Source organism: Pseudophryne corroboree, unplaced genomic scaffold, assembly GCF_028390025.1.
Source record: "Pseudophryne corroboree isolate aPseCor3 unplaced genomic scaffold, aPseCor3.hap2 scaffold_934, whole genome shotgun sequence".
NCBI classification, from domain to species: Eukaryota; Metazoa; Chordata; class Amphibia; order Anura; family Myobatrachidae; genus Pseudophryne; species Pseudophryne corroboree.
In genome coordinates this window covers 69,072-208,573 of record NW_026970514.1, presented here as the reverse complement: position 1 = coordinate 208,573, position 139,502 = coordinate 69,072, and the positions used below count along the sequence as shown (strand labels likewise).

Genomic DNA, 139,502 nt, shown 5'->3' with positions numbered 1-139,502 from the left:
CGTATTGGAAAATTCAGGGTTATGTCGTGTAGATGATGGCCTAACAGGAGGCTTTAAAATGTTCTTTCTAGTGTCCTTCGTTTGGGAGAAAAATGCAATGGTACAAGACAGCTTTTCCTTGCCAATATCTCTCTTTTGCAAAGAGCTGCGCATTGGAAAATTCAGGGCTATGTCGTGTAGATGATGGCCTAACAGGAGGCTTTAAAATTTTCTTTCTAGTGTCCTTCGTTTGGGAGAAAAATGCAAAGGTACAAGACAGCTTTTCCTTGCCAATATCTCTCTTTTGCAAAGAGCTACGCATTGGAAAATTCAGGGCTATGTCGTGTAGATGATGGCCTAACAGGAGGCTTTAAAATTTTCTTTCTAGTGACCTTCGTTTGGGAGAAAAATGCAATGGTACAAGACAGCTTTTCCTTGCCAATATCTCTCTTTTGCAAAGAGCTGCGCATTGGAAAATTCAGGGCTATGTCGTGTAGATGATGGCCTAACAGGAGGCTTTAAAATTTTCTTTCTAGTTTCCTTCGTTTGGGAGAAAAATGCAAAGGTACAAGACAGCTTTTCCTTGCCAATATCTCTCTTTTGCAAAGAGCTACGCATTGGAAAATTCAGGGCTATGTCGTGTAGATGATGGCCTAACAGGAGGCTTTAAAATTTTCTTTCTAGTGACCTTCGTTTGGGAGAAAAATGCAATGGTACAAGACAGCTTTTCCTTGCCAATATCTCTCTTTTGCAAAGAGCTGCGCATTGGAAAATTCAGGGCTATGTCGTGTAGATGATGGCCTAACAGGAGGCTTTAAAATGTTCTTTCTAGTGTCCTTCGTTTGGGAGAAAAATGCAATGGTACAAGACAGCTTTTCCTTGCCAATATCTCTCTTTTGCAAAGAGCTGCGCATTGGAAAATTCAGGGCTATGTCGTGTAGATGATGGCCTAACAGGAGGCTTTAAAATTTTCTTTCTAGTGTCCTTCGTTTGGGAGAAAAATGCAATGGTACAAGACAGCTTTTCCTTGCCAATATCTCTCTTTTGCAAAGAGCTGCGCATTGGAAAATTCAGGGCTATGTCGTGTAGATGATGGCCTAACAGGAGGCTTTAAAATTTTCTTTCTAGTGTCCTTCGTTTGGGAGAAAAATGCAAAGGTACAAGACAGCTTTTCCTTGCCAATATCTCTCTTTTGCAAAGAGCTACGCATTGGAAAATTCAGGGCTATGTCGTGTAGATGATGGCCTAACAGGAGGCTTTAAAATTTTCTTTCTAGTGACCTTCGTTTGGGAGAAAAATGCAATGGTACAAGACAGCTTTTCCTTGCCAATATCTCTCTTTTGCAAAGAGCTGCGCATTGGAAAATTCAGGGCTATGTCGTGTAGATGATGGCCTAACAGGAGGCTTTAAAATTTTCTTTCTAGTGTCCTTCGTTTGGGAGAAAAATGCAAAGGTACAAGACAGCTTTTCCTTGCCAATATCTCTCTTTTGCAAAGAGCTACGCATTGGAAAATTCAGGGCTATGTCGTGTAGATGATGGCCTAACAGGAGGCTTTAAAATTTTCTTTCTAGTGACCTTCGTTTGGGAGAAAAATGCAAAGGTACAAGACAGCTTTTCCTTGCCAATATCTCTCTTTTGCAAAGAGCTGCGCATTGGAAAATTCAGGGCTATGTCGTGTAGATGATGGCCTAACAGGAGGCTTTAAAATGTTCTTTCTAGTGTCCTTCGTTTGGGAGAAAAATGCAATGGTACAAGACAGCTTTTCCTTGCCAATATCTCTCTTTTGCAAAGAGCTGCGCATTGGAAAATTCAGGGCTATGTCGTGTAGATGATGGCCTAACAGGAGGCTTTAAAATTTTCTTTCTAGTGACCTTCGTTTGGGAGAAAAATGCAAAGGTACAAGACAGCTTTTCCTTGCCAATATCTCTCTTTTGCAAAGAGCTGCGCATTGGAAAATTCAGGGCTATGTCGTGTAGATGATGGCCTAACAGGAGGCTTTAAAATTTTCTTTCTAGTGCCCTTCGTTTGGGAGAAAAATGCAATGGTACAAGACAGCTTTTCCTTGCCAATATCTCTCTTTTGCAAAGAGCTGCGCATTGGAAAATTCAGGGCTATGTCGTGTAGATGATGGCCTAACAGGAGGCTTTAAAATTTTCTTTCTAGTGTCCTTCGTTTGGGAGAAAAATGCAAAGGTACAAGACAGCTTTTCCTTGCCAATATCTCTCTTTTGCAAAGAGCTACGCATTGGAAAATTCAGGGCTATGTCGTGTAGATGATGGCCTAACAGGAGGCTTTAAAATTTTCTTTCTAGTGACCTTCGTTTGGGAGAAAAATGCAAAGGTACAAGACAGCTTTTCCTTGCCAATATCTCTCTTTTGCAAAGAGCTGCGCATTGGAAAATTCAGGGCTATGTCGTGTAGATGATGGCCTAACAGGAGGCTTTAAAATTTTCTTTCTAGTGACCTTCGTTTGGGAGAAAAATGCAAAGGTACAAGACAGCTTTTCCTTGCCAATATTTCTCTTTTGCAAAGAGATGCGCATTGGAAAATTCAGGGCTATGTCGTGTAGATGATGGCCTAACAGGAGGCTTTAAAATTTTCTTTCTAGTGACCTTCGTTTGGGAGAAAAATGCAAAGGTACAAGACAGCTTTTCCTTGCCAATATCTCTCTTTTGCAAAGAGCTGCGCATTGGAAAATTCAGGGCTATGTCGTGTAGATGATGGCCTAACAGGAGGCTTTAAAATTTTCTTTCTAGTGCCCTTCGTTTGGGAGAAAAATGCAATGGTACAAGACAGCTTTTCCTTGCCAATATCTCTCTTTTGCAAAGAGCTGCGCATTGGAAAATTCAGGGCTATGTCGTGTAGATGATGGCCTAAAAGGAGGCTTTAAAATTTTCTTTCTAGTGTCCTTCGTTTGGGAGAAAAATGCAAAGGTACAAGACAGCTTTTCCTTGCCAATATCTCTCTTTTGCAAAGAGCTACGCATTGGAAAATTCAGGGCTATGTCGTGTAGATGATGGCCTAACAGGAGGCTTTAAAATTTTCTTTCTAGTGACCTTCGTTTGGGAGAAAAATGCAATGGTACAAGACAGCTTTTCCTTGCCAATATCTCTCTTTTGCAAAGAGCTGCGCATTGGAAAATTCAGGGCTATGTCGTGTAGATGATGGCCTAACAGGAGGCTTTAAAATTTTCTTTCTAGTGTCCTTCGTTTGGGAGAAAAATGCAAAGGTACAAGACAGCTTTTCCTTGCCAATATCTCTCTTTTGCAAAGAGCTACGCATTGGAAAATTCAGGGCTATGTCGTGTAGATGATGGCCTAACAGGAGGCTTTAAAATTTTCTTTCTAGTGACCTTCGTTTGGGAGAAAAATGCAAAGGTACAAGACAGCTTTTCCTTGCCAATATCTCTCTTTTGCAAAGAGCTGCGCATTGGAAAATTCAGGGCTATGTCGTGTAGATGATGGCCTAACAGGAGGCTTTAAAATGTTCTTTCTAGTGTCCTTCGTTTGGGAGAAAAATGCAATGGTACAAGACAGCTTTTCCTTGCCAATATCTCTCTTTTGCAAAGAGCTGCGCATTGGAAAATTCAGGGCTATGTCGTGTAGATGATGGCCTAACAGGAGGCTTTAAAATTTTCTTTCTAGTGACCTTCGTTTGGGAGAAAAATGCAAAGGTACAAGACAGCTTTTCCTTGCCAATATCTCTCTTTTGCAAAGAGCTGCGCATTGGAAAATTCAGGGCTATGTCGTGTAGATGATGGCCTAACAGGAGGCTTTAAAATTTTCTTTCTAGTGCCCTTCGTTTGGGAGAAAAATGCAATGGTACAAGACAGCTTTTCCTTGCCAATATCTCTCTTTTGCAAAGAGCTGCGCATTGGAAAATTCAGGGCTATGTCGTGTAGATGATGGCCTAACAGGAGGCTTTAAAATTTTCTTTCTAGTGTCCTTCGTTTGGGAGAAAAATGCAAAGGTACAAGACAGCTTTTCCTTGCCAATATCTCTCTTTTGCAAAGAGCTACGCATTGGAAAATTCAGGGCTATGTCGTGTAGATGATGGCCTAACAGGAGGCTTTAAAATTTTCTTTCTAGTGACCTTCGTTTGGGAGAAAAATGCAAAGGTACAAGACAGCTTTTCCTTGCCAATATCTCTCTTTTGCAAAGAGCTGCGCATTGGAAAATTCAGGGCTATGTCGTGTAGATGATGGCCTAACAGGAGGCTTTAAAATTTTCTTTCTAGTGACCTTCGTTTGGGAGAAAAATGCAAAGGTACAAGACAGCTTTTCCTTGCCAATATTTCTCTTTTGCAAAGAGATGCGCATTGGAAAATTCAGGGCTATGTCGTGTAGATGATGGCCTAACAGGAGGCTTTAAAATTTTCTTTCTAGTGACCTTCGTTTGGGAGAAAAATGCAAAGGTACAAGACAGCTTTTCCTTGCCAATATCTCTCTTTTGCAAAGAGCTGCGCATTGGAAAATTCAGGGCTATGTCGTGTAGATGATGGCCTAACAGGAGGCTTTAAAATTTTCTTTCTAGTGCCCTTCGTTTGGGAGAAAAATGCAATGGTACAAGACAGCTTTTCCTTGCCAATATCTCTCTTTTGCAAAGAGCTGCGCATTGGAAAATTCAGGGCTATGTCGTGTAGATGATGGCCTAAAAGGAGGCTTTAAAATTTTCTTTCTAGTGTCCTTCGTTTGGGAGAAAAATGCAAAGGTACAAGACAGCTTTTCCTTGCCAATATCTCTCTTTTGCAAAGAGCTACGCATTGGAAAATTCAGGGCTATGTCGTGTAGATGATGGCCTAACAGGAGGCTTTAAAATTTTCTTTCTAGTGTCCTTCGTTTGGGAGAAAAATGCAAAGGTACAAGACAGCTTTTCCTTGCCAATATCTCTCTTTTGCAAAGAGCTACGCATTGGAAAATTCAGGGCTATGTCGTGTAGATGATGGTCTAACAGGAGGCTTTAAAATTTTCTTTCTAGTGACCTTCGTTTGGGAGAAAAATGCAATGGTACAAGACAGCTTTTCCTTGCCAATATCTCTCTTTTGCAAAGAGCTGCGCATTGGAAAATTCAGGGCTATGTCGTGTAGATGATGGCCTAACAGGAGGCTTTAAAATTTTCTTTCTAGTGTCCTTCGTTTGGGAGAAAAATGCAAAGGTACAAGACAGCTTTTCCTTGCCAATATCTCTCTTTTGCAAAGAGCTACGCATTGGAAAATTCAGGGCTATGTCGTGTAGATGATGGCCTAACAGGAGGCTTTAAAATTTTCTTTCTAGTGACCTTCGTTTGGGAGAAAAATGCAAAGGTACAAGACAGCTTTTCCTTGCCAATATCTCTCTTTTGCAAAGAGCTGCGCATTGTAAAATTCAGGGCTATGTCGTGTAGATGATGGCCTAACAGGAGGCTTTAAAATGTTCTTTCTAGTGTCCTTCGTTTGGGAGAAAAATGCAATGGTACAAGACAGCTTTTCCTTGCCAATATCTCTCTTTTGCAAAGAGCTGCGCATTGGAAAATTCAGGGCTATGTCGTGTAGATGATGGCCTAACAGGAGGCTTTAAAATTTTCTTTCTAGTGCCCTTCGTTTGGGAGAAAAATGCAATGGTACAAGACAGCTTTTCCTTGCCAATATCTCTCTTTTGCAAAGAGCTGCGCATTGGAAAATTCAGGGCTATGTCGTGTAGATGATGGCCTAACAGGAGGCTTTAAAATTTTCTTTCTAGTGTCCTTCGTTTGGGAGAAAAATGCAAAGGTACAAGACAGCTTTTCCTTGCCAATATCTCTCTTTTGCAAAGAGCTACGCATTGGAAAATTCAGGGCTATGTCGTGTAGATGATGGCCTAACAGGAGGCTTTAAAATTTTCTTTCTAGTGACCTTCGTTTGGGAGAAAAATGTAAAGGTACAAGACAGCTTTTCCTTGCCAATATCTCTCTTTTGCAAAGAGCTGCGCATTGGAAAATTCAGGGCTATGTCGTGTAGATGATGGCCTAACAGGAGGCTTTACAATTTTCTTTCTAGTGACCTTCGTTTGGGAGAAAAATGCAAAGGTACAAGACAGCTTTTCCTTGCCAATATCTCTCTTTTGCAAAGAGCTGCGCATTGGAAAATTCAGGGCTTTGTCGTGTAGATGATGGCCTAACAGGAGGCTTTAAAATGTTCTTTCTAGTGTCCTTCGTTTGGGAGAAAAATGCAATGGTACAAGACAGCTTTTCCTTGCCAATATCTCTCTTTTGCAAAGAGCTGCGCATTGGAAAATTCAGGGCTATGTCGTGTAGATGATGGCCTAACAGGAGGCTTTAAAATTTTCTTTCTAGTGTCCTTCGTTTGGGAGAAAAATGCAAAGGTACAAGACAGCTTTTCCTTGCCAATATCTCTCTTTTGCAAAGAGCTACTCATTGGAAAATTCAGGGCTATGTCGTGTAGATGATGGCCTAACAGGAGGCTTTAAAATTTTCTTTCTAGTGCCCTTCGTTTGGGAGAAAAATGCAAAGGTACAAGACAGCTTTTCCTTGCCAATATCTCTCTTTTGCAAAGAGCTGCGCATTAAAAAATTCAGGGCTATGTCGTGTAGATGATGGCCTAACAGGAGGCTTTAAAATTTTCTTTCTAGTGCCCTTCGTTTGGGAGAAAAATGCAATGGTACAAGACAGCTTTTCCTTGCCAATATCTCTCTTTTGCAAAGAGCTGCGCATTGGAAAATTCAGGGCTATGTCGTGTAGATGATGGCCTAACAGGAGGCTTTAAAATTTTCTTTCTAGTGTCCTTCGTTTGGGAGAAAAATGCAATGGTACAAGACAGCTTTTCCTTGCCAATATCTCTCTTTTGCAAAGAGCTGCGCATTGGAAAATTCAGGGCTATGTCGTGTAGATGATGGCCTAACAGGAGGCTTTAAAATTTTCTTTCTAGTGTCCTTCGTTTGGGAGAAAAATGCAAAGGTACAAGACAGCTTTTCCTTGCCAATATCTCTCTTTTGCAAATAGCTGCGCATTGGAAAATTCAGGGCTATGTCGTGTAGATGATGGCCTAACAGGAGGCTTTAAAATGTTCTTTCTAGTGTCCTTCGTTTGGGAGAAAAATGCAATGGTACAAGACAGCTTTTCCTTGCCAATATCTCTCTTTTGCAAAGAGCTGCGCATTGGAAAATTTAGGGCTATGTCGTGTAGATGATGGCCTAACAGGAGGCTTTAAAATTTTCTTTCTAGTGTCCTTCGTTTGGGAGAAAAATGCAATGGTACAAGACAGCTTTTCCTTGCCAATATCTCTCTTTTGCAAAGAGCTGCGCATTGGAAAATTCAGGGCTATGTCGTGTAGATGATGGCCTAACAGGAGGCTTTAAAATTTTCTTTCTAGTGTCCTTCGTTTGGGAGAAAAATGCAAAGGTACAAGACAGCTTTTCCTTGCCAATATCTCTCTTTTGCAAAGAGCTACGCATTGGAAAATTCAGGGCTATGTCGTGTAGATGATGGCCTAACAGGAGTCTTTAAAATTTTCTTTCTAGTGACCTTTGTTTGGGAGAAAAATGCAATGGTACAAGACAGCTTTTCCTTGCCAATATCTCTCTTTTGCAAAGAGCTGCGCATTGGAAAATTCAGGGCTATGTCGTGTAGATGATGGCCTAACAGGAGGCTTTAAAATTTTCTTTCTAGTGTCCTTCGTTTGGGAGAAAAATGCAATGGTACAAGACAGCTTTTCCTTGCCAATATCTCTCTTTTGCAAAGAGCTGCGCATTGGAAAATTCAGGGCTATGTCGTGTAGATGATGGCCTAAAAGGAGGCTTTAAAATTTTCTTTCTAGTGTCCTTCGTTTGGGAGAAAAATGCAATGGTACAAGACAGCTTTTCCTTGCCAATATCTCTCTTTTGCAAAGAGCTGCGCATTGGAAAATTCAGGGCTATGTCGTGTAGATGATGGCCTAACAGGAGGCTTTAAAATTTTCTTTCTAGTGTCCTTCGTTTGGGAGAAAAATGCAAAGGTACAAGACAGCTTTTCCTTGCCAATATCTCTCTTTTGCAAAGAGCTGCGCATTGGAAAATTCAGGGCTATGTCGTGTAGATGATGGCCTAACAGGAGGCTTTAAAATTTTCTTTCTAGTGTCCTTCGTTTGGGAGAAAAACGCAATGGTACAAGACAGCTTTTCCTTGCCAATATCTCTCTTTTGCAAAGAGCTGCGCATTGGAAAATTCAGGGCTATGTCGTGTAGATGATGGCCTAACAGGAGGCTTTAAAATTTTCTTTCTAGTGACCTTCGTTTGGGAGAAAAATGCAAAGGTACAAGACAGCTTTTCCTTGCCAATATCTCTCTTTTGCAAAGAGCTGCGCATTGGAAAATTTAGGGCTATGTCGTGTAGATGATGGCCTAACAGGAGGCTTTAAAATTTTCTTTCTAGTGTCCTTCGTTTGGGAGAAAAATGCAATGGTACAAGACAGCTTTTCCTTGCCAATATTTCTCTTTTGCAAAGAGCTGCGCATTGGAAAATTCAGGGCTATGTCGTGTAGAGGATGGCCTAACAGGAGGCTTTAAAATTTTCTTTCTAGTGACCTTCGTTTGGGAGAAAAATGCAAAGGTACAAGACAGCTTTTCCTTGCCAATATCTCTCTTTTGCAAAGAGCTGCGCATTGGAAAATTCAGGGCTATGTCGTGTAGATGATGGCCTAACAGGAGGCTTTAAAATTTTCTTTCTAGTGACCTTCGTTTGGGAGAAAAATGCAAAGGTACAAGACAGCTTTTCCTTGCCAATATCTCTCTTTTGCAAAGAGCTGCGCATTGGAAAATTCAGGGCTATGTCGTGTAGATGATGGCCTAACAGGAGGCTTTAAAATTTTCTTTCTAGTGCCCTTCGTTTGGGAGAAAAATGCAATGGTACAAGACAGCTTTTCCTTGCCAATATCTCTCTTTTGCAAAGAGCTGCGCATTGGAAAATTCAGGGCTATGTCGTGTAGATGATGGCCTAACAGGAGGCTTTAAAATTTTCTTTCTAGTGTCCTTCGTTTGGGAGAAAAATGCAAAGGTACAAGACAGCTTTTCCTTGCCAATATCTCTCTTTTGCAAAGAGCTACGCATTGGAAAATTCAGGGCTATGTCGTGTAGATGATGGCCTAACAGGAGGCTTTAAAATTTTCTTTCTAGTGACCTTCGTTTGGTAGAAAAATGCAAAGGTACAAGACAGCTTTTCCTTGCCAATATCTCTCTTTTGCAAAGAGCTGCGCATTGGAAAATTCAGGGCTATGTCGTGTAGATGATGGCCTAACAGGAGGCTTTAAAATATTCTTTCTAGTGTCCTTCGTTTGGGAGAAAAATGCAATGGTACAAGACAGCTTTTCCTTGCCAATATCTCTCTTTTGCAAAGAGCTGCGCATTGGAAAATTCAGGGCTATGTCGTGTAGATGATGGCCTAACAGGAGGCTTTACAATTTTCTTTCTAGTGACCTTCGTTTGGGAGAAAAATGCAAAGGTACAAGACAGCTTTTCCTTGCCAATATCTCTCTTTTGCAAAGAGCTGCGCATTGGAAAATTCAGGGCTATGTCGTGTAGATGATGGCCTAACAGGAGGCTTTAAAATTTTCTTTCTAGTGTCCTTCGTTTGGGAGAAAAATGCAATGGTACAAGACAGCTTTTCCTTGCCAATATCTCTCTTTTGCAAAGAGCTGCGCATTGGAAAATTCAGGGCTATGTCGTGTAGATGATGGCCTAACAGGAGGCTTTAAAATGTTCTTTCTAGTGTCCTTCGTTTGGGAGAAAAATGCAATGGTACAAGACAGCTTTTCCTTGCCAATATCTCTCTTTTGCAAAGAGCTGCGCATTGGAAAATTCAGGGCTATGTCGTGTAGATGATGGCCTAACAGGAGGCTTTAAAATTTTCTTTCTAGTGTCCTTCGTTTGGGAGAAAAATGCAATGGTACAAGACAGCTTTTCCTTGCCAATATCTCTCTTTTGCAAAGAGCTGCGCATTGGAAAATTCAGGGCTATGTCGTGTAGATGATGGCCTAACAGGAGGCTTTAAAATTTTCTTTCTAGTGACCTTCGTTTGGGAGAAAAATGCAATGGTACAAGACAGCTTTTCCTTGCCAATATCTCTCTTTTGCAAAGAGCTGCGCATTGGAAAATTCAGGGCTATGTCGTGTAGATGATGGCCTAACAGGAGGCTTTAAAATTTTCTTTCTAGTGACCTTCGTTTGGGAGAAAAATGCAAAGGTACAAGACAGCTTTTCCTTGCCAATATCTCTCTTTTGCAAAGAGCTGCGCATTGGAAAATTCAGGGCTATGTCGTGTAGATGATGGCCTAACAGGAGGCTTTAAAATTTTCTTTCTAGTGACCTTCGTTTGGGAGAAAAATGCAATGGTACAAGACAGCTTTTCCTTGCCAATATCTCTCTTTTGCAAAGAGCTGCGCATTGGAAAATTCAGGGCTATGTCGTGTAGATGATGGCCTAACAGGAGGCTTTAAAATTTTCTTTCTAGTGACCTTCGTTTGGGAGAAAAATGCAAAGGTACAAGACAGCTTTTCCTTGCCAATATCTCTCTTTTGCAAAGAGCTGCGCATTGGAAAATTCAGGGCTATGTCGTGTAGATGATGGCCTAACAGGAGGCTTTAAAATTTTCTTTCTAGTGTCCTTCGTTTGGGAGAAAAATGCAATGGTACAAGACAGCTTTTCCTTGCCAATATCTCTCTTTTGCAAAGAGCTGCGCATTGGAAAATTCAGGGCTATGTCGTGTAGATGATGGCCTAACAGGAGGCTTTACAATTTTCTTTCTAGTGACCTTCGTTTGGGAGAAAAATGCAATGGTACAAGACAGCTTTTCCTTGCCAATATCTCTCTTTTGCAAAGAGCTGCGCATTGGAAAATTCAGGGCTATGTCGTGTAGATGATGGCCTAACAGTAGGCTTTAAAATTTTCTTTCTAGTGTCCTTCGTTTGGGAGAAAAATGCAAAGGTACAAGACAGCTTTTCCTTGCCAATATCTCTCTTTTGCAAAGAGCTGCGCATTGGAAAATTCAGGGCTATGTCGTGTAGATGATGGCCTAACAGGAGGCTTTAAAATGTTCTTTCTAGTGTCCTTCGTTTGGGAGAAAAATGCAATGGTACAAGACAGCTTTTCCTTGCCAATATCTCTCTTTTGCAAAGAGCTGCGCATTGGAAAATTCAGGGCTATGTCGTGTAGATGATGGCCTAACAGGAGGCTTTAAAATTTTCTTTCTAGTGTCCTTCGTTTGGGAGAAAAATGCAATGGTACAAGACAGCTTTTCCTTGCCAATATCTCTCTTTTGCAAAGAGCTGCGCATTGGAAAATTCAGGGCTATGTCGTGTAGATGATGGCCTAAAAGGAGGCTTTAAAATTTTCTTTCTAGTGTCCTTCGTTTGGGAGAAAAATGCAATGGTACAAGACAGCTTTTCCTTGCCAATATCTCTCTTTTGCAAAGAGCTGCGCATTGGAAAATTCAGGGCTATGTCGTGTAGATGATGGCCTAACAGGAGGCTTTAAAATTTTCTTTCTAGTGTCCTTCGTTTGGGAGAAAAATGCAAAGGTACAAGACAGCTTTTCCTTGCCAATATCTCTCTTTTGCAAAGAGCTGCGCATTGGAAAATTCAGGGCTATGTCGTGTAGATGATGGCCTAACAGGAGGCTTTAAAATTTTCTTTCTAGTGTCCTTCGTTTGGGAGAAAAATGCAATGGTACAAGACAGCTTTTCCTTGCCAATATCTCTCTTTTGCAAAGAGCTGCGCATTGGAAAATTCAGGGCTATGTCGTGTAGATGATGGCCTAACAGGAGGCTTTAAAATTTTCTTTCTAGTGACCTTCGTTTGGCAGAAAAATGCAAAGGTACAAGACAGCTTTTCCTTGCCAATATCTCTCTTTTGCAAAGAGCTGCGCATTGGAAAATTCAGGGCTATGTCGTGTAGATGATGGCCTAACAGGAGGCTTTAAAATTTTCGTTCTAGTGCCCTTCGTTTGGGAGAAAAATGCAATGGTACAAGACAGCTTTTCCTTGCCAATATCTCTCTTTTGCAAAGAGCTGCGCATTGGAAAATTCAGGGCTATGTCGTGTAGATGATGGCCTAACAGGAGGCTTTAAAATTTTCTTTCTAGTGACCTTCGTTTGGGAGAAAAATGCAAAGGTACAAGACAGCTTTTCCTTGCCAATATCTCTCTTTTGCAAAGAGCTGCGCATTGGAAAATTCAGGGCTATGTCGTGTAGATGATGGCCTAACAGGAGGCTTTAAAATTTTCTTTCTAGTGCCCTTCGTTTGGGAGAAAAATGCAATGGTACAAGACAGCTTTTCCTTGCCAATATCTCTCTTTTGCAAAGAGCTGCGCATTGGAAAATTCAGGGCTATGTCGTGTAGATGTTGGCCTAACAGGAGGCTTTAAAATTTTCTTTCTAGTGTCCTTCGTTTGGGAGAAAAATGCAAAGGTACAAGACAGCTTTTCCTTGCCAATATCTCTCTTTTGCAAAGAGCTGCGCATTGGAAAATTCAGGGCTATGTCGTGTAGATGATGGCCTAACAGGAGGCTTTAAAATTTTCTTTCTAGTGTCCTTCGTTTGGGAGAAAAATGCAATGGTACAAGACAGCTTTTCCTTGCCAATATCTCTCTTTTGCAAAGAGCTGCGCATTGGAAAATTCAGGGCTATGTCGTGTAGATGATGGCCTAACAGGAGGCTTTAAAATTTTCTTTCTAGTGACCTTCGTTTGGGAGAAAAATGCAAAGGTACAAGACAGCTTTTCCTTGCCAATATCTCTCTTTTGCAAAGAGCTGCGCATTGGAAAATTCAGGGCTATGTCGTGTAGATGATGGCCTAACAGGAGGCTTTAAAATTTTCGTTCTAGTGCCCTTCGTTTGGGAGAAAAATGCAATGGTACAAGACAGCTTTTCCTTGCCAATATCTCTCTTTTGCAAAGAGCTGCGCATTGGAAAATTCAGGGCTATGTCGTGTAGATGATGGCCTAACAGGAGGCTTTAAAATTTTCTTTCTAGTGACCTTCGTTTGGGAGAAAAATGCAAAGGTACAAGACAGCTTTTCCTTGCCAATATCTCTCTTTTGCAAAGAGCTGCGCATTGGAAAATTCAGGGCTATGTCGTGTAGATGATGGCCTAACAGGAGGCTTTAAAATTTTCTTTCTAGTGCCCTTCGTTTGGGAGAAAAATGCAATGGTACAAGACAGCTTTTCCTTGCCAATATCTCTCTTTTGCAAAGAGCTGCGCATTGGAAAATTCAGGGCTATGTCGTGTAGATGATGGCCTAACAGGAGGCTTTAAAATTTTCTTTCTAGTGTCCTTCGTTTGGGAGAAAAATGCAAAGGTACAAGACAGCTTTTCCTTGCCAATATCTCTCTTTTGCAAAGAGCTACGCATTGGAAAATTCAGGGCTATGTCGTGTAGATGATGGCCTAACAGGAGGCTTTAAAATTTTCTTTCTAGTGACCTTCGTTTGGTAGAAAAATGCAAAGGTACAAGACAGCTTTTCCTTGCCAATATCTCTCTTTTGCAAAGAGCTGCGCATTGGAAAATTCAGGGCTATGTCGTGTAGATGATGGCCTAACAGGAGGCTTTAAAATTTTCTTTCTAGTGTCCTTCGTTTGGGAGAAAAATGCAATGGTACAAGACAGCTTTTCCTTGCCAATATCTCTCTTTTGCAAAGAGCTGCGCATTGGAAAATTCAGGGCTATGTCGTGCAGATGATGGCCTAACAGGAGGCTTTAAAATTTTCTTTCTAGTGACCTTCGTTTGGGAGAAAAATGCAAAGGTACAAGACAGCTTTTCCTTGCCAATATCTCTCTTTTGCAAAGAGCTGCGCATTGGAAAATTCAGGGCTATGTCGTGTAGATGATGGCCTAACAGGAGGCTTTAAAATGTTCTTTCTAGTGTCCTTCGTTTGGGAGAAAAATGCAATGGAACAAGACAGCTTTTCCTTGCCAATATCTCTCTTTTGCAAAGAGCTGCGCATTGGAAAATTCAGGGTTATGTCGTGTAGATGATGGCCTAACAGGAGGCTTTAAAATTTTCTTTCTAGTGTCCTTCGTTTGGGAGAAAAATGCAAAGGTACAAGACAGCTTTTCCTTGCCAATATCTCTCTTTTGCAAAGAGCTGCGCATTGGAAAATTCAGGGCTATGTCGTGTAGATGATGGCCTAACAGGAGGCTTTAAAATTTTCTTTCTAGTGACCTTCGTTTGGGAGAAAAATGCAAAGGTACAAGACAGCTTTTCCTTGCCAATATCTCTCTTTTGCAAAGAGCTGCGCATTGGAAAATTCAGGGCTATGTCGTGTAGATGATGGCCTAACAGGAGGCTTTAAAATGTTCTTTCTAGTGTCCTTCGTTTGGGAGAAAAATGCAATGGTACAAGACAGCTTTTCCTTGCCAATATCTCTCTTTTGCAAAGAGCTGCGCATTGGAAAATTCAGGGCTATGTCGTGTAGATGATGGCCTAACAGGAGGCTTTAAAATTTTCTTTCTAGTGTCCTTCGTTTGGGAGAAAAATGCAAAGGTACAAGACAGCTTTTCCTTGCCAATATCTATCTTTTGCAAAGAGCTACGCATTGGAAAATTAAGGGCTATGTCGTGTAGATGATGGCCTAACAGGAGGCTTTAAAATTTTCTTTCTAGTGTCCTTCGTTTGGGAGAAAAATGCAATGGTACAAGACAGCTTTTCCTTGCCAAGAGCTGCGCATTGGAAAATTCAGGGCTATGTCGTGTAGATGATGGCCTAACAGGAGGCTTTAAAATTTTCTTTCTAGTGTCCTTCGTTTGGGAGAAAAATGCAAAGGTACAAGACAGCTTTTCCTTGCCAATATCTCTCTTTTGCAAAGAGCTACGGATTGGAAAATTCAGGGCTATGTCGTGTAGATGATGTCCTAACAGGAGGCTTTAAAATTTTCTTTCTAGTGTCCTTCGTTTGGGAGAAAAATGCAAAGGTACAAGACAGCTTTTCCTTGCCAATATCTCTCTTTTGCAAAGAGCTACGCATTGGAAAATTCAGGGCTATGTCGTGTAGATGATGGCCTAACAGGAGGCTTTAAAATTTTCTTTCTAGTGTCCTTCGTTTGGGAGAAAAATGCAATGGTACAAGACAGCTTTTCCTTGCCAATATCTCTCTTTTGCAAAGAGCTGCGCATTGGAAAATTCAGGGCTATGTCGTGTAGATGATGGCCTAACAGGAGGCTTTAAAATTTTCTTTCTAGTGTCCTTCGTTTGGGAGAAAAATGCAAAGGTACAAGACAGCTTTTCCTTGCCAATATCTCTCTTTTGCAAAGAGCTACGCATTGGAAAATTCAGGGCTATGTCGTGTAGATGATGGCCTAACAGGAGGCTTTAAAATTTTCTTTCTAGTGTCCTTCGTTTGGGAGAAAAATGCAAAGGTACAAGACAGCTTTTCCTTGCCAATATCTCTCTTTTGCAAAGAGCTGCGCATTGGAAAATTCAGGGCTATGTCGTGTAGATGATGGCCTAACAGGAGGCTTTAAAATGTTCTTTCTAGTGTCCTTCGTTTGGGAGAAAAATGCAATGGTACAAGACAGCTTTTCCTTGCCAATATCTCTCTTTTGCAAAGAGCTGCGCATTGGAAAATTCAGGGCTATGTCGTGTAGATGATGGCCTAACAGGAGGCTTTAAAATTTTCTTTCTAGTGCCCTTCGTTTGGGAGAAAAATGCAATGGTACAAGACAGCTTTTCCTTGCCAATATCTCTCTTTTGCAAAGAGCTGCGCATTGGAAAATTCAGGGCTATGTCGTGTAGATGATGGCCTAACAGGAGGCTTTAAAATTTTCTTTCTAGTGCCCTTCGTTTGGGAGAAAAATGCAATGGTACAAGACAGCTTTTCCTTGCCAATATCTCTCTTTTGCAAAGAGCTGCGCATTGGAAAATTCAGGGCTATGTCGTGTAGATGATGGCCTAACAGGAGGCTTTAAAATTTTCGTTCTAGTGCCCTTCGTTTGGGAGAAAAATGCAATGGTACAAGACAGCTTTTCCTTGCCAATATCTCTCTTTTGCAAAGAGCTGCGCATTGGAAAATTCAGGGCTATGTCGTGTAGATGATGGCCTAACAGGAGGCTTTAAAATTTTCTTTCTAGTGACCTTCGTTTGGGAGAAAAATGCAAAGGTACAAGACAGCTTTTCCTTGCCAATATCTCTCTTTTGCAAAGAGCTGCGCATTGGAAAATTCAGGGCTATGTCGTGTAGATGATGGCCTAACAGGAGGCTTTAAAATTTTCTTTCTAGTGCCCTTCGTTTGGGAGAAAAATGCAATGGTACAAGACAGCTTTTCCTTGCCAATATCTCTCTTTTGCAAAGAGCTGCGCATTGGAAAATTCAGGGCTATGTCGTGTAGATGATGGCCTAACAGGAGGCTTTAAAATTTTCTTTCTAGTGTCCTTCGTTTGGGAGAAAAATGCAAAGGTACAAGACAGCTTTTCCTTGCCAATATCTCTCTTTTGCAAAGAGCTACGCATTGGAAAATTCAGGGCTATGTCGTGTAGATGATGGCCTAACAGGAGGCTTTAAAATTTTCTTTCTAGTGACCTTCGTTTGGTAGAAAAATGCAAAGGTACAAGACAGCTTTTCCTTGCCAATATCTCTCTTTTGCAAAGAGCTGCGCATTGGAAAATTCAGGGCTATGTCGTGTAGATGATGGCCTAACAGGAGGCTTTAAAATTTTCTTTCTAGTGTCCTTCGTTTGGGAGAAAAATGCAATGGTACAAGACAGCTTTTCCTTGCCAATATCTCTCTTTTGCAAAGAGCTGCGCATTGGAAAATTCAGGGCTATGTCGTGCAGATGATGGCCTAACAGGAGGCTTTAAAATTTTCTTTCTAGTGACCTTCGTTTGGGAGAAAAATGCAAAGGTACAAGACAGCTTTTCCTTTCCAATATCTCTCTTTTGCAAAGAGCTGCGCATTGGAAAATTCAGGGCTATGTCGTGTAGATGATGGCCTAACAGGAGGCTTTAAAATGTTCTTTCTAGTGTCCTTCGTTTGGGAGAAAAATGCAATGGAACAAGACAGCTTTTCCTTGCCAATATCTCTCTTTTGCAAAGAGCTGCGCATTGGAAAATTCAGGGTTATGTCGTGTAGATGATGGCCTAACAGGAGGCTTTAAAATTTTCTTTCTAGTGTCCTTCGTTTGGGAGAAAAATGCAAAGGTACAAGACAGCTTTTCCTTGCCAATATCTCTCTTTTGCAAAGAGCTGCGCATTGGAAAATTCAGGGATATGTCGTGTAGATGATGGCCTAACAGGAGGCTTTAAAATTTTCTTTCTAGTGACCTTCGTTTGGGAGAAAAATGCAAAGGTACAAGACAGCTTTTCCTTGCCAATATCTCTCTTTTGCAAAGAGCTGCGCATTGGAAAATTCAGGGCTATGTCGTGTAGATGATGGCCTAACAGGAGGCTTTAAAATGTTCTTTCTAGTGTCCTTCGTTTGGGAGAAAAATGCAATGGTACAAGACAGCTTTTCCTTGCCAATATCTCTCTTTTGCAAAGAGCTGCGCATTGGAAAATTCAGGGCTATGTCGTGTAGATGATGGCCTAACAGGAGGCTTTAAAATTTTCTTTCTAGTGTCCTTCGTTTGGGAGAAAAATGCAAAGGTACAAGACAGCTTTTCCTTGCCAATATCTATCTTTTGCAAAGAGCTACGCATTGGAAAATTAAGGGCTATGTCGTGTAGATGATGGCCTAACAGGAGGCTTTAAAATTTTCTTTCTAGTGTCCTTCGTTTGGGAGAAAAATGCAATGGTACAAGACAGCTTTTCCTTGCCAAGAGCTGCGCATTGGAAAATTCAGGGCTATGTCGTGTAGATGATGGCCTAACAGGAGGCTTTAAAATTTTCTTTCTAGTGTCCTTCGTTTGGGAGAAAAATGCAAAGGTACAAGACAGCTTTTCCTTGCCAATATCTCTCTTTTGCAAAGAGCTACGGATTGGAAAATTCAGGGCTATGTCGTGTAGATGATGTCCTAACAGGAGGCTTTAAAATTTTCTTTCTAGTGTCCTTCGTTTGGGAGAAAAATGCAAAGGTACAAGACAGCTTTTCCTTGCCAATATCTCTCTTTTGCAAAGAGCTACGCATTGGAAAATTCAGGGCTATGTCGTGTAGATGATGGCCTAACAGGAGGCTTTAAAATTTTCTTTCTAGTGTCCTTCGTTTGGGAGAAAAATGCAATGGTACAAGACAGCTTTTCCTTGCCAATATCTCTCTTTTGCAAAGAGCTGCGCATTGGAAAATTCAGGGCTATGTCGTGTAGATGATGGCCTAACAGGAGGCTTTAAAATTTTCTTTCTAGTGTCCTTCGTTTGGGAGAAAAATGCAAAGGTACAAGACAGCTTTTCCTTGCCAATATCTCTCTTTTGCAAAGAGCTACGCATTGGAAAATTCAGGGCTATGTCGTGTAGATGATGGCCTAACAGGAGGCTTTAAAATTTTCTTTCTAGTGTCCTTCGTTTGGGAGAAAAATGCAAAGGTACAAGACAGCTTTTCCTTGCCAATATCTCTCTTTTGCAAAGAGCTGCGCATTGGAAAATTCAGGGCTATGTCGTGTAGATGATGGCCTAACAGGAGGCTTTAAAATGTTCTTTCTAGTGTCCTTCGTTTGGGAGAAAAATGCAATGGTACAAGACAGCTTTTCCTTGCCAATATCTCTCTTTTGCAAAGAGCTGCGCATTGGAAAATTCAGGGCTATGTCGTGTAGATGATGGCCTAACAGGAGGCTTTAAAATTTTCTTTCTAGTGCCCTTCGTTTGGGAGAAAAATGCAATGGTACAAGACAGCTTTTCCTTGCCAATATCTCTCTTTTGCAAAGAGCTGCGCATTGGAAAATTCAGGGCTATGTCGTGTAGATGATGGCCTAACAGGAGGCTTTAAAATTTTCTTTCTAGTGCCCTTCGTTTGGGAGAAAAATGCAATGGTACAAGACAGCTTTTCCTTGCCAATATCTCTCTTTTGCAAAGAGCTGCGCATTGGAAAATTCAGGGCTATGTCGTGTAGATGATGGCCTAACAGGAGGCTTTAAAATTTTCGTTCTAGTGCCCTTCGTTTGGGAGAAAAATGCAATGGTACAAGACAGCTTTTCCTTGCCAATATCTCTCTTTTGCAAAGAGCTGCGCATTGGAAAATTCAGGGCTATGTCGTGTAGATGATGGCCTAACAGGAGGCTTTAAAATTTTCTTTCTAGTGACCTTCGTTTGGGAGAAAAATGCAAAGGTACAAGACAGCTTTTCCTTGCCAATATCTCTCTTTTGCAAAGAGCTGCGCATTGGAAAATTCAGGGCTATGTCGTGTAGATGATGGCCTAACAGGAGGCTTTAAAATTTTCTTTCTAGTGCCCTTCGTTTGGGAGAAAAATGCAATGGTACAAGACAGCTTTTCCTTGCCAATATCTCTCTTTTGCAAAGAGCTGCGCATTGGAAAATTCAGGGCTATGTCGTGTAGATGATGGCCTAACAGGAGGCTTTAAAATTTTCTTTCTAGTGTCCTTCGTTTGGGAGAAAAATGCAAAGGTACAAGACAGCTTTTCCTTGCCAATATCTCTCTTTTGCAAAGAGCTACGCATTGGAAAATTCAGGGCTATGTCGTGTAGATGATGGCCTAACAGGAGGCTTTAAAATTTTCTTTCTAGTGACCTTCGTTTGGTAGAAAAATGCAAAGGTACAAGACAGCTTTTCCTTGCCAATATCTCTCTTTTGCAAAGAGCTGCGCATTGGAAAATTCAGGGCTATGTCGTGTAGATGATGGCCTAACAGGAGGCTTTAAAATTTTCTTTCTAGTGTCCTTCGTTTGGGAGAAAAATGCAATGGTACAAGACAGCTTTTCCTTGCCAATATCTCTCTTTTGCAAAGAGCTGCGCATTGGAAAATTCAGGGCTATGTCGTGCAGATGATGGCCTAACAGGAGGCTTTAAAATTTTCTTTCTAGTGACCTTCGTTTGGGAGAAAAATGCAAAGGTACAAGACAGCTTTTCCTTTCCAATATCTCTCTTTTGCAAAGAGCTGCGCATTGGAAAATTCAGGGCTATGTCGTGTAGATGATGGCCTAACAGGAGGCTTTAAAATTTTCTTTCTAGTGACCTTCGTTTGGTAGAAAAATGCAAAGGTACAAGACAGCTTTTCCTTGCCAATATCTCTCTTTTGCAAAGAGCTGCGCATTGGAAAATTCAGGGCTATGTCGTGTAGATGATGGCCTAACAGGAGGCTTTAAAATTTTCTTTCTAGTGTCCTTCGTTTGGGAGAAAAATGCAATGGTACAAGACAGCTTTTCCTTGCCAATATCTCTCTTTTGCAAAGAGCTGCGCATTGGAAAATTCAGGGCTATGTCGTGCAGATGATGGCCTAACAGGAGGCTTTAAAATTTTCTTTCTAGTGACCTTCGTTTGGGAGAAAAATGCAAAGGTACAAGACAGCTTTTCCTTTCCAATATCTCTCTTTTGCAAAGAGCTGCGCATTGGAAAATTCAGGGCTATGTCGTGTAGATGATGGCCTAACAGGAGGCTTTAAAATTTTCTTTCTAGTGACCTTCGTTTGGTAGAAAAATGCAAAGGTACAAGACAGCTTTTCCTTGCCAATATCTCTCTTTTGCAAAGAGCTGCGCATTGGAAAATTCAGGGCTATGTCGTGTAGATGATGGCCTAACAGGAGGCTTTAAAATTTTCTTTCTAGTGTCCTTCGTTTGGGAGAAAAATGCAATGGTACAAGACAGCTTTTCCTTGCCAATATCTCTCTTTTGCAAAGAGCTGCGCATTGGAAAATTCAGGGCTATGTCGTGCAGATGATGGCCTAACAGGAGGCTTTAAAATTTTCTTTCTAGTGACCTTCGTTTGGGAGAAAAATGCAAAGGTACAAGACAGCTTTTCCTTTCCAATATCTCTCTTTTGCAAAGAGCTGCGCATTGGAAAATTCAGGGCTATGTCGTGTAGATGATGGCCTAACAGGAGGCTTTAAAATGTTCTTTCTAGTGTCCTTCGTTTGGGAGAAAAATGCAATGGAACAAGACAGCTTTTCCTTGCCAATATCTCTCTTTTGCAAAGAGCTGCGCATTGGAAAATTCAGGGTTATGTCGTGTAGATGATGGCCTAACAGGAGGCTTTAAAATTTTCTTTCTAGTGTCCTTCGTTTGGGAGAAAAATGCAAAGGTACAAGACAGCTTTTCCTTGCCAATATCTCTCTTTTGCAAAGAGCTGCGCATTGGAAAATTCAGGGATATGTCGTGTAGATGATGGCCTAACAGGAGGCTTTAAAATTTTCTTTCTAGTGACCTTCGTTTGGGAGAAAAATGCAAAGGTACAAGACAGCTTTTCCTTGCCAATATCTCTCTTTTGCAAAGAGCTGCGCATTGGAAAATTCAGGGCTATGTCGTGTAGATGATGGCCTAACAGGAGGCTTTAAAATGTTCTTTCTAGTGTCCTTCGTTTGGGAGAAAAATGCAATGGTACAAGACAGCTTTTCCTTGCCAATATCTCTCTTTTGCAAAGAGCTGCGCATTGGAAAATTCAGGGCTATGTCGTGTAGATGATGGCCTAACAGGAGGCTTTAAAATTTTCTTTCTAGTGTCCTTCGTTTGGGAGAAAAATGCAAAGGTACAAGACAGCTTTTCCTTGCCAATATCTATCTTTTGCAAAGAGCTACGCATTGGAAAATTAAGGGCTATGTCGTGTAGATGATGGCCTAACAGGAGGCTTTAAAATTTTCTTTCTAGTGTCCTTCGTTTGGGAGAAAAATGCAATGGTACAAGACAGCTTTTCCTTGCCAAGAGCTGCGCATTGGAAAATTCAGGGCTATGTCGTGTAGATGATGGCCTAACAGGAGGCTTTAAAATTTTCTTTCTAGTGTCCTTCGTTTGGGAGAAAAATGCAAAGGTACAAGACAGCTTTTCCTTGCCAATATCTCTCTTTTGCAAAGAGCTACGGATTGGAAAATTCAGGGCTATGTCGTGTAGATGATGTCCTAACAGGAGGCTTTAAAATTTTCTTTCTAGTGTCCTTCGTTTGGGAGAAAAATGCAAAGGTACAAGACAGCTTTTCCTTGCCAATATCTCTCTTTTGCAAAGAGCTACGCATTGGAAAATTCAGGGCTATGTCGTGTAGATGATGGCCTAACAGGAGGCTTTAAAATTTTCTTTCTAGTGTCCTTCGTTTGGGAGAAAAATGCAATGGTACAAGACAGCTTTTCCTTGCCAATATCTCTCTTTTGCAAAGAGCTGCGCATTGGAAAATTCAGGGCTATGTCGTGTAGATGATGGCCTAACAGGAGGCTTTAAAATTTTCTTTCTAGTGTCCTTCGTTTGGGAGAAAAATGCAAAGGTACAAGACAGCTTTTCCTTGCCAATATCTCTCTTTTGCAAAGAGCTACGCATTGGAAAATTCAGGGCTATGTCGTGTAGATGATGGCCTAACAGGAGGCTTTAAAATTTTCTTTCTAGTGTCCTTCGTTTGGGAGAAAAATGCAAAGGTACAAGACAGCTTTTCCTTGCCAATATCTCTCTTTTGCAAAGAGCTGCGCATTGGAAAATTCAGGGCTATGTCGTGTAGATGATGGCCTAACAGGAGGCTTTAAAATGTTCTTTCTAGTGTCCTTCGTTTGGGAGAAAAATGCAATGGTACAAGACAGCTTTTCCTTGCCAATATCTCTCTTTTGCAAAGAGCTGCGCATTGGAAAATTCAGGGCTATGTCGTGTAGATGATGGCCTAACAGGAGGCTTTAAAATGTTCTTTCTAGTGTCCTTCGTTTGGGAGAAAAATGCAAAGGTACAAGACAGCTTTTCCTTGCCAATATCTCTCTTTTGCAAAGAGCTGCGCATTGGAAAATTCAGGGCTATGTCGTGTAGATGATGGCCTAACAGGAGGCTTTAAAATTTTCATTCTAGTGTCTTTCGTTTGGGAGAAAAATGCAAAAGTACAATGCTGCTTTTCCTTGCCGATATCTCTCTTTTGCAAAGAGATAAGCATTGGAAAATTCAGGGCTATAACGTGTAGATGAAGCACTAACAGGAGGCTTTAAAATTTTCATTCTAGTGTCTTTCGTTTGGGAGAAAAATGCAAAGGTACAATACAGCTTTTCCTTGCCAATATCTCTCTTTTGCAAAGAGCTAGGCATTGGAAAATGCAGGGCTATAACGTGTAGATGAAGCACTAACAGGAGGCTTTACAATTTTCATTCTAGTGTCTTTCGTTTGGGAGAAAAATGCAAAGGTACAATACAGCTTTTCCTTGCCGATATCTCTCTTTTGCAAAGAGATAGGCATTGGAAAATTCAGGGCTATAACGTGTAGATGAAGCACTAACAGGAGGCTTAAAAATTTTCATTCTAGTGTCCTTCGTTTGGGAGAAAAATGCAAAGGTACAATACAGCTTTTCCTTGCCAATATCTCTCTTTTGCAAAGAGATAGGCATTGAAAAATTCAGGGCTATAACGTGTAGATGAAGCACTAACAGGAGGCTTTAAAATTTTTAATCTAGTGTCTTTCGTTTGGGAGAAAAATGCAAAGGTACAATACAGCTTTTCCTTGCCGATATCTCTCTTTTGCAAAGAGATAGGCATTGGAAAATTCTGGGCTATAACGTGTAGATGAAGCACTAACAGGAGGCTTTAAAATTTTCATTCTAGTGTCCTTCGTTTGGGAGAAAAATGCAAAGGTACAATACAGCTTTTCCTTGCCGATATCTCTCTTTTGCAAAGAGATAGGCATTGGAAAATTCAGGGCTATAACGTGTAGATGAAGCACTAATAGGAGGCTTTAAAATTTTCATTCTAGTGTCCTTCTTTTGGGAGAAAAATGCAAAGGTACAATACAGCTTTTCCTTGCCGATATCTCTCTTTTGCAAAGAGCTAGGCATTGGAAAATTCAGGACATTAACGTGTAGATGAAGCACTAACAGTAGGCTTTAAAATTTTCATTCTAGTGTCTTTCGTTTGGGAGAAAAATGCAAAGGTACAATACAGCTTTTCCTTGCCAATATCTCTCTTTTGCAAAGAGCTAGGCATTGGAAAATTCAGGGCTATAACGTGTAGATGAAGCACTAACAGGAGGCTTTAAAATTTTCATTCTAGTGTCTTTCGTTTGGGAGAAAAATGCAAAGGTACAATACAGTTTTTCCTTGCCGATATCTCTCTTTTGCAAAGAGATAGGCATTGGAAAATTCAGGGCTATAACGTGTAGATGAAGCACTAACAGGAGGCTTTAAAATTTTCATTCTAGTGTCCTTCGTTTGGGAGAAAAATGCAAAGGTACAATACAGCTTTTCCTTGCCAATATCTCTCTTTTGCAAAGAGCTAGGCATTGGAAAATGCAGGGCTATAACGTGTAGATGAAGCACTAACAGGAGGCTTTACAATTTTCATTCTAGTGTCTTTCGTTTGGGAGAAAAATGCAAAGGTACAATGCTGCTTTTCCTTGCCGATATCTCTCTTTTGCAAAGAGATAGGCATTGGAAAATGCAGGGCTATAACGTGTAGATGAAGCACTAACAGGAGGCTTTAAAATTTTCATTCTAGTGTCTTTCGTTTGGGAGAAAAATGCAAAGGTACAATACAGTTTTTCCTTGCCGATATCTCTCTTTTGCAAAGAGATAGGCATTGGAAAATTCAGGGCTATAACGTGTAGATGAAGCACTAACAGGAGGCTTTAAAATTTTCATTCTAGTGTCCTTCGTTTGGGAGAAAAATGCAAAGGTACAATACAGCTTTTCCTTGCCAATATCTCTCTTTTGCAAAGAGCTAGGCATTGGAAAATTCAGGGCTATACCGTGTAGATGAAGCACTAACAGGAGGCTTTTAAATTTTCATTCTAGTGTCCTTCGTTTGGTAGAAAAATGCAAAGGTACAATACTGCTTTTCCTTGCCGATATCTCTCTTTTGCAAAGAGATAGGCATTGGAAAATTCTGGGCTAAAACGTGTAGATGAAGCACTAACAGGAGGCTTTAAAATTTTCATTCTAGTGTCCTTCGTTTGGGAGAAAAATGCAAAGGTAAAATACAGCTTTTCCTTGCCGATATCTCTCTTTTGCAAAGAGATAGGCATTGGAAAATTCAGGGCTATAACGTGTAGATGAAGCACTAATAGGAGGCTTTAAAATTTTAATTCTAGTGTCCTTCATTTGGGAGAAAAATGCAAAGGTACAATAAAGCTTTTCCTTGCCGATATCTCTCTTTTGCAAAGAGATAGGCATTGGAAAATTCAGGGCTATAACGTGTAGATGAAGCACTAACAGGAGGCTTTAAAATTTTCATTCTAGTGTCTTTCGTTTGGGAGAAAAATGCAAAGGTACAATACAGCTTTTCCTTGCCGATATCTCTCTTTTGCAAAGAGCTAGGCATTGGAAAATTCAGGGCTATAACGTGTAGATGAAGCACTAACAGGAGGCTTTAAAATTTTCATTCTAGTGTCCTTCGTTTGGGAGAAAAATGCAAAGGTACAATACAGCTTTTCCTTGCCAATATCTCTCTTTTGCAAAGAGCTAGGCATTGGAAAATGCAGGGCTATAACGTGTAGATGAAGCACTAACAGGAGGCTTTACAATTTTCATTCTAGTGTCTTTCGTTTGGGAGAAAAATGCAAAGGTACAATGCTGCTTTTCCTTGCCGATATCTCTCTTTTGCAAAGAGATAGGCATTGGAAAATGCAGGGCTATAACGTGTAGATGAAGCACTAACAGTAGGCTTTAAAATTTTCATTCTAGTGTCTTTCGTTTGGGAGAAAAATGCAAAGGTACAATACAGTTTTTCCTTGCCGATATCTCTCTTTTGCAAAGAGATAGGCATTGGAAAATTCAGGGCTATACCGTGTAGATGAAGCACTAACAGGAGGCTTTTAAATTTTCATTCTAGTGTCCTTCGTTTGGTAGAAAAATGCAAAGGTACAATACTGCTTTTCCTTGCCGATATCTCTCTTTTGCAAAGAGATAGGCATTGGAAAATTCTGGGCTATAACGTGTAGATGAAGCACTAACAGGAGGCTTTAAAATTTTCATTCTAGTGTCCTTCGTTTGGGAGAAAAATGCAAAGGTAAAATACAGCTTTTCCTTGCCGATATCTCTCTTTTGCAAAGAGATAGGCATTGGAAAATTCAGGGCTATAACGTGTAGATGAAGCACTAATAGTAGGCTTTAAAATTTTCATTCTAGTGTCTTTCGTTTGGGAGAAAAATGCAAAGGTACAATAAAGCTTTTCCTTGCCGATATCTCTCTTTTGCAAAGAGATAGGCATTGGAAAATTCAGGGCTATAACGTGTAGATGAAGCACTAACAGGAGGCTTTAAAATATTCATTCTAGTGTCTTTCGTTTGGGAGAAAAATGCAAAAGTACAATGCAGCTTTTCCTTGCCGATATCTCTCTTTTGCAAAGAGATAGGCATTGGAAAATGCAGGGCTATAACGTGTAGATGAAGCACTAACAGTAGGCTTTAAAATTTTCATTCTAGTGTCTTTCGTTTGGGAGAAAAATGCAAAGGTACAATACAGCATTTCCTTGCCGATATCTCTCTTTTGCAAAGAGATAGGCATTGGAAAATTCAGGGCTATTACGTGTAGATGAAGCACTAAAAGGAGGCTTTAAAATTTTCATTCTAGTGTCTTTCGTTTGGGAGAAAAATGCAAAAGTACAATGCAGCTTTTCCTTGCCGATATCTCTCTTTTGCAAAGAGATAGGCATTGGAAAATGCAGGGCTATAACGTGTAGATGAAGCACTAACAGTAGGCTTTAAAATTTTCATTCTAGTGTCTTTCGTTTGGGAGAAAAATGCAAAGGTACAATACAGCATTTCCTTGCCGATATCTCTCTTTTGCAAAGAGATAGGCATAGGAAAATTCAGGGCTATTACGTGTAGATGAAGCACTAAAAGGAGGCTTTAAAATTTTCATTCTAGTGTCTTTCATTTGGGAGAAAAATGCAAAAGTACAATGCAGCTTTTCCTTGCCGATATCTCTCTTTTGCAAAGAGCTACGCATTGGAAAATTCAGGGCTATGTCGTGTAGATGATGGCCTAACAGGAGGCTTTAAAATTTTCTTTCTAGTGTCCTTCGTTTGGGAGAAAAATGCAATGGTACAAGACAGCTTTTCCTTGCCAATATCTCTCTTTTGCAAAGAGCTGCGCATTGGAAAATTCAGGGCTATGTCGTGTAGATGATGGCCTAACAGGAGGCTTTAAAATTTTCTTTCTAGTGTCCTTCGTTTGGGAGAAAAATGCAAAGGTACAAGACAGCTTTTCCTTGCCAATATCTCTCTTTTGCAAAGAGCTACGCATTGGAAAATTCAGGGCTATGTCGTGTAGATGATGGCCTAACAGGAGGCTTTAAAATTTTCTTTCTAGTGTCCTTCGTTTGGGAGAAAAATGCAAAGGTACAATGCAGCTTTTCCTTGCCGATATCTCTCTTTTGCAAAGAGCTACGCATTGGAAAATTCAGGGCTATGTCGTGTAGATGATGGCCTAACAGGAGGCTTTAAAATTTTCTTTCTAGTGTCCTTCGTTTGGGAGAAAAATGCAATGGTACAAGACAGCTTTTCCTTGCCAATATCTCTCTTTTGCAAAGAGCTGCGCATTGGAAAATTCAGGGCTATGTCGTGTAGATGATGGCCTAACAGGAGGCTTTAAAATTTTCTTTCTAGTGTCCTTCGTTTGGGAGAAAAATGCAAAGGTACAAGACAGCTTTTCCTTGCCAATATCTCTCTTTTGCAAAGAGCTACGCATTGGAAAATTCAGGGCTATGTCGTGTAGATGATGGCCTAACAGGAGGCTTTAAAATTTTCATTCTAGTGTCCTTCGTTTGGGAGAAAAATGCAAAGGTACAAGACAGCTTTTCCTTGCCAATATCTCTCTTTTGCAAAGAGCTAGGCATTGGAAAATTCAGGGCTATAACGTGTAGATGAAGCACTAACAGGAGGCTTTAAAATTTTCATTCTAGTGTCTTTCGTTTGGGAGAAAAATGCAAAGGTACAATACAGTTTTTCCTTGCCGATATCTCTCTTTTGCAAAGAGATAGGCATTGGAAAATTCAGGGCTATACCGTGTAGATGAAGCACTAAACAGGAGGCTTTTAAATTTTCATTCTAGTGTCCTTCGTTTGGGAGAAAAATGCAAAGGTACAATACAGCTTTTCCTTGCCAATATCTCTCTTTTGCAAAGAGCTAGGCATTGGAAAATGCAGGGCTATAACGTGTAGATGAAGCACTAACAGGAGGCTTTAAAATTTTCATTCTAGTGTCTTTCGTTTGGGAGAAAAATGCAAAAGTACAATGCAGCTTTTCCTTGCCGATATCTCTCTTTTGCAAAGAGATAGGCATTGGAAAATTCAGGGCTATAACGTGTAGATGAAGCACTAATAGGAGGCTTTAAAATTTTCAATCTAGTGTCCTTCGTTTGGGAGAAAAATGCAAAGGTACAATACAGCTTTTCCTTGCCAATATCTCTCTTTTGCAAAGAGCTAGGCATTGGAAAATGCAGGGCTATAACGTGTAGATGAAGCACTAACAGGAGGCTTTACAATTTTCATTCTAGTGTCTTTTGTTTGTGAGAAAAATGCAAAGGTACAATGCAGCTTTAACTTGCCAATATCTCTCTTTTGCAAAGAGATAGGCATTGGAAAATGCAGGGCTATAACGTGTAGATGAAGCACTAACAGGAGGCTTTAAAATTTTCATTCTAGTGTCTTTCGTTTGGGAGAAAAATGCAAAGGTACAATACAGCATTTCCTTGCCGATATCTCTCTTTTGCACAGAGATAGGCATTGGAAAATTCAGGGCTATAACGTGTAGATGAAGCACTAACAGGAGGCTTTAAAATTTTCATTCTAGTGTCTTTCGTTTGGGAGAAAAATGCAAAGGTACAATACAGCTTTTCCTTGCCGATATCTCTCTTTTGCAAAGAGATAGGCATTGGAAAATTCAGGGCTTATACGTGTAGATGAAGCACTAACAGGAGGCTTTAAAATTTTCATTCTAGTGTCCTTCGTTTGGGAGAAAAATGCAAAGGTACAATACAGCTTTTCCTTGCCGATATCTCTCTTTTGCAAAGAGATAGGCATTGGAAAATTCAGGGCTATAACGTGTAGATGAAGCACTAATAGTAGGCTTTAAAATTTTCATTCTAGTGTCCTTCGTTTGGGAGAAAAATGCAAAGGTACAATACAGCTTTTCCTTGCCGATATCTCTCTTTTGCAAAGAGATAGGCATTGGAAAATTCAGGGCTATAACGTGTAGATGAAGCACTAACAGGAGGCTTTAAAATTTTCATTCTAGTGTCTTTCGTTTGGGAGAAAAATGCAAAGGTACAATACCGCTTTTCCTTGCCGATATCTCTCTTTTGCAAAGAGATAGGCATTGGAAAATTCAGGGCTATAACGTGTAGATGAAGCACTAACAGGAGGCTTTCAAATTTTCATTCTAGTGTCTTTCGTTTGGGAGAAAAATGCAAAGGTACAATACAGCTTTTCCTTGCCGATATCTCTCTTTTGCAAAGAGATAGGCATTGGAAAATTCAGGGCTATAACGTGTAGATGAAGCACTAACAGGAGGCTTTAAAATTTTCATTCTAGTGTCCTTCGTTTGGGAGAAAAATGCAAAGGTACAATACAGCTTCTCCTTGCCGATATCTCTCTTTTGCAAAGAGATAGGCATTGGAAAATTCAGGGCTATAACGTGTAGATGAAGCACTAATAGGAGGCTTTAAAATTTTTATTCTAGTGTCCTTCGTTTGGGAGAAAAATGCAAAGGTACAATACAGCTTTTCCTTGCCGATATCTCTCTTTTGTAAAGAGATAGGCATTGGAAAATTCAGGGCTATAACGTGTAGATGAAGCACTAACAGGAGGCTTTAAAATTTTCATTCTAGTGTCTTTCGTTTGGGAGAAAAATGCAAAGGTACAATACAGCTTTTCCTTGCCGATATCTCTCTTTTGCAAAGAGATAGGCATTGGAAAATTCAGGGCTATAACGTGTAGATGAAGCACTAACAGGAGGCTTTAAAATTTTCATTCTAGTGTCCTTCGTTTGGGAGAAAACTGCAAAGGTACAATACAGCTTTTCCTTGCCGATATCTCTCTTTTGCAAAGAGATAGGCATTGGAAAATTCAGGCCTATAACGTGTAGATGAAGCACTAATAGGAGGCTTTAAAATTTTCATTCTAGTGTCCTTCGTTTGGGAGAAAAATGCAAAGGTACAATACAGCTTTTCCTTGCCGATATCTCTCTTTTGCAAAGAGATAGGCATTGGAAAATTCAGGGCTATAACGTGTAGATGAAGCACTAACAGGAGGCTTTAAAATTTTTATTCTAGTGTATTTCGTTTGGGAGAAAAATGCAAAGGTACAATACCGCTTTTCCTTGCCGATATCTCTCTTTTGCAAAGAGCTAGGCATTGGAAAATTCAGGGCTATAACGTGTAGATGAAGCACTAATAGGAGGCTTTAAAATTTTCAATCTAGTCTCCTTCGTTTGGGAGAAAAATGCAAAGGTACAATACAGCTTTTCCTTGCCAATATCTCTCTTTTGCAAAGAGCTAGGCATTGGAAAATTCAGGGCTATAACGTGTAGATGAAGCACTAACAGGAGGCTTTAAAATTTTCATTCTAGTGTCTTTCGTTTGGGAGAAAAATGCAAAAGTACAATGCTGCTTTTCCTTGCCGATATCTCTCTTTTGCAAAGAGATAAGCATTGGAAAATTCAGGGCTATAACGTGTAGATGAAGCACTAACAGGAGGCTTTAAAATTTTCATTCTAGTGTCTTTCGTTTGGGAGAAAAATGCAAAGGTACAATACAGCTTTTCCTTGCCAATATCTCTCTTTTGCAAAGAGCTAGGCATTGGAAAATGCAGGGCTATAACGTGTAGATGAAGCACTAACAGGAGGCTTTACAATTTTCATTCTAGTGTCTTTCGTTTGGGAGAAAAATGCAAAGGTACAATGCTGCTTTTCCTTGCCGATATCTCTCTTTTGCAAAGAGATAGGCATTGGAAAATGCAGGGCTATAACGTGTAGATGAAGCACTAACAGGAGGCTTTAAAATTTTCATTCTAGTGTCTTTCGTTTGGGAGAAAAATGCAAAGGTACAATGCAGCTTTTCCTTGCCGATATCTCTCTTTTGCAAAGAGATAGGCATTGGAAAATGCAGGGCTATAACGTGTAGATGAAGCACTAACAGGAGGCTTTAAAATTTTCATTCTAGTGTCTTTCGTTTGGGAGAAAAATGCAAAGGTACAATACAGCATTTCCTTGCCGATATCTCTCTTTTGCACAGAGATAGGCATTGGAAAATTCAGGGCTATAACGTGTAGATGAAGCACTAACAGGAGGCTTTAAAATTTTCATTCTAGTGTCTTTCGTTTGGGAGAAAAATGCAAAGGTACAATACAGCTTTTCCTTGCCGATATCTCTCTTTTGCAAAGAGATAGGCATTGGAAAATTCAGGGCTATAACGTGTAGATGAAGCACTAACAGGAGGCTTTAAAATTTTCATTCTAGTGTCCTTCGTTTGGGAGAAAAATGCAAAGGTACAATACAGCTTTTCCTTGCCGATATCTCTCTTTTGCAAAGAGATAGGCATTGGAAAATTCAGGGCTATAACGTGTAGATGAAGCACTAATAGTAGGCTTTAAAATTTTCATTCTAGTGTCCTTCGTTTGGGAGAAAAATGCAAAGGTACAATACAGCTTTTCCTTGCCGATATCTCTCTTTTGCAAAGAGATAGGCATTGGAAAATTCAGGGCTATAACGTGTAGATGAAGCACTAATAGGAGGCTTTAAAATTTTCAATCTAGTGTCCTTCGTTTGGGAGAAAAATGCAAAGGTACAATACAGCTTTTCCTTGCCAATATCTCTCTTTTGCAAAGAGCTAGGCATTGGAAAATTCAGGGCTATAACGTGTAGATGAAGCACTAATAGGAGGCTTTAAAATTTTCAATCTAGTGTCCTTCGTTTGGGAGAAAAATGCAAAGGTACAATACAGCTTTTCCTTGCCAATATCTCTCTTTTGCAAAGAGCTAGGCATTGGAAAATGCAGGGCTATAACGTGTAGATGAAGCACTAACAGGAGGCTTTACAATTTTCATTCTAGTGTCTTTCGTTTGGGAGAAAAATGCAAAGGTACAATACAGCTTTTCCTTGCCGATATCTCTCTTTTGCAAAGAGATAGGCATTGGAAAATTCAGGGCTATAACGTGTAGATGAAGCACTAACAGGAGGCTTAAAAAATTTCATTCTAGTGTCCTTCGTTTGGGAGAAAAATGCAAAGGTACAATACAGCTTTTCCTTGCCAATATCTCTCTTTTGCAAAGAGATAGGCATTGGAAAATTCAGGGCTATAACGTGTAGATGAAGCACTAACAGGAGGCTTTAAAATTTTCATTCTAGTGTCTTTCGTTTGGGAGAAAAATGCAAAGGTACAATACAGCTTTTCCTTGCCGATATCTCTCTTTTGCAAAGAGATAGGCATTGGAAAATTCAGGGCTATAACGTGTAGATGAAGCACTAACAGGAGGCTTTAAAATTTTCATTCTAGTGTCCTTCGTTTGGGAGAAAAATGCAAAGGTACAATACAGCTTTTCCTTGCCGATATCTCTCTTTTGCAAAGAGATAGGCATTGGAAAATTCAGGGCTATAACGTGTAGATGAAGCACTAATAGTAGGCTTTAAAATTTTCATTCTAGTGTCCTTCGTTTGGGAGAAAAATGCAAAGGTACAATACAGCTTTTCCTTGCCGATATCTCTCTTTTGCAAAGAGATAGGCATTGGAAAATTCAGGGCTATAACGTGTAGATGAAGCACTAACAGGAGGCTTTAAAATTTTCATTCTAGTGTCTTTCGTTTGGGAGAAAAATGCAAAGGTACAATACCGCTTTTCCTTGCCGATATCTCTCTTTTGCAAAGAGATAGGCATTGGAAAATTCAGGGCTATAACGTGTAGATGAAGCACTAACAGGAGGCTTTCAAATTTTCATTCTAGTGTCTTTCGTTTGGGAGAAAAATGCAAAGGTACAATACAGCTTTTCCTTGCCGATATCTCTCTTTTGCAAAGAGATAGGCATTGGAAAATTCAGGGCTATAACGTGTAGATGAAGCACTAACAGGAGGCTTTAAAATTTTCATTCTAGTGTCCTTCGTTTGGGAGAAAAATGCAAAGGTACAATACAGCTTCTCCTTGCCGATATCTCTCTTTTGCAAAGAGATAGGCATTGGAAAATTCAGGGCTATAACGTGTAGATGAAGCACTAATAGGAGGCTTTAAAATTTTTATTCTAGTGTCCTTCGTTTGGGAGAAAAATGCAAAGGTACAATACAGCTTTTCCTTGCCGATATCTCTCTTTTGTAAAGAGTTAGGCATTGGAAAATTCAGGGCTATAACGTGTAGATGAAGCACTAACAGGAGGCTTTAAAATTTTCATTCTAGTGTCCTTCGTTTGGGAGAAAACTGCAAAGGTACAATACAGCTTTTCCTTGCCGATATCTCTCTTTTGCAAAGAGATAGGCATTGGAAAATTCAGGCCTATAACGTGTAGATGAAGCACTAATAGGAGGCTTTAAAATTTTCATTCTAGTGTCCTTCGTTTGGGAGAAAAATGCAAAGGTACAATACAGCTTTTCCTTGCCGATATCTCTCTTTTGCAAAGAGATAGGCATTGGAAAATTCAGGGCTATAACGTGTAGATGAAGCACTAACAGGAGGCTTTAAAATTTTTATTCTAGTGTATTTCGTTTGGGAGAAAAATGCAAAGGTACAATACCGCTTTTCCTTGCCGATATCTCTCTTTTGCAAAGAGCTAGGCATTGGAAAATTCAGGGCTATAACGTGTAGATGAAGCACTAATAGGAGGCTTTAAAATTTTCAATCTAGTGTCCTTCGTTTGGGAGAAAAATGCAAAGGTACAATACAGCTTTTCCTTGCCAATATCTCTCTTTTGCAAAGAGCTAGGCATTGGAAAATTCAGGGCTATAACGTGTAGATGAAGCACTAACAGGAGGCTTTAAAATTTTCATTCTAGTGTCTTTCGTTTGGGAGAAAAATGCAAAAGTACAATGCTGCTTTTCCTTGCCGATATCTCTCTTTTGCAAAGAGCTAGGCATTGGAAAATGCAGGGCTATAACGTGTAGATGAAGCACTAACAGGAGGCTTTACAATTTTCATTCTAGTGTCTTTCGTTTGGGAGAAAAATGCAAAGGTACAATGCTGCTTTTCCTTGCCGATATCTCTCTTTTGCAAAGAGATAGGCATTGGAAAATGCAGGGCTATAACGTGTAGATGAAGCACTAACAGGAGGCTTTAAAATTTTCATTCTAGTGTCTTTCGTTTGGGAGAAAAATGCAAAGGTACAATACAGCTTTTCCTTGCCGATATCTCTCTTTTGCAAAGAGATAGGCATTGGAAAATTCAGGGCTATAACGTGTAGATGAAGCACTAACAGGAGGCTTAAAAAATTTCATTCTAGTGTCCTTCTTTTGGGAGAAAAATGCAAAGGTACAATACAGCTTTTCCTTGCCAATATCTCTCTTTTGCAAAGAGATAGGCATTGGAAAATTCAGGGCTATAACGTGTAGATGAAGCACTAACAGGAGGCTTTAAAATTTTCATTCTAGTGTCTTTCGTTTGGGAGAAAAATGCAAAGGTACAATACAGTTTTTCCTTGCCGATATCTCTCTTTTGCAAAGAGATAGGCATTGGAAAATTCAGGGCTATAACGTGTAGATGAAGCACTAACAGGAGGCTTTAAAAGCACTCTGGGTGTGCTGCTCCTACGATTTCCCCAAATGTGGGACACTTGATTACATAATTTGTGTTTCCTCTGGTCGGCTCTCGTATAATTCAGATCTCTTTGTCTCAGGTCTCTCTCCAGCCTAGTTTGCTGTCTGTTTCCACTTCTCTTTTCTTGAGCCGCTCCCTTCTATGCCCTTGTGCACTATCCTGACTTCCCCGTCTGCTTACTTTGTGCCTTCCAACGCACAATGCAAACTACAGGTAGTGCTGCAGGGCCCACACCCTTTTACTTGCTTTACAGAGCAGCTCTGGAGCTGTTACAGTGCCCAGCTGCTGCAAGAAATCAGCTTGAATGCTTCAGGGGCTGGGGCATAGCCAACATGAGCCCCACACCGAAGGAGGGTGGAGGTGTTTAATGCGAACTAGGGGTCATCCAAGCGCCGCAAAAGGCTGCCATGCCCTGCACACCCCTTTTTTATTTTCATATGCAGACGAGGGTTGAAGCCAACTTTGACCCACTGCTTGGATGACATCACCATATGCAAATCCATCTGTGGCAGGCCTTCCCCCAGGAATGCTTGCACTAGTTGTTGCATTTGGTTTGTTGTTTGGGGGTGCTTCAGTATTAGGCAGCCTTCTGCCCTCCCATGTTCATCTGAAAATATATGTTCTCCCTGCAGTTGTTGTCCCAAGATGAGAGTTCCCTTGTGCTGCCTCAGTTGAATCTCCTTTACTTGACAGAGATGTGCATGAGCAGCGGCCCTCCCCAGCCCTATTCCAAATCATACTTATTTTGCATAGGAGATACCATGGTCATGAAGATTTTTCTCCCAGGGTTACTCTAGGGGTTACATTTGGGGAAATCACAGGGGTCAGCATACCCAGAATGCAGTGAATGAACCTCACCCTGGGAGAATAATCTTCATGACCATGGTATCTCCTATGCAAAATAAGTATGATTTGGGATAGAGCAGGGGAGGGCCACTGCTCAGGCACATCTCTGTCAAGTTAAGGAGATTCAACTGAGGCAGCACAAGGGAACTCTCATCTTGGGACAACAACTGCAGGGAGAACATATATTTTCAGATGAACATGGGAGGGCAGAAGGCTGCCTAATACTGAAGCACCCCCAAACAACAAACCAAATGCAACAACTAGTGCAAGCATTCCTGGGGGAAGGCCTGCCACAGATGGATTTGATGGATTTGATTATGAAAAGAGAAAAGGGGCATGCAGGGCATGGCGGCCTTTTGCGGCGCTTGGCTGACCCCTAGTTTGCATTAAACACCTCCACCCTCCGTCGGTGTGGGGCTCTTGTTGGCTATGCCCCAGCACCTGAAGCATTCAAGCTGATTTCTTGCTGCAGCTGGGCACTGTAACAGCTCCAGAGCTGCTCTGTAAGGCAAGTAAAAGGGTGTGGGCCGTGCAGCACTAACTGTAGTTTGCATTGTGCGTTGGAAGGCACAAAGTAAGCAGACAGGAGAAGTCAGGAGAGTGCACAAGGGCATAGAAGGCAGCGGCTCAAGAAAAGAGAAGTGGAAACAAACAGCAAACTAGGCTGGAGAGAGACCTGAGACAAAGAGATCTGAATTATACGAGAGCCGACCAGGGGAAACACAAATTATGCAGTCAAGTTTCCCACAGGAGTATATAGGATACGACCCAGTGGTACCTGACGACATAGATACTAACAGCTATTTAATAACATTATGCTAGAAAGTGATTATTAGCAACATATATATCTATATAAACAACCCCGCCAGGGTTGTGCCTTCAAAAATAATCACACACGGACACGCTTTTTAAACCTTTTTTTCACATCTCTTTATTCTTCTTATGCACATGTATGTTAGTTCTGTGATTTTAACCTTTATGTTTCACTGCAGTTTGGGATAATAATATTAATATTTATCCAATTCTAATACATACTTAATAAAGGTTATATTTTATGTTTCATTCATTCTGTCCAGTGCGTCAACAGTGCAGATTTCTTCTTGTTTTTTCTCCCAAATTCTATAACAATGACAGTAAATGTTGTTTCTTTTCAAACAGAACTTTCTTGACCATGCTTCTTTTTTGAAAGATCTGGGAGCACATGGAAAACAGTACAAACCATGCAGTATCACAAGAGCCTTTATTTGATCTTTCATGAAGATAGAGCAGAATTGAGGACACGTCAACAATTTCTGCCGAAGGTGGTTCATCTTTCCACATGGCGCCTTTGGCCACTGACACCTTCGTTGAGTCAAAGTCTCTGGCTGTGGTCAGAACTTTGAAAATTTATGTCACCAGAACGGTTCAGATTAGGAAAACAGAGGCTCTGTTTGTCCTGTATGCTCCCAACAGGATTGGGTGTCCTGCTTCCATGTAGACCATTATGCGCTGGATCTGTGGTAAGATTCAGCATGCTCATTCCACGGCAGGATTGCCGTTACTGAATTAGGTGAAGACCCATTCTACTAGAAAGGTGGGTTCATCCTGGGCAGCTGGTCGGGGAGTCTCGGCATTGCAACTTTGCCGAGCAGCTATTTAGTAAACACTTTTGCTAAGTTTTAAAAGTTTTAGAGTAAAGGAGATTCAACTGAGGCAGCACAAGGGAACTCCCATCTGGGGACAACAACTGCAGTGAGAACACATATTTTCAGATGAACATGGGAGGGCAGAAGGCTGCCTAATACTGAAGCACCCCCAAACAACAAACCAAATGCAACAACTAGTACAAGCATTCCTGGGGGAAGGTCTGCAGAAGACGGATTTGCATACAGTGATGTCATCCAAGCAGTGGGCCAAAGTTGGCTGGAACCCTCATCTGCATATGAAAAGAGAAAAGGGGTATGCAGGGCGCCGCCATGGCCTTTTGCGGCACTTGGATGACCCTTAGTTCGCATTAAACACCCCCACCCTCCTTTGGTGTGGGGCTCATGTTGGCCATGCCCCAGCCCCTGAAGCATTCAGGCTGATTTCTTGCAGCAGCTTGGCACTGTAACAGCTCCAGAGCTGCTCTGTAAGGCAAGTAAAAGGGTGTGGGCCCTGCAGCACTACCTGTAGTTTGCATTGTGCATTGGAAGGCACAAAGTAAGCAGACAGGAGGAGAAGTCAGGATAGTTCACAAGGGTATAGAAGGGAGGGGCTCAAGAAAAAAGAAGTGGAAACAGACAGCAAACTAGGCTGGAGAGAGACCTGAGACAAAGAGATCTGAATTATATGAGAGCCGACCAGGGGAAACACAAATTATGCAGTCAAGTTTCCCACATTTGGGGAAATCGCAGGGGCAGCACACCCAGGTGAGATACTATAATCAGGACGGTGCTTCTCCCAGGGCAAGGCTCACCCATTGCACTCTGGGTGTGCTGCTCCTACGATTTCCCCAAATGTGGGACACTTGACTGCATAATTTGTGTTTCCTCTGGTCAGCTCTCGTATAATTCAGATCTCTTTGTCTCAGGTCTCTCTCCAGCCTAGTTTGCTGTCTGTTTCCACTTCTTTTTTTCTTGAGCCCCTCCCTTCTATACCCTTGTGCACTATCCTGACTTCTCCTCCCGTCTGCTTACTTTGTGCCTTCCAATGCACAATGCAAACTACAGGTAGTGCTGCAGGGCCCACACCCTTTTACTTGCCTTACAGAGCAGCTCTGGAGCTGTTACAGTGCCCAGCTGCTGCAAGAAATCAGCTTGAATGCTTCATGGGATGGGGCATGGCCAACATGAGCCCCACACCAAAGGAGGGTGGGGGTGTTTAATGCGATCTAGGGGTCATCCAAGCACCGCAAAAGGCTGCCATGCCCTGCACGCCCCTTTTCTCTTTTAATATGCAGATGAGGGTTGAAGCCAACTTTGACCCACTGCTTGGATAACATCACCATATGCAAATCCATCTGCTGCAGGCCTTCCCCCAGGAATGCTTGCACTAGTTGTTGCATTTGGTTTGTTGTTTGGGGGTGCTTCAGTATTAGGCAGCCTTCTGCCCTCCCATGTTCATCTGAAAATATGTGTTCTCCCTGCAGTTGTTGTCCCCAGATGAGAGTTCCCTTGTGCTGCCTCAGTTGAATCTCCTTTACTTGACAGAGATGTGCCTGAGCAGCGGCCCTCCCCAGCCCTATCCCAAATCATACTTATTTTGCATAGGAGACACCATGGTCATGAAAATTGTTCACCCAGGGTTAGGTTCATTCATTGCATTCTGGGTATGCTGACCCCTGTGATTTCCCCAAATGTGGGAAACTCGCCTGCATTATTTGTTGTAGTGGGGGACTGTGTTTGTGTTTTCCGCTGGTCAGCTCTGGTAAAAGTCAGATTTCTTTGTCTCAGATCTTCCTCTAGCCTTGTTCTTCTTTCGAGAGTTCCATTGTGCTGCCTCAGTTGGATCTCCTTCACTTGACAGGGGGGTGCCCGAGCAGCGACCCTCCCCAGCTCTAGCCCAACTCCTACTTACCTGCCAGGTGAGATACTATGATCAGGAAGTTGCTTCTCCCAGGGCAAGGCTCACCCATTGCACTCTGGGTGTGCTGCTCCTACGATTTCCCCAAATGTGGGACACTTGACTGCATAATTTGTGTTTCCTCTGGTCGGCTCTCGTATAATTCAGATCTCTTTGTCTCAGGTCTTTCTCCAGCCTAGTTTGCTGTCTGTTTCCACTTCTTTTATCTTGAGCCCCTCCCTTCTATACCCTTGTGCACTATCCTGACTTCTCCTCCCGTCTGCTTACTTTGTGCCTTCCAATGCACAATGCAAACTACAGGTAGTGCTGCAGGGCCCACACAATCTTTTACTTGCCTTACAGAGCAGCTCTGGAGCTGTTACAGTGCCCAGCTGCTGCAAGAAATCAGCTTGAATGCTTCAGGGGATGGGGCATGGCCAACATGAGCCCCACACCAAAGGTGGATGGGGGTGTTTAATGCGAACTAGGGGTCATCCAAGCACCGCAAAAGGCCGCCATGCCCTGCACGCCCCTTTTCTCTTTTCATATGCAGATGAGGGTTGAAGCCAACTTTGACCCACTGCTTGGATGACATCACCATATGCAAATCCATCTGCTGCAGGCCTTCCCCCAGGAATGCTTGCACTAGTTGTTGCATTTGGTTTGTTGTTTGGGGGTGCTTCAGTTTTAGGCAGCCTTCTGCCCTCCCATGTTCATCTGAAAATATGTGTTCTCCCTGCAGTTGTTGTCCCCAGATGAGAGTTCCCTTGTGCTGCCTCAGTTGAATCTCCTTTACTTGACAGAGATGTGCCTGAGCAGCGGCCCTCCCAGCCCTATCCAAAATCATACTTATTTTGCATAGGAGACACCATGGTCATGAAGATTGTTCTCCCAGGGTGAGGTTCATTCATTGCATTCTGGGTATGCTGACCCCTGTGATTTCCCCAAATGTGGGAAACTCGCCTGCATTTTTTGTGGTAGTGGGGGACTGTGTTTGTGTTTTCCTCTGGTCAGCTCTGGTAAAAGTCAGATTTCTTTGTCTCATATATTCCTCTAGCCTTGTTCTTCTTTCGAGAGTACCCTTGTGCTGCCTCAGTTGGATCTCCTTCACTTGACAGGGGGGTGCCCGAGCAGTGACCCTCCCCAGCTCTAGCCCAACTCCTACTTACCTGCCAGGTGAGATACTATGATCATGAAGGTGCTTCTCCAAGGGCAAGGCTCACCCATTGCACTCTGGGTGTGCTGCTCCTGCGATTTCCCCAAATGTGGGAAACTTGATTGCATAATTTGTGTTTCCCCTGGTCGGCTCTCGTATAATTCAGATCTCTTTGTCTCAGGTCTCTCTCCAGCCTAGTTTGCTGTCTGTTTCCACTTCTCTTTTCTGGAGCCACTGCCTTCTATGCCCTTGCGCACTATCCTGACTTCTCCCGTCTGCTTACTTTGTGCCTTCCAACACACAATGCGAACTACAGGTAGTGCTGCAGGGCCCACACCCTTTTAGTTGCCTTACAGAGCAGCTCTGGAGCTGTTACAGTGCCCAGCTGCTGCAAGAAATCAGCTTGAATGCTTCAGGGGCTGGGGCATAGCCAACATGAGCCCCACACCAAAGGAGGGTGGGGGTGTTTAATGCGAACTAGGGGTCATCCAAGCACCGCAAAAGGCCGCCATGCCCTGCATGCCCCTTTTCTCTTTTCATATGCAAATGAGGGTTCCAGCCAACTTTGGCCCACTGCTTGGATGACATCACCGTATGCAAATCCGTCTGCTGCAGACCTTCCCCCAGGAATGCTTGTACTAGTTGTTGCATATGGTTTGATATTTGATGGTGCTTCAGTATTAGGCAGCCTTCCGCCCTCCCATGTTCATCTGAAAAGATGTGGTCTCCCTGCAGTTGTTGTCCCCAGACGAGAGTTCCCTTGTGCTTCCTCAGTTGAATCTCCTTAACTTGACGGGGGAGGGGCCGAGCAGCCACCCTCCCCAGCCCTATCCCAACTCATACTTATTTTGCATATGAGATCTCTTGATCATGAAGATTGTTCTCACAGGGTGAAGTTCATCCATTATATTTTAAAATAGGAAGGTACAAATTACATATTTGAATTGCATCTATGTGCTGGATTCAAATGTCCCCCCCCCTTCCTTTCTCAATTGTGCCCATCAGCAGCTATTCTAAGGTTGCTGCCAATGGGTGTGACACATTAATTTCTTCTGTGGGGTACACAGGACTCCACAAGGATTCACATTGGGGTGTAGAGTAGGATCTTGATCTGAGGCACCAACCGGCTCAAAGCTTTTGACTGTTCCCAAGATGCTCAGTGCATCCTCCTCTATAACCCCGCTTCCATGAACAGGGAGCTCAGTTTGTAGTTGGTGCCTTCAGTAGCAGGCCACTTAACAGGGGCCTGCCTCAGGCAGCCTATTCTTAGCTATTCATTTTGACAAGAAAAGAAGAACTTGTTTTATGAGAATCTACAAGGGCTGCAGCAGGCTAGGTCTAATAGACATCTTTACTACAGCTTCATCACTCCCAGCGGCGCTGTATACTCCCGTGCCCTGGTTGCTGGGTCACTGCAGCGGAGGCTCCGGTTTCTTCCTAAGGTCAGTCACACACACACCGCCCTTCCGGATCACGAGGCCGCTGATGAAGGGGAGCGTGGCCGTAGGGGGTGGACCGTGTGCGCACTGGCGTGGACACTGATTACTGGGCAGCCGCTCCACTAGCCACCAGGTACAGTTAAGGAGCACAGGTCTGGGGGTTTTTCTCCTATATTAAACCAATTTTGTACTGCCCGCAGCGCATTGTGATAGGTAATAGGGCCTGATTCAGGTTGGATTGCAATCACAATAAGTGATCCAACTGCAAAAATTGCTAAGAGCATACGCATGTGCCTGCATTTTCTGCGGCACCCCGCAGAGAATGCGATCGCCTCTGCCTGTCAATCGGGGCAGGGGGGGAGAGGGGGGTCAGCAACACTCCATTTCCAAGTCAGGGATGGAGCGGTGCGGGGGCAAGGCTTCAAAATGGGGTCTGCAATGGAGGAGACACAGGGGGCGTGGTCACAGCGGCTGTATGACATCACATTCAGCCGCTGTGATCACAAAAATGGTGGCGGCTTCCTGCGCGCACATACAGTCTGCACCAGCAGGAGGCTACACCATTTTTTATGATCACGCTGAACTGCAGTGCGACTGCAATTACAGCATGGTCAAGAAGGGAGGCGTCATGCTGGGTGGCCATAAGAGATGAGCGGGTTCGGTTCCTCGGAATCCGAACCCGCCCGAACTTCACCCTTTTTTGCACGGGTCCGAGCAGACTCGGATCCTCCCGCCTTGCTCGGTTAACCCGAGCGCGCCCGAACGTCATCATCCCGCTGTCGGATTCTCACGAGACTTGGATTCTATATAAGGAGCCGCGCGTCGCCGCCATTTTCACACATGCATTGAGATTGATAGGGAGAGGACGTGGCTGGCGTCCTCTCCGTTTAGATTAGAAGATAGAGACGAGTGACATTTGATTTACTACTAATTTGGGGAGCAGTTGAACTTGTCAGGAGTACTCAGTAGTGTAGAGTTTTGCTGATAGTGACCACCAGTTTTATTATTTATAATCCGTTCTCTGCCTGAAAAAAAACGATACACATACCATATCTGTGCTCAGCCTCAGTGTGCTGCATGATATATCATCTATGTATATCTGACTGTGCTGAGTGCTCACTGCTCACACAGCTTAATTGTGGGGGAGACTGGGGAGCAGTTATAGCAGGAGTACAGTGAACACTTTTGCTGCCAGTGTGACCACCAGTATATTGTCTGCCTGAAAAAGTTAAACACTCCTGTGGTGTTTTTTTTTTATTCTATAAACGCATTCTGCTGACAGTGTCCAGCAGGTCCGTCATACATATATTATATAAATATTTATCTGCAGTAGTGTTATATTTTTTTTTTCATCTTTATCATCTCTATATTAGCAGACGCAGTACGGTAGTCCACGGCTGTGGCTATCTCTGTGTCGTCAGTGCTCGTCCATAATTGTATACCTACCTACCTGTGGTGGGTTTTTTTTTTCTATCTTCTTCATACTAGTAGTTTAGGAGTCTACTGACAGTGTCCACCAGGTCCATCATTATATTATATACCTACAGTAGTAATATATTTATTATATTATCTATACTAGTAGACGCAGTACGGTAGTCCACGGCTGTGGCTATCTCTGTGTCGTCAGTGCTCGTCCATAATTGTATACCTACCTACCTGTGGTGGGTTTTTTTTTTATCTTCTTCATACTAGTAGTTTAGCAGTCTGCTGACAGTGTCCACCAGGTCCGTCATTATATTATATACCTACAGTAGTAATATATTTATTATATTATCTATACTAGCAGACGCAGTACGGTAGTCCACGGCTGTACCTACCTCTGTGTCGTCAGTGCTCGTCCATAATTGTATACCTACCTGTGGTGGGGTTTTTTTTTCTATCTTCTTCATACTAGTAGTTTAGGAGTCTGCTGACAGTGTCCACCAGGTCCGTCATTATATTATATACCTACAGTAGTAATATATTTAGTATATTATCTATACTAGCAGACGCAGTACGGTAGTTCACGGCTGTACCTACCTCTGTGTCGTCACTCGTCCATAATTGTATACCTAACTGTGGTGGTTTTTTTTTTCTATCTTCTTCATACTAGTAGTTTAGCAGTCTGCTGACAGTGTCCACCAGGTCCGTCATTATATTATATATACCTACAGTAGTTATATATATTTTTTTTTATATCATTAATTATCATCTCTATACTAGCAGACGCAGTACGGTAGTCCACGGCTGTGGCTATCTCTGTGTCGTCAGTGCTCGTCCATAATTGTATACCTACCTACCTGTGGTGGAAGTTTTTTTCTATCTTCTTCATACTAGTAGTTTAGCAGTCTGCTGACAGTGTCCACCAGGTCCGTCATTATATTATATATACCTACAGTAGTTATATATATATTTTTTTTATATCATTAATTATCATCTCTATACTAGCAGACGCAGTACGGTAGTCCACGGCTGTAGCTACCTCTGTGTCGTCAGTCACTCGTCATCCATAAGTATACTAGTATCCATCCATCTCCATTGTTTACCTGAGGTGCCTTTTAGTTGTGCCTATTAAAATATGGAGAACAAAAATGTTGAGGTTCCAAAAATAGGGAAAGATCAAGATCCACTTCCACCTCGTGCTGAAGCTGCTGCCACTAGTCATGGCCGAGACGATGAAATTCCATCAACGTCGTCTGCCAAGGCCGATGCCCAATGTCATAGTACAGAGCATGTAAAATCCAAAACACAAAAGATCAGTAAAAAAAGGACTCAAAAATCTAAATAAAAATCGTCGGAGGAGAAGCGTAAACTTGCCAATATGCCATTTACCACACGGAGTGGCAAGGAACGGCTGAGGCCCTGGCCTATGTTCATGGCTAGTGGTTCAGCTTCACATGAGGATGGAAGCACTCAGCCTCTCGCTAGAAAAATGAAAAGACTTAAGCTGGCAAAAGCACAGCAAAGAACTGTGCGTTCTTCAAAATCACAAATCCACAAGGAGAGTCCAATTGTGTCGGTTGCGATGCCTGACCTTCCCAACACTGGACGTGAAGAGCATGCACCTTCCACCATTTGCATGCCCCCTGCAAGTGCTGGAAGGAGCACCCGCAGTCCAGTTCCTGATAGTCAGATTGAAGATGTCAGTGTTGAAGTACACCAGGATGAGGAGGATATGGGTGTTGCTGGCGCTGGGGAGGAAATTGACAAGGAGGATTCTGATGGTGAGGTGGTTTGTTTAAGTCAGGCACCCGGCGAGACACCTGTTGTCCGTGGGAGGAATATGGCCATTGACATGCCTGGTGAAAATACCAAAAAAATCAGCTCTTCGGTGTGGAAGTATTTCAACAGAAATGCGGACAACAGGTGTCAAGCCGTGTGTTGCCTTTGTCAAGCTGTAATAAGTAGGGGTAAGGACGTTAACCACCTCGGAACATCCTCCCTTATACGTCACCTGCAGCGCATTCATCATAAGTCAGTGACAAGTTCAAAAACTTTGGGCGACAGCGGAAGCAGTCCACTGACCAGTAAATCCCTTCCTCTTGTAACCAAGCTCACGCAAACCACCCCACCAACTCCCTCAGTGTCAATTTCCTCCTTCCCCAGGAATGCCAATAGTCCTGCAGGCCATGTCACTGGCAATTCTGACGAGTTCTCTCCTGCCTGGGATTCCTCCGATGCATCCTTGAGTGTAACGCCTACTGCTGCTGGCGCTGCTGTTGTTGCTGCTGGGAGTCGATGGTCATCCCAGAGGGGAAGTCGTAAGACCACTTTTACTACTTCCACCAAGCAATTGACTGTCCAACAGTCCTTTGCAAGGAAGATGAAATATCACAGCAGTCATCCTGCTGCAAAGCGGATAACTGAGGCCTTGGCATCCTGGGCAGTGAGAAACGTGGTTCCGGTATCCATCATTACTTCAGAGCCAACTATAGACTTGATTGAGGTACTGTGTCCCCGGTACCAAATACCATCTAGGTTCCATTTCTCTAGGCAGGCGATACCGAAAATGTACACAGACCTCAGAAAAAGACTCACCAGTGTCCTAAAAAATGCAGTTGTACCCAATGTCCACTTAACCACGGACATGTGGACAAGTGGAGTAGGGCAGACTCAGGACTATATGACTGTGACAGCCCACTGGGTAGATGTATTGACTCCCGCCGCAAGAACAACAGCGGCGGCACCAGTAGCAGCATCTCGCAAACGCCAACTCTTTCCTAGGCAGGCTACGCTTTGTATCACCGCTTTCCAGAATACGCACACAGCTGAAAACCTCTTACGGCAACTGAGGAAGATCATCACAGAATGGCTTACCCCAATTGGACTCTCCTGTGGATTTGTGGCATCGGACAACACCAGCAATATTGTGCGTGCATTATATCTGGGCAAATTCCAGCACGTCCCATGTTTTGCACATACCTTGAATTTGGTGGTGCAGAATTATTTAAAAAACGACAGGGGCGTGCAAGAGATGCTGTCGGTGGCCACAAGAATTGCGGGACACTTTCGGCGTACAGGCACCACGTACAGAAGACTGGAGCAACACCAAAAACGCCTGAACCTGCCCTGCCATCATCTGAAGCAAGAAGTGGTAACGAGGTGGAATTCAACCCTCTATATGCTTCAGAGGATGGAGGAGCAGCAAAAGGCCATTCAAGCCTATACATCTGACCACGATATAGGAGGTGGAATGCACCTGTCTCAAGCGCAGTGGAGAATGATTTCAACGTTGTGCAAGGTTCTGCAACCTTTTGAACTTGCCACACGTGAAGTCAGTTCAGACACTGCCAGCCTGAGTCAGGTCATTCCCGTCATCAGGCTTTTGCAGAAGAAGCTGGAGACATTGAAGGAGGAGCTAAGACAGAGCGATTCCGCTAGGCATGTGGGACTTGTGGATGGAGCCCTTCATTCGCTTAACCAGGATTCACGGGTGGTCAATCTGTTGAAATCAGAGCACTACATTTTGGCCACCGTGCTCGATCCTAGATTTAAAACCTACGTTGTATCTCTCTTTCCGGCAGACACAAGTCTGCAGGGGTTCAAAGACCTGCTGGTGAGAAAATTATCAAGTCAAGCGGAACTTGATCGGTCAACAGCTCCTCCTTCACATTCTCCCGCAATTGGGGGTGCGAGGAAAAGGCTCAGAATTCCGAGCCCACCCGCTGGCGGTGATGCAGGGCAGTCTGGAGCGACTGCTGATGCTGACATCTGGTCCGGACTGAAGGACCTGCCAACGATTACGGACATGTCGTCTACTGTCACTGCATATGATTCTCTCACCATTGAAAGAATGGTGGAGGATTATATGAGTGACCGCATCCAAGTAGGCACGTCAGACAGTCCGTACGTATACTGGCAGGAAAAAGAGGCAATTTGGAGGCCCTTGCACAAACTGGCTTTATTCTACCTAAGTTGCCCTCCCACAAGTGTGTACTCCGAAAGAGTGTTTAGTGCCGCCGCTCACCTTGTCAGCAATCGGCGTACGAGGTTACTTCCAGAAAATGTGGAGAAGATGATGTTCATTAAAATGAATTATAATCAATTTCTCCGTGGAGACATTGACCAGCAGCAATTGCCTCCACAAAGTACACAGGGAGCTGAGATGGTGGATTCCAGTGGGGACGAATTGATAATCTGTGAGGAGGGGGATGTACACGGTGATGAATCGAAGGATGATGATGAGGTGGACATCTTGCCTCTATAGAGCCAGTTTGTGCAAGGAGAGATTAATTGCTTCTTTTTTGGTGGGGGTCCAAACCAACCCGTCATTTCAGTCACAGTCGTGTGGCAGACCCTGTCACTGAAATGATGGGTTGGTTAAAGTGTGCATGTCCTGTTTATACAACATAAGGGTGGGTGGGAGGGCCCAAGGCAATTCCACCTTGCACCTCTTTTTTCTTTTATTTTTCTTTGCGTCATGTGCTGTTTGGGGAGTGTTTTTTGGAAGGGCCATCCTGCGTGACACTGCAGTGCCACTCCTAGATGGGCCAGGTGTTTGTGTCGGCCACTTGGGTCGCTGAGCTTAGTCACACAGCTACCTCATTGCGCCTCTTTTTTTCTTTGCGTCATGTGCTGTTTGGGGAGTGTTTTTTGGAAGGGCAATCCTGCGTGACACTGCAGTGACACTCCTAGATGGGCCAGGTGTTTGTGTCGTCCACTTGGGTCGCTGAGCTTAGTCACACAGCTACCTCATTGCGCCTCTTTTTTTCTTTGCGTCATGTGCTGTTTGGGGAGTGTTTTTTGGAAGGGCCATCCTGCGTGACACTGCAGTGCCACTCCTAGATGGGCCAGGTGTTTGTGTCGGCCACTTGGGTCGCTGAGCTTAGTCACACAGCTACCTCATTGCGCCTCTTTTTTTCTTTGCGTCATGTGCTGTTTGGGGAGTGTTTTTGGAAGGGCCATCCTGCGTGACACTGCAGTGCCACTCCTAGATGGGCCAGGTGTTTGTGTCGGCCACTTGGGTCGCTGAGCTTAGTCACACAGCTACCTCATTGCGCCTCTTTTTTTCTTTGCGTCATGTGCTGTTTGGGGAGTGTTTTTTGGAAGGGCCATCCTGCGTGACACTGCAGTGCCACTCCTAGATGGGCCAGGTGTTTGTGTCGGCCACTTGGGTCGCTGAGCTTAGTCACACAGCTACCTCATTGCGCCTCTTTTTTTCTTTGCGTCATGTGCTGTTTGGGGAGTGTTTTTTGGAAGGGCCATCATGCGTGACACTGCAGTGCCACTCCTAGATGGGCCAGGTGTTTGTGTCGGCCACTTGGGTCACTGAGCTTAGTCATCCAGCGACCTCGGTGCAAATTTTAGGACTAAAAATAATATTGTGAGGTGTGAGGTGTTAAGAATAGACTGAAAATGAGTTGAAATTATGGTTATTGAGGTTAATAATACTTTGGGATCAAAATGACTCCCAAATTCTATGATTTAAGCTGTTTTTTAGGGTTTTTTGAAAAAAACACCCGAATCCAAAACACACCCGAATCCGACAAAAAAAATTCGGTGAGGTTTAGCCAAAACGCGTTCGAACCCAAAACACGGCCGCGGAACCGAACCCAAAACCAAAACACAAAACCCGAAAAATTTCCGGTGCACATCTCTAGTGGCCATGCCATGTCACTGTGCAGGAGCCAGCACCGCTCACACACTAGTCCCCGGTGCAGCCCCCAACCCCCGGGACACCCGGAGCAACAAAATGTAGATTCAGGCCACCAGGCAACGCCCCTACCTATGAAACCATGCCTCCTTTTTACCATTGCGCTGCTTATCTGCGCGCACTGCATTACAATCTCCCTCGCCACCTCTCTGGGTGTCACCAGTGATAGTGACACCTCTGCCATGCTTGTAGCAGCTGGTCCTAAGATCTACGCCTCAAGCCCTGAGTGTTTGCCCTTGTGACTTGTTGATCATCATAGCAAAGCAGATGCTTACAGAAAACTGCAGGGGCTTAGATTGAAAATAAAAAAAATTGATGGGTATAAGGTAGAGAGGAGCGGGTTCGGTTCTCCGAGAACCGAATTCCCCACGAACTCCACGTGGTTTACACTGGTACGAGGCAGGCTCGGTTGTTCCCGCCTGACTCGGAAAACCTGAACAAGGGAAAATGTCATCATCCCGCTGTCGGATTCTCGCGAGATTCGGATTCCATATAAAGAGCTGCGCGTTGCCGCCATTTTTACTCGTGCATTGAAGAGAGAGCGGAGAGGACGTGGCTATGTTCTCTCAGTGGAAATCTCAATATCAGTGCTCAGTATCAGTGGATACTTATTGCTGCTCAGTAATACTAGTAGTGTGTCTCTCCTGCTCAGTGTCAGTTCTCAGTAGTATCCTCATCAGTGCTCAGTATCACTGCTCATTGTCTTGTGCTGCATTGTTGTGCTCAGCATACTACAGTACATTACTAATAGTCCAGTGCTGCATCTTGCTGCTCAGTGTCAGTTCTAGTATCCTCATCAGTGCTCACTATCCCTGCTCATTGCATTGTGGTGTTCTGTATACTACAGTAACATAGTAATATAGTAACATATAGTAACATAGTTTTTGAGGTTGAATAGAGGCAAATTGCCCATCGTGTTCAACCTGTTTTAAGTTGTGATGATTCTACATACTTGCTGAATAATGTTATATGACTACTTAGCTACTACAACTCATGTTACCCCCGGATTAACCATGTTGATATTTTAAGTATTATAACCTTGGATAGCTTTTTCATTCAGAAATTTATCCATTCCTTTTTTAAATCCAATTACAGAGTCCGCCATTACCACCTTCCCTGGCAGGGAATTCCACATCCTGATTGCCCTAACAGTGAAGATCATAGTATCTCACCTGGCAGGTAAGTAGGAGTTGGGCCAGAGCTGTGGAGGATTGCTGCTCGGGCACCCCCTGTCAAGTGAAGGAGATCCAACTGAGGCAGCACAAGGGAACTCTCGAAAGAAGAACAAGGCTAGAGGAAGATCTGAGACAAAGAAATCTGACTTTTACCAGAGCTGACCAGAGGAAAGCACAAACACAGTCCCCCACTACCACAAATAATGCAGTCGAGTTTCCCACATTTGGGGAAATCACAGGGGTCAGCATACCCAGAATGCAATGAATGAACCTCACCCTGGGAGAACAATCTTCATGACCATGGTATCGCCTATGCAAAATAAGTATGATTTGGGATAGGGCTGGGGAGGGCCGCTGCTCAGGCACATCTCTGTCAAGTAAAGGAGATTCAACTGAGGCAGCACAAGGGAACTCTCATCTGGGGACAACAACTGCAGGGAGAACACATATTTTCAGATGAACATGGGAGGGCAGAAGGCTGCCTAATACTGAAGCACCCCCAAACAACAAACCAAATGCAACAACTAGTACAAGCATTCCTGGGGGAAGTTCTGCAGAAGACGGATTTGCATACGGTGATGTCATCCAAGCAGTGGGCCAAAGTTGGCTGGAACCCTCATCTGCATATGAAAAGAGAAAAGGGGTATGCAGGGCATGGCGGCCTTTTGCGGCGCTTGGATGACCCTTAGTTCGCATTAAACACCCCCACCCTCCTTCGGTGTGGGGCTCATGTTGCCAATGCCCCAGCCCCTGAAGCATTCAAGCTGATTTCTTACAGCAGCTTGGCACTGTAACAGCTCCAGAGCTGCTCTGTAAGGCAAGTAAAAGGGTGTGTAGTTTGCATTGTGCATTGGAAGGCACAAAGTAAGCAGACAGGAGGAGAAGTCAGGATAGTGCACAAGGGTATAAAAGGGAGGGGCTCAAGAAAAAAGAAGTGGAAACAGACAGCAAACTAGGCTGGAGAGAGACCTGAGACAAAGAGATCTGAATTATACGAGAGCCGACCAGGGGAAACACAAATTCTGCAGTCAAGTTTCCCACATTTGGGGAAATCGCAGGGGCAGCACACCCAGAGTGCAATGGGTGAGCCTTGCCCTGGGAGAAGCACCTTCATGATCATAGTATCTCACCTGGCAGGTAAGTAGGAGTTGGGCTTGAGCTGGGGAGGGTCGCTGCTCGGGCACCCCCCTGTCAAGTGAAGGAGATCCAACTGAGGCAGCACAAGGGAACTCTCGAAAGAAGAACAAGGCTAGAGGAAGATCTGAAACAAAGAAATCTGACTTTTACCAGAGCTGACCAGAGGAAAACACAAACACAGTCCCCCACTACCACAAATAATGCAGTCGAGTTACCCACATTTGGGGAAATCACAGGGGTCAGCATACCCAGAATGCAATGAATGAACCTCACCCTGGGAGAATAATCTTCATGACCATGGTATCTCCTATGCAAAATAAGTATGATTTGGGATAGGGCTGGGGAGGGCCGCTGCTCAGGCACATCTCTGTCAAGTAAAGGAGATTCAACTGAGGCAGCACAAGGGAACTCTCATCTGGGACAACAACTGCAGGGAGAACACATATTTTCAGATGAACATGGGAGGGCAGAAGGCTGCCTAATACTGAAGCACCCCCAAACAACAAACCAAATGCAACAACTAGTGCAAGCATTCCTGGGGGAAGGCCTGCCGCAGATTGATTTGCATATGGTGATGTCATCCAAGCAGTGGGTCAAAGTTGGCTTCAACCTTCGTCTGCATATGAAAAGAGAAAAGGGGCGTGCAGGGCATGGCGGCCTTTTGCGGTGCTTGGATGACCCTTAGTTTGCATTAAACACCCCCACCCTCCTTCGGTGTGGGTCTCATGTTGGCCATGCCCCAGCCCCTGAAGCATTCAAGCTGATTTCTTGCAGCAGCTTGGCACTGTAACAGCTCCAGAGCTGCTCTGTAAGGCAAGTAAAAGGGTGTGGGCCCTGCAGCACTACCTGTAGTTTGCATTGTGCATTGGAAGGCACAAAGTAAGCAGACAGGAGGAGAAGTCAGGATAGTGCACAAGGGTATAAAAGGGAGGGGCTCAAGAAAAAAGAAGTGGAAACAGACAGCAAACTAGGCTGTAGAGAGACCTGAGACAAAGAGATCTGAATTATACAAGAGCCGACCAGGGGAAACACAAATTCTGCAGTCAAGTTTCCCACATTTGGGGAAATCGCAGGGGCAGCACACCCAGAGTGCAATGGGTGAGCCTTGCCCTGGGAGAAGCACCTTCATGATCATAGTATCTCACCTGGCAGGTAAGTAGGAGTTGGGCTAGAGCTGGGGAGGGTCGCTGCTCGGGCACCCCCCTGTCAAGTGAAGGAGATCCAACTGAGGCAGCACAAGGGAACTCTCGAAAGAAGAACAAGGCTAGAGGAAGATCTGAGACAAAGAAATCTGACTTTTACCAGAGCTGACCAGAGGAAAACACAAACACAGTCCCCCACTACAACAAATAATGCAGTCGAGTTACCCACATTTGGGGAAATCACAGGGGTCAGCATACCCAGAATGCAATGAATGAACCTCACCCTGGGAGAACAATCTTCATGACCATGGTATCTCCTATGCAAAATAAGTATGATTTGGGATAGGGCTGGGGAGGGCCGCTGCTCAGGCACATCTCTGTCAAGTAAAGGAGATTCAACTGAGGCAGCACAAGGGAACTCTCATCTGGGGACAACAACTGCAGGGAGAACACATATTTTCAGATGAACATGGGAGGGAAGAAGGCTGCCTAATACTGAAGCACCCCCAAACAACAAACCAAATGCAACAACTAGTGCAAGCATTCCTGGGGGAAGGCCTGCAGCAGATGGATTTGCATATGGTGATGTCATCCAAGCAGTGGGTCAAAGTTGGCTTCAACCCTCGTCTGCATATGAAAAGAGAAAAGCGGCGTGCAGGGCATGGCGGCCTTTTGCGGCGCTTGGATGACCCCTAGTTCGCATTAAACACCTCCACCCTCCTTCGGTGTGGGGCTCATGTTGGCTATGCCCCAGCCCCTGAAGCATACAAGCTGATTTCTTGCAGCAGCTGGGCACTGAAACAGCTCTAGAGCTGCTCTGTACGGCAAGTAAAAGGGTGTGGGCCCTGCAGCACTACCTGTAGTTTGCATTGTGCATTGGAAGGCACAAAGTAAGCAGACGGGAGAAGTCAGGATAGTGCGCAAGGGCATAGAAGGGAGCAGCTCAAAAAAAGAGAAGTGGAAACAGACAGCAAACTAGGCTGGAGAGAGACCTGAGACAAAGAGATCTGAACTATACGAGAGCCGACCAGGGGAAACACAAATTATGCAGTCAAGTTTCCCACATTTGGGGAAATCGCAGGAGCAGCACACCCAGAGTGCAATGGGTGAGCCTTGCCCTGGGAGAAGCACCTTCATGATCATAGTATCTCACCTGGCAGGTAAGTAGGATTTGGGCTAGAGCTGGGGAGGGTCGCTGCTCGGGTACCCCCCTGTCAAGTGAAGGAGATCCAACTGAGGCAGCACAAGGGAACTCTCGAAAGAAGAACAAGGCTAGAGGAAGATCTGAGACAAAGAAATCTGACTTTTACCAAAGCTGACCAGAGGAAAGCACAAACACAGTCCCCCACTACCACAAATAATGCAGTCGAGTTTCCCACATTTGGGGAAATCACAGGGGTCAGCATACCCAGAATGCAATGAATGAACCTCACCCTGGGAAAACAATCTTCATGACCATGGTATCGCCTATGCAAAATAAGTATGATTTGGGATAGGGCTGGGGAGGGCCGCTGCTCAGGCACATCTCTGTCAAGTAAAGGAGATTCAACTGAGGCAGCACAAGGGAACTCTCATCTGGGGACAACAACTGCAGGGAGAACACATATTTTCAGATGAACATGGGAGGGCAGAAGGCTGCCTAATACTGAAGCAACCCCAAACAACAAACCAAATGCAACAACTAGTGCAAGCATTCCTGGGGGAAGGCCTGCAGCAGATGGATTTGCATATGGTGATGTCATCCAAGCAGTGGGTCAAAGTTGGCTTCAACCCTCGTCTGCATGTGAAAAGAGAAAAGGGGCGTGCAGGGCATGGCGGCCTTTTGCGGCGCTTGGATGACCCCTAGTCCGCATTAAACACCTCCACCCTCCTTCGGTGTGGGGCTCATGTTGGCTATGCCTCAGCCCCTGAAGCATTCAAGCTGATTTCTTGCAGCAGCTGGGCTCTGTAACAGCTCCAGAGCTGCTCTGTACGGCAAGTAAAAGGGTGTGGGCCCTGCAGCACTACCTGTAGTTTGCATTGTGCATTGGAAGGCACAAAGTAAGCAGACGGGAGAAGTCAGGATAGTGCGCAAGGGCATAGAAGGGAGCAGCTCAAGAAAAGAGAAGTGGAAACAGACAGCAAACTAGGCTGGAGAGAGACCTGAGACAAAGAGATCTGAATTATACGAGAGCCGACCAGGGGAAACACAAATTATGCAGTCAAGTTTCCCACATTTGGGGAAATCGCAGGAGCAGCACACCCAGAGTGCAATGGGTGAGCCTTGCTGTCACGTTTGAATAGAGAAAGGAGGATCACAAATTATATGTGATCTAAGGTGTGGTGATTACCTGCAGGAATAATCACCAATAATGTTTTCAAGTGACTGTATACATATAATTTTGTATTCTTTCAGCCGAGATGTGACAACATGGCTGACATGCAATGTCCTGCATTTGACCCCCATAGGTCCAGGCCAAGAGAGATCTGCAGTCCATTTAAAGTAATCCAAAACTGGGATTGATATTTTAGCTTTTATTTTTACTTAAAGTACAATAACTTGTACCATTTTAATTTGTTTTAATAGTATATTGACAGTATTGTTTTCTTTCAAAAATCCACTTAATTTTCTTTACCCTATTATTAAAATGGTAATTGACAAAAACAAACTACATTGTCACCAGAAGAGCAATACAAAATGTACAAGTGATATATTAAAATCATCTTTCCAGCTTGAATTTCAATGATGCATTGGGGCAAAAATTTTGTGAGAAACATCTTCACCCTTAAATAAAGATTTTCTTAATTCCTTACCTGTGTGCTAATTAGATATCACCTTGTTTTCACATTAAACAGACTTCCACATGAGAAAGCAGCATGAGAATGCTTATTAGCCTTTGTCAGTATGTACTTTTGCAAAGTGTCGCTCTGGCGCAATCAGTTAGTGTGTACGGCTATTAACCAAAAGGTTTGTGGTTCAATCCCACCCAGGGATGTAATTGACCTTGTTATCAGATTTTGGTGATCTTTAAGTAGACAAGTCAAAATTTCGAAAACCCCTGTTATGGTGTAGGGTACCTGGCCTTCTTGCTGCAATTGTTCATGCCGTTGGCTTGTGTTCTGTTGAATGCCACGTTCTGCCACGTTCTGCGGCATGCTTAAGGTGTGAGCTGGTAAGATGCTCACCTTAGTTTAACAATAAATCATTTCCTCGAAATGTCCGTCTCCCTGGGCACAGTTCCTATAACTGGAGTCTGGAGGAGGGGCATAGAGGGAGGAGCCAGTTCACACCCTTTGAAAGTCTTAAAGTGCCCATGTCTCTTGCGGATCCCATCTATACCCCATGGTTCTTAATGTGACCCCAGCATCCTTTACGGACTAAGAGAAAAGGATGCCCTTGTGTACTATCCTGACTTCTCCTCCCGTATTGTGCCTTCCAACGCACAATGCGAACTACAGGTGGTGCTGCAGGGCCCACACCCTTTTACTTGCCTTACAGAGCAGCTCTGGAGCTGTTACAGTGCCCAGCTGCTGCAAGAAATCAGCATGAATGCTTCAGGGGATGGGGCATGGCCAACATGAGCCCCACACCAAAGGAGGGTGGGGGTGTTTAATGCGAACTAGGGGTCATCCAAGCACTGCAAAAGGCCGCCATGCCCTGCATGCCCCTTTTCTCTTTTTATATGCAGATGAGGGTTCCAGCCAACTTTGGCCCACTGCTTGGATGACATCACCGTATGCAAATCCGTCTGCTGCAGACCTTCCCCCAGGAATGCTTGTACTAGTTGTTGCATATGGTTTGATATTTGATGGTGCTTCAGTATTAGGCAGCCTTCCGCCCTCCCATGTTCATCTGAAAAGATGTGGTCTCCCTGCAGTTGTTGTCCCCAGACGAGAGTTCCCTTGTGCTTCCTCAGTTGAATCTCCTTAACTTGACGGGGGAGGGGCTGCCCGAGCTGCCACCCTCCCCAGCCCTATCCCAACTCATACTTATTTTACATATTAGATCTCTTGATCATGAAGATTGTTCTCACAGGGTGAGGTTCATCCATTATATTTTAAAATAGGAAGGTACAAATTACATATTTGAATTGCATCTATGTGCTGGATTCAAATGCCCCCCCCCCCTTCCTTTCTCAATTGTGCCCGTCAGCAGCTATTCTAAGGTTGCTGCCAATGGGTGTGACACATTAATTTCTTCTGTGGGGTACACTGGACTCCACAAGGATTCACATTGGGGTGTAGAGTAGGATCTTGATCTGAGGCACCAACCGGCTCAAAGCTTTTGACTGTTCCCAAGATGCTCAGCGCATCCTCCTCTATAACCCCGCTTCCATGAACAGGGAGCTCAGTTTGTAGTTGGTGCCTTCAGTAGCAGGCCACTTAACAGGGGCCTGCCTCAGGCAGCCTATTCTTAGCTATTAATTTTGACAAGAAAAGAAGAACTTGTTTTATGAGAATCTACAAGGGCTGCAGCAGGCTAGGTCTAATAGACATCTTTACTGCAGCTTCATCACTCCCAGCGGCGCTGTATACTCCCGTGCCCTGGTTGCTGGGTCACTGCAGCGGAGGCTCCGGTTTCTTCCTAAGGTCAGTCACACACACACCGCCCTTCCGGATCACGAGGCCGCTGATTAAGGGGAGCGTGGCCGTAGGGGGTGGGCCGTGTGCGCACTGGGGTGGACACTGATTACTGGGCAGCCGCTCCACTAGCCACCAGGTACAGTTAAGGAGCACAGGTCTGGGGGTTTTTCTCCTATATTAACCCAATTTTGTACTGCCCGCAGCGCTATGTGATAGGTAATAGGGCCTGATTCAGGTTGGATTGCAATCACAATAAGCAATCCAACTGCAAAAATTGCTAAGAGCATACGCATGTGCCTGCATGCGATCGCCTCTGCCTGTCAATCGGGGCAGGGGGGGAGAGTGGGGTCAGCAACACTCCATTTCCAAGTCAGGGATGGAGCAGTGCGGGGGCAAGGCTTCAAAATGGGGTCTGCAATGGAGGAGACACAGGGGGCGTGGTCACAGCGGCTGTATGACATCACATTCAGCCGCTGTGATCACAAAAATGGTGGCGGCTTCCTGCGCGCACATACAGTCTGCACCAGCAGGAGGCTACACCATTGTTTATGATCACGCTGAACTGCAGTGCGACTGCAATTACAGCATGGTCAAGAAGGGAGGTGTCATACTGGGTGGCCATGCCCTGTCACTGTGCAGGAGCCAGCACCGCTTACACACTAGTCCCTGGGTGCAGCCCCCAACCCCCGGGACACCCGGAGCAACAAAATGTAGATTCAGGCCACCAGGCCACGCCCCTACCTATGAAATCATGCCTCCTTTTTACCATTGCGCTGCTTATTTGCACGCACTGCATTACAATCTCCCTCGCCACCTCTCTGGGTGTCACCAGTGATAGTGACACCTCTGCCATGCTTGTAGCAGCTGGTCCAAAGATCTATGCCTCAAGCCCTGAGTGTTTGCCCTTGTGACTTGTTGATCATCATAGCGAAGCAGATGCTTACAGAAAACTGCAGGGGCTTAGATTGAAAATAAAAAAAATTGATGGGTATAAGGTAGAGAGGAGCGGGTTCGGTTCTCCGAGAACCGAATTCCCCACGAACTCCACGTGGTTTACACTGGTCTGAGGCAGGCTCGGTTGTTCCCGCCTGACTCGGAAAACCTGAACAAGGGAAAATGTCATCATCCCGCTGTCGGATTCTCGCGAGATTCGGATATTATATATAGAGCTGCGCGTTGCCGCCATTTTTACTCGTGCATTGAAGAGAGAGCGGAGAGGACGTGGCTATGTTCTCTCAGTGGAAATCTCAATATCAGTGCTCAGTATCAGTGGTTACTTATTGCTGCTCAGTAATACTAGTAGTGTGTCTCTCCTGCTCAGTGTCAGTTCTCAGTAGTATCCTCATCAGTGCTCAGTATCACTGCTCATTGTCTTGTGCTGCATTGTGGTGCTCAGCATACTACAGTACATTACTAATAGTCCAGTGCTGCATCTTGCTGCTCAGTGTCAGTTCTAGTATCCTCATCAGTGCTCACTATCACTGCTCATTGCATTGTGGTGTTCTGTATACTACAGTAATATAGTAACATATAGTAACATAGTTTTTGAGGTTGAATAGAGGCAAATTGCCCATCGTGTTCAACCTGTTTTAAGTTGTGATGATTCTACATACTTGCTGAATAATGTTTTATGACTAGTTAACTACTATAACTCATGTTACCCCCGGATTAACCATGTTGATATTTTAAGTATTATAACCTTGGATAGCTTTTTCATTCAGAAATGTATCCATTCCTTTTTTAAATCCAATTACAGAGTCCGCCATTACCACCTTCCCTGGCAGGGAATTCCCCATCCTGATTGCCCTAACAGTGAAGAACCCTTTCCTCCATTGCATTCTGAATTTCCTCCAGTCGCAGCGAGTGACCACGTGTTCTTTTAATAAATAATTCCTCTGATAACTCTTTGTTATGTATCTTTACATATTTGAAGATATTAATAATATCTCCTCTTAGGCACCTCTTTTCTAGTGTATACATATTCAGCCTAGTAAGTCTTGGGTATGGGTGAAGATGTTTCTCACAAAATTGTTGCACCAAAGCATCATTGAAATTCAAGCTGGAAAGATGATTTTAATATATCACTTGTACATTTTGTACTGCTCTTCTGGTGACAATGTAGTTTGTTTTTGTCAATTACCATTTTAATAATAGGGTAAAGAAAATTAAGTGGATTTTTGAAAGAAAACAATACTGTCAATATACTATTAAAACAAATTAAAATGGTAAAAGTTATTGTACTTTAAGTAAAAATAAAAGAGCCAAAATATCAATCCCAGTTTTGGATTACTTTAATTAACAAAAAACAATGCATATAGCAGAGGATAGTTTCAATCTGCCTACCTCTGGGTTATGGGCCCAGCATGCTTCCGTTGCAGTACTCTGCTGCTCATGTAAGTGCAAGAGATCCTGAAGCACTCACTCATCATGGGAAAGTACCAATGTGTTTCTTACAAAAACTCTCCAGATTATTGACTTTTTAAAGTTTTTCTAGGAAACGTTCTAGATGAATGCTTATTAGCCTTTGTCAGTATATACTTTTACGAGGTGTCTCTGTGGTGCAATCGGTTAGCATGTTTGGCTATTAACCAAAAGGTTGGTGGTTCAATCCCACCCATGGATGTAATTGACCTTGTGATTAGATTTTGGTAATCTTTAAGTAGACAAGTCAAAATGTCAAACTCCCTTTTATGGTGTAGGGTACCTGGCCTTCTCTGATGTAATCAGAGTTAGATTTGATTAAGTGATTTTATAAAAAACAGCTAGGAAGCACAATTTAGCAGTGGGTTGCAGAGAAAAAAAACTATGCTGGCAGAAAAGTCCAATTGAGTGATTAAACAGCTCTTCATTTTCTGATTTTATGTTTATGCTAACAAATTTGCTCTCTGAAAAGTGTCCACAAAGTAAAGTCTCTGATTAACACCTTTGTAGGAATGGTTTTTCACCTATTACTGAATTAAACTTGCTTCATTGGAAAGGCAGCAAGATGCATCCTCATTTCAATGTCTACTGAAATAATACAGGTTGACACCAGGAAACATAAACGTCACTGCATCCTTGCTGCTTCCTCATGGGGAAGTCTGTTTAATGTGAAAACAAGGTGATATCTAATCAGCACACAGGTAAGGAATTAAGAAAATCTTTCTTTATGGGTGAAGATGTTTCTCACAAAATTGTTGCACCAAAGCATCATTGAAATTCAAGCTGGAATGATGATTTTAATATATCACTTGTACATTTTGTACTGCTCTTCTGGTGACAATGTAGTTTGTTTTTGTCAATTACCATTTTAATAATAGGGTAAAGAAAATTAAGTGGATTTTTGAAAGAAAACAATACTGTCAATATACTATTAAAACAAATTAAAATGGTAAAAGTTATTGTACTTTAAGTAAAAATAAAAGAGCCAAAATATCAATCCCAGTTTTGGATTACTTTAATTAACAAAAAACAATGCATATAGCAGAAGATAGTTTCAATCTGCCTACCTCTGGGTTATGGGCCCAGCATGCTTCCGTTGCAGTACTCTGCTGCTCATGTAAGTGCAAGAGATCCTGAAGCACTCACTCATCATGGGAAAGTAGCAATGTGTTTCTTACAAAAACTCTCCAGATTATTGACTTTTTAAAGTTTTTCTAGGAAACGTTCTAGATGAATGCTTATTAGCCTTTGTCAGAATGGACTTTTACGAGGTGTCTCTGTGGTGCAATCGGTTAGCATGTTTGGCTATTAACCAAAAGGTTGGTGGTTCAATCCCACCCAGGGATGTAATTGACCTTGTGATCAGATTTTGGTGATCTTTAAGTAGACAAGTCAAAATTTCAAACCCCCTCTTATGGTGTAGGGTACCTGGCCTTCTCTGATGTAATCAGAGTTAGATTTGATTAAGTGATTTTATAAAAAACAGCTAGGAAGCACAATTTAGCAGTGGGTTGCAGAGAAAAAAAAATTATGCTGGCAGAAAAGTCCAATTGAGTGATTAAACAGCTCTTCATTTTCTGACTTTATTTTTATGCTAACAAATTTGCTCTCTGAAAAGTGTCCACAAAGCCAAGTCTCTGATTAACACCTTTGTAGGAATGTTTTTTCACCTACTACTGAATTAAACTTGCTACATTGGAAAGGCAGCAAGATGCATCCTCATTTCAATGTCTACTGAAATAATACAGGTTGACACCAGGAAACATAAACGTTACTGCATCCTTGCTGCTTTCTCATGTGGAAGTCTGTTTAATGTGAAAACAAGGTAATATCTAATCAGCACACAGATAAGGAATTAAGAAAATCTTTCTTTATGGGTGAAGATGTTTCTCACAAAATTGTTGTCCCAATGCATCATTGAAATTCAAGATGGAAGATGATTTTAATATATCACTTGTACATTTTGCATTGCTCTTCTGGTGACAGATTTCCGCAAATGTGGGAAACTTGACTGCATAATTTGTGTTTCCCCTGGTCGGCTCTCGTATAATTCAGATCTCTTTGTCTCAGGTCTCTCTCCAGCCTAGTTTGCTGTCTGTTTCCACTTCTCTTTTCTTGAGCTGCTCCCTTCTATGCCCTTGCGCACTATCCTGACTTCTCCCGTCTGCTTACTTTGTGCCTTCCAATGCACAATGCAAACTACAGGTAGTGCTGCAGGGCCCACACCCTTTTACTTGCCGTACAGAGCAGCTCTAGAGCTGTTACAGTGCCCAGCTGCTGCAAGAAATCAGCTTGTATGCTTCAGGGGCTGGGGCATAGCCAACATGAGCCCCACACCGAAGGAGGGTGGAGGTGTTTAATGCGAACTAGGGGTCATCCAAGCGCCGCAAAAGGCCGCCATGCCCTGCATGCCCCTTTTCTCTTTTCATATGCAGACGAGGGTTGAAGCCAACTTTGACCCACTGCTTGGATGACATCACCATATGCAAATCCATCTGCTGCAGGCCTTCCCCCAGGAATGCTTGCACTAGTTGTTGCATTTGGTTTGTTGTTTGGGGGTGCTTCAGTATTAGGCAGCCTTCTTCCCTCCCATGTTCATCTGAAAATATGTGTTCTCCCTGCAGTTGTTGTCCCCAGATGAGAGTTCCCTTGTGCTGCCTCAGTGGAATCTCCTTTACTTGACAGAGATGTGCCTGAGCAGCGGCCCTCCCCAGCCCTATCCCAAATCATACTTATTTTGCATAGGAGATACCATGGTCATGAAGATTGTTCTCCCAGGGTGAGGTTCATTCATTGCATTCTGGGTATGCTGACCCCTGTGATTTCCCCAAATGTGGGTAACTCGACTGCATTATTTGTTGTAGTGGGGGGACTGTGTTTGTGTTTTCCTCTGGTCAGCTCTGGTAAAAGTCAGATTTCTTTGTCTCAGATCTTCCTCTAGCCTTGTTCTTCTTTCGAGAGTTCCCTTGTGCTGCCTCAGTTGGATCTCCTTCACTTGACAGGGGGGTGCCCGAGCAGCGACCCTCCCCAGCTCTAGCCCAACTCCTACTTACCTGCCAGGTGAGATACTATGATCATGAAGGTGCTTCTCCCAGGGCAAGGCTCACCCATTGCACTCTGGGTGTGCTGCCCCTGCGATTTCCCCAAATGTGGGAAACTTGACTGCAGAATTTGTGTTTCCCCTGGTCGGCTCTCGTATAATTCAGATCTCTTTGTCTCAGGTCTCTCTACAGCCTAGTTTGCTGTCTGTTTCCACTTCTTTTTTCTTGAGCCCCTCCCTTTTATACCCTTGTGCACTATCCTGACTTCTCCTCCTGTCTGCTTACTTTGTGCCTTCCAATGCACAATGCAAACTACAGGTAGTGCTGCAGGGCCCACACCCTTTTACTTGCCTTACAGAGCAGCTCTGGAGCTGTTACAGTGCCATGCTGCTGCAAGAAATCAGCTTGAATGCTTCAGGGGCTGGGGCATGGCCAACATGAGACCCACACCGAAGGAGGGTGGGGGTGTTTAATGCAAACTAAGGGTCATCCAAGCACCGCAAAAGGCCGCCATGCCCTGCACGCCCCTTTTCTCTTTTCATATGCAGACGAAGGTTGTAGCCAACTTTGACCCACTGCTTGGATGACATCACCATATGCAAATCCATCTGCGGCAGGCCTTCCCCCAGGAATGCTTGCACTAGTTGTTGCATTTGGTTTGTTGTTTGGGGGTGCTTCAGTATTAGGCAGCCTTCTGCCCTCCCATGTTCATCTGAAAATATGTGTTCTCCCTGCAGTTGTTGTCCCCAGATGAGAGTTCCCTTGTGCTGCCTCAGTTGAATCTCCTTTACTTGACAGAGATGTGCCTGAGCAGCGGCCCTCCCCAGCCCTATCCCAAATCATACTTATTTTGCATAGGAGATACCATGGTCATGAAGATTATTCTCCCAGGGTGAGGTTCATTCATTGCATTCTGGGTATGCTGACCCCTGTGATTTCCCCAAATGTGGGTAACTCGACTGCATTATTTGTGGTAGTGGGGGACTGTGTTTGTGTTTTCCTCTGGTCAGCTCTGGTAAAAGTCAGATTTCTTTGTTTCAGATCTTCCTCTAGCCTTGTTCTTCTTTCGAGAGTTTCCTTGTGCTGCCTCAGTTGGATCTCCTTCACTTGACAGGGGGGTGCCCGAGCAGCGACCCTCCCCAGCTCAAGCCCAACTCCTACTTACCTGCCAGGTGAGATACTATGATCATGAAGGTGCTTCTCCCAGGGCAAGGCTCACCCATTGCACTCTGGGTGTGCTGCCCCTGCGATTTCCCCAAATGTGGGAAACTTGACTGCATAATTTGTGTTTCCCCTGGTCGGCTCTCGTATAATTCAGATCTCTTTGTCTCAGGTCTCTCTCCAGCCTAGTTTGCTGTCTGTTTCCACTTCTTTTTTCTTGAGCCCCTCCCTTTTATACCCTTGTGCACTATCCTGACTTCTCCTCCTGTCTGCTTACTTTGTGCCTTCCAATGCACAATGCAAACTACACACCCTTTTTACTTGCCTTACAGAGCAGCTCTGGAGCTGTTACAGTGCCAAGCTGCTGTAAGAAATCAGCTTGAATGCTTCAGGGGCTGGGGCATTGTCAACATGAGCCCCACACCGAAGGAGGGTGGGGGTGTTTAATGCGAACTAAGGGTCATCCAAGCGCCGCAAAAGGCCGCCATGCCCTGCATACCCCTTTTCTCTTTTCATATGCAGATGAGGGTTCCAGACAACTTTGGCCCACTGCTTGGATGACATCACCGTATGCAAATCCGTCTTCTGCAGAACTTCCCCCAGGAATGCTTGTACTAGTTGTTGCATTTGGTTTGTTGTTTGGGGGTGCTTCAGTATTAGGCAGCCTTCTGCCCTCCCATGTTCATCTGAAAATATGTGTTCTCCCTGCAGTTGTTGTCCCCAGATGAGAGTTCCCTTGTGCTGCCTCAGTTGAATCTCCTTTACTTGACAGAGATGTGCCTGAGCAGCGGCCCTCCCCAGCCCTATCCCAAATCATACTTATTTTGCATAGGCGATACCATGGTCATGAAGATTGTTCTCCCAGGGTGAGGTTCATTCATTGCATTCTGGGTATGCTGACCCCTGTAATTTCCCCAAATGTGGGAAACTCGACTGCATTATTTGTGGTAGTGGGGGACTGTGTTTGTGCTTTCCTCTGGTCAGCTCTGGTAAAAGTCAGATTTCTTTGTCTCAGATCTTCCTCTAGCCTTGTTCTTCTTTCGAGAGTTCCCTTGTGCTGCCTCAGTTGGATCTCCTTCACTTGACAGGGGGTGCCCGAGCAGCAATCCTCCACAGCTCTGGCCCAACTCCTACTTACCTGCCAGGTGAGATACTATGATCTTCACTGTTAGGGCAATCAGGATGTGGAATTCCCTGCCAGGGAAGGTGGTAATGGCGGACTCTGTAATTGGATTTAAAAAAGGAATGGATACATTTCTGAATGAAAAAGCTATCCAAGGTTATAATACTTAAAATATCAACATGGTTAATCCGGGGGTAACATGAGTTGTAGTAGCTAACTAGTCATAAAACATTATTCAGCAAGTATGTAGAATCATCACAACTTAAAACAGGTTGAACACGATGGGCAATTTGCCTCTATTCAACCTCAAAAACTATGTTACTATATGTTACTATATTACTATGTTACTGTAGTATACAGAACACCACAATGCAATGAGCAGTGATAGTGAGCACTGATGAGGATACTAGAACTGACACTGAGCAGCAAGATGCAGCACTGGACTATTAGTAATGTACTGTAGTATGCTGAGCACAACAATGCAGCACAAGACAATGAGCAGTGATACTGAGCACTGATGAGGATACTACTGAGAACTGACACTGAGCAGGAGAGACACACTACTAGTATTACTGAGCAGCAATAAGTATCCACTGATACTGAGCACTGATATTGAGATTTCCACTGAGAGAACATAGCCACGTCCTCTCCGCTCTCTCTTCAATGCACGAGTAAAAATGGCGGCAACGCGCAGCTCTTTATATGGAATCCGAATCTCGCAAGAATCCGACAGCGGGATGATGACATTTTCCCTTGTTCAGGTTTTCCGAGTCAGGCGGGAACAACCGAGCCTGCCTCGTACCAGTGTAAACCACGTGGAGTTCGTGGGGAATTCGGTTCTCGGAGAACCGAACCCGCTCCTCTCTACCTTATACCCATCAATTTTTTTTATTTTCAATCTAAGCCCCTGCAGTTTTCTGTAAGCATCTGCTTTGCTATGATGATCAACAAGTCACAAGGGCAAACACTCAGGGCTTGAGGCGTAGATCTTAAGACCAGCTGCTACAAGCATGGCAGAGGTGTCACTATCACTGGTGACACCCAGAGAGGTGGCGAGGGAGATTGTAATGCAGTGCGCGCAGATAAGCAGCGCAATGGTAAAAAGGAGGCATGGTTTCATAGGTAGGGGCGTGGCCTGGTGGCCTGAATCTACATTTTGTTGCTCCGGGTGTCCCGGGGGTTGGGGGCTGCACCGGAGACTAGTGTGTGAGCGGTGCTGGCTCCTGCACAATGACATGGCATGGCCACTAGAGATGTGCACCGGAAATTTTTCGGGTTTTGTGTTTTGGTTTTGGGTTCGGTTCCGCGGCCGTGTTTTGGGTTCGAACGCGTTTTGGCTAAACCTCACCGAATTTTTTTTGTCGGATTCGGGTGTGTTTTGGATTCGGGTGTTTTTTTCAAAAAACCCTAAAAAACAGCTTAAATCATAGAATTTGGGAGTCATTTTGATCCCAAAGTATTATTAACCTCAATAACCATAATTTCCACTCATTTTCAGTCTATTCTTAACACCTCACACCTCACAATATTATTTTTAGTCCTAAAATTTGCACCGAGGTCGCTGGATGACTAAGCTCAGTGACCCAAGTGGCCGACACAAACACCTGGCCCATCTAGGAGTGGCACTGCAGTGTCACGCATGATGGCCCTTCCAAAAAACACTCCCCAAACAGCACATGACGCAAAGAAAAAAAGAGGCGCAATGAGGTAGCTGTGTGACTAAGCTCAGCGACCCAAGTGGCCGACACAAACACCTGGCCCATCTAGGAGTGGCACTGCAGTGTCACGCAGGATGGCCCTTCCAAAAAACACTCCCCAAACAGCACATGACGCAAAGAAAAAAAGAGGTGCAATGAGGTAGCTGTGTGACTAAGCTCAGCGACCCAAGTGGCCGACACAAACACCTGGCCCATCTAGGAGTGGCACTGCAGTGTCACGCAGGATGGCCCTTCCAAAAACACTCCCCAAACAGCACATGACGCAAAGAAAAAAAGAGGCGCAATGAGGTAGCTGTGTGACTAAGCTCAGCGACCCAAGTGGCCGACACAAACACCTGGCCCATCTAGGAGTGGCACTGCAGTGTCACGCAGGATGGCCCTTCCAAAAAACACTCCCCAAACAGCACATGACGCAAAGAAAAAAAGAGGCGCAATGAGGTAGCTGTGTGACTAAGCTCAGCGACCCAAGTGGACGACACAAACACCTGGCCCATCTAGGAGTGTCACTGCAGTGTCACGCAGGATGGCCCTTCCAAAAAACACTCCCCAAACAGCACATGACGCAAAGAAAAAAAGAGGCGCAATGAGGTAGCTGTGTGACTAAGCTCAGCGACCCAAGTGGCCGACACAAACACCTGGCCCATCTAGGAGTGGCACTGCAGTGTCACGCAGGATGGCCCTTCCAAAAAACACTCCCCAAACAGCACATGACGCAAAGAAAAATAAAAGAAAAAAGAGGTGCAAGGTGGAATTGCCTTGGGCCCTCCCACCCACCCTTATGTTGTATAAACAGGACATGCACACTTTAACCAACCCATCATTTCAGTGACAGGGTCTGCCACACGACTGTGACTGAAATGACGGGTTGGTTTGGACCCCCACCAAAAAAGAAGCAATTAATCTCTCCTTGCACAAACTGGCTCTATAGAGGCAAGATGTCCACCTCATCATCATCCTCCGATTCATCACCGTGTACATCCCCCTCCTCACAGATTATCAATTCGTCCCCACTGGAATCCACCATCTCAGCTTCCTGTGTACTTTGTGGAGGCAATTGCTGCTGGTCAATGTCTCCACGGAGAAATTGATTATAATTCATTTTAATGAACATCATCTTCTCCACATTTTCTGGAAGTAACCTCGTACGCAGATTGCTGACAAGGTGAGCGGCGGCACTAAACACTCTTTCGGAGTACACACTTGTGGGAGGGCAACTTAGGTAGAATAAAGCCAGTTTGTGCAAGGGCCTCCAAATTGCCTCTTTTTCCTGCCAGTATACGTACGGACTGTCTGACATGCCTACTTGGATGCGGTCACTCATATAATCCTCCACCATTCTTTCAATGGTGAGAGAATCATATGCAGTGACAGTAGACGACATGTCCGTAATCGTTGGCAGGTCCTTCAGTCCGGACCAGATGTCAGCATCAGCAGTCGCTCCAGACTGCCCTGCATCACCGCCAGCGGGTGGGCTCGGAATTCTGAGCCTTTTCCTCGCACCCCCAATTGCGGGAGAATGTGAAGGAGGAGCTGTTGACCGATCAAGTTCCGCTTGACTTGATAATTTTCTCACCAGCAGGTCTTTGAACCCCTGCAGACTTGTGTCTGCCGGAAAGAGAGATACAACGTAGGTTTTAAATCTAGGATCGAGCACGGTGGCCAAAATGTAGTGCTCTGATTTCAACAGATTGACCACCCGTGAATCCTGGTTAAGCGAATGAAGGGCTCCATCCACAAGTCCCACATGCCTAGCGGAATCGCTCTGTCTTAGCTCCTCCTTCAATGTCTCCAGCTTCTTCTGCAAAAGCCTGATGACGGGAATGACCTGACTCAGGCTGGCAGTGTCTGAACTGACTTCACGTGTGGCAAGTTCAAAAGGTTGCAGAACCTTGCACAACGTTGAAATCATTCTCCACTGCGCTTGAGACAGGTGCATTCCACCTCCTATATCGTGGTCAGATGTATAGGCTTGAATGGCCTTTTGCTGCTCCTCCATCCTCTGAAGCATATAGAGGGTTGAATTCCACCTCGTTACCACTTCTTGCTTCAGATGATGGCAGGGCAGGTTCAGGCGTTTTTGGTGTTGCTCCAGTCTTCTGTACGTGGTGCCTGTACGCCGAAAGTGTCCCGCAATTCTTGTGGCCACCGACAGCATCTCTTGCACGCCCCTGTCGTTTTTTAAATAATTCTGCACCACCAAATTCAAGGTATGTGCAAAACATGGGACGTGCTGGAATTTGCCCAGATATAATGCACGCACAATATTGCTGGCGTTGTCCGATGCCACAAATCCACAGGAGAGTCCAATTGGGGTAAGCCATTCTGTGATGATCTTCCTTAGTTGCCGTAAGAGGTTTTCAGCTGTGTGCGTATTCTGGAAAGCGGTGATACAAAGCGTAGCCTGCCTAGGAAAGAGTTGGCGTTTGCGAGATGCTGCTACTGGTGCCGCCGCTGCTGTTCTTGCGGCGGGAGTCAATACATCTACCCAGTGGGCTGTCACAGTCATATAGTCCTGAGTCTGCCCTGCTCCACTTGTCCACATGTCCGTGGTTAAGTGGACATTGGGTACAACTGCATTTTTTAGGACACTGGTGAGTCTTTTTCTGAGGTCTGTGTACATTTTCGGTATCGCCTGCCTAGAGAAATGGAACCTAGATGGTATTTGGTACCGGGGACACAGTACCTCAATCAAGTCTATAGTTGGCTCTGAAGTAATGATGGATACCGGAACCACGTTTCTCACTGCCCAGGATGCCAAGGCCTCAGTTATCCGCTTTGCAGCAGGATGACTGCTGTGATATTTCATCTTCCTTGCAAAGGACTGTTGGACAGTCAATTGCTTGGTGGAAGTAGTAAAAGTGGTCTTACGACTTCCCCTCTGGGATGACCATCGACTCCCAGCAGCAACAACAGCAGCGCCAGCAGCAGTAGGCGTTACACTCAAGGATGCATCGGAGGAATCCCAGGCAGGAGAGAACTCGTCAGAATTGCCAGTGACATGGCCTGCAGGACTATTGGCATTCCTGGGGAAGGAGGAAATTGACACTGAGGGAGTTGGTGGGGTGGTTTGCGTGAGCTTGGTTACAAGAGGAAGGGATTTACTGGTCAGTGGACTGCTTCCGCTGTCGCCCAAAGTTTTTGAACTTGTCACTGACTTATGATGAATGCGCTGCAGGTGACGTATAAGGGAGGATGTTCCGAGGTGGTTAACGTCCTTACCCCTACTTATTACAGCTTGACAAAGGCAACACACGGCTTGACACCTGTTGTCCGCATTTCTGTTGAAATACTTCCACACCGAAGAGCTGATTTTTTTGGTATTTTCACCAGGCATGTCAATGGCCATATTCCTCCCACGGACAACAGGTGTCTCGCCGGGTGCCTGACTTAAACAAACCACCTCACCATCAGAATCCTCCTTGTCAATTTCCTCCCCAGCGCCAGCAACACCCATATCCTCCTCATCCTGGTGTACTTCAACACTGACATCTTCAATCTGACTATCAGGAACTGGACTGCGGGTGCTCCTTCCAGCACTTGCAGGGGGCGTGCAAATGGTGGAAGGTGCATGCTCTTCACGTCCAGTGTTGGGAAGGTCAGGCATCGCAACCGACACAATTGGACTCTCCTTGTGGATTTGTGATTTTGAAGAACGCACAGTTCTTTGCTGTGCTTTTGCCAGCTTAAGTCTTTTCATTTTTCTAGCGAGAGGCTGAGTGCTTCCATCCTCATGTGAAGCTGAACCACTAGCCATGAACATAGGCCAGGGCCTCAGCCGTTCCTTGCCACTCCGTGTGGTAAATGGCATATTGGCAAGTTTACGCTTCTCCTCCGACGATTTTTATTTAGATTTTTGAGTCCTTTTTTTACTGATCTTTTGTGTTTTGGATTTTACATGCTCTGTACTATGACATTGGGCATCGGCCTTGGCAGACGACGTTGATGGAATTTCATCGTCTCGGCCATGACTAGTGGCAGCAGCTTCAGCACGAGGTGGAAGTGGATCTTGATCTTTCCCTATTTTTGGAACCTCAACATTTTTGTTCTCCATATTTTAATAGGCACAACTAAAAGGCACCTCAGGTAAACAATGGAGATGGATGGATACTAGTATACTTATGGATGACGAGTGACTGACGACACAGAGGTAGCTACAGCCGTGGACTACCGTACTGCGTCTGCTAGTATAGAGATGATAATTAATGATATAAAAAAATATATATATAACTACTGTAGGTATATATAATATAATGACGGACCTGGTGGACACTGTCAGCAGACTGCTAAACTACTAGTATGAAGAAGATAGAAAAAAACTTCCACCACAGGTAGGTAGGTATACAATTATGGACGAGCACTGACGACACAGAGATAGCCACAGCCGTGGCCTACCGTACTGCGTCTGCTAGTATAGAGATGATAATTAATGATATAAAAAAAAATATATATAACTACTGTAGGTATATATAATATAATGATGGACCTGGTGGACACTGTCAGCAGACTGCTAAACTACTAGTATGAAGAAGATAGAAAAAAAAACCCACCACAGTTAGGTATACAATTATGGACGAGTGACGACACAGAGGTAGGTACAGCCGTGAACTACCGTACTGCGTCTGCTAGTATAGATAATATACTAAATATATTACTACTGTAGGTATATAATATAATGACGGACCTGGTGGACACTGTCAGCAGACTCCTAAACTACTAGTATGAAGAAGATAGAAAAAAAAACCCCACCACAGGTAGGTATACAATTATGGACGAGCACTGACGACACAGAGGTAGGTACAGCCGTGGACTACCGTACTGCGTCTGCTAGTATAGATAATATAATAAATATATTACTACTGTAGGTATATAATATAATGACGGACCTGGTGGACACTGTCAGCAGACTGCTAAACTACTAGTATGAAGAAGATAAAAAAAAAACCCCACCACAGGTAGGTAGGTATACAATTATGGACGAGCACTGACGACACAGAGATAGCCACAGCCGTGGACTACCGTACTGCGTCTGCTAGTATAGATAATATAATAAATATATTACTACTGTAGGTATATAATATAATGATGGACCTGGTGGACACTGTCAGTAGACTCCTAAACTACTAGTATGAAGAAGATAGAAAAAAAAAAACCACCACAGGTAGGTAGGTATACAATTATGGACGAGCACTGACGACACAGAGATAGCCACAGCCGTGGACTACCGTACTGCGTCTGCTAATATAGAGATGATAAAGATTAAAAAAAATATATAACACTACTGCAGATAAATATTTATATAATATATGTATGACGGACCTGCTGGACACTGTCAGCAGAATGCGTTTATAGAATAAAAAAAAAACACCACAGGAGTGTTTAACTTTTTCAGGCAGACAATATACTGGTGGTCACACTGGCAGCAAAAGTGTGCACTGTACTCCTGCTATAACTGCTCCCCAGTCTCCCCCACAATTAAGCTGTGTGAGCAGTGAGCACTCAGCACAGTCAGATATACATAGATGATATATCATGCAGCACACTGAGGCTGAGCACAGATATGGTATGTGTATCGTTTTTTTTCAGGCAGAGAACGGATTATAAATAATAAAACTGGTGGTCACTATCAGCAAAACTCTGCACTACTGAGTACTCCTGACAAGTTCAACTGCTCCCCAAATTAGTAGTAAATCAAATGTCACTCGTCTCTATCTTCTAATCTAAACGGAGAGGACGCCAGCCACGTCCTCTCCCTATCAATCTCAATGCACGTGTGAAAATGGCGGCGACGCGCGGCTCCTTATATAGAATCCAAGTCTCGTGAGAATCCGACAGCGGGATGATGACGTTCGGGCGCGCTCGGGTTAACCGAGCAAGGCGGGAGGATCCGAGTCTGCTCGGACCCGTGCAAAAAAGGGTGAAGTTCGGGCGGGTTCGGATTCCGAGGAACCGAACCCGCTCATCTCTTATGGCCACCCAGCATGACGCCTCCCTTCTTGACCATGCTGTAATTGCAGTCGCACTGCAGTTCAGCGTGATCATAAAAAATGGTGTAGCCTCCTGCTGGTGCAGACTGTATGTGCGCGCAGGAAGCCGCCACCATTTTTGTGATCACAGCGGCTGAATGTGATGTCATACAGCCGCTGTGACCACGCCCCCTGTGTCTCCTCCATTGCAGACCCCATTTTGAAGCCTTGCCCCCGCACCGCTCCATCCCTGACTTGGAAATGGAGTGTTGCTGACCCCCCTCTCCCCCCCTGCCCCGATTGACAGGCAGAGGCGATCGCATTCTCTGCGGGGTGCCGCAGAAAATGCAGGCACATGCGTATGCTCTTAGCAATTTTTGCAGTTGGATCACTTATTGTGATTGCAATCCAACCTGAATCAGGCCCTATTACCTATCACAATGCGCTGCGGGCAGTACAAAATTGGTTTAATATAGGAGAAAAACCCCCAGACCTGTGCTCCTTAACTGTACCTGGTGGCTAGTGGAGCGGCTGCCCAGTAATCAGTGTCCACGCCAGTGCGCACACGGTCCACCCCCTACGGCCACGCTCCCCTTCATCAGCGGCCTCGTGATCCGGAAGGGCGGTGTGTGTGTGACTGACCTTAGGAAGAAACCGGAGCCTCCGCTGCAGTGACCCAGCAACCAGGGCACGGGAGTATACAGCGCCGCTGGGAGTGATGAAGCTGCAGTAAAGATGTCTATTAGACCTAGCCTGCTGCAGCCCTTGTAGATTCTCATAAAACAAGTTCTTCTTTTCTTGTCAAAATGAATAGCTAAGAATAGGCTGCCTGAGGCAGGCCCCTGTTAAGTGGCCTGCTACTGAAGGCACCAACTACAAACTGAGCTCCCTGTTCATGGAAGCGGAGTTATAGAGGAGGATGCACTGAGCATCTTGGGAACAGTCAAAAGCTTTGAGCCGGTTGGTGCCTCAGATCAAGATCCTACTCTACACCCCAATGTGAATCCTTGTGGAGTCCTGTGTACCCCACAGAAGAAATTAATGTGTCACACCCATTGGCAGCAACCTTAGAATAGCTGCTGATGGGCACAATTGAGAAAGGAAGGGGGGGGGGGACATTTGAATCCAGCACATAGATGCAATTCAAATATGTAATTTGTACCTTCCTATTTTAAAATATAATGGATGAACTTCACCCTGTGAGAACAATCTTCATGATCAAGAGATCTCATATGCAAAATAAGTATGAGTTGGGATAGGGCTGGGGAGGGTGGCTGCTCGGCCCCTCCCCCGTCAAGTTAAGGAGATTCAACTGAGGAAGCACAAGGGAACTCTCGTCTGGGGACAACAACTGCAGGGAGACCACATCTTTTCAGATGAACATGGGAGGGCAGAAGGCTGCCTAATACTGAAGCACCATCAAATATCAAACCATATGCAACAACTAGTACAAGCATTCCTGGGGGAAGGTCTGCAGCAGACGGATTTGCATACGGTGATGTCATCCAAGCAGTGGGCCAAAGTTGGCTGGAACCCTCATTTGCATATGAAAAGAGAAAAGGGGCATGCAGGGCATGGCGGCCTTTTGCGGTGCTTGGATGACCCCTAGTTCGCATTAAACACCCCCACCCTCCTTTGGTGTTGGGCTCATGTTGGCTATGCCCCAGCCCCTGAAGCATTCAAGCTGATTTCTTGCAGCAGCTGGGCACTGTAACAGCTCCAGAGCTGCTCTGTAAGGCAACTAAAAGGGTGTGGGCCCTGCAGCACTACCTGTAGTTCGCATTGTGTGTTGGAAGGCACAAAGTAAGCAGACGGGAGAAGTCAGGATAGTGCGCAAGGGCATAGAAGGCAGTGGCTCCAGAAAAGAGAAGTGGAAACAGACAGCAAACTAGGCTGGAGAGAGACCTGAGACAAAGAGATCTGAATTATACGAGAGCCGACCAGGGGAAACACAAATTATGCAATCAAGTTTCCCACATTTGGGGAAATCGCAGGAGCAGCACACCCAGAGTGCAATGGGTGAGCCTTGCCCTGGGAGAAGCACCTTCATGATCATAGTATCTCACCTGGCAGGTAAGTAGGAGTTGGGCTAGAGCTGGGGAGGGTCACTGCTCGGGCACCCCCCTGTCAAGTGAAGGAGATCCAACTGAGGCAGCACAAGGGAACTCTCGAAAGAAGAACAAGGCTAGAGGAATATATGAGACAAAGAAATCTGACTTTTACCAGAGCTGACCAGAGGAAAACACAAACACAGTCCCCCACTACCACAAAAAATGCAGGCGAGTTTCCCACATTTGGGGAAATCACAGGGGTCAGCATACCCAGAATGCAATGAATGAACCTCACCCTGGGTGAACAATCTTCATGACCATGGTGTCTCCTATGCAAAATAAGTATGATTTGGGATAGGGCTGGGAGGGCCGCTGCTCAGGCACATCTCTGTCAAGTAAAGGAGATTCAACTGAGGCAGCACAAGGGAACTCTCATCTGGGGACAACAACTGCAGGGAGAACACATATTTTCAGATGAACATGGGAGGGCAGAAGGCTGCCTAAAACTGAAGCACCCCCAAACAACAAACCAAATGCAACAACTAGTGCAAGCATTCCTGGGGGAAGGCCTGCCGCAGATGGATTTGCATATGGTGATGTCATCCAAGCAGTGGGTCAAAGTTGGCTTCAACCCTCATCTGCATATGAAAAGAGAAAAGGGGCGTGCAGGGCATGGCGGCCTTTTGCGGTGCTTGGATGACCCCTAGTTCGCATTAAACACCCCCACCCACCTTTGGTGTGGGGCTCATGTTGGCCATGCCCCATCCCCTGAAGCATTCAAGCTGATTTCTTGCAGCAGCTGGGCACTGTAACAGCTCCAGAGCTGCTCTGTAAGGCAAGTAAAAGATTGTGTGGGCTCTGCAGCACTACCTGTAGTTTGCATTGTGCATTGGAAGGCACAAAGTAAGCAGACGGGAGGAGAAGTCAGGATAGTGCACAAGGGTATAGAAGGGAGGGGCTCAAGATAAAAGAAGTGGAAACAGACAGCAAACTAGGCTGGAGAAAGACCTGAGACAAAGAGATCTGAATTATACGAGAGCCGACCAGAGGAAACACAAATTATGCAGTCAAGTGTCCCACATTTGGGGAAATCGTAGGAGCAGCACACCCAGAGTGCAATGGGTGAGCCTTGCCCTGGGAGAAGCAACTTCCTGATCATAGTATCTCACCTGGCAGGTAAGTAGGAGTTGGGCTAGAGCTGGGGAGGGTCGCTGCTCGGGCACCCCCCTGTCAAGTGAAGGAGATCCAACTGAGGCAGCACAAAGAAACTCTCGAAAGAAGAACAAGGCTAGAGGAAGATCTGAGACAAAGAAATCTGACTTTTACCAGAGCTGACCAGAGGAAAGCACAAACACAGTCCCCCACTACCACAAATAATGCAGTCGAGTTTCCCACATTTGGGGAAATCACAGGGGTCAGCATACCCAGAATGCAATGAATGAACCTCACCCTGGGAGAACAATCTTCATGACCATGGTAACTCCTATGCAAAATAAGTATGATTTGGGATAGGGCTGGGGAGGGCCGCTGCTCAGGCACATCTCTGTCAAGTAAAGGAGATTCAACTGAGGCAGCACAAGGGAACTCTCATCTGGGTACAACAACTGCAGGGAGAACACATATTTTCAGATGAACATGGGAGGGCAGAAGGCTGCCTAATACTGAAGCATCCCCAAACAACAAACCAAATGCAACAACTAGTAAAAGCATTCCAGGGTGAAGGTCTGCAGAAGACGGATTTGCATACGGTGATGTCATCCAAGCAGTGGGCCAAAGTTGGCTGGAACCCTCATCTGCATATAAAAAGAGAAAAGGGTTATGCAGGGCATGGCGGCCTTTTGCGGCGCTTGGATGACCCCTAGTTTGCATTAAACACCTCCACCCTCCTTCGGTGCGGGGCTCATGTTGGCTATGCCCCAGCCCCTGAAGCATTCAAGCTGATTTCTTGCAGCAGCTGGGCACTGTAACAGCTCCAGAGCTGCTCTGTAAGGCAAGTAAAAGGGTGTGGGCCCTGCAGCACTACCTATAGTTCGCATTGTGCGTTGGAAGGCACAAAGTAAGCAGAAAGGAGGAGAAGTCAGGATAGTGCGCAAGGGCATAGAAGGGAGCGGCTCAAGAAAAGAGAAGTGGAAACAGACAGCAAACTAGGCTGGAGAGAGACCTGAGACAAAGAGATCTGAATTATACGAGAGCCGACCAGGGGAAACACAAATTATGCAGTCAAGTTTCCCACATTTGGGGAAATCGCAGGAGCAGCACACCCAGAGTGCAATGGGTGAGCCTTGCCCTGGGAGAAGCACCTTCATGATCATAGTATCTCACCTGGCAGGTAAGTAGGAGTTGGGCGAGAGCTGGGGAGGGTCGCTGCTCGGGTACTTCCCTGTAAAGTGAAGGAGATCCAACTGAGGCAGCACAAGGGAACTCTCGAAAGAAGAACAAGGCTAGAGGAAAATCTGAGATAAAGAAATCTGAGTTTTACCAGAGCTGACCAGAGGAAAGCACAAACACAGTCCCCCACTACCACAAATAATGCAGTTGAGTTTCCCACATTTGGGTAAATCACAGGGGTCAGCATACCCAAAATGCTATGAATGAACCTCACCCTGGGAGAACAATCTTCATGACCATGGTATCTCCTATGCAAAATAAGTATGATTTGGGATAGGGCTGGGGAGGGCCGCTGCTCATGCACATCTCTGTCAAGTAAAGGAGATTCAACTGAGGCAGCACAAGGGAACTCTCATCTGGGGACAACAACTGCAGGGAGAACACATTTTTTCAGATGAACATGGGAGGGCAGAAGGCTGCCTAATACTGAAGCACCCCCAAACAACAAACCAAATGCAACAACTAGTACAAGCATTCCTGGGGGAAGTTCTGCAGAAGACGGATTTGCATACGGTGATGTCATCCAAGCAGTGGGCCAAAGTTGGCTGGAACCCTCATCTGCATATGAAAAGAGAAAAGGGGTGTGCAGGGCATGGCGGCCTTTTGCGGCGCTTGGATGACCCTTAGTTCGCATTAAACACCCCCACCCTCCTTCGGTGTGGGGCTCATGTTGGCCATGCCCCATCCCCTGAAGCATTCAAGCTGATTTCTTGCAGAAGCTTGGCACTGTAACAGCTCCAGAGCTGCTCTGTAAGGCAAGTAAAAGGGTGTGGGCCCTGCAGCACTACCTGTAGTTTGCATTGTGCATTGGAAGGCACAAAGTAAGCAGACAGGAGGAGAAGTCAGGATAGTGCACAAGGGTATAAAAGCGAGTTTCCCACATTTGGGAAAATCACAGGGGTCAGCATACCCAGAATGCAATGAATGAACCTCACCCTGGGAGAACAATCTTCATGACCATGGTATCTCCTATGCAAAATAAGTATGATTTGGGATAGGGCTGGGGAGGGCCGCTGCTCAGGCACATCTCTGTCAAGTAAAGGAGATTCAACTGAGGCAGCACAAGGGAACTCTCATCTGGGGACAACAACTGCAGGGAGAACACATATTTTCAGATGAAAATCTTGGTCATGCTCTGGTTTCTCTTCAGAACGAACAAATCTTTCGCCTTTTACTAAAGATTTCCGTGGAGAGGAGCAAAACCGAGTTTTATCTCAATTTTTGCATGCCCCATATTATTGGGGTTTCTTTTATCAGTTTAAAGACAGAACGAGTGTGCTTTCTTGTTAGCTTTAATGTAAGCTCATTTGCATAGAAATGACAGTAAATGTTTGTTTCTTTTCAAACAGAACTTTCTTGACCATGCTACTTGCTTGAAAGATCTGGGAGCACATGGAATACAGTACAAACCATGCTTATAGCAAGGAGAAGCCAGGTGAGAAATCTGCTTTCTTTCAAGTTGGGCGCTCACTTTGATCTGAATGAGGACTGCTGGCACAGCATTTAGGCGACAGGTGGAATCTTGGTCATGCTCTGGTTTCTCTTCAGAACGAACAAATCTTTCGCCTTTTATTAAAGATTTCTGTGGAGAGGAGCAAAACTGAGTTTTATCTCAATTTTTGCATGCCCCATATTATTGGGGTTTCTTTTATCAGTTTAAAGACAGAACGAGTGTGCTTTCTTGTTAGCTTTAATGTAAGTTTATTTGCATAACAATGACTATAAATGTCTGTTTCTTTTCAAGCAGAACTTTCTTGACCATACTAATTGCTTGAAAGATCTGGGAGCACATGGAAAAGAGTACAAACCATGTTTATAGCAAGGGGAAGCCTGGTGAGAAATCTGCTTTCTTTCATTCAAATTGGGTGCTCACTTTGATCTGAATGAGAACTGCTGGCATGGCACTCAGGCGACAGGTGGAATCTTGGTCATGCTCTGGTTTCTCTTCAGAACTAACAAATATTTCGCCTTTTATTAAAGATTTCCGTGGAGAGGAGCAAAACTGAGTTTTATCTCAATTTTTGCATGCCCCATATTATTGGGGTTTCTTTTATCAGTTTAAAGACAGAACGAGTGTGCTTTCTTGTTAGCTTTAATGTAAGTTTATTTGCATAACAATGACAGTAAATGTTTGTTTCTTTTCAAACAGAACTTTCTTGACCATGCTACTTGCTTGAAAGATCTGGGAGCACATGGAAAACAGTACAAACCATGCAGTATCACAAGAGCCTTTATTTGATCTTTCATGAAGATAGAGCAGAATTGAGGACACGTCAACAATTTCTGCCGAAGGTGGTTCATCTTTCCACATGGTGCCTTTGGCCACTGACACCTTCGTTGAGTCAAAGTCTCTGGCTGTGGTCAGAACTTTGAAAATTTATGTCACCAGAACGGTTCAGATTAGGAAAACAGAGGCTCTGTTTGTCCTGTATGCTCCCATCAGGATTGGGTGTCCTGCTTCCATGTAGACCATTATGCGCTGGATCTGTGGTAAGATTCAGCATGCTCGTTCCACGGCAGGATTGCCGTTACTGAAGTAGGTGAAGACCCATTCTACTAGAAAGGTGGGTTCATCCTTGGCAGCTGGTCGGGGAGTCTCGGCATTGCAACTTTGCCGAGCAGCTATTTAGTAAACACTTTTGCTAAGTTTTACAAGTTTGATACCTTGGCTGATGATAACCTTAAGTTGGGTCATTCGGTGCTGCAGAGTCGTACGCACTCTCCCACCCGTTCAAGAGCTTTGGTATAACCCCATGGTTCTTAATGTGACCCCAGCATCCTCTAGGTCGTATGAGAAAATAGGATTTTAATACCTACCGGTAAATCCTTTTCTCTTAGTCTGTAGAGGATGCTGGGCACCCGTCCCAGTCCATACTGTGTCTGCAGTTATTACTTGTGGTTATACACATGTTGTGTTATGGTTCTGGTCAGCTTTTTGCTGCAATTGTTCATGCCGTTGGCTTGTGTTCTGTTGAATGCCACTTTCTGCGGCATGCTTAAGGTGTGAGCTGGTAAGATGCTCACCTTAGTTTAACAATAAATCCTTTCCTCGAAATGTCCGTCTCCCTGGGCACAGTTCCTATAACTGGAGTCTGGAGGAGGGGCATAGAGGGAGGAGCCAGTTCACACCCTTTGAAAGTCTTAAAGTGCCCATGTCTCTTGCGGATCCCGTCTATACCCCATGGTTCTTAATGTGACCCCAGCATCCTCTACGGACTAAGAGAAAAGAATGCCCTTGCGCACTATCCTGACTTCTCCTCCCGTCTGCTTACTTTGTGCCTTCCAACGCACAATGCGAACTACAGGTGGTGCTGCAGGGCCCACACCCTTTTACTTGCCTTACAGAACAGCTCTGGAGCTGTTACAGTGCCCAGCTGCTGCAAGAAATCAGCTTGAATGCTTCAGGGGATGGGGCATGGCCAACATGAGCCCCACACCAAAGGAGGGTGGGGGTGTTTAATGTGAACTAGGGGTCATCCAAGCACTGCAAAAGGCCGCCATGCCCTGCATGCCCCTTTTCTCTTTTCATATGCAGATGAGGGTTCCAGTCAACTTTGGCCCACTGCTTGGATAACATCACCGTATGCAAATCCGTCTGCTGCAGACCTTCCCCCAGGAATGCTTGTACTAGTTGTTGCATATGGTGCTTCAGTATTAGGCAGCCTTCCGCCCTCCCATGTTCATCTGAAAAGATGTGGTCTCCCTGCAGTTGTTGTCCCCAGACGAGAGTTCCCTTGTGCTTCCTCAGTTGAATCTCCTTAACTTGACGGGGGAGGGGCTGCCCGAGCAGCCACCCTCCCCAGCCCTATCCCAACTCATCCTTATTTTGCATATGAGATCTCTTGATCATGAAGATTGTTCTCACAGGGTGAGGTTCATCCATTATATTTTAAAATAGGAAGGTACAAATTACATATTTGAATTGCATCTATGTGCTGGATTCAAATGTCCCCCCCCCCTTCCTTTCTCAATTGTGCCCGTCAGCAGCTATTCTAAGGTTGCTGCCAATGGGTGTGACACATTAATTTCTTCTGTGGGGTACACTGGACTCCACAAGGATTCACATTGGGGTGTAGAGTAGGATCTTGATCTGAGGCACCAACCGGCTCAAAGCTTTTGACTGTTCCCAAGAAGCTCAGTGCATTCTCCTCTATAACCCCGCTTCCATGAACAGGGAGCTCAGTTTGTAGTTGGTGCCTTCAGTAGCAGGCCACTTAACAGGGGCCTGCCTCAGGCAGCCTATTCTTAGCTATTAATTTTGACAAGAAAAGAAGAACTTGTTTTATGAGAATCTACAAGGGCTGCAGCAGGCTAGGTCTAATAGACATCTTTACTGCAGCTTCATCACTCCCAGCGGCGCTGTATACTCCCGTGCCCTGGTTGCTGGGTCACTGCAGCGGAGGCTCCGGTTTCATCCTAAGGTCAGTCACACACACACCACCCTTCCGGATCACGAGGCCGCTGATGAAGGGGAGCGAGGCCGTAGGGGGTGGGCCGTGTGCGCACTGCGGTGGATACTGATTACTGGGCAGCCGCTCCACTAGCCACCAGGTACAGTTAAGGAGCACAGGTCTGGGGGTTTTTCTCCTATATTAACCCAATTTTGTACTGCCCGCAGCGCATTGTGATAGGTAATAGGGCCTGATTCAGGTTGGATTGCAATCACAATAAGCGATCCAACTGCAAAAATTGCTAAGAGCATACGCATGTGCCTGCATTTTCTGCGGCACCCCGCAGAGAATGTGATCGCCTCTGCCTGTCAATCGGGGCGGGGAAGGGGGGGAGAGGTGGGTCAGCAACACTCCATTTCCAAGTCAGAGATGGAGCGGTGCGGGGGCAAGGCTTCAAAATGGGGTCTGCAACAGAGGAGACACAGGAGGCATGGTCACAGCGGCTGTATGACATCACATTCAGCCGCTGTGATCACAAAAATGGTGGCGGCTTCCTGCGCGCACATACAGTCTGCCCCAGCAGGAGCCTACACCATTTTTTATGATCACGCTGAACTGCAGTGCGACTGCAATTACAGCATGGTCAAGAAGGGAGGCGTCATGCTGGGTGGCCATGCCCTGTCACTGTGCAGGAGCCAGCACCGCTCACACACTAGTCCCCGGGTGCAGCCCCCAACCCCCGGGACACCCGGAGCAACAAAATGTAGATTCAGGCCACCAGGCCACGCCCCTACCTATGAAACCATGCCTCCTTTTTACCATTGCGCTGCTTATCTGCGCGCACTGCATTACAATCTCCCTCGCCACCTCTCTGGGTGTCACCAGTGATAGTGACACCTCTGCCATGCTTGTAGCAGCTGGTCCTAAGATCTACGCCTCAAACCCTGAGTGTTTGCCCTTGTGACTTGTTGATCATCATAGCGAAGCAGATGCTTACAGAAAACTGCAGGGGCTTAGATTGAAAATAAAAAAATTGATGGGTATAAGGTAGAGAGGAGCGGGTTCGGTTCTCCGAGAACCGAATTCCCCACAAACTCCACGTGGTTTACACTGGTCCAAGGCAGGCTCGGTTGTTCCCGCCTGACTCGGAAAACCTGAACAAGGGAAAATGTCATCATCCCGCTGTCGGATTCTCGCGAGATTCGGATTCCATATAAAGAGCTGCGCGTTGCTGCCATTTTTACTCGTGCATTGAAGAGAGAGCGGAGAGGACGTGGCTATGTTCTCTCAGTGGAAATCTCAATATCAGTGCTCAGTATCAGTGGTTACTTATTGCTGCTCAGTAATACTAGTAGTGTGTCTCTCCTGCTCAGTGTCAGTTCTCAGTAGTATCCTCATCAGTGCTCAGTATCACTGCTCATTGTCTTGTGCTGCATTGTGGTGCTCAGCATACTACAGTACATTACTAATAGTCCAGTGCTGCATCTTGCTGCTCAGTGTCAGTTCTAGTATCCTCATCAGTGCTCACTATCACTGCTCATTGCATTGTGGTGTTCTGTATACTACAATAACATAGTAATATAGTAACATAGTTTTTGAGGTTGAATAGAGGCAAATTGCCCATCGTGTTCAACCTGTTTTAAGTTGTGATGATTCTACATACTTGCTGAATAATGTTTTATGACTAGTTAGCTACTATAACTCATGTTACCCCCGGATTAACCATGTTGATATTTTAAGTATTATAACCTTGGATAGCTTTTTCATTCAGAAATGTATCCATTCCTTTTTTAAATCCAATTACAGAGTCCGCCATTACCACCTTCCCTGGCAGGGAATTCCACATCCTGATTGCCCTAACAGTGAAGAATCCTTTCCTCCATTGCGTTCTGAACTTTCCTCCAGTCGCAGCGAGTGACCACGTGTTCTTTTAATAAATAATTCCTCTGATAACTCTTTGTTATGTATCTTTACATATTTGAAGATATTAATAATATCTCCTCTTAGGCACCTCTTTTCTAGTGTATAAATATTCAGCCTAGTAAGTCTTTCCTTATAGTCAAGTACTTTTAGGCCTTTAATCAATTTAGTCTTCAGGATCTCTTACACTTCCATGAGCAGCAGAGTAGTGCAATGGAAGCATGCTGGGCCCATACCCCAGAGGTCGATTGATCGAAACTATCCTCTGCTATGTGCATTTTTTTTTTTATAATTAAAGTAATCAAAAACTGGGATTGATATTTTGGCTCTTTTATTTTTACTTAAAGTACAATAACTTTTATCATTTTAATTTGTTTTAATAGTATATTGACAGCATTGTTTTCTTTAAAAAATCCACTTAATTTTCTTTACCCTATTACTGAAATGGTAATTGACAAAAACAAACTACATTGTCACCAGAAGAGCAATGCAAAATGTACAAGTGATATATGAAAATCATCTTCCATCTTGAATTTCAATGATGCATTGGGACAACAATTTGTGAGAAACATCTTCACCCATAAAGAAAGATTTTCTTAATTCCTTACCTGTGTGCTGATTAGATATCACCTTGTTTTCACATTAAACAGACTTCCCCATGAGGAAGCAGCAATGATGCAGTGACGTTTCCTGGTGTCAACCTGTATTATTTCAGTAGACATTGAAATGAGGATGCATCTTTGATGCCTTTCCAATGAAGCAAGTTTAATTCAGTAATAGGTGAAAAACCATTCCTACAAAGGTGTTAATCAGAGACTTGGCTTTGTGTACACTTTTCAGAGAGCAAATTTGTTAGCATAAACATAAAATCAGAAAATGAAGAGCTGTTTAATCACTCAATTGTACTTTTCTGCCAGCATAATTTTTTTTCTCTGCAACCCACTGCTAAATTGTGCTTCCTAGCTGTTTTTTTATAAAATCACTTAATCAAATCTAACTCTGATTACATCAGAGAAGGCCAGGTACCCTACACCATAAGGGGGGTTTTTGAAATTTTGACTTGTCTACTTAAAGATCACCAAAATCTGATTACAAGGTCAATTACATCCCTGGGTGGGATTGAACCACCAACCTTTTGGTTAATAGCCAAACATGCTAACCGATTGCGCCACAGAGACACCTTGCAAAAGTCAATACTGACAAAGGCTAATAAGCATTCATCTAGAACGTTTCCTAGAAAAACTTTAAAAAGTCAATAATCTGGAGAATTTTTGTAAGAAACACATTGGTACTTTCCCATGATGAGTGAGTGCTTCAGGATTTCTTGCACTTACATGGGCTATTAACCAAAAGGTTGGTGGTTCTATCCCACCCAGGGATGTAATTGACCTTGTCAACAGATTTTGGTGATCTTTAAGAAGACAAGTCAAAATTTCATACCCCCTCTTATGGTGTAGGGTACCTGGCCTTCTCTGACGTAATCAGAGTTAGATTTAATTAAGTGATTTTATAAAAAACAGCTAGGAAGCACAATTTAGCAGTGGGTTGCAGAGAAAAAAATAACATTTTAAACCTACCGGTAATTTTTTTTTCTCGTAGTCCGTAGAGGATGATGGGGACTCCGTAAGGACCATGGGGGATAGACGGGCTCCGCAGCAGACATGGGCACTTTAAAAAAGACTTTTGATCTGGGTGTGCACTGGCTCCTCCCTCTATGCCCCTCCTCCATACCTCAGTTAGAGAAACTGTGCCCAGAGGAGACGGACAGTACGAGGAAAGGATTTTTGTTAATCCAAGGTCAAGATTCATACCAGCCACACCAATCACACCGTATAACTTGTGATATACTACCCAGTTAACAGTATGAAAACAACATAGCATCAGTCCAAGACCGATGAAAACTAACATATAACCCTTATGTAAGCAATAACTATATACAAGTCTTGCAGAAGTAGACCGCACTTGGGACGGGCACCCAGCATCCTCTACGGACTACGAGAAAAAGATTTACCGGTAGGTTTAAAATCTTATTTTCTCTTACGTCCTAGAGGATGCTGGGGACTCCGTAAGGACCATGGGGATTATACCAAAGCTCCCAAACGGGCAGGAGAGTGCGGATGACTCTGCAGCACTGATTGAGCAAACAGGAGGTCCTCCTCAGCCAGGGTATCAAACTTATAGAACTTTGCAAAGGTGTTTGAACCAATTTTGACCCACTGCATGGATGACATCACCATATGCAAATCCATCTGCGGCAGGCCTTCCCCCAGGAATGCTTGAACTAGTTGTTGCATTTGGTTTGTTGTTTGGGGGTGCTTCAGTATTAGGCAGCCTTCTGCCCTCCCATGTTCATCTGAAAATATGTGTTCTCCCTGCAGTTGTTGTCCCCAGATGAGAGTTCCCTTGTGCTGCCTCAGTTGAATCTCCTTTACTTGACAGAGATGTGCCTGAGCAGCGGCCCTCCCCAGCCCTATCCCAAATCATACTTATTTTGCATAGGAGATACCATGGTCATGAAGATTGTTCTCCCAGGGTTAGGTTCATTCATTGCATTCTGGGTATGCTGACCCCTGTGATTTCCCCAAATGTGGGAAACTCAACTGCATTATTTGTGGTAGTGGGGGACTGTGTTTGTGCTTTCCTCTGGTCAGCTCTGGTAAAAGTCAGATTTCTTTGTCTCAGATCTTCCTCTAGCCTTGTTCTTCTTTCGAGAGTTCCCTTGTGCTGCCTCAGTTGGATCTCCTTCACTTGACAGGGGGGTGCCCGAGCAGCGACCCTCCCCAGCTCTAGCCCAACTCCTACTTACCTGCCAGGTGAGATACTATGATCATGAAGATGCTTCTCCCAGGGCAAGGCTCACCCATTGCACTCTGGGTGTGCTGCCCCTGCGATTTCCCCAAATGTGGGAAACTTGACTGCATAATTTGTGTTTCCCCTGGTCGGCTCTCATATAATTCAGATCTCTTTGTCTCAGGTCTCTCTCCAGCCTAGTTTGCTGTCTGTTTCCACTTCTTTTTTCTTGAGCCCCTCCCTTCTATACCCTTGTGCACTATCCTGACTTCTCCCGTCTGCTTACTTTGTGCCTTCCAACGCACAATGCAAACTACAGGTAGTGCTGCAGGGCCCACACCCTTTTACTTGCTTTACAGAGCAGCTCTGGAGCTGTTACAGTGCCCAGCTGCTGCAAGAAATCAGCTTGAATGCTTCAGGGGCTGGGGCATAGCCAACATGAGCCCCACACCGAAGGAGGGTGGAGGTGTTTAATGCGAACTAGGGGTCATCCAAGCGCCGCAAAAGGCCGCCATGCCCTGCACACCCCTTTATTCTTTTCATATGCAGACGAGGGTTGAAGCCAACTTTGACCCACTGCTTGGATGACATCACCATATTCAAATCCATCTGCTGCAGGCCTTCCCCCAGGAATGCTTGCACTAGTTGTTGCATTTGGTTTGTTATTTGGGGGTGCTTCAGTATTAGGCAGCCTTCTGCCCTCCCATGTTCATCTGAAAATATGTGTTCTCCCTGCAGTTGTTGTCCCCAGATGAGAGTTCCCTTGTGCTGCCTCAGTTGAATCTCCTTTACTTGACAGAGATGTGCCTGAGCAGCGGCCCTCCCCAGCCCTATCCCAAATCATACTTATTTTGCATAGGAGATACCATGGTCATGAAGATTGTTCTCCCAGGGTTAGGTTCATTCATTGCATTCTGGGTATGCTGACCCCTGTGATTTCCCCAAATGTGGGAAACTCAACTGCATTATTTGTGGTAGTGGGGGACTGTGTTTGTGCTTTCCTCTGGTCAGCTCTGGTAAAAGTCAGATTTCTTTGTCTCAGATCTTCCTCTAGCCTTGTTCTTCTTTCGAGAGTTCCCTTGTGCTGCCTCAGTTGGATCTCCTTCACTTGACAGGGGGGTGCCCGAGCAGCGACCCTCCCCAGCTCTAGCCCAACTCCTACTTACCTGCCAGGTGAGATACTATGATCATGAAGATGCTTCTCCCAGGGCAAGGCTCACCCATTGCACTCTGGGTGTGCTGCCCCTGCGATTTCCCCAAATGTGGGAAACTTGACTGCATAATTTGTGTTTCCCCTGGTCGGCTCTCATATAATTCAGATCTCTTTGTCTCAGGTCTCTCTCCAGCCTAGTTTGCTGTCTGTTTCCACTTCTTTTTTCTTGAGCCCCTCCCTTCTATACCCTTGTGCACTATCCTGACTTCTCCCGTCTGCTTACTTTGTGCCTTCCAACGCACAATGCAAACTACAGGTAGTGCTGCAGGGCCCACACCCTTTTACTTGCTTTACAGAGCAGCTCTGGAGCTGTTACAGTGCCCAGCTGCTGCAAGAAATCAGCTTAAATGCTTCAGGGGCTGGGGCATAGCCAACATGAGCCCCACACCGAAGGAGGGTAGAGGTGTTTAATGCGAACTAGGGGTCATCCAAGCGCCGCAAAAGGGCGCCATGCCCTGCACACCCCTTTTTTCTTTTCATATGCAGACGAGGGTTGAAGCCAACTTTGACCCACTGCTTGGATGACATCACCATATGCAAATCCATCTGCTGCAGGCCTTCCCCCAGGAATGCTTGCACTAGTAGTTGCATTTGGTTTGTTGTTTGGGGGTGCTTCAGTTTTAGGCAGCCTTCTGCCCTCCCATGTTCATCTGAAAATATGTGTTCTCCCTGCAGTTGTTGTCCCCAGATGAGAGTTCCCTTGTGCTGCCTCAGTTGAATCTCCTTTACTTGACAGAGATGTGCCTGAGCAGCGGCCCTCCCCAGCCCTATCCCAAATCATACTTATTTTGCATAGGATATACCATGGTCATGAAGATTGTTATCCCAGGGTTAGGTTCATTCATTGCATTCTGGGTATGCTGACCCCTGTGATTTCCCCAAATGTGGGAAACTCAACTGCATTATTTGTGGTAGTGGGGGACTGTGTTTGTGCTTTCCTCTGGTCAGCTCTGGTAAAAGTCAGATTTCTTTGTCTCAGATCTTCCTCTAGCCTTGTTCTTCTTTCGAGAGTTCCCTTGTGCTGCCTCAGTTGGATCTCCTTCACTTGACAGGGGGGTGCCCGAGCAGCGACCCTCCCCAGCTCTAGCCCAACTCCTACTTACCTGCCAGGTGAGATACTATGATCATGAAGATGCTTCTCCCAGGGCAAGGCTCACCCATTGCACTCTGGGTGTGCTGCCCCTGCGATTTCCCCAAATGTGGGAAACTTGACTGCATAATTTGTGTTTCCCCTGGTCGGCTCTCATATAATTCAGATCTCTTTGTCTCAGGTCTCTCTCCAGCCTAGTTTGCTGTCTGTTTCCACTTCTTTTTTCTTGAGCCCCTCCCTTCTATACCCTTGTGCACTATCCTGACTTCTCCCGTCTGCTTACTTTGTGCCTTCCAACGCACAATGCAAACTACAGGTAGTGCTGCAGGGCCCACACCCTTTTACTTGCTTTACAGAGCAGCTCTGGAGCTGTTACAGTGCCCAGCTGCTGCAAGAAATCAGCTTGAATGCTTCAGGGGCTGGGGCATAGCCAACATGAGCCCCACACCGAAGGAGGGTGGAGGTGTTTAATGCGAACTAGGGGTCATCCAAGCGCTGCAAAAGGCCGCCATGCCCTGCACACCCCTTTATTCTTTTCATATGCAGACGAGGGTTGAAGCCAACTTTGACCCACTGCTTGGATGACATCACCATATTCAAATCCATCTGCTGCAGGCCTTCCCCCAGGAATGCTTGCACTAGTTGTTGCATTTGGTTTGTTGTTTGGGGGTGCTTCAGTATTAGGCAGCCTTCTGCCCTCCCATGTTCATCTGAAAATATGTGTTCTCCCTGCAGTTGTTGTCCCCAGATGAGAGTTCCCTTGTGCTGCCTCAGTTGAATCTCCTTTACTTGACAGAGATGTGCCTGAGCAGCGGCCCTCCCCAGCCCTATCCCAAATCATACTTATTTTGCATAGGAGATACCATGGTCATGAAGATTGTTCTCCCAGGGTGAGGTTCATTCATTGCATTCTGGGTATGCTGACCCCTGTGATTTCCCCAAATGTGGGAAACTCGACTGCATTATTTGTGGTAGTGGGGGACTGTGTTTGTGCTTTCCTCTGGTCAGCTCTGGTAAAAGTCAGATTTCTTTGTCTCAGATCTTCCTCTAGCCTTGTTCTTCTTTCGAGAGTTCCCTTGTGCTGCCTCAGTTGGATCTCCTTCACTTGACAGGGGGTGCCCAAGCAGCAATCCTCCACAGCTCTAGCCCAACTCCTACTTACCTGCCAGGTGAGATACTATGATCTTCACTGTTAGGGCAATCAGGATGTGGAATTCCCTGCCAGGGAAGGTGGTAATGGTGGACTCTGTAATTGGATTTAAAAAAGGAATGGATACATTTCTGAATGAAAAAGCTATCCAAGGTTATAATACTTAAAATATCAACATGGTTAATCCAGGGGGAACATGAGTTGTAGTAGTTAACTAGTCATAAAACATTGTGAAGGCAGGGGAGAAGAACAAGCGCCATATGGTGTAGTATTTTGAATAAATTGGAGTGATAGATAGGTATATACGAAGTAAGTACCGGATAGATTCTTGAGATTAGGCCTGTCTGTCTCACTAAATTCTTTGTGGCTGTTCCCCACCTAGGAGACAAAAGATCATCGCCATATGGTGTAGTAACCTCAGATATATCTTGGGGTACCCTCCCCTCTATTTCATGCGTACCAAAAGGAAAATTCAATATAGCATATAGGATATATTTATATCCAGGTAGATCAAGTCGGTCCAATATGATGTAATGGCTGAATCAGTCGACTGTTGCTGCCTTATATAGTATTATCAATAAAAAATTTTAATCCACAAAATAATAATACAAATTCAGATAAAAAATAAATAAAACAAATCAGAAAATCTTAGCTGATTGGTGTAGGCAGTAGTTAGGTCAGTCTCAACGCGTTTCGCCTCCAGGGCTTCCTCAGGAGAATACATCATATCAAAAGATACACATATTTATAGTGCTTTCAGTTTCATTTTGGCCAGCACTTCCGGTTCGCGTCATTTCCGGAACCGGAAGTGCTCGGTCCGACTTACATACTAAATGCATATGTGGCTTGATATTTAACATTAGATTGCATTGGTGGTGCAGTGTTAATATAAATTTTAGATCAGTCTGTATAAGTAGCGCAAGACGGACATAGAGTCCGTTTGCTCCGTGAAACCGGAAGTGACGCGGCTCGTCCCGGCCACTGCCGCGTCACTTCCGGTTTAGGTTAGAACCGGAAGTGCTGGCCAAAACGAAACTGAAAGCACTATAAATATGTGTATCTTTTGATATGATGTATTCTCCTGAGGAAGCCCTGGAGGCGAAACGCGTTGAGACTGACCTAACTACTGCCTACACCAATCAGCTAAGATTTTCTGATTTGTTTTATTTATTTTTTATCTGAATTTGTATTATTATTTTGTGGATTAAATTTTTTTATTGATAATACTATATAAGGCAGCAACAGTCGACTGATTCAGCCATTACATCATATTGGACCGACTTGATCTACCTGGATATAAATATATCCTATATGCTATATTGAATTTTCCTTTTGGTACGCATGAAATAGAGGGGAGGGTACCCCAAGATATATCTGAGGTTACTACACCATATGGCGATGATCTTTTGTCTCCTAGGTGGGGAACAGCCACAAAGAATTTAGTGAGACAGACAGGCCTAATCTCAAGAATCTATCCGGTACTTACTTCGTATATACCTATCTATCACTCCAATTTATTCAAAATACTACACCATATGGCGCTTGTTCTTCTCCCCTGCCTTCACAGAATTTCATGACTGAACATACCCAAGTCATATTCTGAAGAACTGAGCAGCCACCAAAGAAGTTTGGAGAGGTGTTTTCTGACGGAGCATCCACAACTGACTGAATCCAAACAGTAGAACCTGTTTGACGACCCTTTGCTTTAAAGGAATATTTGGACGCGAGACTAAGCGCACTGACCTTAAAAAAACTCCCAGTCATAAAACATTATTCAGCAAGTATGTAGAATCATCACAACTTAAAACAGGTTGAACACGATGGGCAATTTGCCTCTTTTCAACCTCAAAAACTATATTACTATATGTTACTATATTACTATGTTACTGTAGTATACAGAACACCACAATGTAATGAGCAGTGATAGTGAGCACTGATGAGGATACTAGAACTGACACTGAGCAGCAAGATGCAGCACTGGACTATTAGTAATGTACTGTAGTATGCTGAGCACCACAATGCAGCACAAGACAATGAGCAGTGATACTGAGCACTGATGAGGATACTACTGAGAACTGACACTGAGCAGGAGAGACACACTACTAGTATTACTGAGCAGCAATAAGTAACCACTGATAATGAGCACTGATATTGAGATTTCCACTGAGAGAACATAGCCACGTCCTCTCCGCTCTCTCTTCAATGCACGAGTAAAAATGGCGGCAACGCGCAGCTCTTTATATGAAATCCGAATCTCGCGAGAATCCGACAGCGGGATGATGACATTTTCCCTTGTTCAGGTTTTCCGAGTCAGGCGGGAACAACCGAGCCTGCCTCGGACCAGTGTAAACCACGTGGAGTTCGTGGGGAATTCGGTTCTCGGAGAACCGAACCCGCTCCTCTCTACCTTATACCCATAATTTTTTTTATTTTCAATCTAAGCCCCTGCAGTTTTCTGTAAGCATCTGCTTCGCTATGATGATCAACAAGTCACAAGGGCAAACACTCAGGGCTTGAGGCGTAGATCTTAGGACCAGCTGCTACAAGCATGGCAGAGGTGTCACTATCACTGGTGACACCCAGAGAGGTGGCGAAGGAGATTGTAATGCAGTGCGCGCAGATAAGCAGCGCAATGGTAAAAAGGAGGCATGGTTTCATAGGTAGGGGCGTGGCCTGGTGGCCTGAATCTACATTTTGTTGCTCCGGGTGTCCCGGGGGTTGGGGGCTGCACCCGGGGACTAGTGTGTGAGCGGTGCTGGCTCCTGCACAGTGACAGGACATGGCCACCCAGCATGACGCCTCCCTTCTTGACCATGCTGTAATTGCAGTCGCACTGCAGTTCAGCGTGATCATAAAAAATGGTGTAGCCTTCTGCTGGTGCAGACTGTATGTGCGCGCAGGAAGCCGCCACCATTTTTGTGATCACAGCGGCTGAATGTGATGTCATACAGCCGCTGTGACCATGCCCCCTGTGTCTCCTCCGTTGCAGACCCCATTTTGAAGCCTTGCCCCCGCACCGCTCCATCCCTGACTTGGAAATGGAGTTTTGCTGACCCCCCTCTCCCCCCCTGCCCCGATTGACAGGCAGAGGCGATCGCATTCTCTGCGGGGTGCCGCAGAAAATGCAGGCACTTGCGTATGCTCTTAGCAATTTTTGCAGTTGGATCGCTTATTGTGATTGCAATCCAACCTGAATCAGGCCCTATTACCTATCGCAATGCGCTGCGGGCAGTACAAAATTGGTTTAATATGGGAGAAAAACCCCCAGACCTATGCTCCTTAACTGTACCTGGTGGCTTGTGGAGCGGCTGCCCAGTAATCAGTGTCCACGCCAGTGCGCACACGGTCCACCCCCTACGGCCACGCTCCCCTTCATCAGCGGCCTCGTGATCCGGAAGGGCGGTGTGTGTGTGACTGACCTTAGGAAGAAACCGGAGCCTCCGCTGCAGTGACCCAGCAACCAGGGCACGGGAGTATACAGCGCCGCTGGGAGTGATGAAGCTGCAGTAAAGATGTCTATTAGACCTAGCCTGCTGCAGCCCTTGTAGATTCTCATAAAAAAAGTTCTTATTTTCTTGTCAAAATTAATAGCTAAGAATAGGCTGCCTGAGGCAGGCCCCTGTTAAGTGGCCTGCTACTGAAGGCACCAACTACAAACTGAGCTCCCTGTTCATGGAAGCGGGGTTATAGAGGAGAATGCGCTGAGCATCTTGGGAACAGTCAAAAGCTTTGAGCCGGTTGGTGCCTCAGATCAAGATCCTACTCTACACCCCAATGTGAATCCTTGTGGAGTCCAGTGTACCCCACAGAAGAAATTAATGTGTCACACCCATTGGCAGCAACCTTAGAATAGCTGCTGACGGGCACAATTGAGAAAGGAAGGGGGAGGAACATTTGAATCCAGCACATAGATGCAATTCAAATATGTAATTTGAACCTTCCTATTTTAAAATATAATGGATGAACCTCACCCTGTGAGAACAATCTTCATGATATAGAGATCTCATATGCAAAATAAGCATGAGTTGGGTTAGGGCTGGGGAGGGTGGCTGCTCGGGCAAGCCCCTCCCCCGTCAAGTTAAGGAGATTCAACTGAGGAAGCACAAGGGAACTCTCGTCTGGGGACAACAACTGCAGGGAGACCACATCTTTTCAGATGAACATGGGAGGGCGGAAGGCTGCCTAATACTGAAGCACCATCAAATATCAAACCATATGCAATAACTAGTACAAGCATTCCTGGGGGAAGGTCTGCAGGAGACGAATTTGCATACGGTGATGTCATCCAAGCAGTGGGCCAAAGTTGGCTGGAACCCTCATCTGCATATGAAAAGAGAAAAGGGTTATGCAGGGCATGGCGGCCTTTTGCGGCGCTTGGATGACCCCTAGTTCGCATTAAACACCTCCACCCTCCTTCGGTGTGGGGCTCATGTTGGCTATGCCCCAGCCCCTGAAGCATTCAAGCTGATTTCTTGCAGCAGCTGGGCACTGTAACAGCTCCAGAGCTGCTCTGTAAGGCAAATAAAAGGGTGTGGGCCCTGCAGCACTACCTGTAGTTCGCATTGTGCGTTGGAAGGCACAAAGTAAGCAGACGGGAGAAGTCAGGATAGTGCGCAAGGGCATAGAAGGGAGCGGCTCAAGAAAAGAGAAGTGGAAACAGACAGCAAACTAGGCTGGAGAGAGACCTGAGACAAAGAGATCTGAATTATACGAGAGCCGACCAGGGGAAACACAAATTATGCAGTCAAGTTTCCCACATTTGGGGAAATCGCAGGGGCAGCACACCCAGAGTGCAATGGGTGAGCCTTGCCCTGGGAGAAGCACCTTCAAGATCATAGTATCTCACCTGGCAGGTAAGTAGGAGTTGGGCTAGAGCTGGGGAGGGTCGCTGCTCGGGCACCCCCCTGTCAAGTGTAGGAGATCCAACTGAGGCAGCACAATGGAACTCTCGAAAGAAGAACAAGGCTAGAGGAAGATCTGAGACAAAGAAATCTGACTTTTACCAGAGCTGACCAGCGGAAAACACAAACACAGTCCCCCACTACCACAAATAATGCAGGCGAGTTTCCCACATTTGGGGAAATCACAGGGGTCAGCATACCCAGAATGCAATGAATGAAACTCACCCTGGGTGAACAATTTTCATGACCATGGTGTCTCCTATGCAAAATAAGTATGATTTGGGATAGGGCTGGGGAGGGCCGCTGCTCAGGCACATCTCTGTCAAGTAAAGGAGATTCAACTGAGGCAGCACAAGGGAACTCTCATCTGGGGACAACAACTGCAGGGAGAACACATATTTTCAGATGAACATGGGAGGGCAGAAGGCTGCCTAATACTGAAGCACCCCCAAACAACAAACCAAATGCAACAACTAGTGCAAGCATTCCTGGGGGAAGGCCTGCAGCAGATGGATTTGCATATGGTGATGTTATCCAAGCAGTGGGTCAAAGTTGGCTTCAACCCTCATCTGCTTATGAAAAGAGAAAAGGGGCGTGCAGGGCATGGCAGCCTTTTGCGGTGCTTGGATGACCCCTAGATCGCATTAAACACCCCCACCCTCCTTTGGTGTGGGGCTCATGTTGGCCATGCCCCATCCCATGAAGCATTCAAGCTGATTTCTTGCAGCAGCTGGGCATTGTAACAGCTCCAGAGCTGCTCTGTAAGGCAAGTAAAAGGGTGTGGGCCCTGCAGCACTACCTGTAGTTTGCATTGTGCATTGGAAGGCACAAAGTAAGCAGACGGGAGGAGAAGTCAGGATAGTGCACAAGGGTATAGAAGGGAGGGGCTCAAGAAAAAAAGAAGTGGAAACAGACAGCAAACTAGGCTGGAGAGAGACCTGAGACAAAGAGATCTGAATTATACGAGAGCCGACCAGAGGAAACACAAATTATGCAGTCAAGTGTCCCACATTTGGGGAAATCGTAGGAGCAGCACACCCAGAGTGCAATGGGTGAGCCTTGCCCTGGGAGAAGCACCGTCCTGATTATAGTATCTCACCTGGGTGTGCTGCCCCTGCGATTTCCCCAAATGTGGGAAACTTGACTGCATAATTTGTGTTTCCCCTGGTCGGCTCTCATATAATTCAGATCTCTTTGTCTCAGGTCTCTCTCCAGCCTAGTTTGCTGTCTGTTTCCACTTCTTTTTTCTTGAGCCCCTCCCTTCTATACCCTTGTGGACTATCCTGACTTCTCCTCCTGTCTGCTTACTTTGTGCCTTCCAATGCACAATGCAAACTACAGGTAGTGCTGCAGGGCCCACACCCTTTTAGTTGCCTTACAGAGCAGCTCTGGAGCTGTTACAGTGCCAAGCTGCTGCAAGAAATCAGCTTGAATGCTTCAGGGGCTGGGGCATGGCCAACATGAGCCCCACACCAAAGGAGGGTGGGGGTGTTTAATGCGAACTAAGGGTCATCCAAGCGCCGCAAAAGGCCGCCATGCCCTGCATACCCCTTTTCTCTTTTCATATGCAGATGAGGGTTCCAGCCAACTTTGGCCCACTGCTTGGATGACATCACTGTATGCAAATCCGTCTTCTGCAGACCTTCCCCCAGGAATGCTTGTACTAGTTGTTGCATTTGGTTTGTTGTTTGGGGGTGCTTCAGTATTAGGCAGCCTTCTGCCCTCCCATGTTCATCTGAAAATATGTGTTCTCACTGCAGTTGTTGTCCCCAGATGGGAGTTCCCTTGTGCTGCCTCAGTTGAATCTCCTTTACTCTAAAACTTTTAAAACTTAGCAAAAGTGTTTACTAAATAGCTGCTCGGCAAAGTTGCAATGCCGAGACTCCCCGACCAGCTGCCCAGGATGAACCCACCTTTCTAGTAGAATGGGTCTTCACCTAATTCAGTAACGGCAATCCTGCCGTGGAATGAGCATGCTGAATCTTACCACAGATCCAGCGCATAATGGTCTACATGGACGCAGGACACCCAATCCTGTTGGGAGCATACAGGACAAACAGAGCCTCTGTTTTCCTAATCTGAACCGTTCTGGTGACATAAATTTTCAAAGTTCTGACCACAGCCAGAGACTTTGACTCAACGAAGGTGTCAGTGGCCAAAGGCACCATGTGGAAAGATGAACCACCTTCGGCAGAAATTGTTGACGTGTCCTCAATTCTGCTCTATCTTCATGAAAGATCAAATAAAGGCTCTTGTGATACTGCATGGTTTGTACTGTTTTCCATGTGCTCCCAGATCTTTCAAAAAAGAAGCATGGTCAAGAAAGTTCTGTTTGAAAAGAAACAACATTTACTGTCATTGTTATAGAATTTGGGAGAAAAAACAAGAAGAAATCTGCACTGTTGACGCACTGGACAGAATGAATGAATCATAAAATATAACCTTTATTAAGTATGTATTAAAATTGGATAAATATTAATATTATTATCCCAAACTGCAGTGAAACATAAAGGTTAAAATCACAGAACTAACATACATGTGCATAAGAAGAATAAAGAGATGTGAAAAAAAGGTTTAAAAAGCGTGTCCGTGTGTGATTATTTTTGAAGGCACAACCCTGGCGGGGTTGTTTATATAGATATATATGTTGCTAATAATCACTTTCTAGCGTAATGTTATTAAATAGCTGTTAGTATCTATGTCGTCAGGTACCACTGGGTCGTATCCTATATACTCCTGTGGGAAACTTGACTGCATAATTTGTGTTTCCCCTGGTCGGCTCTCGTATAATTCAGATCTCTTTGTCTCAGGTCTCTCTCCAGCCTAGTTTGCTGTCTGTTTCCACTTCTCTTTTCTTGAGCCGCTGCCTTCTATGCCCTTGTGCACTCTCCTGACTTCTCCTGTCTGCTTACTTTGTGCCTTCCAACGCACAATGCAAACTACAGGTAGTGCTGCAGGGCCCACACCCTTTTACTTGCCTTACAGAGCAGCTCTGGAGCTGTTACAGTGCCCAGCTGCAGCAAGAAATCAGCTTGAATGCTTCAGGTGCTGGGGCATAGCCAACAAGAGCCCCACACCGACGGAGGGTGGAGGTGTTTAATGCAAACTAGGGGTCAGCCAAGCGCCGCAAAAGGCCGCCATGCCCTGCATGCCCCTTTTCTCTTTTCATATGCAGACGAGGGTTGAAGCCAACTTTGACCCACTGCTTGGATGACATCACCATATGCAAATCCATCTGCGGCAGGCCTTCCCCCAGGAATGCTTGCACTAGTTGTTGCATTTGGTTTGTTGTTTGGGGGTGCTTCAGTATTAGGCAGCCTTCTGCCCTCCCATGTTCATCTGAAAATATGTGTTCTCCCTGCAGTTGTTGTCCCCAGATGAGAGTTCCCTTGTGCTGACTCAGTTGAATCTCCTTTACTTGACAGAGATGTGCCTGAGCAGCGGCCCTCCCCAGCCCTATCCCAAATCATACTTATTTTGCATAGGAGATACCATGGTCATGAAGATTGTTCTCCCAGGGTTAGGTTCATTCATTGCATTCTGGGTAGCTGACCTCTGTGATTTCCCCAAATGTGGGAAACTCAACTGCATTATTTGTGGTAGTGGGGGACTGTGTTTGTGCTTTCCTCTGGTCAGCTCTGGTAAAAGTCAGATTTCTTTGTCTCAGATCTTCCTCTAGCCTTGTTCTTCTTTCAAGAGTTCCCTTGTGCTGCCTCAGTTGGATCTCCTTCACTTGACAGGGGGGTGCCCGAGCAGCGACCCTCCCCAGCTCTAGCCCAACTCCTACTTACCTGCCAGGTGAGATACTATGATCATGAAGTTGCTTCTCCCAGGGCAAGGCTCACCCATTGCACTCTGGGTGTGCTGCCCCTGCGATTTCCCCAAATGTGGGAAACTTGACTGCATAATTTGTGTTTTCCCTAGTCGGCTCTCATATAATTCAGATCTCTTTGTCTCAGGTCTCTCTCCAGCCTAGTTTGCTGTCTGTTTCCACTTCTTTTTTCTTGAGCCCATCCCTTCTACACCCTTGTGCACTATCCTGACTTCTCCTCCTGTCTGCTTACTTTGTGCCTTCCGATGCACAATGCAAACTACAGGTAGTGCTGCAGGGCCCACACCCTTTTACTTGCCTTACAGAGCAGCTCTGGAGCTGTTACAGTGCCAAGCTGCTGAAAGAAATCAGCTTGAATGCTTCAGGGGCTGGGGCATGGCCAACATGAGCCCCACACCGAAGGAGGGTGGGGGTGTTTAATGCGAACTAAGGGTCATCCAAGCGCCGCAAAAGGCCGCCATGCCCTGCATACCCCTTTTCTCTTTTCATATACAGATGAGGGTTCCAGCCAACTTTGGCCCACTGCTTGGATGACATCACTGTATGCAAATCCGTCTTCTGCAGACCTTCCCCCAGGAATGCTTGTACTAGTTGTTGCATTTGGTTTGTTGTTTGGGGGTGCTTCAGTATTAGGCAGCCTTCTGCCCTCCCATGTTCATCTGAAAATATGTGTTCTCCCGGCAGTTGTTGTCCCCAGATGAGAGTTCCTTTGTGCTGCCTCAGTTGAATCTCCTTTACTTGACAGAGATGTGCCTGAGCAGCGGCCCTCCCCAGCCAATTCCCAAATCATACTTATTTTGCATAGGAGATACCATGGTCATAAAGATTGTTCTCCCAGGGTGAGGTTCATTCATTGCATTCTGGGTATGCTGACCCCTGTGATTTCCCCAAATGTGGGAAACTCAACTGCATTATTTGTGGTAGTGGGGGACTGTGTTTGTGTTTTCCTCTGGTCAGCTCTGGTAAAAGTCAGATTTCTTTGTCTCAGATCTTCCTCTAGCCTTGTTCTTCTTTCGAGAGTTCCATTGTGCTGCCTCAGTTTGATCTCCTTCACTTGACAGGGGGGTACCCAAGCAGCGACCCTCCCCAGCTCTAGCCCAACTCCTACATACCTGCCAGGTGAGATACTATGATCATGAAGGTGCTTCTCCCAGGGCAAGGCTCACCCATTGCACTCTGGGTGTGCTGCTCCTGCGATTTCCCCAAATGTGGGAAACTTGACTGCATAATTTGTGTTTCCCCTGGTCGGCTCTCGTATAATTCAGATCTCTTTGTCTCAGGTCTCTCTCCAGCCTAGTTTGCTGTCTGTTTCGACTTCTCTTTTCTTGAGCCGCTGCCTTCTATGCCCTTGTGCACTCTCCTGACTTCTCCTGTCTGCTTACTTTGTGCCTTCCAACGCACAATGCAAACTACAGGTAGTGCTGCAGGGCCCACACCCTTTTACTTGCCTTTCAGAGCAGCTCTGGAGCTGTTACAGTGCCCAGCTGCTGCAAGAAATCAGCTTGAATGCTTCAGGGGCTGGGGCATAGCCAACATGAGCCCCACACCGACGGAGGGTGGAGGTGTTTAATGCGAACTAAGGGTCATCCAAGCGCCGCAAAAGGCCGCCATGCCCTGCATACCCCTTTTCTCTTTTCATATGCAGATGAGGGTTCCAGCCAACTTTGGCCCACTGCTTGGATGACATCACCGTATGCAAATCCGTCTTCTGCAGACCTTTTCCCAGGAATGCTTGTACTAGTTGTTGCATTTGGTTTGTTGTTTGGGGGTGCTTCAGTATTAGGCAGCCTTCTGCTCTCCCATGTTCATCTGAAAATATCTGTTCTCCCTGCAGTTGTTGTCCCCAGATGAGAGTTCCCTTGTGCTGCCTCAGTTGAATCTCCTTTACTTGACAGAGATGTGCCTGAGCAGCGGCCCTCCCCAGCCCTATCCCAAATCATACTTATTTTGCATAGGAGATACCATTGTCATGAAGATTGTTCTCCCAGGGTGAGGTTCATTCATTGCATTCTGGGTATGCTGACCCCTGTGATTTCCCCAAATGTGGGAAACTCGACTGCATTATTTGTGGTAGTGGGGGACTGTGTTTGTGCTTTCCTCTGGTCAGCTCTGGTAAAAGTCAGATTTCTTTGTCTCAGATCTTCCTCTAGCCTTGTTCTTTTTTCGAGAGTTTCCTTGTGCTGCCTCAGTTGGATCTCCTTCACTTGACAGGGGGGTGCCCGAACAGCGACCCTCCCCAGCTCTAGCCCAACTCCTACTTACCTGCCAGGTGAGATACTATGATCAGGAAGGTGCTTCTCCCAGGGCAAGGCTCACCCAATGCACTCTGGGTGTGCTGCTCCTACGATTTCCCCAAATGTGGGACACTTGATTACATAATTTGTGTTTCCTCTGGTCGGCTCTCGTATAATTCAGATCTCTTTGTCTCAGGTCTCTCTCCAGCCTAGTTTGCTGTCTGTTTCCACTTCTCTTTTCTTGAGCCGCTCCCTTCTATGCCCTTGTGCACTATCCTGACTTCTCCCGTCTGCTTACTTTGTGCCTTCCAACACACAATGCAAACTACAGGTAGTGCTGCAGGGCCCACACCCTTTTACTTGCTTTACAGAGCAGCTCTGGAGCTGTTACAGTGCCCAGCTGCTGCAAGAAATCAGCTTGAATGCTTCAGGGGCTGGGGCATAGCCAACATGAGCCCCACACCGAAGGAAGGTGGAGGTGTTTAATGCGAACTAGGGGTCATCCAAGCGCCGCAAAAGGCCGCCATGCCCTGCACACCCCATTTTTATTTTCATATGCAGACGAGGGTTGAAGCCAACTTTGACCCACTGCTTGGATGACATCACCATATGCAAATCCATCTGCTGCAGGCCTACCCCCAGGAATGTTTGCACTAGTAGTTGCATTTGGTTTGTTGTTTGGGGGTGCTTCAGTATTAGGCAGCCTTCTGCCCTCCCATGTTCATCTGAAAATATGTGTTCTCCCTGCAGTTGTTGTCCCCAGATGAGAGTTCCCTTGTGTTGCCTCAGTTGAATCTCCTTTACTTGACAGAGATGTGCCTGAGCAGCGGCCCTCCCCAGCCCTATCCCAAATCATACTTATTTTGCATAGGAGATACCATGGTCATGAAGATTGTTCTCCCAGGGTGAGGTTCATTCATTGCACTCTGGGTATGCTGACCCCTGTGATTTCCCCAAATGTGGGAAACTCGACTGCATTATTTGTGGTAGTGGGGGACTGTGTTTGTGCTTTCCTCTGGTCAGCTCTGGTAAAAGTCAGATTTCTTTGTCTCAGATCTTCCTCTAGCCTTGTTCTTCTTTCGAGAGTTCCCTTGTGCTGCCTCAGTTGGATCTCCTTCACTTGACAGGGGGTGCCCGAGCAGCAATCCTCCACAGCTCTAGCCCAACTCCTACTTACCTGCCAGGTGAACTATGATCTTCACTGTTAGGGCAATCAGGATGTGGAATTCCCTGCCAGGGAAGGTGGTAATGGCGGACTCTGTAATTGGATTTAAAAAAGGAATGGATACATTTCTGAATGAAAAAGCTATCCAAGGTTATAATACTTAAAATATCAACATGGTTAATCCGGGGGTAACATGAGTTATAGTAGCTAACTAGTCATAAAACATTATTCAGCAAGTATGTAGAATCATCACAACTTAAAACAGGTTGAACACGATGGGCAATTTGCCTCTATTCAACCTCAAAAACTATGTTACTATATGTTACTATATTACTATGTTACTGTAGTATACAGAACACCACAATGTAATGAGCAGTGATAGTGAGCACTGATGAGGATACTAGAACTGACACTGAGCAGCAAGATGCAGCACTGGACTATTAGTAATGTACTGTAGTATGCTGAGCACCACAATGCAGCACAAGACAATGAGCAGTGATACTGAGCACTGATGAGGATACTACTGAGAACTGACACTGAGCAGGAGAGACACACTACTAGTATTACAGAGCAGCAATAAGTAACCACTGATACTGAGCACTGATATTGAGATTTCCACTGAGAGAACATAGCCACGTCCTCTCCGCTCTCTCTTCAATGCACGAGTAAAAATGGCGGCAACGCGCAGCTCTTTATATGGAATCCGAATCTCGCGAGAATCCGACAGCGGGATGATGACATTTTCCCTTGTTCAGGTTTTCCGAGTCAGGCGGGAACAACCGAGCCTGCCTCGGACCAGTGTAAACCACGTGGAGTTCGTCGGGAATTCGGTTCTCGGAGAACCGAACCCGCTCCTCTCTACCTTATACCCATCAATTTTTTTATTTTCAATCTAAGCCCCTGCAGTTTTCTGTAAGCATCTGCTTCGCTATGATGATCAACAAGTCACAAGGGCAAACACTCAGGGCTTGAGGCGTAGATCTTAGGACCAGCTGCTACAAGCATGGCAGAGGTGTCACTATCACTGGTGACACCCAGAGAGGTGGCGAGGGAGATTGTAATGCAGTGCGCGCAGATAAGCAGTGCAATGGTAAAAAGGAGGCATGGTTTCATAGGTAGGGGCGTGGCCTGGTGGCCTGAATCTACATTTTGTTGCTCCGGGTGTCCCGGGGGTTGGGGGCTGCACCCGGGGACTAGTGTGTGTGCGGTGCTGGCTCCTGCACAGTGACAGGGCATGGCCACCGAGCATGACGCCTCCATTCTTGACCATGCTGTAATTGCAGTCGCACTGCAGTTCAGCGTGATCATATAAATTGGTGTAGCCTCCTGCTGGTGCAGACTGTATGTGCGCGCAGGAAGCCGCCACCACTTTTGTGATCACAGCGGCTGAATGTGATGTCATACAGCCGCTGTGACCACGCCCCCTGTGTCTCCTCCGTTGCAGACCCCATTTTGAAGCCTTGCCCCCGCACCGCTCCATCCCTGACTTGGAAATGGAGTGTTGCTGACCCCCCTCCCCCCCCCCCCCCCGCCCCGATTGACAGGCAGAGGCGATCGCATTCTCTGCGGGGTGCCGCAGAAAATGCAGGCACATGCGTATGCTCTTAGCAATTTTTGCAGTTGGATCGCTTATTGTGATTGCAATCCAACCTGAATCAGGCCCTATTACCTATCACAATGCGCTGCGGGCAGTACAAAATTGGGTTAATATAGGAGTAAAACTCCCAGACCTGTGCTCCTTAACTGTACCTGGTGGCTAGTGGAGCGGCTGCCCAGTAATCAGTGTCCACGCCAGTGCGCACACGGTCCACCCCCTACGGCCACGCTCCCCTTCATCAGCGGCCTCGTGATCCGGAAGGGCGGTGTGTGTGTGACTGACCTTAGGAAGAAACTGGAGCCTCCGCTGCAGTGACCCAGCAACCAGGGCACGGGAGTATACAGCGCCGCTGGGAGTGATGAAGCTGCAGTAAAGATGTCTATTAGACCTAGCCTGCTGCAGCCCTTGTAGATTCTCATAAAACAAGTTCTTCTTTTCTTGTCAAAATTAATAGCTAAGAATAGGCTGCCTGAGGCAGGCCCCTGTTAAGAGGCCTGCTACTGAAGGCACCAACTACAAACTGAGCTCCCTGTTCATGGAAGCGGGGTTATAGAGGAGAATGCACTGAGCATCTTGGGAACAGTCAAAAGCTTTGAGCCGGTTGGTGCCTCAGATCAAGATCCTACTCTACACCCCAATGTGAATCCTTGTGGAGTCCAGTGTACCCCACAGAAGAAATTAATGTGTCACACCCATTGGCAGCAACCTTAGAATAGCTGCTGACGGGCACAATTGAGAAAGGAAGGGGGGGGGGACATTTGAATCCAGCACATAGATGCAATTCAAATATGTAATTTGTACCTTCCTATTTTAAAATATAATGGATGAACCTCACCCTGTGAGAACAATCTTCATGATCAAGAGATCTCATATGCAAAATAAGTATGAGTTGGGATAGGGCTGGGGAGGGTGGCTGCTCGGGCAGCCCCTCCCCCGTCAAGTTAAGGAGATTCAACTGAGGACGCACAAGGGAACTCTCGTCTGGGGACAACAACTGCAGGGAGACCACATCTGTTCAGATGAACATGGGAGGGTGGAAGGCTGCCTAATATTGAAGCACCATCAAATATCAAACCATATGCAACAACTAGTACAAGCATTCCAGGGGGAAGGTCTGCAGAAGACGGATTTGCATACGGTGATGTCATCCAAGCAGTGGACCAAAGTTGACTGGAACTCTCATCTGCATATGAAAAGAGAAAAGGGGCATGCAGGGCATGGCGGCCTTTTGCGGTGCTTGGATGACCCCTAGTTCGCATTAAACACCCCCACCCTCCTTTGGTGTGGGGCTCATGTTGGCCATGCCCCATCCCCTGAAGCATTCAAGCTGATTTCTTGCAGCAGCTGGGCACTGTAACAGCTCCAGAGCTGTTCTGTAAGGCAAGTAAAAGGGTGTGGGCCCTGCAGCACCACCTGTAGTTCGCATTGTGCGTTGGAAGGCACAAAGTAAGCAGACGGGAGGAGAAGTCAGGATAGTGCGCAAGGGCATCCTTTTCTCTTAGTCCGTAGAGGATGCTGGGGTCACATTAAGAACCATGGGGTATAGACGGGATCCGCAAGAGACATGGGCACTTTAAGACTTTCAAAGGGTGTGAACTGGCTCCTCCCTCTATGCCCCTCCTCCAGACTCCAGTTATAGGAACTGTGCCCAGGGAGACGGACATTTCGAGGAAAGGATTTATTGTTAAACTAAGGTGAGCATCTTACCAGCTCACACCTTAAGCATGCCGCAGAACGTGGCATTCAACAGAACACAAGCCAACGGCATGAACAATTGCAGCAAAAAGCTGACCAGAACCATAACACAACATGTGTATAACCACAAGTAATAACTGCAGACACAGTATGGACTGGGACGGGTGCCCAGCATCCTCTACGGACTAAGAGAAAAGGATTTACCGGTAGGTATTAAAATCCTATTTTCTCATACGACCTAGAGGATGCTGGGGTCACATTAAGAACCATGGGGTTATACCAAAGCTCTTGAACGGGTGGGAGAGTGCGTACGACTCTGCAGCACCGAATGACCCAACTTGAGGTTATCATCAGCCAAGGTATCAAACTTGTAAAACTTAGCAAAAGTGTTTACTAAATAGCTGCTCGGCAAAGTTGCAATGCCGAGACTCCCCGACCAGCTGCCCAGGATGAACCCACCTTTCTAGTAGAATGGGTCTTCACCTAATTCAGTAACGGCAATCCTGCCGTGGAATGAGCATGCTGAATCTTACCACAGATCCAGCGCATAATGGTCTACATGGAAGCAGGACACCCAATCCTGTTGGGAGCATACAGGACAAACAGAGCCTCTGTTTTCCTAATCTGAACCGTTCTGGTGACATAAATTTTCAAAGTTCTGACCACAGCCAGAGACTTTGACTCAACGAAGGTGTCAGTGGCCAAAGGCACCATGTGGAAAGATGAACCACCTTCGGCAGAAATTGTTGACGTGTCCTCAATTCTGCTCTATCTTCATGAAAGATCAAATAAAGGCTCTTGTGATACTGCATGGTTTGTACTGTTTTCCATGTGCTCCCAGATCTTTCAAGCAAGTAGCATGGTCAAGAAAGTTCTGTTTGAAAAGTAACAACATTTACTGTCATTGTTATAGAATTTGGGAGAAAAAACAAGAAGAAATCTGCACTGTTGACGCACTGGACAGAATGAATGAATCATAAAATATAACCTTTATTAAGTATGTATTAAAATTGGATAAATATTAATATTATTATCCCAAACTGCAGTGAAACATAAAGGTTAAAATCACAGAACTAACATACATGTGCATAAGAAGAATAAAGAGATGTGAAAAAAAGGTTTAAAAAGCGTGTCCGTGTGTGATTATTTTTGAAGGCACAACCCTGGCGGGGTTGTTTATATAGATATATATGTTGCTAATAATCACTTTCTAGCGTAATGTTATTAAATAGCTGTTAGTATCTATGTCGTCAGGTACCACTGGGTCGTATCCTATATACTCCCTTCACTCAATAGGGGTTACCTCCCGGGAAGCCATCCCCATTGGCGAATTTGTGGGGGTGATTGAGTATAACCGGTAAGCTAACCTCCAATTTGTGGGGTGCTTAGGTAGATGGGGATCACTTATTTCTCTGTGTCCCCTAAGACTATATTCCTAAATTCAATACCATAGCTTTCTATATCGGATAAGGAATCACTTGATAGGGAAATCTCTATGCATCATGGAAAGATCATATTTATTAATATCCAAACTAAAAAAATGATGAATAGCTTTAATTTAGCTGTTTAGATATAGTTAATTGGCGAGATATACCAACAGGTGCGGTTGCCTTAAGGAATATGGCAATTCTAATATAAATAGCAGCCCTCCTTCATATAATCAGCCAGATCTTATTAAATCTGGTCCAGATATAGCCGTTCAGATATACTTAATTGACAACATATATCAATCGGTGGGGTTGCCTTAAGGAATATAGCAATTCCAATTCTCATATAAATAGCAACCTTCCTTCATATATTCAGCCAGATCTTATTTAATCTGATCTAGGCGTAGGCAATAATGCTTTCCTTAGAGGTATAGCCACCTCAATTCTTATTAGGAAGCAAAGTGTCTGTCATAATGGTTTATCCAATTCATCTAAGAAATAATATATTCCATGTGTCAGAGATTCATTACTCTCTATTTACACTGTTAAAGAGTTAATTCTTATTATGTTACAGTGTAATGAAATTATCATATAGGGAGATGTGGCAATTCCATGTGCTATATATATAATAACCCTTAGTGGTCCAGATTCCACAATGAGGAATTTTCTTATAAACCGCTGAAACACACAGCTGTTTGACTGACTTCCAAATATATCTATCTCACTTTGTAACAGTCTTATGATAGAGAAACCGTTACATATTCGGTCACTTAGTTATCTAAAGGTAAACAGACTCAGTGTGAGGGTAATATAATATATCAAATGCGCTGTCAATAATCGTGGTAACTGGTGTAATAATGTGGTATATTGAGTATGCTAGTAAGGCATATAACTGCTCTCCAGCCTTTAAGTGTTACCAATCAATTTGTTACACTGTAAAGGATTTATGGTGTCCTGTTAGGACATGTAGCTGCTAGGCTGACTCAAAGATTTATCCATTTGTAACAATTATGTAACAGTTATATACATGTTACTGGTATTACATATAAATAGTATGACACAGGCCAGCAGTCCCATGTGTCTAGATTCCACAATAGGAGATTTTCTTTGTCTTATAAACTGCTGGAACACACAGCTGCTAGACTGACTTCAAATATATATACCGGTATTACTTTGTAACAGTCTTATAGTAAAGAGACTGTTACACACTGTCATTTAGTTATCTCAAGGTTAGCAGATTCTGTATTACTTTGTAACAGTCTTATAGTAAAGAGACTGTTACACACTGTCATTTAGTTATCTCAAGGTTAGCAGATTCTGTGTGAGGATAGTGTTCTGTTAGAACATGCAGCTGCTAGGCTGACTCATAGAAAATGTATCCATTTGTAACAAATGACACATACAGCATTAAATTAATATCTATAGCAGCCCATGTGACATCTCTACTCTTATCATAATTGTCTGGTTATTGCCAATCTGGACAGCAGGAGTGATATATATTCACTAGTCCCAATATCCCATCATATAAATATACCCACACTGATATACATTCTTATCAAGAGTTATTAGTAGCTATCTGTATGCACTTTAGACATTGTAATTGCTAAGTGACATCATATCTAGTGTATTCCTTTCTTATAGCTCAGCTTCTATTCCCTATTAGTGGAGACTAACAGCTAACATCATAATCATATATTTTTGTTTTATAACATTTCACATGAGTCAAATACACGCGGACACGCCGTGCCCTACACGCGTGTTTCACTGCATCTATGGCAACTTACATTAAAGCTAACAAGAAAGCACACTCGTTCTGTCTTTAAACTGATAAAAGAAACCCCAATAATATGGGGCATGCAAAAATTTAGATAAAACTCAGTTTTGCTCCTCTCCACGGAAATCTTTAGTAAAAGGCGAAAGATTTGTTCGTTCTGACGAGAAACCAGAGCATGACCAAGATTCCACCTGTCGCCTGAGTGCCATGCCAGCAGTCCTCATTCAGCTCAAAGTGAGCACCCAATATGAAAGAAAGAAAGCAGATTTCTCACCAGGCTTCCCCTTGCTATAAGCATGGTTTGTACTCTTTTCCATGTGCTCCCAGATCTTTCAAGCAATTAGTATGGTCAAGAAAGTTCTGCTTGAAAAGAAACAGACATTTACTGTCATTGTTATACAAATAAACTTACATTAAAGCCAACAAGAAAGCTCACTCGTTCTGTCTTTAAACTGATAAAAGAAACCCCAATAATATGGGGCATGCAAAAATTGAGATAAAACTCAGTTTTGCTCCTCTCCACGGATAATCTTTAATAAAAGGCGAAAGATTTGTTCATTCTGAAGAGAAACCAGAGCATGACCAAGATTCCACCTGTCGCCTGAGTGCCATGCCAGCAGTCCTCATTCAGATCAAAGTGAGCGCCCAATTTGAAAGAAAGCAGATTTCTCACCTGGCTTCTCCTTGCTATAAGCATGGTTTGTACTGTATTCCATGTGCTCCCAGATCTTTCAAGCAAGTAGCATGGTCAAGAAAGTTCTGTTTGAAAAGAAACAAACATTTACTGTAATTTCTATGCAAATGAGCTTTCATTAAAGCACACTCATTCTATCTTTAAACCGATAAAAGAAACCCCAAAAAGATGGGGCATGCAAAAATTGAGGTAAAACTCAGTTTTGCTCCTCTCCACGGAAATCTTTAGTAAAAGGCGAAAGATTTGTTCGTTCTGAAGAGAAACCAGAGCATGACCAAGATTTTCATCTGAAAATATGTGTTCTCCCTGCAGTTGTTGTCCCCAGATGAGAGTTCCCTTGTGCTGCCTCAGTTGAATCTCCTTTACTTGACAGAGATGTGCCTGAGCAGCGGCCCTCCCCAGCCCTATCCCAAATCATACTTATTTTGCATAGGAGATACCATGGTCATGAAGATTGTTCTCCCAGGGTGAGGTTCATTCATTGCATTCTGGGTATGCTGACCCCTGTGATTTCCCCAAATGTGGGAAACTCGACTGCATTATTTGTGGTAGTGGGGGACTGTGTTTGTGCTTTCCTCTGGTCAGCTCTGGTAAAAGTCAGATTTCTTTGTCTCAGATCTTCCTCTAGCCTTGTTCTTCTTTCGAGAGTTCCCTTGTGCTGCCTCAGTTGGATCTCCTTCACTTGAGAGGGGGTGCCCGAGCAGCAATCCTCCACAGCTCTAGCCCAACTCCTACTTACCTGCCAGGTGAGATACTATGATCTTCACTGTTAGGGCAATCAGGATGTGGAATTCCCTGCCAGGGAAGGTGGTAATGGCGGACTCTGTAATTGGATTTAAAAAAGGAATGGATACATTTCTGAATGAAAAAGCTATCCAAGGTTATAATACTTAAAATATCAACATGGTTAATCCGGGGGTAACATGAGTTATAGTAGCTAACTAGTCATAAAACATTATTCAGCAAGTATGTAGAATCATCACAACTTAAAACAGGTTGAACACGATGGGCAATTTGCCTCTATTCAACCTCAAAAACTATGTTACTATATGTTACTATATTACTATGTTACTGTAGTATACAGAAAACCAAAATGCAATGAACAGTGATTGTGAGCACTGATGAGGATACTAGAACTGACACTGAGCAGCAAGATGCAGCACTGGACTATTAGTAATGTACTGTAGTATGCTGAGCACCACAATGCAGCACAAGACAATGAGCAGTGATACTGAGCACTGATGAGGATACTACTGAGAACTGACACTGAGCAGGAGAGACACACTACTAGTATTACTGAGCAGCAATAAGTAACCACTGATACTGAGCACTGCTATTGAGATTTCCACTGAGAGAACATAGCCACGTCCATTCCGCTCTCTCTTCAATGCACGAGTAAAAATGGCGGCAACGCGCAGCTCTTTATATGGAATCCGAATCTCGCGAGAATCCGACAGCGGGATGATGACATTTTCCCTTGTTCAGGTTTTCCGAGTCAGGCGGGAACAACCGAGCCTGCCTCGGACCAGTGTAAACCACGTGGAGTTCGTGGGGAATTCGGTTCTCGGAGAACCGAACCCGCTCCTCTCTACCTTATACCCATCAATTTTTTTATTTTCAATCTAAGCCCCTGCAGTTTTCTGTAAGCATCTGCTTCGCTATGATGATCAACAAGTCACAAGGGCAAACACTCAGGGCTTGAGGCGTAGATCTTAGGACCAGCTGCTACAAGCATGGCAGAGGTGTCACTATTACTGGTGACACCCAGAGAGGTGTCGAGGGAGATTGTAATGCAGTACGCGCAGATAAGCAGCGCAATGGTAAAAAGGAGGCATGGTTTCATAGGTAGGGACGTGGCCTGGTGGCCTGAATCTACATTTTGTTGCTCCGGGTGTCCCGGGGGTTGGGGGCTGCACCCGGGGACTAGTGTGTGAGCGGTGCTGGCTCCTGCACAGTGAAAAAGCATGGCCACCCAGCATGACGCCTCCCTTCTTGACCATGCTGTAATTGCAGTCGCACTGCAGTTCAGCGTGATCATAAAAAATGGTGTAGCCTCCTGCTGGTGCAGACTGTATGTGCGCGCAGGAAGCCGCCACCATTTTTGTGATCACAGCGGCTGAATGTGATGTCATACAGCCGCTGTGACCACGCCCCCTGTGTCTCCTCCGTTGCAGACCCCATTTTGAAGCATTGCCCCCGCACCGCTCCATCCCTGACTTGGAAATGGAGTGTTGCTGACCCACCTATCCCCCCCCCCCGCCCCGATTGACAGGCAGAGGCGATCGCATTCTCTGCAGGGTGCCGCAGAAAATGCAGGCACATGCGTATGCTCTTAGCAATTTTTGCAGTTGGATCGCTTATTGTGATTGCAATCCAACCTGAATCAGGCCCTATTACCTATCACAATGCGCTGCGGGCAGTACAAAATTGGGTTAATATAGGAGAAAAACCCCCAGACCTGTGCTCCTTAACTGTACCTGGTGACTAGTGGAGCGGCTGCCCAGTAATCAGTGTCCACGCCAGTGCGCACACGGTCCACCCCCTACGGCCACGCTCCCCTTCAACAGCGGCCTCGTGATCCGGAAGGGTGGTGTGTGTGTGACTGACCTTAGGATGAAACCGGAGCCTCCGCTGCAGTGACCCAGCAACCAGGGCACGGGAGTATACAGCGCCGCTGGGAGTGATGAAGCTGCAGTAAAGATGTCTATTAGACCTAGCCTGCTGCAGCCCTTGTAGATTCTCATAAAACAAGTTCTTCTTTTCTTGTCAAAATTTATAGCTAAGAATAGGCTGCCTGAGGCAGGCCCCTGTTAAGTGGCCTGCTACTGAAGGCACCAACTACACACTGAGCTCCCTGTTCATGGAAGCGGGGTTATAGAGGAGAATGCACTGAGCATCTTGGGAACAGTCAAAAGCTTTGAGCCGGTTGGTGCCTCAGATCAAGATCCTACTCTACACCCCAATGTGAATCCTTGTGGAGTCCAGTGTACCCCACAGAAGAAATTAATGTGTCACACCCATTGGCAGCAACCTTAGAATAGCTGCTGACGGGCACAATTGAGAATGGAAGGGGGGGGGGGGACATTTGAATCCAGCACATAAATGCAATTCAAATATGTAATTTGTACCTTCCTATTTTAAAATATAATGGATGAACCTCACCCTGTGAGAACAATCTTCATGATCAAGAAATCTCATATGCAAAATAAGTATGAGTTGGGATAGGGCTGGGGAGGGTGTCTGCTCTGGCAGCCCTTCCCCCGTCAAGTTAAGGAGATTCAACTGAGGAAGCACAAGGGAACTCTCGTCTGGGGACAACAACTGCAGGGAGACCACATCTTGTCAGATGAACATGGGAGGGCGGAAGGCTGCCTAATACTGAAGCACCATCAAATATCAAACCATATGCAACATCTAGTACAAGCATTCCTGGGGGAAGGTCTGCAGCAGACGGATTTGCATACAGTGATGTTATCCAAGCAGTGGGCCAAAGTTGGCTGGAACCCTCATCTGCATATGAAAAGAGAAAAGGGGCGTGCAGGGCATGGCGGCCTTTTGCGGTGCTTGGATGACCCCTAGTTCTCATTAAACACCCCCACCCTCCTTTGGTGTGGGGCTCATGTTGGCCATGCCCCATCCCCTGAAGCATTCAAGCTGATTTCTTGCAGCAGCTGGGCACTGTAACAGCTCCAGAGCTGTTCTGTAAGGCAAGTAAAAGGGTGTGGGCCCTGCAGCACCACCTGTAGTTCGCATTGTGTGTTGGAAGGCACAAAGTAAGCAGACGGGAGGAGAAGTCAGGATAGTGCGCAAGGGCATCCTTTTCTCTTAGTCCGTAGAGGATGCTGGGGTCACATTAAGAACCATGGGGTATAGACGGGATCCGCAAGAGACATGGGCACTTTAAGACTATCAAAGGGTGTGAACTGGCTCCTCCCTCTATGCCCCTCCTCCAGACTCCAGTTATAGGAACTGTGCCCAGGGAGACGGACATTTCGAGGAAAGGATTTATTGTTAAACTAAGGTGAGCATCTTACCAGCTCACACCTTAAGCATGCCGCAGAACGTGGCATTCAACAGAACACAAGCCAACGGCATGAACAATTGCAGCAAAAAGCTGACCAGAACCATAACACAACATGTGTATAACCACAAGTAATAACTGCAGACACAGTATGGACTGGGACGGGTGCCCAGCATCCTCTACAGACTAAGAGAAAAGGATTTACCGGTAGGTATTAAAATCCTATTTTCTCATACGACCTAGAGGATGCTGGGGTCACATTAAGAACCATGGGGTTATACCAAAGCTCTTGAACGGGTGGAAGAGTGCGTACGACTCTGCAGCACCGAATGACCCAACTTGAGGTTATCATCGGCAGGGATGCAGTGGCGTTAATGTTTCCTGGTGTCAACCTGTATTATTTCAGTAGATATTGAAATGAGGATGCATCTTGCTGCCTTTCCAATGAAGCAAGTTTAATTTAGTAATAGGTGAAAAACCATCCCTACAAAGATGTTAATCAGATACTTGGCTTTGTGGATACTTTTCAGAGAACAAATTTGTTAGCATAAAAATAAAGCCAGAAAATGAAGAGCTGTTTAATCACTCAATTGGATTTTTTTGCCAGCATATTTCTTTTTCTCTGCAAACCACTGCTAAATTGTGCTTCCTAGCTGTTTTTATAAAATCACTGAATCAAATCTAACTCTGATTACATCAGAGAAGGCCAGGTACCCTACACCATAACAGGGGTTTTTGAAATTTTGACTTGTCTACTTAAAGATCACCAAAATCTGATAACAAGGTCAATTACATCCCTGGGTGGGATTGAACCACCAACACTTTGGTTAATAACCAATCACACTAACCGATTGCACCACAGAGACACTTTGCAAAAGTCCATACTGACAAAGGCTAATAAGCATTCATCTAGAACGTTTCCTAGAAAAACTTTAAAAAGTCAATAATCTGGAGAGTTTTTGTAAGATGTTTCTTCCATCAACCAACGAAGAAACACATTGGTACTTTCCCATGATGAGTGAGTGCTTCAGGATCTCTTGCACTTAAATGTGCAGCAGAGTACTGTAATGAAAGCATGCTGGGTTCATAACCCAGAGGTAGGCAGATTGAAACTATCCTCTGCTATATGCATTTTTTTTTTGTTAATTAAAGTAATCCAAAACTGGGATTGATATTTTTTCTCTTTTATTTTTACTTAAAGTACAATAACTTTTACCATTTTAATATGTTTTAATAGTATATTGACAGTATTGTTTTCTTTCAAAAATCCACTTAATTTTCTTTACCCTATTATTAAAATGGTAATTGACAAAAACAAACTACATTGTCACCAGAAGAGCAATACAAAATGTACAAGTGATATATTAAAATCATCTTTCCAGCTTGAATTTCAATGATGCATTGGGGCAACGATTTTGTGAGAAACATCTTCACCCTTAAATAAAGATTTTCTTAATTCCTTACCTGTGTGCTAATTAGATATCACCTTGTTTTCACATTAAACAGACTTCCACATGAGAAAGCAGCAAGGATGCAGTGGCGTTAATGTTTCCTGGTGTCAACCTGTATTATTTCAGTAGATATTGAAATGAGGATGCATCTTGCTGCCTTTCCAATGAAGCAAGTTTAATTTAGTAATAGGTGAAAAACCATCCCTACAAAGATGTTAATCAGATACTTGGCTTTGTGGACACTTTTCAGAGAACAAATTTGTTATCATAAAAATAAAGCCAGAAAATGAAGAGCTGTTTAATCACTCAATTGGATTTTTTTGCCAGCATATTTCTTTTTCTCTGCAAACCACTGCTAAATTGTGCTTCCTAGCTGTTTTTATAAAATCACTGAATCAAATCTAACTCTGATTACATCAGAGAAGGCCAGGTACCCTACACCATAACAGGGGTTTTTGAAATTTTGACTTGTCTACTTAAAGATCACCAAAATCTGATAACAAGGTCAATTACGTCCCTGGGTGGGATTGAACCACCAACCTTTTGGTTAATAGCCGTACACACTAACTGATTGCGCCACAGCGACACTTTCCAAAAGTACATACTGACAAAGGCTAATAAGCATTCATCTAGAACGTTTCCTAGAAAACTTTAAAAAGTCAATAATCTGGAGAGTTTTTGTAAGATGTTTCTTCCATCAACCAATGAAGAAACGCATTGGTACTTTCCCATGATGAGTGAGTGCTTCAGGATCTCTTGCACTTACATGTGCAGCAGAGTACTGCAATGGAAGCATGCTGGGCCCATAACCCAGAGGTAGGCAGATTGAAACTATCCTCTGCTATATGCATTTTTTTTTGTTAATTAAAGTAATCCAAAACTGGGATTGATATTTTTGCTCTTTTATTTTTACTTAAAGTACAATAACTTTTACCATTTTAATTTGTTTTAATAGTATATTGACAGTATTGTTTTCTTTCAAAAATCCACTTAATTTTCTTTACCCTATTATTAAAATGGTAATTGACAAAAACAAACTACATTGTCACCAGAAGAGCAATACAAAATGTACAAGTGATATATTAAAATCATCTTTCCAGCTTGAATTTCAATGATGCATTGGGGCAACGATTTTGTGAGAAACATCTTCACCCTTAAATAAAGATTTTCTTAATTCCTTACCTGTGTGCTAATTAGATATCACCATGTTTTCACATTAAACAGACTTCCACATGAGAAAGCAGCAAGGATGCAGTGGCATTAATGTTTCCTGGTGTCAACCTGTATTATTTCAGTAGATATTGAAATGAGGATGCATCTTGCTGCCTTTCCAATGAAGCAAGTTTAATTTAGTAATAGGTGAAAAACCATCCCTACAAAGATGTTAATCAGATACTTGGCTTTGTGGACACTTTTCAGAGAACAAATTTGTTATCATAAAAATAAAGCCAGAAAATGAAGAGCTGTTTAATCACTCAATTGGATTTTTTTGCCAGCATATTTCTTTTTCTCTGCAAACCACTGCTAAATTGTGCTTCCTAGCTGTTTTTATAAAATCACTGAATCAAATCTAACTCTGATTACATCAGAGAAGGCCAGGTACCCTACACCATAACAGGGGTTTTTGAAATTTTGACTTGTCTACTTAAAGATCACCAAAATCTGATAACAAGGTCAATTACGTCCCTGGGTGGGATTGAACCACCAACCTTTTGGTTAATAGCCGTACACACTAACTGATTGCGCCACAGCGACACTTTGCAAAAGTACATACTGACAAAGGCTAATAAGCATTCATCTAGAACGTTTCCTAGAAAACTTTAAAAAGTCAATAATCTGGAGAGTTTTTGTAAGATGTTTCTTCCATCAACCAATGAAGAAACGCATTGGTACTTTCCCATGATGAGTGAGTGCTTCAGGATCTCTTGCACTTACATGTGCAGCAGAGTACTGCAATGGAAGCATGCTGGGCCCATAACCCAGAGGTAGGCAGATTGAAACTATCCTCTGCTATATGCATTTTTTTTTGTTAATTAAAGTAATCCAAAACTGGGATTGATATTTTTGCTCTTTTATTTTTACTTAAAGTACAATAACTTTTACCATTTTAATTTGTTTTAATAGTATATTGACAGTATTGTTTTCTTTCAAAAATCCACTTAATTTTCTTTACCCTATTATTAAAATGGTAATTGACAAAAACAAACTACATTGTCACCAGAAGAGCAATACAAAATGTACAAGTGATATATTAAAATCATCTTTCCAGCTTGAATTTCAATGATGCATTGGGGGCAACGATTTTGTGAGAAACATCTTCACCCTTAAATAAAGATTTTCTTAATTCCTTACCTGTGTGCTAATTAGATATCACCTTGTTTTCACATTAAACAGACTTCCACATGAGAAAGCAGCAAGGATGCAGTGGCGTTAATGTTTCCTGGTGTCAACCTGTATTATTTCAGTAGATATTGAAATGAGGATGCATCTTGCTGCCTTTCCAATGAAGCAAGTTTAATTTAGTAATAGGTGAAAAACCATCCCTACAAAGATGTTAATCAGATACTTGGCTTTGTGGACACTTTTCAGAGAACAAATTTGTTATCATAAAAATAAAGCCAGAAAATGAAGAGCTGTTTAATCACTCAATTGGATTTTTTTGCCAGCATATTTCTTTTTCTCTGCAAACCACTGCTAAATTGTGCTTCCTAGCTGTTTTTATAAAATCACTGAATCAAATCTAACTCTGATTACATCAGAGAAGGCCAGGTACCCTACACCATAACAGGGGTTTTTGAAATTTTGACTTGTCTACTTAAAGATCACCAAAATCTGATAACAAGGTCAATTACGTCCCTGGGTGGGATTGAACCACCAACCTTTTGGTTAATAGCCGTACACACTAACTGATTGCGCCACAGCGACACTTTGCAAAAGTACATACTGACAAAGGCTAATAAGCATTCATCTAGAATGTTTCCTAGAAAAACTTTAAATAGTCAATAATCTGGAGAGTTTTTGTAAGATGTTTCTTCCATCAACCAATGAAGAAACACATTGGTACTTTCCCATGATGAGTGAGTGCTTCAGGATCTCTTGCAATTACATGTGCAGCAGAGTACTGTAATGGAAGCATGCTGGGTCCATAACCCAGAGGTAGGCAGATTGAAACTATCCTCTGCTATATGCATTTTTTTTTGTTAATTAAAGTAAACCAAAACTGGGATTGATATTTTTGCTCTTTTATTTTTACTTAAAGTACAATAACTTTTACCATTTTAATTTGTTTTAATAGTATATTGACAGTATTGTTTTCTTTCAAAAATCCACTTAATTTTCTTTACCCGATTATTAAAATGGTAATTGACAAAAACAAACTACATTGTCACCAGAAGAGCAATACAAAATGTACAAGTGATATATTAAAATCATCTTTCCAGCTTGGATTTCAATGATGCATTGGGGCAACGATTTTGTGAGAAACATCTTCACCCTTAAATAAAGATTTTCTTAATTCCTTACCTGTGTGCTAATTAGATATCACCTTGTTTTCACATTAAACAGACTTCCACATGAGAAAACAGCAAAGATGCAGTGGCGTTAATGTTTCATGGTGTCAACCTGTATTATTTCCGTAGATATTGAAATGAGGATGCATCTTGCTGCCTTTCCAATGAAGCAAGTTTAATTTAGTAATAGGTGAAAAACCATCCCTACAAAGATGTTAATCAGATACTTGGTTTTGTGGACACTTTTCAGAGAACAAATTTGTTATCATAAAAATAAAGCCAGAAAATTAAGAGCTGTTTAATCACTCAATTGGATTTTTCTGCCAGCATTTTTCTTTTTCTCTGCAACCCACTGCTAAATTGTGCTTCCTAGCTGTTTTTTTATAAAATCACTTAATCAAATCTAACTCTGATTACATCAGAGAAGGCCAGGTACCCTACACCATAAGAGGGGGTTTGCAATTTTGACTTGTCTACTTAAATATCACCAAAATCTGACCACAAGGTCAATTACGTCCCTGGGTGGGATTGAACCACCAACTTTTGATTAATAGCTGAACACACTAACCGATTGCGCCACAGAGACACTTTGCAAAAAGTATATACTGACAAAGACTAATAAGCATTCATCTAGAACGTTTCCTAGAAAAACTTTAAAAAGTCAATAATCTGGAGAGTTTTTGTAAGATGTTTCTTCCAGCAACCAATGAAGAAACACATTGGTACTTTCACATGATGAGTGAGTGCTTCAGGATCTCTTGCACTTACATGTGCAGCAGAGTACTGCAATGGAAGCATGCTGGGCCCATAACCCAGAGGTAGGCAGATTGAAACTATCCATTGCTATATGCATTTTTTTTTTGTTCATTAAAGTAATCCAAAACTGGGATTGATATTTTAGCTTTTATTTTTACTTAAAGTACAATAACTTTTACCATTTTAATTTGTTTTAATAGTATATTGACAGTATTGTTTTCTTTCAAAAATCCACTTAATTTTCTTTACCCTATTATTAAAATGGTAATTGACAAAAACAAACTACATTGTCACCAGAAGAGCAATACAAAATGTACAAGTGATATATTAAAATCATCTTTCCAGCTTGAATTTCAATGATGCATTGGGGCAACGATTTTGTGAGAAACATCTTCACCCTTAAATAAAGATTTTCTTAATTCCTTACCTGTGTGCTAATTAGATATCACCTTGTTTTCACATTAAACAGACTTCCACATGAGAAAGCAGCAAGGATGCAGTGGCATTAATGTTTCCTGGTGTAAACCTGTATTATTTCAGTAGATATTGAAATGAGGATGCATCTTGCTGCCTTTCCAATGAAGCAAGTTTAATTTAGTAATAGGTGAAAAACCATCCCTACAAAGGTGTTAATCAGAGACTTGGCTTTGTGGACACTTTTCAGAGAACAAATTTGTTAGCATAAAAATAAAGCCAGAAAATGAAGAGCTGTTTAATCACTCAATTGGATTTTTTTGCCAGCATATTTCTTTTTCTCTGCAACCCGCTGCTAAATTGTGCTTCCTAGCTGTTTTTATAAAATCACTGAATCAAATCTAACTCTGATTACATCAGAGAAGGCCAGGTACCCTACACCATAACAGGGGTTTTCGAAATTTTGACTTGTCTACTTAAAGATCAACAAAATCTGATAACAAGGTCAATTATGTCCCTGGGTGGGATTGAACCACCAACCTTTTGGTTAATAGCTGTACACACTAACTGATTGCGCCACAGCGACACTTTGCAGAAGTACATACTGACAGAGGCTAATAAGCATTCATCTAGAACGTTTCCTATAAAAACTTTAAATAGTCAATAATCTGGAGAGTTTTTGTAAGATGTTTCTTCCATCAACCAATGAAGAAACACATTGGTACTTTCCCATGATGAGTGAGTGCTTCAGGATCTCTTGCACTTACATGTGCAGCAGAGTACTGTTATGAAAGCATGCTGGGTCCATAACCCAGAGGTAGGCAGATTGAAACTATCCTCTGCTATATGCATTTTTTTTTGTTAATTAAAGTAATCCAAAACTGGGATTGATATTTTTGCTCTTTTATTTTTACTTAAAGTACAATAACTTTTACCATTTTAATTTGTTTTAATAGTATATTGACAGTATTGTTTTCTTTCAAAAATCCAATTAATTTTCTTTACCCGATTATTAAAATGGTAATTGACAAAAACAAACTACATTGTCACCAGAAGAGCAATACAAAATGTACAAGTGATATATTAAAATCATCTTTCCAGCTTGGATTTCAATGATGCATTGGGGCAACGATTTTGTGAGAAACATCTTCACCCTTAAATAAAGATTTTCTTAATTCCTTACCTGTGTGCTAATTAGATATCACCTTGTTTTCACATTAAACAGACTTCCACATGAGAAAACAGCAAAGATGCAGTGGCGTTAATGTTTCATGGTGTCAACCTGTATTATTTCCGTAGATATTGAAATGAGGATGCATCTTGCTGCCTTTCCAATGAAGTAAGTTTAATTTAGTAATAGGTGAAAAACCATCCCTACAAAGATGTTAATCAGATACTTGGTTTTGTGGACACTTTTCAGAGAACAAATTTGTTATCATAAAAATAAAGCCAGAAAATTAAGAGCTGTTTAATCACTCAATTGGATTTTTCTGCCAGCATTTTTCTTTTTCTCTGCAACCCACTGCTAAATTGTGCTTCCTAGCTGTTTTTTTATAAAATCACTTAATCAAATCTAACTCTGATTACATCAGAGAAGGCCAGGTACCCTACACCATAAGAGGGGGTTTGCAATTTTGACTTGTCTACTTAAATATCACCAAAATCTGACCACAAGGTCAATTACGTCCCTGGGTGGGATTGAACCACCAACCTTTTGATTAATAGCTGAACACACTAACCGATTGCGCCACAGAGACACTTTGCAAAAAGTATATACTGACAAAGACTAATAAGCATTCATCTAGAACGTTTCCTAGAAAAACTTTAAAAAGTCAATAATCTGGAGAGTTTTTGTAAGATGTTTCTTCCAGCAACCAATGAAGAAACACATTGGTACTTTCACATGATGAGTGAGTGCTTCAGGATCTCTTGCACTTACATGTGCAGCAGAGTACTGCAATGGAAGCATGCTGGGCCCATAACCCAGAGGTAGGCAGATTGAAACTATCCATTGCTATATGCATTTTTTTTTTGTTCATTAAAGTAATCCAAAACTGGGATTGATATTTTAGCTTTTATTTTTACTTAAAGTACAATAACTTTTACCATTTTAATTTGTTTTAATAGTATATTGACAGTATTGTTTTCTTTCAAAAATCCACTTAATTTTCTTTACCCTATTATTAAAATGGTAATTGACAAAAACAAACTACATTGTCACCAGAAGAGCAATACAAAATGTACAAGTGATATATTAAAATCATCTTTCCAGCTTGAATTTCAATGATGCATTGGGGCAACGATTTTGTGAGAAACATCTTCACCCTTAAATAAAGATTTTCTTAATTCCTTACCTGTGTGCTAATTAGATATCACCTTGTTTTCACATTAAACAGACTTCCACATGAGAAAGCAGCAAGGATGCAGTGGCATTAATGTTTCCTGGTGTAAACCTGTATTATTTCAGTAGATATTGAAATGAGGATGCATCTTGCTGCCTTTCCAATGAAGCAAGTTTAATTTAGTAATAGGTGAAAAACCATCCCTACAAAGGTGTTAATCAGAGACTTGGCTTTGTGGACACTTTTCAGAGAACAAATTTGTTAGCATAAAAATAAAGCCAGAAAATGAAGAGCTGTTTAATCACTCAATTGGATTTTTTTGCCAGCATATTTCTTTTTCTCTGCAACCCGCTGCTAAATTGTGCTTCCTAGCTGTTTTTATAAAATCACTGAATCAAATCTAACTCTGATTACATCAGAGAAGGCCAGGTACCCTACACCATAACAGGGGTTTTCGAAATTTTGACTTGTCTACTTAAAGATCAACAAAATCTGATAACAAGGTCAATTATGTCCCTGGGTGGGATTGAACCACCAACCTTTTGGTTAATAGCTGTACACACTAACTGATTGCGCCACAGCGACACTTTGCAGAAGTACATACTGACAGAGGCTAATAAGCATTCATCTAGAACGTTTCCTATAAAAACTTTAAATAGTCAATAATCTGGAGAGTTTTTGTAAGATGTTTCTTCCATCAACCAATGAAGAAACACATTGGTACTTTCCCATGATGAGTGAGTGCTTCAGGATCTCTTGCACTTACATGTGCAGCAGAGTACTGTTATGAAAGCATGCTGGGTCCATAACCCAGAGGTAGGCAGATTGAAACTATCCTCTGCTATATGCATTTTTTTTTGTTAATTAAAGTAATCCAAAACTGGGATTGATATTTTTGCTCTTTTATTTTTACTTAAAGTACAATAACTTTTACCATTTTAATTTGTTTTAATAGTATATTGACAGTATTGTTTTCTTTCAAAAATCCAATTAATTTTCTTTACCCGATTATTAAAATGGTAATTGACAAAAACAAACTACATTGTCACCAGAAGAGCAATACAAAATGTACAAGTGATATATTAAAATCATCTTTCCAGCTTGAATTTCAATGATGCATTGGGGCAACGATTTTGTGAGAAACATCCTTACCCTTAAATAAAGATTTTCTTAATTCCTTACCTGTGTGCTAATTAGATATCACTTTGTTTTCACATTAAACAGACTTCCACATGAGAAAACAGCAAAGATGCAGTGGCGTTAATGTTTCCTGGTGTCAACCTGTATTATTTCCGTAGATATTGAAATGAGGATGCATCTTGCTGCCTTTCCAATGAAGCAAGTTTAATTTAGTAATAGGTGAAAAACCATCCCTACAAAGATGTTAATCAGATACTTGGCTTTGTGGACACTTTTCAGAGAACAAATTTGTTATCATAAAAATAAAGCCAGAAAATGAAGAGCTGTTTAATCACTCAATTGGATTTTTCTGCCAGCATTTTTCTTTTTCTCTGCAACCCACTGCTAAATTGTGCTTCCTAGCTGTTTTTTTTTATAAAATCACTTAATCAAATCTAACTCTGATTACATCAGAGAAGGCCAGGTACCCTACACCATAAGAGGGGTTTTGCAATTTTGACTTGTCTACTTAAATATTACCAAAATCTGATCACAAGGTCAATTATGTCCCTGGGTGGGATTGAACCACCAACCTTTTGATTAATAGCTGAACACACTAACCGATTGCACCACAGAGACACTTTGCAAAAAGTACATACTGACAAAGACTAATAAGCATTCATCTAGAACGTTTCCTAGAAAAACTTTAAAAAGTCAATAATCTGGAGAGTTTTTGTAAGATGTTTCTTCCAGCAACCAATGAAGAAACACATTGGTACTTTCGCATGATGAGTGAGTGCTTCAGGATCTCTTGCACTTACATGTGCAGCAGAGTACTGCACTGGAAGCATGCTGGGCCCATAACCCAGAGGTAGGCAGATTGAAACTATCCTTTGCTATATGCATTTTTTTTTTGTTCATTAAAGTAATCCAAAACTGGGATTGATATTTTAGCTTTTATTTTTACTTAAAGTACAATAACTTTTACCATTTTAATTTGTTTTAATAGTATATTGACAGTATTGTTTTCTTTCAAAAATCCAATTAATTTTCTTTACCCGATTATTAAAATGGTAATTGACAAAAACAAACTACATTGTCACCAGAAGAGCAATACAAAATGTACAAGTGATATATTAAAATCATCTTTCCAGCTTGAATTTCAATGATGCATTGGGGCAACGATTTTGTGAGAAACATCTTCACCCTTAAATAAAGATTTTCTTAATTCCTTACCTGTGTGCTAATTAGATATCACCTTGTTTTCACATTAAACAGACTTCCACATGAGAAAACAGCAAAGATGCAGTGGCGTTAATGTTTCCTGGTGTCAACCTGTATTATTTCCGTAGATATTGAAATGAGGATGCATCTTGCTGCCTTTCCAATGAAGCAAGTTTAATTTAGTAATAGGTGAAAAACCATCCCTACAAAAATGTTAATCAGATACTTGGCTTTGTGGACACTTTTCAGAGAACAAATTTGTTATCATAAAAATAAAGCCAGAAAATGAAGAGCTGTTTAATCACTCAATTGGATTTTTCTGCCAGCATTTTTCTTTTTCTCTGCAACCCACTGCTAAATTGTGCTTCCTAGCTGTTTTTTTATAAAATCACTTAATCAAATCTAACTCTGATTACATCAGAGAAAGCCAGGTACCCTACACCATAAGAGAGGGTTTGCAATTTTGACTTGTCTACTTAAATATCACCAAAATCTGATCACAAGGTCAATTACGTCCCTGGGTGGGATTGAACCACCAACCTTTTGATTAATAGCTGAACACACTAACAGATTGCGCCACAGAGACACTTTGCAAAAAGTCCATACTGACAAAGACTAATAAGCATTCATCTAGAACGTTTCCTAGAAAAACTTTAAAAAGTCAATAATCTGGAGAGTTTTTGTAAGATGTTTCTTCCAGCAACCAATGAAGAAACACATTGGTACTTTCGCATGATGAGTGAGTGCTTCAGGATCTCTTGCACTTAAATGTGCAGCAGAGTACTGCAATGGAAGCATGCTGGGCCCATAACCCAGAGGTAGGCAGATTGAAACTATCCTTTGCTATATGCATTTTTTTTTGTTCATTAAAGTAATCCAAAACTGGGATTGATATTTTAGCTTTTATTTTTACTTAAAGTACAATAACTTTTACCATTTTAATTTGTTTTAATAGTATATTGACAGCATTGTTTTCTTTCAAAAATCCACTTAATTTTCTTTACCCTATTATTAAAATGGTAATTGACAAAAACAAACTACATTGTCACCAGAAGAGCAATACAAAATGTACAAGTGATACATTAAAATCATCTTTCCAGCTTGAATTTCAATGATGCATTGGGGCAACGATTTTGTGAGAAACATCTTCACCCTTAAATAAAGATTTTCTTAATTCCTTACCTGTGTGCTAATTAGATATCACCTTGTTTTCACATTAAACAGACTTCCACATGAGAAAGCAGCAAGGATGCAGTGGCGTTAATGTTTCCTGGTGTCAACCGGTATTATTTCAGTAGATATTGAAATGAGGATGCATCTTGCTGCCTTTCCAATGAAGCAAGTTTAATTTAGTAATAGATGAAAAACCATCCCTACAAATATGTTAATCAGATACTTGGCTTTGTGGACACTTTTCAGAGAACAAATGAGTTAGCATAAAAATAAAGCCAGAAAATGAAGAGCTGTTTAATCACTCAATTGGATTTTTCTGCCAGCATATTTCTTTTTCTCTGCAACCCACTGCTAAATTGTGCTTCCTAGCTGTTTTTATAAAATCACTGAATCAAATCTAACTACATCAGAGAAGGCCAGGTACCCTACACCATAACAGGGGGTTTGAAATTTTGACTTGTCTACTTAAAGATCACCAAAATCTGATAACAAGGTCAATTAAGTCCCTGGGTGGGATTGAACCACCAACCTTTTGGTTAATAGCCTTACACACTAACTGATTGCGCCACAGGGACACTTTGCAAAAGTACATACTGACAAAGGCTAATAAGCATTCATCTAGAATGATTCCAAGAAACATTTTAAAAAGTCAATAATGTGGAGAGTTTTTGTAAGATGTTTCTTCCATCAACCAATGAAGAAACACATTGGTACTTTCCCATGATGAGTGAGTGCTTCAGGATCTTTTGCACTTACATGTGCAGCAGAGTACTGTAATGGAAGCATGCTGGGTCCATAACCCAGAGGTAGGCAGATTGAAACTATCCTCTGCTATATGCATTTTTTTTTTGTTAATTAAAGTAATCCAAAACTGGGATTGATATTTTTGCTCTTTTATTTTTACTTAAAGTACAATAACTTTTACCATTTTAATTTGTTTTAATAGTATATTGACAGTATTGTTTTCTTTCAAAAATCCACTTAATTTTCTTTACCCGATTATTAAAATGGTAATTGACAAAAACAAACTACATTGTCACCAGAAGAGCAATACAAAATGTACAAGTGATATATTAAAATCATCTTTCCAGCTTGAATTTCAATGATGCATTGGGGCAACGATTTTGTGAGAAACATCTTCACCCTTAAATAAATATTTTCTTAATTCCTTACCTGTGTGCTAATTAGATATCACCTTGTTTTCACATTAAACAGACTTTCACATGAGAAAACAGCAAAGATGCAGTGGCGTTAATGTTTCCTGGTGTCAACCTGTATTATTTCCGTAGATATTGAAATGAGGATGCATCTTGCTGCCTTTCCAATGAAGCAAGTTTAATTTAGTAATAGGTGAAAAACCATCCCTACAAAGATGTTAATCAGATACTTGGCTTTGTGGACACTTTTCAGAGAACAAATTTGTTATCATAAAAATAAAGCCAGAAAATGAAGAGCTGTTTAATCACTCAATTGGATTTTTCTGCCAGCATTTTTCTTTTTCTCTGCAACCCACTGCTAAATTGTGCTTCCTAGCTGTTTTTTTTTATAAAATCACTTAATCAAATCTAACTCTGATTACATCAGAGAAGGCCAGGTACCCTACACCATAAGAGGGGTTTTGCAATTTTGACTTGTCTACTTAAATATTACCAAAATCTGATCACAAGGTCAATTATGTCCCTGGGTGGGATTGAACCACCAACCTTTTGATTAATAGCTGAACACACTAACCGATTGCACCACAGAGACACTTTGCAAAAAGTACATACTGACAAAGACTAATAAGCATTCATCTAGAACGTTTCCTAGAAAAACTTTAAAAAGTCAATAATCTGGAGAGTTTTTGTAAGATGTTTCTTCCAGCAACCAATGAAGAAACACATTGGTACTTTCGCATGATGAGTGAGTGCTTCAGGATCTCTTGCACTTACATGTGCAGCAGAGTACTGCACTGGAAGCATGCTGGGCCCATAACCCAGAGGTAGGCAGATTGAAACTATCCTTTGCTATATGCATTTTTTTTTTGTTCATTAAAGTAATCCAAAACTGGGATTGATATTTTAGCTTTTATTTTTACTTAAAGTACAATAACTTTTACCATTTTAATTTGTTTTAATAGTATATTGACAGTATTGTTTTCTTTCAAAAATCCAATTAATTTTCTTTACCCGATTATTAAAATGGTAATTGACAAAAACAAACTACATTGTCACCAGAAGAGCAATACAAAATGTACAAGTGATATATTAAAATCATCTTTCCAGCTTGAATTTCAATGATGCATTGGGGCAACGATTTTGTGAGAAACATCTTCACCCTTAAATAAAGATTTTCTTAATTCCTTACCTGTGTGCTAATTAGATATCACCTTGTTTTCACATTAAACAGACTTCCACATGAGAAAACAGCAAAGATGCAGTGGCGTTAATGTTTCCTGGTGTCAACCTGTATTATTTCCGTAGATATTGAAATGAGGATGCATCTTGCTGCCTTTCCAATGAAGCAAGTTTAATTTAGTAATAGGTGAAAAACCATCCCTACAAAAATGTTAATCAGATACTTGGCTTTGTGGACACTTTTCAGAGAACAAATTTGTTATCATAAAAATAAAGCCAGAAAATGAAGAGCTGTTTAATCACTCAATTGGATTTTTCTGCCAGCATTTTTCTTTTTCTCTGCAACCCACTGCTAAATTGTGCTTCCTAGCTGTTTTTTTATAAAATCACTTAATCAAATCTAACTCTGATTACATCAGAGAAAGCCAGGTACCCTACACCATAAGAGAGGGTTTGCAATTTTGACTTGTCTACTTAAATATCACCAAAATCTGATCACAAGGTCAATTACGTCCCTGGGTGGGATTGAACCACCAACCTTTTGATTAATAGCTGAACACACTAACAGATTGCGCCACAGAGACACTTTGCAAAAAGTCCATACTGACAAAGACTAATAAGCATTCATCTAGAACGTTTCCTAGAAAAACTTTAAAAAGTCAATAATCTGGAGAGTTTTTGTAAGATGTTTCTTCCAGCAACCAATGAAGAAACACATTGGTACTTTCGCATGATGAGTGAGTGCTTCAGGATCTCTTGCACTTAAATGTGCAGCAGAGTACTGCAATGGAAGCATGCTGGGCCCATAACCCAGAGGTAGGCAGATTGAAACTATCCTTTGCTATATGCATTTTTTTTTGTTCATTAAAGTAATCCAAAACTGGGATTGATATTTTAGCTTTTATTTTTACTTAAAGTACAATAACTTTTACCATTTTAATTTGTTTTAATAGTATATTGACAGCATTGTTTTCTTTCAAAAATCCACTTAATTTTCTTTACCCTATTATTAAAATGGTAATTGACAAAAACAAACTACATTGTCACCAGAAGAGCAATACAAAATGTACAAGTGATACATTAAAATCATCTTTCCAGCTTGAATTTCAATGATGCATTGGGGCAACGATTTTGTGAGAAACATCTTCACCCTTAAATAAAGATTTTCTTAATTCCTTACCTGTGTGCTAATTAGATATCACCTTGTTTTCACATTAAACAGACTTCCACATGAGAAAGCAGCAAGGATGCAGTGGCGTTAATGTTTCCTGGTGTCAACCGGTATTATTTCAGTAGATATTGAAATGAGGATGCATCTTGCTGCCTTTCCAATGAAGCAAGTTTAATTTAGTAATAGATGAAAAACCATCCCTACAAATATGTTAATCAGATACTTGGCTTTGTGGACACTTTTCAGAGAACAAATGAGTTAGCATAAAAATAAAGCCAGAAAATGAAGAGCTGTTTAATCACTCAATTGGATTTTTCTGCCAGCATATTTCTTTTTCTCTGCAACCCACTGCTAAATTGTGCTTCCTAGCTGTTTTTATAAAATCACTGAATCAAATCTAACTACATCAGAGAAGGCCAGGTACCCTACACCATAACAGGGGGTTTGAAATTTTGACTTGTCTACTTAAAGATCACCAAAATCTGATAACAAGGTCAATTAAGTCCCTGGGTGGGATTGAACCACCAACCTTTTGGTTAATAGCCTTACACACTAACTGATTGCGCCACAGGGACACTTTGCAAAAGTACATACTGACAAAGGCTAATAAGCATTCATCTAGAATGATTCCAAGAAACATTTTAAAAAGTCAATAATGTGGAGAGTTTTTGTAAGATGTTTCTTCCATCAACCAATGAAGAAACACATTGGTACTTTCCCATGATGAGTGAGTGCTTCAGGATCTTTTGCACTTACATGTGCAGCAGAGTACTGTAATGGAAGCATGCTGGGTCCATAACCCAGAGGTAGGCAGATTGAAACTATCCTCTGCTATATGCATTTTTTTTTTGTTAATTAAAGTAATCCAAAACTGGGATTGATATTTTTGCTCTTTTATTTTTACTTAAAGTACAATAACTTTTACCATTTTAATTTGTTTTAATAGTATATTGACAGTATTGTTTTCTTTCAAAAATCCACTTAATTTTCTTTACCCGATTATTAAAATGGTAATTGACAAAAACAAACTACATTGTCACCAGAAGAGCAATACAAAATGTACAAGTGATATATTAAAATCATCTTTCCAGCTTGAATTTCAATGATGCATTGGGGCAACGATTTTGTGAGAAACATCTTCACCCTTAAATAAATATTTTCTTAATTCCTTACCTGTGTGCTAATTAGATATCACCTTGTTTTCACATTAAACAGACTTTCACATGAGAAAACAGCAAAGATGCAGTGGCGTTAATGTTTCCTGGTGTCAACCTGTATTATTTCCGTAGATATTGAAATGAGGATGCATCTTGCTGCCTTTCCAATGAAGCAAGTTTAATTTAGTAATAGGTGAAAAACCATCCCTACAAAGATGTTAATCAGATACTTGGCTTTGTGGACACTTTTCAGAGAACAAATTTGTTATCATAAAAATAAAGCCAGAAAATGAAGAGCTGTTTAATCACTCAATTGGATTTTTCTGCCAGCATTTTTCTTTTTCTCTGCAACCCACTGCTAAATTGTGCTTCCTAGCTGTTTTTTTTTATAAAATCACTTAATCAAATCTAACTCTGATTACATCAGAGAAGGCCAGGTACCCTACACCATAAGAGGGGTTTTGCAATTTTGACTTGTCTACTTAAATATTACCAAAATCTGATCACAAGGTCAATTATGTCCCTGGGTGGGATTGAACCACCAACCTTTTGATTAATAGCTGAACACACTAACCGATTGCACCACAGAGACACTTTGCAAAAAGTACATACTGACAAAGACTAATAAGCATTCATCTAGAACGTTTCCTAGAAAAACTTTAAAAAGTCAATAATCTGGAGAGTTTTTGTAAGATGTTTCTTCCAGCAACCAATGAAGAAACACATTGGTACTTTCGCATGATGAGTGAGTGCTTCAGGATCTCTTGCACTTACATGTGCAGCAGAGTACTGCACTGGAAGCATGCTGGGCCCATAACCCAGAGGTAGGCAGATTGAAACTATCCTTTGCTATATGCATTTTTTTTTTGTTCATTAAAGTAATCCAAAACTGGGATTGATATTTTAGCTTTTATTTTTACTTAAAGTACAATAACTTTTACCATTTTAATTTGTTTTAATAGTATATTGACAGTATTGTTTTCTTTCAAAAATCCAATTAATTTTCTTTACCCGATTATTAAAATGGTAATTGACAAAAACAAACTACATTGTCACCAGAAGAGCAATACAAAATGTACAAGTGATATATTAAAATCATCTTTCCAGCTTGAATTTCAATGATGCATTGGGGCAACGATTTTGTGAGAAACATCTTCACCCTTAAATAAAGATTTTCTTAATTCCTTACCTGTGTGCTAATTAGATATCACCTTGTTTTCACATTAAACAGACTTCCACATGAGAAAACAGCAAAGATGCAGTGGCGTTAATGTTTCCTGGTGTCAACCTGTATTATTTCCGTAGATATTGAAATGAGGATGCATCTTGCTGCCTTTCCAATGAAGCAAGTTTAATTTAGTAATAGGTGAAAAACCATCCCTACAAAAATGTTAATCAGATACTTGGCTTTGTGGACACTTTTCAGAGAACAAATTTGTTATCATAAAAATAAAGCCAGAAAATGAAGAGCTGTTTAATCACTCAATTGGATTTTTCTGCCAGCATTTTTCTTTTTCTCTGCAACCCACTGCTAAATTGTGCTTCCTAGCTGTTTTTTTATAAAATCACTTAATCAAATCTAACTCTGATTACATCAGAGAAAGCCAGGTACCCTACACCATAAGAGAGGGTTTGCAATTTTGACTTGTCTACTTAAATATCACCAAAATCTGATCACAAGGTCAATTACGTCCCTGGGTGGGATTGAACCACCAACCTTTTGATTAATAGCTGAACACACTAACAGATTGCGCCACAGAGACACTTTGCAAAAAGTCCATACTGACAAAGACTAATAAGCATTCATCTAGAACGTTTCCTAGAAAAACTTTAAAAAGTCAATAATCTGGAGAGTTTTTGTAAGATGTTTCTTCCAGCAACCAATGAAGAAACACATTGGTACTTTCGCATGATGAGTGAGTGCTTCAGGATCTCTTGCACTTAAATGTGCAGCAGAGTACTGCAATGGAAGCATGCTGGGCCCATAACCCAGAGGTAGGCAGATTGAAACTATCCTTTGCTATATGCATTTTTTTTTGTTCATTAAAGTAATCCAAAACTGGGATTGATATTTTAGCTTTTATTTTTACTTAAAGTACAATAACTTTTACCATTTTAATTTGTTTTAATAGTATATTGACAGCATTGTTTTCTTTCAAAAATCCACTTAATTTTCTTTACCCTATTATTAAAATGGTAATTGACAAAAACAAACTACATTGTCACCAGAAGAGCAATACAAAATGTACAAGTGATACATTAAAATCATCTTTCCAGCTTGAATTTCAATGATGCATTGGGGCAACGATTTTGTGAGAAACATCTTCACCCTTAAATAAAGATTTTCTTAATTCCTTACCTGTGTGCTAATTAGATATCACCTTGTTTTCACATTAAACAGACTTCCACATGAGAAAGCAGCAAGGATGCAGTGGCGTTAATGTTTCCTGGTGTCAACCGGTATTATTTCAGTAGATATTGAAATGAGGATGCATCTTGCTGCCTTTCCAATGAAGCAAGTTTAATTTAGTAATAGATGAAAAACCATCCCTACAAATATGTTAATCAGATACTTGGCTTTGTGGACACTTTTCAGAGAACAAATTAGTTAGCATAAAAATAAAGCCAGAAAATGAAGAGCTGTTTAATCACTCAATTGGATTTTTCTGCCAGCATATTTCTTTTTCTCTGCAACCCACTGCTAAATTGTGCTTCCTAGCTGTTTTTATAAAATCACTGAATCAAATCTAACTACATCAGAGAAGGCCAGGTACCCTACACCATAACAGGGGGTTTGAAATTTTGACTTGTCTACTTAAAGATCACCAAAATCTGATAACAAGGTCAATTAAGTCCCTGGGTGGGATTGAACCACCAACCTTTTGGTTAATAGCCTTACACACTAACTGATTGCGCCACAGGGACACTTTGCAAAAGTACATACTGACAAAGGCTAATAAGCATTCATCTAGAATGATTCCAAGAAACATTTTAAAAAGTCAATAATGTGGAGAGTTTTTGTAAGATGTTTCTTCCATCAACCAATGAAGAAACACATTGGTACTTTCCCATGATGAGTGAGTGCTTCAGGATCTTTTGCACTTACATGTGCAGCAGAGTACTGTAATGGAAGCATGCTGGGTCCATAACCCAGAGGTAGGCAGATTGAAACTATCCTCTGCTATATGCATTTTTTTTTTGTTAATTAAAGTAATCCAAAACTGGGATTGATATTTTTGCTCTTTTATTTTTACTTAAAGTACAATAACTTTTTCCATTTTAATTTGTTTTAATAGTATATTGACAGTATTGTTTTCTTTCAAAAATCCACTTAATTTTCTTTACCCGATTATTAAAATGGTAATTGACAAAAACAAACTACATTGTCACCAGAAGAGCAATACAAAATGTACAAGTGATATATTAAAATCATCTTTCCAGCTTGAATTTCAATGATGCATTGGGGCAACGATTTTGTGAGAAACATCTTCACCCTTAAATAAATATTTTCTTAATTCCTTACCTGTGTGCTAATTAGATATCACCTTGTTTTCACATTAAACAGACTTTCACATGAGAAAACAGCAAAGATGCAGTGGCGTTAATGTTTCCTGGTGTCAACCTGTATTATTTCCGTAGATATTGAAATGAGGATGCATCTTGCTGCCTTTCCAATGAAGCAAGTTTAATTTAGTAATAGGTGAAAAACCATCCCTACAAAGATGTTAATCAGATACTTGGCTTTGTGGACACTTTTCAGAGAACAAATTTGTTATCATAAAAATAAAGCCAGAAAATGAAGAGCTGTTTAATCACTCAATTGGATTTTTCTGCCAGCATTTTTCTTTTTCTCTGCAACCCACTGCTAAATTGTGCTTCCTAGCTGTTTTTTTATAAAATCACTTAATCAAATCTAACTCTGATTACATCAGAGAAGGCCAGGTACCCTACACCATAACAGGGGGTTTGAAATTTTGACTTGTCTACTTAAAGATCACCAAAATCTGATAACAAGGTCAATTAAGTCCCTGGGTGGGATTGAACCACCAACCTTTTGGTTAATAGCCTTACACACTAACTGATTGCGCCACAGCGACACTTTGTGAAAGTACATACTGACAAAGGCTAATAAGCATTCATCTAGAACGATTCCTAAAAACATTTTAAAAAGTCAATAATGTGGAGAGTTTTTGTAAGATGTTTCTTCCATCAACCAATGAAGAAACACATTGGTACTTTCCCATGATGAGTGAGTGCTTCAGTATCTCTTGCACTTACATGTGCAGCAGAGTACTCTAATGGAAGCATGCTGTGTCCATAACCCAGAGGTAGGCAGATTGAAACTATCCTCTGCTATATGCATTTTTTTGTTGTTAATTAAAGTAATCCAAAACTGGGATTGATATTTTTGCTCTTTTATTTTTACTTAAAGTACAATAACTTTTACCATTTTAATTTGTTTTAATAGTATATTGACAGTATTGTTTTCTTTCAAAAATCCAATTAATTTTCTTTACCCGATTATTAAAATGGTAATTGACAAAAACAAACTACATTGTCACCAGAAGAGCAATACAAAATGTACAAGTGATATATTAAAATCATCTTTCCAGCTTGAATTTCAATGATGCATTGGGGCAACGATTTTGTGAGAAACATCTTCACCCTTAAATAAATATTTTCTTAATTCCTTACCTGTGTGCTAATTAGATATCACCTTGTTTTCACATTAAACATACTTCCACATGAGAAAGCAGCAAGGATGCAGTGGCGTTAATGTTTCCTGGTGTCAACCGGTATTATTTCAGTAGATATTGAAATGAGGATGCATCTTGCTGCCTTTCCAATGAAGCAAGTTTAATTTAGTAATAGGTGAAAAACCATCCCTACAAAGGTGTTAATCAGAGACTTGGCTTTGTGGACACTTTTCAGAGAACAAATTTGTTAGCATAAAAATAAAGCCAGAAAATGAAGAGCTGTTTAATCACTCAATTGGATTTTTTTGCCAGCATATTTCTTTTTCTCTGCAACCCACTGCTAAATTGTGCTTCCTAGCTGTTTTTATAAAATCACTGAATCAAATCTAACTCTGATTACATCAGAGAAGGCCAGGTACCCTACACCATAACAGGGGTTTTCGAAATTTTGACTTGTCTACTTAAAGATCAACAAAATCTGATAACAAGGTCAATTATGTCCCTGGGTGGGATTGAATCACCAACCTTTTGGTTAATAGCTGTACACACTAACTGATTGCGCCACAGCGACACTTTGCAAAAGTACATACTGACAAAGGCTAATAAGCATTCATCTAGAACGTTTCCTATAAAAACTTTAAATAGTCAATAATCTGGAGAGTTTTTGTAAGATGTTTCTTCCATCAACCAATGAAGAAACACATTGGTACTTTCCCATGATGAGTGAGTGCTTCAGGATCTCTTGCACTTACATGTGCAGCAGAGTACTGTTATGAAAGCATGCTGGGTCCACAACCCAGAGGTAGGCAGATTGAAACTATCCTCTGCTATATGCATTTTTTTTTTGTTAATTAAAGTAATCCAAAACTGGGATTGATATTTTTGCTCTTTTATTTTTACTTAAAGTACAATAACTTTTACCATTTTAATTTGTTTTAATAGTATATTGACAGTATTGTTTTCTTTCAAAAATCCAATTAATTTTCTTTACCCGATTATTAAAATGGTAATTGACAAAAACAAACTACATTGTCACCAGAAGAGCAATACAAAATGTACAAGTGATATATTAAAATCATCTTTCCAGCTTGAATTTCAATGATGCATTGGGGCAACGATTTTGTGAGAAACATCCTTACCCTTAAATAAAGATTTTCTTAATTCCTTACCTGTGTGCTAATTAGATATCACTTTGTTTTCACATTAAACAGACTTCCACATGAGAAAACAGCAAAGATGCAGTGGCGTTAATGTTTCCTGGTGTCAACCTGTATTATTTCCGTAGATATTGAAATGAGGATGCATCTTGCTGCCTTTCCAATGAAGCAAGTTTAATTTAGTAATAGGTGAAAAACCATCCCTACAAAGATGTTATTCAGATACTTGGCTTTGTGGACACTTTTCAGAGAACAAATTTGTTATCATAAAAATAAAGCCAGAAAATGAAGAGCTGTTTAATCACTCAATTGGATTTTTCTGCCAGCATTTTTCTTTTTCTCTGCAACCCACTGCTAAATTGTGCTTCCTAGCTGTTTTTTTTTATAAAATCACTTAATCAAATCTAACTCTGATTACATCAGAGAAGGCCAGGTACCCTACACCATAAGAGGGGTTTTGCAATTTTGACTTGTCTACTTAAATATTACCAAAATCTGATCACAAGGTCAATTACGTCCCTGGGTGGGATTGAACCACCAACCTTTTGATTAATAGCTGAACACACTAACCGATTGCGCCACAGAGACACTTTGCAAAAAGTACATACTGACAAAGACTAATAAGCATTCATCTAGAACGTTTCCTAGAAAAACTTTAAAAAGTCAATAATCTGGAGAGTTTTTGTAAGATGTTTCTTCCAGCAACCAATGAAGAAACACATTGGTACTTTCGCATGATGAGTGAGTGCTTCAGGATCTCTTGCACTTACATGTGCAGCAGAGTACTGCACTGGAAGCATGCTGGGCCCATAACCCAGAGGTAGGCAGATTGAAACTATCCTTTGCTATATGCATTTTTTTTTTGTTCATTAAAGTAATCCAAAACTGGGATTGATATTTTAGCTTTTATTTTTACTTAAAGTACAATAACTTTTACCATTTTAATTTGTTTTAATAGTATATTGACAGTATTGTTTTCTTTCAAAAATCCAATTAATTTTCTTTACCCGATTATTAAAATGGTAATTGACAAAAACAAACTACATTGTCACCAGAAGAGCAATACAAAATGTACAAGTGATATATTAAAATCATCTTTCCAGCTTGAATTTCAATGATGCATTGGGGCAACGATTTTGTGAGAAACATCTTCACCCTTAAATAAAGATTTTCTTAATTCCTTACCTGTGTGCTAATTAGATATCACCTTGTTTTCACATTAAACAGACTTCCACATGAGAAAACAGCAAAGATGCAGTGGCGTTAATGTTTCCTGGTGTCAACCTGTATTATTTCCGTAGATATTGAAATGAGGATGCATCTTGCTGCCTTTCCAATGAAGCAAGTTTAATTTAGTAATAGGTGAAAAACCATCCCTACAAAAATGTTAATCAGATACTTGGCTTTGTGGACACTTTTCAGAGAACAAATTTGTTATCATAAAAATAAAGCCAGAAAATGAAGAGCTGTTTAATCACTCAATTGGATTTTTCTGCCAGCATTTTTCTTTTTCTCTGCAACCCACTGCTAAATTGTGCTTCCTAGCTGTTTTTTTATAAAATCACTTAATCAAATCTAACTCTGATTACATCAGAGAAGGCCAGGTACCCTACACCATAAGAGAGGGTTTGCAATTTTGACTTGTCTACTTGTATATATCACCAAAATCTGATCACAAGGTCAATTACGTCCCTGGGTGGGATTGAACCACCAACCTTTTGATTAATAGCTGAACACACTAACAGATTGCGCCACAGAGACACTTTGCAAAAAGTCCATACTGACAAAGACTAATAAGCATTCATCTAGAACGTTTCCTAGAAAAACTTTAAAAAGTCAATAATCTGGAGAGTTTTTGTAAGATGTTTCTTCCAGCAACCAATGAAGAAACACATTGGTACTTTCGCATGATGAGTGAGTGCTTCAGGATCTCTTGCACTTAAATGTGCAGCAGAGTACTGCAATGGAAGCATGCTGGGCCCATAACCCAGAGGTAGGCAGATTGAAACTAACCTTTGCTATATGCATTTTTTTTTTGTTCATTAAAGTAATCCAAAACTGGGATTGATATTTTAGCTTTTATTTTTACTTAAAGTACAATAACTTTTACCATTTTAATTTGTTTTAATAGTATATTGACAGTATTGTTTTCTTTCAAAAATCCACTTAATTTTCTTTACCCTATTATTAAAATGGTAATTGACAAAAACAAACTACATTGTCACCAGAAGAGCAATACAAAATGTACAAGTGATACATTAAAATCATCTTTCCAGCTTGAATTTCAATGATGCATTGGGGCAACGATTTTGTGAGAAACATCTTCACCCTTAAATAAAGATTTTCTTAATTCCATACCTGTGTGCTAATTAGATATCACCTTGTTTTCACATTAAACAGACTTCCACATGAGAAAACAGCAAAGATGCAGTGGCGTTAATGTTTCCTGGTGTCAACCTGTATTATTTCCGTAGATATTGAAATGAGGATGCATCTTGCTGCCTTTCCAATGAAGCAAGTTTAATTTAGTAATAGGTGAAAAACCATCCCTACAAAAATGTTAATCAGATACTTGGCTTTGTGGACACTTTTCAGAGAACAAATTTGTTATCATAAAAATAAAGCCAGAAAATGAAGAGCTGTTTAATCACTCAATTGGATTTTTCTGCCAGCATTTTTCTTTTTCTCTGCAACCCACTGCTAAATTGTGCTTCCTAGCTGTTTTTTTATAAAATCACTTAATCAAATCTAACTCTGATTACATCAGAGAAGGCCAGGTACCCTACACCATAAGAGAGGGTTTGCAATTTTGACTTGTCTACTTAAATATCACCAAAATCTGATCACAAGGTCAATTACGTCCCTGGGTGGGATTGAACCACCAACCTTTTGATTAATAGCTGAACACACTAACAGATTGCGCCACAGAGACACTTTGCAAAAAGTCCATACTGACAAAGACTAATAAGCATTCATCTAGAACGTTTCCTAGAAAAACTTTAAAAAGTCAATAATCTGGAGAGTTTTTGTAAGATGTTTCTTCCAGCAACCAATGAAGAAACACATTGGTACTTTCGCATGATGAGTGAGTGCTTCAGGATCTCTTGCACTTAAATGTGCAGCAGAGTATTGCAATGGAAGCATGCTGGGCCCATAACCCAGAGGTAGGCAGATTGAAACTATCCTTTGCTATATGCATTTTTTTTTTGTTCATTAAAGTAATCCAAAACTGGGATTGATATTTTAGCTTTTATTTTTACTTAAAGTACAATAACTTTTACCATTTTAATTTGTTTTAATAGTATATTGACAGTATTGTTTTCTTTCAAAAATCCACTTAATTTTCTTTACCCTATTAATAAAATGGTAATTGACAAAAACAAACTACATTGTCACCAGAAGAGCAATACAAAATGTACAAGTGATACATTAAAATCATCTTTCCAGCTTGAATTTCAATGATGCATTGGGGCAACGATTTTGTGAGAAACATCTTCACCCTTAAATAAAGATTTTCTTAATTCCTTACCTGTGTGCTAATTAGATATCACCTTGTTTTCACATTAAACAGACTTCCACATGAGAAAGCAGCAAGGATGCAGTGGCGTTAATGTTTCCTGGTGTCAACCTGTATTATTTCAGTAGATATTGAAATGAGGATGCATCTTGCTGCCTTTCCAATGAAGCAAGTTTAATTTAGTAATAGATGAAAAACCATCCCTACAAATATGTTAATCAGATACTTGGCTTTGTGGACACTTTTCAGAGAACAAATTAGTTAGCATAAAAATAAAGCCAGAAAATGAAGAGCTGTTTAATCACTCAATTGGATTTTTCTGCCAGCATTTTTATTTTTCTCTGCAACCCACTGCTAAATTGTGCTTCCTAGCTGTTTTTATAAAATCACTGAATCAAATCTAACTACATCAGAGAAGGCCAGGTACCCTACACCATAACAGGGGGTTTGAAATTTTGACTTGTCTACTTAAAGATCACCAAAATCTGATAACAAGGTCAATTAAGTCCCTGGGTGGGATTGAACCACCAACCTTTTGGTTAATAGCCTTACACACTAACTGATTGCGCCACAGCAACACTTTGCAAAAGTACATACTGACAAAGGCTAATAAGCATTCATCTAGAACGATTCCTAGAAACATTTTAAAAAGTCAATAATGTGGAGAGTTTTTGTAAGATGTTTCTTCCATCAACCAATGAAGAAACACATTGGTACTTTCCCATGATGAGTGAGTGCTTCAGGATCTTTTGCACTTACATGTGCAGCAGAGTACTGTAATGGAAGCATGCTGGGTCCATAACCCAGAGGTAGGCAGATTGAAACTATCCTCTGCTATATGCATTTTTTTTTTGTTAATTAAAGTAATCCAAAACTGGGATTGATATTTTTGCTCTTTTATTTTTACTTAAAGTACAATAACTTTTACCATTTTAA

The 139,502-nt window shown here is 42.8% G+C and overlaps 44 non-coding genes and 5 pseudogenes across 44 annotated transcripts; 29 read left to right on the top strand and 20 right to left on the bottom strand.

Annotated features, from left to right (window-relative positions):
* The first annotated feature begins 37,899 nt into the window (after positions 1-37,899).
* Positions 37,900-38,055, top strand: LOC135047476 (U1 spliceosomal RNA). Its single transcript, XR_010239511.1, has one exon. It is a non-coding gene; the product is annotated as a U1 spliceosomal RNA (small nuclear RNA).
* A 675-nt stretch (positions 38,056-38,730) lies between these two features.
* LOC135047523 (U1 spliceosomal RNA) lies at positions 38,731-38,894 on the top strand. The gene has a single exon (XR_010239555.1). It is a non-coding gene; the product is annotated as a U1 spliceosomal RNA (small nuclear RNA).
* Positions 38,895-39,046: 152 nt separating this feature from the next.
* On the top strand, positions 39,047-39,209 carry LOC135047460 (U1 spliceosomal RNA). The gene has a single exon (XR_010239502.1). It is a non-coding gene; the product is annotated as a U1 spliceosomal RNA (small nuclear RNA).
* A 675-nt stretch (positions 39,210-39,884) lies between these two features.
* On the top strand, positions 39,885-40,048 carry LOC135047513 (U1 spliceosomal RNA). Its single transcript, XR_010239546.1, has one exon. It is a non-coding gene; the product is annotated as a U1 spliceosomal RNA (small nuclear RNA).
* Positions 40,049-40,200: 152 nt separating this feature from the next.
* LOC135047469 (U1 spliceosomal RNA) lies at positions 40,201-40,363 on the top strand. The gene has a single exon (XR_010239506.1). It is a non-coding gene; the product is annotated as a U1 spliceosomal RNA (small nuclear RNA).
* A 9,741-nt stretch (positions 40,364-50,104) lies between these two features.
* Positions 50,105-50,268, bottom strand: LOC135047503 (U1 spliceosomal RNA). Its single transcript, XR_010239537.1, has one exon. It is a non-coding gene; the product is annotated as a U1 spliceosomal RNA (small nuclear RNA).
* Positions 50,269-50,923: 655 nt separating this feature from the next.
* Positions 50,924-51,086, bottom strand: LOC135047446 (U1 spliceosomal RNA). The gene has a single exon (XR_010239488.1). It is a non-coding gene; the product is annotated as a U1 spliceosomal RNA (small nuclear RNA).
* A 152-nt stretch (positions 51,087-51,238) lies between these two features.
* LOC135047516 (U1 spliceosomal RNA) lies at positions 51,239-51,402 on the bottom strand. The gene has a single exon (XR_010239549.1). It is a non-coding gene; the product is annotated as a U1 spliceosomal RNA (small nuclear RNA).
* Positions 51,403-52,075: 673 nt separating this feature from the next.
* LOC135047457 (U1 spliceosomal RNA) lies at positions 52,076-52,238 on the bottom strand. Its single transcript, XR_010239499.1, has one exon. It is a non-coding gene; the product is annotated as a U1 spliceosomal RNA (small nuclear RNA).
* A 152-nt stretch (positions 52,239-52,390) lies between these two features.
* On the bottom strand, positions 52,391-52,554 carry LOC135047512 (U1 spliceosomal RNA). The gene has a single exon (XR_010239545.1). It is a non-coding gene; the product is annotated as a U1 spliceosomal RNA (small nuclear RNA).
* A 671-nt stretch (positions 52,555-53,225) lies between these two features.
* On the bottom strand, positions 53,226-53,388 carry LOC135047525 (U1 spliceosomal RNA). Its single transcript, XR_010239557.1, has one exon. It is a non-coding gene; the product is annotated as a U1 spliceosomal RNA (small nuclear RNA).
* A 152-nt stretch (positions 53,389-53,540) lies between these two features.
* LOC135047509 (U1 spliceosomal RNA) lies at positions 53,541-53,704 on the bottom strand. Its single transcript, XR_010239542.1, has one exon. It is a non-coding gene; the product is annotated as a U1 spliceosomal RNA (small nuclear RNA).
* Positions 53,705-60,477: 6,773 nt separating this feature from the next.
* TRNAN-AUU (transfer RNA asparagine (anticodon AUU)) lies at positions 60,478-60,551 on the top strand. Its single transcript has one exon. It is a non-coding gene; the product is annotated as a tRNA-Asn (tRNA).
* Positions 60,552-61,932: 1,381 nt separating this feature from the next.
* On the top strand, positions 61,933-62,097 carry LOC135047511 (U1 spliceosomal RNA). Its single transcript, XR_010239544.1, has one exon. It is a non-coding gene; the product is annotated as a U1 spliceosomal RNA (small nuclear RNA).
* Positions 62,098-62,249: 152 nt separating this feature from the next.
* On the top strand, positions 62,250-62,412 carry LOC135047536 (U1 spliceosomal RNA). The gene has a single exon (XR_010239564.1). It is a non-coding gene; the product is annotated as a U1 spliceosomal RNA (small nuclear RNA).
* Positions 62,413-63,086: 674 nt separating this feature from the next.
* Positions 63,087-63,250, top strand: LOC135047515 (U1 spliceosomal RNA). The gene has a single exon (XR_010239548.1). It is a non-coding gene; the product is annotated as a U1 spliceosomal RNA (small nuclear RNA).
* Positions 63,251-63,402: 152 nt separating this feature from the next.
* On the top strand, positions 63,403-63,565 carry LOC135047524 (U1 spliceosomal RNA). The gene has a single exon (XR_010239556.1). It is a non-coding gene; the product is annotated as a U1 spliceosomal RNA (small nuclear RNA).
* Positions 63,566-64,221: 656 nt separating this feature from the next.
* LOC135047514 (U1 spliceosomal RNA) lies at positions 64,222-64,385 on the top strand. Its single transcript, XR_010239547.1, has one exon. It is a non-coding gene; the product is annotated as a U1 spliceosomal RNA (small nuclear RNA).
* Positions 64,386-74,128: 9,743 nt separating this feature from the next.
* Positions 74,129-74,291, bottom strand: LOC135047447 (U1 spliceosomal RNA). The gene has a single exon (XR_010239489.1). It is a non-coding gene; the product is annotated as a U1 spliceosomal RNA (small nuclear RNA).
* A 152-nt stretch (positions 74,292-74,443) lies between these two features.
* LOC135047517 (U1 spliceosomal RNA) lies at positions 74,444-74,607 on the bottom strand. Its single transcript, XR_010239550.1, has one exon. It is a non-coding gene; the product is annotated as a U1 spliceosomal RNA (small nuclear RNA).
* Positions 74,608-75,282: 675 nt separating this feature from the next.
* Positions 75,283-75,445, bottom strand: LOC135047459 (U1 spliceosomal RNA). The gene has a single exon (XR_010239501.1). It is a non-coding gene; the product is annotated as a U1 spliceosomal RNA (small nuclear RNA).
* A 152-nt stretch (positions 75,446-75,597) lies between these two features.
* On the bottom strand, positions 75,598-75,761 carry LOC135047498 (U1 spliceosomal RNA). The gene has a single exon (XR_010239532.1). It is a non-coding gene; the product is annotated as a U1 spliceosomal RNA (small nuclear RNA).
* Positions 75,762-76,435: 674 nt separating this feature from the next.
* On the bottom strand, positions 76,436-76,598 carry LOC135047526 (U1 spliceosomal RNA). The gene has a single exon (XR_010239558.1). It is a non-coding gene; the product is annotated as a U1 spliceosomal RNA (small nuclear RNA).
* Positions 76,599-76,750: 152 nt separating this feature from the next.
* LOC135047499 (U1 spliceosomal RNA) lies at positions 76,751-76,914 on the bottom strand. Its single transcript, XR_010239533.1, has one exon. It is a non-coding gene; the product is annotated as a U1 spliceosomal RNA (small nuclear RNA).
* Positions 76,915-77,507: 593 nt separating this feature from the next.
* Positions 77,508-77,635, bottom strand: LOC135047474 (U1 spliceosomal RNA; annotated as a pseudogene).
* A 144-nt stretch (positions 77,636-77,779) lies between these two features.
* On the top strand, positions 77,780-77,895 carry LOC135047481 (U5 spliceosomal RNA). Its single transcript, XR_010239516.1, has one exon. It is a non-coding gene; the product is annotated as a U5 spliceosomal RNA (small nuclear RNA).
* A 282-nt stretch (positions 77,896-78,177) lies between these two features.
* LOC135047485 (U5 spliceosomal RNA) lies at positions 78,178-78,293 on the top strand. Its single transcript, XR_010239520.1, has one exon. It is a non-coding gene; the product is annotated as a U5 spliceosomal RNA (small nuclear RNA).
* Positions 78,294-78,579: 286 nt separating this feature from the next.
* On the top strand, positions 78,580-78,695 carry LOC135047487 (U5 spliceosomal RNA). The gene has a single exon (XR_010239522.1). It is a non-coding gene; the product is annotated as a U5 spliceosomal RNA (small nuclear RNA).
* Positions 78,696-85,442: 6,747 nt separating this feature from the next.
* Positions 85,443-85,606, top strand: LOC135047491 (U1 spliceosomal RNA). The gene has a single exon (XR_010239525.1). It is a non-coding gene; the product is annotated as a U1 spliceosomal RNA (small nuclear RNA).
* A 152-nt stretch (positions 85,607-85,758) lies between these two features.
* LOC135047533 (U1 spliceosomal RNA) lies at positions 85,759-85,900 on the top strand (annotated as a pseudogene).
* A 692-nt stretch (positions 85,901-86,592) lies between these two features.
* On the top strand, positions 86,593-86,756 carry LOC135047489 (U1 spliceosomal RNA). The gene has a single exon (XR_010239524.1). It is a non-coding gene; the product is annotated as a U1 spliceosomal RNA (small nuclear RNA).
* Positions 86,757-86,908: 152 nt separating this feature from the next.
* LOC135047532 (U1 spliceosomal RNA) lies at positions 86,909-87,050 on the top strand (annotated as a pseudogene).
* Positions 87,051-87,742: 692 nt separating this feature from the next.
* LOC135047494 (U1 spliceosomal RNA) lies at positions 87,743-87,906 on the top strand. The gene has a single exon (XR_010239528.1). It is a non-coding gene; the product is annotated as a U1 spliceosomal RNA (small nuclear RNA).
* Positions 87,907-88,058: 152 nt separating this feature from the next.
* LOC135047530 (U1 spliceosomal RNA) lies at positions 88,059-88,200 on the top strand (annotated as a pseudogene).
* Positions 88,201-88,892: 692 nt separating this feature from the next.
* LOC135047531 (U1 spliceosomal RNA) lies at positions 88,893-89,056 on the top strand. Its single transcript, XR_010239562.1, has one exon. It is a non-coding gene; the product is annotated as a U1 spliceosomal RNA (small nuclear RNA).
* Positions 89,057-93,901: 4,845 nt separating this feature from the next.
* On the bottom strand, positions 93,902-94,064 carry LOC135047534 (U1 spliceosomal RNA). The gene has a single exon (XR_010239563.1). It is a non-coding gene; the product is annotated as a U1 spliceosomal RNA (small nuclear RNA).
* Positions 94,065-94,216: 152 nt separating this feature from the next.
* Positions 94,217-94,380, bottom strand: LOC135047521 (U1 spliceosomal RNA). Its single transcript, XR_010239554.1, has one exon. It is a non-coding gene; the product is annotated as a U1 spliceosomal RNA (small nuclear RNA).
* Positions 94,381-95,055: 675 nt separating this feature from the next.
* Positions 95,056-95,211, bottom strand: LOC135047477 (U1 spliceosomal RNA). Its single transcript, XR_010239512.1, has one exon. It is a non-coding gene; the product is annotated as a U1 spliceosomal RNA (small nuclear RNA).
* Positions 95,212-97,572: 2,361 nt separating this feature from the next.
* LOC135047510 (U1 spliceosomal RNA) lies at positions 97,573-97,735 on the top strand. Its single transcript, XR_010239543.1, has one exon. It is a non-coding gene; the product is annotated as a U1 spliceosomal RNA (small nuclear RNA).
* Positions 97,736-97,887: 152 nt separating this feature from the next.
* On the top strand, positions 97,888-98,033 carry LOC135047458 (U1 spliceosomal RNA; annotated as a pseudogene).
* Positions 98,034-98,724: 691 nt separating this feature from the next.
* Positions 98,725-98,888, top strand: LOC135047500 (U1 spliceosomal RNA). The gene has a single exon (XR_010239534.1). It is a non-coding gene; the product is annotated as a U1 spliceosomal RNA (small nuclear RNA).
* Positions 98,889-99,040: 152 nt separating this feature from the next.
* On the top strand, positions 99,041-99,203 carry LOC135047454 (U1 spliceosomal RNA). The gene has a single exon (XR_010239496.1). It is a non-coding gene; the product is annotated as a U1 spliceosomal RNA (small nuclear RNA).
* Positions 99,204-99,874: 671 nt separating this feature from the next.
* On the top strand, positions 99,875-100,038 carry LOC135047501 (U1 spliceosomal RNA). Its single transcript, XR_010239535.1, has one exon. It is a non-coding gene; the product is annotated as a U1 spliceosomal RNA (small nuclear RNA).
* A 152-nt stretch (positions 100,039-100,190) lies between these two features.
* LOC135047472 (U1 spliceosomal RNA) lies at positions 100,191-100,353 on the top strand. Its single transcript, XR_010239509.1, has one exon. It is a non-coding gene; the product is annotated as a U1 spliceosomal RNA (small nuclear RNA).
* Positions 100,354-101,024: 671 nt separating this feature from the next.
* LOC135047445 (U1 spliceosomal RNA) lies at positions 101,025-101,188 on the top strand. The gene has a single exon (XR_010239487.1). It is a non-coding gene; the product is annotated as a U1 spliceosomal RNA (small nuclear RNA).
* A 6,701-nt stretch (positions 101,189-107,889) lies between these two features.
* LOC135047483 (U5 spliceosomal RNA) lies at positions 107,890-108,005 on the bottom strand. Its single transcript, XR_010239518.1, has one exon. It is a non-coding gene; the product is annotated as a U5 spliceosomal RNA (small nuclear RNA).
* A 286-nt stretch (positions 108,006-108,291) lies between these two features.
* Positions 108,292-108,408, bottom strand: LOC135047488 (U5 spliceosomal RNA). Its single transcript, XR_010239523.1, has one exon. It is a non-coding gene; the product is annotated as a U5 spliceosomal RNA (small nuclear RNA).
* Positions 108,409-108,678: 270 nt separating this feature from the next.
* LOC135047478 (U5 spliceosomal RNA) lies at positions 108,679-108,794 on the bottom strand. Its single transcript, XR_010239513.1, has one exon. It is a non-coding gene; the product is annotated as a U5 spliceosomal RNA (small nuclear RNA).
* A 144-nt stretch (positions 108,795-108,938) lies between these two features.
* On the top strand, positions 108,939-109,102 carry LOC135047519 (U1 spliceosomal RNA). Its single transcript, XR_010239552.1, has one exon. It is a non-coding gene; the product is annotated as a U1 spliceosomal RNA (small nuclear RNA).
* Positions 109,103-139,502: the final 30,400 nt, after the last annotated feature.